The 138,734-nt window shown below is 54.8% G+C and overlaps 3 protein-coding genes and 1 long non-coding RNA gene across 10 annotated transcripts; 3 read left to right on the top strand and 1 right to left on the bottom strand.

Annotated features, from left to right (window-relative positions):
• The first annotated feature begins 25,033 nt into the window (after positions 1-25,033).
• Positions 25,034-55,085, top strand: Eln (elastin). Of its 5 annotated transcripts, XM_071605459.1 has the most exons (38): positions 25,034-25,341; positions 30,668-30,718; positions 31,520-31,549; positions 31,825-31,857; positions 33,842-33,871; positions 35,283-35,318; positions 35,734-35,826; positions 36,043-36,156; positions 36,236-36,304; positions 36,974-37,021; positions 37,852-37,923; positions 38,258-38,287; positions 38,701-38,772; positions 39,271-39,312; positions 39,667-39,726; positions 39,919-39,969; positions 41,715-41,804; positions 41,887-41,949; positions 42,498-42,578; positions 42,627-42,704; positions 43,787-43,840; positions 44,292-44,504; positions 44,703-44,744; positions 44,838-44,951; positions 45,642-45,698; positions 46,547-46,711; positions 46,788-46,844; positions 47,430-47,561; positions 48,217-48,255; positions 49,617-49,688; positions 49,773-49,832; positions 49,974-50,060; positions 50,882-50,920; positions 51,128-51,181; positions 51,478-51,522; positions 51,973-52,002; positions 52,497-52,547; positions 53,889-55,085. In XM_071605459.1, exons 1-38 carry the CDS (start codon positions 25,254-25,256, stop codon positions 53,930-53,932), a joined length of 2,586 nt encoding a protein of 861 aa, XP_071461560.1. In that variant the 5' UTR covers positions 25,034-25,253; the 3' UTR covers positions 53,933-55,085. The 5 variants fall into 5 exon arrangements, with proteins under 5 accessions (XP_071461560.1, XP_071461558.1, XP_071461561.1 ...); XM_071605457.1 differs by having other exon boundaries at positions 42,498-42,704; XM_071605460.1 differs by lacking the exon at positions 51,128-51,181 and having other exon boundaries at positions 42,498-42,704.
• Positions 55,086-70,080: 14,995 nt separating this feature from the next.
• Positions 70,081-71,470, bottom strand: LOC139702876 (uncharacterized). Its single transcript, XR_011705446.1, has 3 exons — positions 71,304-71,470; positions 70,610-70,668; positions 70,081-70,279 (listed from the first exon to the last, which is right to left on the bottom strand). It is a non-coding gene; the product is annotated as an uncharacterized lncRNA (long non-coding RNA).
• A 308-nt stretch (positions 71,471-71,778) lies between these two features.
• On the top strand, positions 71,779-96,719 carry Limk1 (LIM domain kinase 1). Of its 2 annotated transcripts, XM_071605346.1 has the most exons (16): positions 71,779-71,879; positions 73,511-73,607; positions 81,690-81,828; positions 82,113-82,222; positions 83,288-83,494; positions 87,191-87,296; positions 87,395-87,561; positions 88,390-88,573; positions 89,186-89,272; positions 89,519-89,650; positions 91,712-91,771; positions 91,969-92,034; positions 93,014-93,170; positions 95,128-95,183; positions 95,425-95,582; positions 95,674-96,719. In XM_071605346.1, the coding sequence occupies exons 1-16, from the start codon at positions 71,825-71,827 to the stop codon at positions 95,834-95,836; spliced, it is 1,944 nt and encodes a 647-aa protein (XP_071461447.1). In that variant the 5' UTR covers positions 71,779-71,824; the 3' UTR covers positions 95,837-96,719. The 2 variants fall into 2 exon arrangements, with proteins under 2 accessions (XP_071461447.1, XP_027804482.1); XM_027948681.2 differs by lacking the exons at positions 71,779-71,879; positions 73,511-73,607 and adding an exon at positions 78,685-79,028.
• Positions 96,720-114,249: 17,530 nt separating this feature from the next.
• Positions 114,250-137,708, top strand: Eif4h (eukaryotic translation initiation factor 4H). 2 transcript variants are annotated; one of them, XM_027948443.2, is made up of 7 exons: positions 114,250-114,360; positions 129,570-129,757; positions 131,327-131,391; positions 131,478-131,574; positions 131,871-131,930; positions 135,475-135,612; positions 135,857-137,708. In XM_027948443.2, the coding sequence occupies exons 1-7, from the start codon at positions 114,302-114,304 to the stop codon at positions 135,994-135,996; spliced, it is 747 nt and encodes a 248-aa protein (XP_027804244.1). In that variant the 5' UTR covers positions 114,250-114,301; the 3' UTR covers positions 135,997-137,708. The 2 variants fall into 2 exon arrangements, with proteins under 2 accessions (XP_027804244.1, XP_027804245.1); XM_027948444.2 differs by lacking the exon at positions 131,871-131,930 and having other exon boundaries at positions 114,252-114,360.
• Positions 137,709-138,734: the final 1,026 nt, after the last annotated feature.

Genomic DNA, 138,734 nt, shown 5'->3' with positions numbered 1-138,734 from the left:
GGGTTCAAGACAGAAGCTGTGATGGGCTGGGGTCAGGGGTCACCGTAGACTTAGAGCCAGGTCTCGCCTGGAGTTAGGGTCAAGACTCAGTATGAGCCAGGTGCCATGGCACACACCTGTCATCCCAGCGCCTCAGGAGGCTGAGGCAGGAGGATCGCAAGTTCAAAGCCAGCCTCAGCAAAAGCGAGGCCTAAGCAACTCAGTGAGACCCTGTCTCTGGATAAAACACAAAACAGGGCTGGGGATGGGGCTCAGTGGTCGAGTGCCCCTGAGTTCAACCCCCGGCACCAAAAACAACAAAAAAGACTCAGTATGAGTCTCAGGAGAGTTCTGTCCAGAGTCAGAAGCAGTTGTCTAAGACCAGACCACAGTTCCTATCCCCTGATCTACCCCAAGCCACAGAGGTCAAAGGTGAGCTCCCCTAGGCTGTTCCACCTCCAGGGATCTCATCCAGTTAGGTCTCCCTTCCAGAACCCTCCACCCCAAGGGGAAATGCCAGCCCAGGCCCCACTCTTCCATCAGGCCAGAAGGGCCCCCAGCCCAGGCCCACCCTCCCCAGGCGCTGGGCCACGAGCCGAGCCCAGACCCACCCCACCCAGACCAGGGTGAGAATTCCGGCCACACGTCCCTGTGATGTGGTCACGTTGGAAAAATGTTAATCAAATCTTCTCCTCCGAGTTTCCTCTCTTTCCCAGGCTGGATTCCTAGAAGACAGGAATTTATGGTGTGAGAGCTCGGCCCCCGCAGCCCGCAGCCAAGGTCAACAGCAGGAGGCGGCAGGGTTGCCAAGCGGGGAGGGGAGCCGAGACTTGAGGAGCTGGGTGCGCAGAAAACCCAAGTCCGTGCAATGACAGATCCCTTCTGACCCTCGAGTCCCCAGGCCAGGGGCTCAAACCAGGTCCCCCCTGCCCGTCCCCCCAGACTGGACTAGTGGGCCCCTTGTCTGGGAAGAGTGTTCCTCTTGGAGACGCTGCCAGGAGGTCACTCGGGCCCAGCCCCCACCAAGCCAGGACACCCGAGGTGCCCCCACCCACTGGCCAGCCGAGGGCAGATGGAAACCCTGGGGGGGACTGCTTCGCCCGTCCCCACTCCTCCTTCTCAGGTCTGAGGTCTGATCGCCCACACATGCTGGCCACCCAGTGCCCTGGGGGCCAGGCGTCCCCCTGACAGGCCCAGACCCCTGGTCTCTGGCAGCAGTTCTCGCCTCCTGCTCTGGGGATGCTGCCCTGGGCGGGGGGCGGAGGTCAAGGGGGTTACCCAGGGTCCTGTCTGTTATCCAGGTGCAGAGGGACTGCAGGCCACCAGGGTCCAGCTCCAGATGCTGGGGCAACAGCACCTGCCCAGACTCAAGCCCCCGCAGGGGTACTGACCCCGGTCAGTCATGGGCTCACCTACATCTGCTGGGCATCTGGGAACCAGCAACAGGCAGAGGAGGCTCCATCTCCAAGTGGGGGTGGGGGAAGATTGGCACAGAAAGGGAGGGTGACCGTCACATAAGGTTGAGGGCTGCAGGTCCCTGAGGAGAGAGTGGCCACCCTGAGGGTGGGGGAAGGACAGTGTTCAGAGAAAGCTGCCCGGGCAAGGTACACCCTGACGGTGGCCAGGGTTCACCAGGCGGACACAGGGGGAGGGGGCTTGGGGTAACATTCCAGCTAAGCCCACGGCATGTGCAAAGGCCCAGAATGTTTATACCTTGGTAAGACTTTTCATATAAATAAGTTCTCAGATTAAAAAATAAAAAGAAAGGTCTCTGGCAAACCACACGTCTGCATTTCTTACTTAGAGAATGAGGCCCAGACCTATCCTGGAGCCCAGGGTCCGGCTGACAGCCTGACCTGATACATCTCAGGTCCCACCCTCCCCCCGTCCAGCCACCCCGACATTGCCACACTGTGTACCTCAAGGGGTGCTCTGTCTGGGCTTCTGTCCAGCCCTCCTCACCCACCCCATGCTGCTGCCCCCACCCACGCCCTGCTCATCCCTGTGCCTCCCGAAGCCAGGCCCAGTGAGGCACTGCATCATGCCAAAGGGCAGGGCAGTGTGGGACAGCCCAGGGTCCTTCCAGGGTCTCCGTTCCCTGGGTACTTGGAGTAGAGGGACTCTCCAGCTTCTACTGAATTTTTTAAGTCCCCCCCACCATCTGCAGGGGATATATTCTAAGACCTGCAGTGGACACCTGAAACCCTGGCTTTCACTAAAGCTGAGATATACTACATTTTTCCCCAATAAACGTCTCTATGATAAACTTTCCCCTTTTCACTTAAAGGAAGCACTTTCCAACTTCTCTCTGATGCATCCAAATGGCCAGCATCACCATTCCTGAACATGGGAGCTCTTTTTAAATTTAAACAATGTTACCTGAACACCAGCACCGTGATACTGTCTATCCTATAGTGACTAGTGTGAGAGTAGCATATACCATATGGATACCTTGCACAAAGGGATGATTCACGTCCCGGCCAGGACCAAGTGGGACAGCACGAGAGACTTAATCACACTACTCAGAACAGCACACAATTTAAAACATGAGTTGTTTCTTTCTGAAATTTTCCATTTAACATTTTCAGACTGTGGTTAACCACGACTAACTAAAACCACAGAAAGTGAAACTGGATAAAGGGGGATGACTGCATTTACCTAGTCCCTTTTATTCCCATTTCCCTCCCGCATAAGAGCGGCCTGTCTGAGGCACCCAATGTGTGTCCTTATAAAGTGTGGATCACTAGTGACAATTGATGGGCATGAGTTTTCCCTTTGGGGCAATGAGCATTTCTCAGAACCAGATAGAGGTGACGGGTGAACCACTCATGAACGTGCTAAATGCTGGTGCATTGCACACTTAAAAATGGTCCAGGGCTAGATTGATGTTAGGTGAATTTTACCTCAGCTTTTACAAACAGGCCTCACTGTTTGGGGGCATGGATTTTTATTTACATGATCATGTGGGCACCTAGGAGCTTGTGGTTGCTGTCCAGCATTTCCAGAGAGTATCACACCTTCTATGGCTGGACGAGATCAAAACTGGCCTGGCACAGCAGCACACGCCTGTAATCCCAGCAGCTGGCCTCCAACTTGTGATCCTCCTGCCTCAGCCTCCCAAGCCACTGGGATTATAGGCGTGCACCACTGTGCCCAGCTAAAGATGATTTGAACACAGCCCAGATCCATGGGGCAAGGATAGACTGTTTCACGTGTGAGTTGAGCAAATGGACTCACCCCGTGGAGAAAATGACAACTGATTTCTACCCACGACCTCACAAAAAGGCAGACCTGAATGTGCCAGCCAGACTGGAAGTTGCTTGAATAAATTGTCGGTCAATATCTTAGGAAGGCAGGGGTGGAGAAGGACTTCTGAAACAAAACCCAGGGCACAAACCACGGCCGGCCTCCAGCCTTATCCAGAGGAAGCGACACTTCCTCCCGGACACAGCCGGGCCCTGCCCACTTGGTGAGTCATGGCCTCTCAGGCTGGCAGGCTGGCCCACCCTTCCCGTCGTACCCAGGGGGAGCAGCGTGCTGTGCCCACCTTATCTCACCCTCGTCCACAGCCCTGCAGACATGAGGTCAGGGCCGGGATGTGAGGAGGGCGGGAGGCCGGAGACAGAGGAGGTTCAGGGGGAGGTCAGGGGTCGCTGACAGAGTGTCCCACACTCCCAAGGGGCAGTGGGAGGCAAAGCAGACCCTGGAGGGACCTCAGGCAGCTTCTGGGGCTGGAGACAGCCAAAGTTTGGTGTCACCAGGGTGAGGGGAAAGGGGATGGGAGACCCCAGGAGGGCAGGGCCCCGGGCTGTGCTCCCGACCCCGTCGGCGACCCCATCCCTCCCAGGGTCCTTTTCCATCTCCCCATGGCTCCTCGGAGCAGCCACCACAGCCAGGACACACAGAGGGAGAAGCTGAGTCAACTAAGGACGCTGGGTGTCGCTTTGGAACCCTGTGGGTATCTGTGTCCTTCCCATTTGGTCAGCCACGAAGGGTCACCAAACACCAGCACCAACCCTGCCCTTGAGACACTGAGAACATTGGGACGTTGTGTCTGCCTGGTGGCCTGGCGGCTTCTCTGTGCCCGACACCCTGAGGCCTGCATGTGGCCTGGACGAGCAAGGGTCCAACCCTCTGTGCCCTTGCTGTTGCTGGGTCAGTGCTGACCACGTTGTCCCATCTTTTTCCAGAAGGTCCCCCAGCCCGTGCCCGGGTGCCTGGCCAGGGCTGAGCACATGAGGTGGGCACCTGGCTGGCTGACCAAGGTCTATTCAGGAGCTTCTACCCAAGCCCTCGGGCGGGGGCCTGTCTGCTGTCTGTCACCTTGCAGGGACAGGGAAGAGGACACAGTGGTCCCCTTGGCCAGGCTCTCAGCAGTTAGAGCTTCTTCCCCTTCCCTCGAGTGCCAGGTCTGTGGGTCACTCTGTCCAGGGCGCAGTGGGACCGTGGGGTACTGTTCCAGGGATAACACTCCTCCCTCCACCCGCCTCCTGCAGAGAGCCCGATGGCATGAGAAAGGACACCCCTGGTCCTGCAGAGGCCCCAGGTGGGCGCTGGGCGTGCAGGCGGGTGGACATGGTGATGGTGGCAACGATTGATTTTCAGATGGAGCTTTGTTCCACTCCCACAGGGAAGTGCTCACCACACATGTGAACCCGACATTGGCCTCTGAGGCCGCCCCTGCCCCAACAGCCCAGTTCCATGCCCGACATGGGGCCGGGGGGGGGGGGTAACAGGGCAGGAGGTGGGGAGACGTGCGGCTGGGAGACCGCGTGGGGCAGGAGCTGGGGACAGACAAAGCCTCCAGACAGGGAGGGAGGCCTAGGTCTGAGACCTGGGCGAGGGGAGCTGAGCAGGGTGGACAGAGGTACAGCCTCGGAGTCACAGGGACCCGCTGCCCTCCAGAACAGGGCACACGCAGGGACCAACCAACTGCCGGCTCTTCCCCAGGCTCTGGGTGTGCACCAGGGCTGGGGACACAGACAGGGCCACACACCACTGCCCACACGTCTTTCGTCTCCGACTTCTGAGGCCCAGATTCAGTGACACCTCCTCTGTGAGCCCTCCATCTCGGCACCCCCCTCTCGGGCCCCTCCAGCCCTTTCCCAGCAGCCCCCGTGATTGCTCCGTTCAGGGTCCCTCACACTGGAGGTCACGCCTGCAAGATCATTCCAGGATGCAAAGGTGACGGAGCTGCCCTCTGCAAAAGCATACAAATGCATCCGGCAGGAAGCGGGCCATGTCCCCCCATTGGGGGCTTCCTGAGCCCACCCCCCAGCCTCACCTGCTCTTTGGTGGCTCAGCACTTTTGAATTGCACCTGCTTAGACGGCAGAGCCCCTGCCCACTAGGCTCGTGGCCTTCTAGAGGACCCCAGGAGGCCAGCGCTGACTGCCCTGGCGGGACCGGCACCTCCCCTGGCCTGCCACAGCCCCAGGGGTCAGCTCCTGTGGCCAGGGCTGGCGGGGCCCTGGAGGACCCATCCATGACGAGTCACCAGGGACTCCAGCCAGTGTCCCACATAAAGCATGTCCCCAGGGATGGGCCATTCTCCCCTGGGAGTTGGCCTGGCAGGTTCCAAGTGATCATGACCTTGTAGGTTAGAAACCAGCCTTGGGCAGCCCTGAGCTGGGACTGCTCTGACTCCCCAGATAAGCCCCAGGATCCCACGGTCCCCTCACAGGGCTCCCCAGCTGCCCCAGCCCGTTCTCCACACAGCAGCCAGACGACACCTGCTCACATGCATCTGTTGATGCTCACTGCCTCGAACCCTCCATGGCTTCCCAGTGCCTCGGGGCCATAGTCTGCAGACCTCTCCAGCCTCCTGTTCAACACCCACCACCCCACCTGAGCACTTCACTCTAGCAGAATAAACCGTGATCTGGTCCCCAAATTGTGTCCCCTGGGTCTTTGCTGGCCCCACAGCCTCCACCTGCAGGACTCATTAGCCGTGCTCCAGAAATGGTCCCTGTTCTCGCCAGAGGTCATGGGTCAAGGCGCCAGACCTGTCCCAAGGTGCCACTCACCTCCAATCCTGGACAATGCCACACCTTGGGACCTTCCTGGACTTGTCTATCATCTGTGGGATCCGGGCCAAAGCTCTGCAGTCCCTGTTTGTTGAGTGACTGAGTGAACATACCCATTTCATAGACAAGGCACATGTGGCCCAGAAGAGCAGTGACCATGGCTTAGGTCCATGGCGGAGCCCAAGTTCAGGCCTCCTAGGAGAGTTTCCAAGGGTTTCTGAGCTGGGGTCTGGGCCTCCTGAAAGAGGGCACTGGTGTGGGCCCACCCACCTGGGCAGGCCACTGCAGGGAGCAGCCGGCTAGATCACTTTCTGGGAGCTTGTGAGGGTGGTCCCCAGAGCAGGCTTTGGGCCACTTGCTGAGGACAGCTCTGCAGAGCTGGGAGCTCCCAGGGAACCCCGGCCAGCCCCCATCCCCTTCCATCTCCCAGCCCTGGAGACGGGGTGGGCAGGCCACCCAAGGAGGGGTGTGGGAGCAGGGAGATGTCAGGAGTGGCCGTCTGATTTATGAAGCAAGCAGTGATGGCCACCTGGCAAGGTGGGCACGCGCCACAGACCCTCGCAGATAAGAGCCCAGAAGTATGTGAGCGATGTAAACAGCAGGCAGCGGGCACTCCAGCCCCCCCTCCCCGTGCCAACCGGAGACACCAGGACCGGGGAAGGTGCAGGCAGCCCGGTGGCCAGTCCCAGCTCCTGCCCCTGCATCTCTCCTCCACCCATTGCCACCTCCACCTGCAGCTGACCGCCCCCCCCCCACTGCATTCTACATCCTCATGTGACCCCTGTCCAGCTCTACCCCTGCCTCAAGGCTAACCCACCCCAGGAAGCCACCCACTGTCACCTGGGGAAACGCTCCTGTGATCCACATCAGACAGGTCCCTCTCTTTGCCAGCTCTCAGCTGACCTGAGGACACCACCCAAGGCCTAAAGCCCGGGCTCAGGCCCTTTCCAGCAGACCCTGCCAGTCCCTGCTCCTGGATCATCACCGCCCTGATCAAGCTCAGCTCCCAACCTCCTCAGGCCCCTGAATGCCTACCACCTCTCACCACCTCTGGCCCTCGCACACAGGATGCCTGGTCTGTCAGCAAACTCCTATTCAGCCTTCAAAGCCCATCTCGTGGGTGGCCTCTGCTGGGCTGTCCTCTGCTCTCACAGCACCCCGGCCCAGCCCTCTCAGACTTGCCAAATTGCTCCTCTCTTGAAGGGGAAGAGGCCTTGCATGTGCCCTCCCTGGATCCCTGACCTCCACCTTGAGCTGTTGAGGACTCAGAGGCTCCAGGTTCAAGGCCAGAGGATCTCCTGCTTGGGAAGAGGCCTTGAGCTGAGAGGAAAAGGACCAGACTTCAGCACGGTCCCCACCGCCACCCAAGCATGCTCCCACCAGCCCAGCCCTGGCCCAGACACAGTCTCCTGGCCACTGCCCTGGATCTGACCACAGTGGTCATGTGAAAAGGAGAACCGGGCCTGACATAGAGGAATCGGAGAGCTGAAGACGTACGTAGCTCAGTGGTGGAACCCTGCCTGGCACGTGCAGGTCCTGGGTTCTGTCCCCAGCACTGCAGGGAATAAAAAAGGAATTAGAGGAAACTGAGGCGGTGGGGGAGCAGACTTACTACCCAGGCCACACAGTGGACAGAGGGAGGACTCAAGCTCGTGGCTCCCTGGTGACCCTGTGTCCAGAGGAAGTTGCAAACACGCCCACTCGAAGTCAGAGCAGGGGACCTTCCAGCTGGCGCTCAGGCAGGACACAGTGGCAGGGATGCCCAGCTCAGGAGAGTGGGTGGTGCACTAGGCAGGGATGCTCTGCCGCCTGCTCGGGGCAAAGGCCGCTGTGGGCAGAGGCAGGGCACTTGAGCCCATGGGGCAGAGGCACACCAGCCGAGGGTCACTGGCAGGAAATGGAACCAGGGCGTCTGCTGTGAGCAAGGGCGGGATGACAGGTGCCAGACTTACAAGAGCAGCCATGCACCAACCCGGACTCCGTGGCCATGGTGCCCCGGGGACCGACGGGGCTGCAGGCTCCTCCAGGCAGGGCTGCCTGTGCTCGGCAGAGCCTGCACCCGCGTGTCCTCGACGCAACGCGACCCGGCCCCTGTGAAGCCACCCCCTGCACCTGCTGGAAAGCCAGGAGGCAGCGCCTGGGGCTGGGACCTAGGAGGTGGCCTGAAGGCCGAGCCCCAGGCCCCAGTGCCAGACACAGAGGCCACTAGCCCCACACCCTCTGAGTCTCAGTCTTGTCCACGCAGCAGGCTCCCTCTAGAACTTTCCATCCCTGGAGGATCTGAAGGCAGAAATGTGGGGTCTTGACCCCAGCAGTCCACACCAACAAGGTACAAAAGGGCCTCAGGGACACCGGCCTTCGTTCCTTCCTAGAGGTCCTTCCGTCCCTGGTTGGCCCCCGCCCTGGTGCTGCATGGAGCTGTCCACAGGCCTCTCCAGTGAGGAGCCCAGGCCCAGCCCTCAGGGGGCTCTGATATATCTCTGGGGTGGGTGGGCTTCACTGGGGACCCCAGGGTGGCCAGGGAGCGAGAGTGCCAATGACCCAGGCCTTCTGCAGCTGCCAGACTCCTCACCAGCCCCTCCGCACAGACCTCCACCCAGGCAGGGGGTCTGGGTGTCCCTGGCTTGAGGTCGGGCGACACCTGTGCCCAGGTTGAACACAGCAGTGAAGGAGACGGAAGAGCTGAGCAGGTGGGACCGAGGCAGAGGTGGCCAGAGGATCCCGAGCCTCAGACCAGTTCCTGCTTTGCAGGGGTTAACTGCGCGCTCGGGCCCCCTTCTGCTTTCGATGTGGACACAGTGGACAGAGTCTAAAGATTTGTTTCCTTAAACATGTCTGGGCTGGGGCCAGGCAGGAGCTGAGGACAGATCCCTTTGGGGAGAGGACTGGGGTGGGGTGGACAGCGCAGCCCCTGCCTCCAATACCAGCAGCGCTGTCTGCTGTCCACCTGGAAGGCCACGACAGCACAGCAGGCCTGGGTCCACCTGCCCAGGTTCACGGTGGGACCTGTTTCACAGACAGGGAAGCTGAGGCAGAGGGAGCAGGCCTAGAACCAGGGGCCAGGGCAGAGCCCACCTCTGGGCGTCTGCCCGCAGGTTGTGAGAGGGCAGCTTTGAGGGGACAGCTTTGAGGAGGGGGCATCTCTGGAGGTCTCTGCCTGGACACAGGTGTGTGTCCATGTGCAGGAGCCTGTCCCTCTCTGACCTCCCTTCTAACTCAGGGACTTTGGGATTCCCCGTGCAGCAGCTCACCCCCGGGGCCTGGGGCAGCAGCCTCCAGGGCCTCAGCCGGGGCCCTACAACCTGAGGGGAGGTAGGGCCTCCACAGTGGTGACATCCAGGAAAGAGCCGGGGTGGCCCCTTGGAGCTTTTGACCTGCGGGCCTGCCCCCTGTCCTGCTGGTTTGCCTTGGCCGCCTCTCAGCAGCCTGAGGAGGCCCAAGGGCCTGGAACGGGTCACATCCGGCCCAGCCGTCTAAACAGGCCTGAGCCCCGGAGCTTGCTGGGCCCAGGGGGAGCCCAAAATAACATCTGAGTCAGTGTCCCTGCAGACATCCCCACCCTCTGGGGCCCAAGGGAGGGGCTTGAGGCAGCCCAGACAGGGGACCAGGCCAGGTCAGACAGCCACCTGCTCTGCTGGGGCCCAGCCAGCAGCTGGTAGAGCCCAGAGGGCAGCGAGATCATCAAGATGGTGAAAGAGAGGCCCAGGAGGAGGAGGCGGCCCTGCCCAGGGGCTGGGGTCAATGTCATCCAGACAGACAAGTAGCGGACCAAGAGTCGGGGCCCCGAGAGAACCCTCTGCCCACCCTGGGTCAGGGAAAGCCCTCCAGACACAAGCAAGTCCTGGCCGGTGGGCTGGATTGGGACAGGGCCGGACCCTCAAAATGAGCAGAAGCCGCTTCACAGGGTGGGTGACCGAGCCTTAAGAGCTCAGGGACTCGTCCCAGGGCCCAGCTGGGGACCTTCGGCTCTGGGCAGTCAGACACAGGCGGTCCAGATGGCTCCCACCCTGGCCTCTCTCTGGAATCACCCCTCAAGACCCCACCAGGCCCATCAGCCCCACGCTGCTCAGCGGAGCCCAAAAAGCACCCAGCAAAGGGCCCACCGCCTCCAGGGCGGCCTGTTCCGGGAGATCCCAGGTCCAGAGCAAGCTGGGAGACAGGGTCTAGGCCAATGTCACTCATGGTCAAGTCGGGGTGGGCTGGGGTCAAAGGTGCTCCAGGCCGTGAGGCGGGGCCTGTTTGGGGCAGAAGCCAAGAGCACGCGGCCTCAACTGGTTACTAAAGCTCAGGCTGCATCACGTCCCCACGTCCCTGAAGGGTGACTTGCACAGCAAGTTCGTACTGCCCCTTGTCCCCAAGCTGGGGCAGGAGGCAGATACTTCGTCCCGCTGGCCTGCTGGCCTAATCCCCCAGCTTTCCTGAGAGCGGCTCTGCTGTTCTTGGCCAAGGGCCTCCTCTGAGCCTGGCACGGCTCAGACTTGGCATTCACCAGAGTGAGGGCCTGGCCAGGGTCCAGCCAGGGCAGTGGGCATGATTAAAGCACAGAACCTGGGCCTGGGCAGGCAGCAGGGGCCTGCCAGACTCGGGTCCACGACCCTGCCGCAGGGCTGAGCCCACTCCCAGGGCCCCTCTGGTCCAGCGGAGGCTGCCGGGCCTCCTCCAGCGTACCTGGCAGAGGTTTTGTTCCTCTGAAACCAATCAGGGCTTCCCCAGGAGGAAGGAACCCGGAGACAGCAAAGCCGGGGTCCTCGGGCCCACACAGGCCTCAGCGAGTCTCTGCCATGTCCCCGGCTCCGCGCCAGCTTCTGGACAGGGGTGTGGAAGCAGATTTTCTCCAAAGCCCCTCTCCCGGCTCTAGATTCTTGGAATGGCCCTGAGCCAGCGGCCCAAGGGGCTGCAGGGAGAGCCGTAGGCAGCGCGTGCTGAGGGGACACCCTGGGCCAGGACCTGCACTGTGCAGTAGGTGCGCCACTCTCCAGTGCACAGAGCCTTTCCAGCAAACGGGGAAACCGAGGTGCGGGGCAAGTCGCCTGCCCGAGGTCAGACAGCCGAAAGTGGAGGGGTGGGGATTGAACCCAGGACCTTGGCTTTGAACCACCGGAGGGCACAGAAGGAAACAAAGAGAGACAGAGTCCGGGCTGGGGTAGAGGCCCCCAGGCCAGCATGGAGGACCGGAGGCAGGGCGGCAGGGCAGACCCAGGTGGTTTGCCACTGATGGTCTCCAAACTGTCCCTAAAGACCATCTTAGAGACCCCAGTGTCCCCCAGGTCCGCAGAGTCGGCAGTCTGTGTTTTCAACTCCTTTTACTTATGGGCCTTCTGGGGATTCCTTTCTCGAATGGTGCCTCAAGGGAAGCATCTCGATAGAACCCTAGTGACCCACCAAGTTCCATTTCTAAATCTGCTGTAGTCTCACCCCAGGGATCAGGGCTGTGGCCTGAGGGGAAATGAGAACAAGCTCACCAGGTGGCAAATGACCATCCCATTAGACCACCGATCCCTTAATTCTATATGTGGAATATCAGAGTCAAGGAAATCACGCGCTTATCCCTCATCCCAGGTGCTGGGGGTGAAACCAAGGGCCTCCACATACTAGGCAAGCCCTCTACCACTGAGCTACGGTCCCACATCCAATAAGGGACACATCAGAGTAGGACTTAGGCCCCACTGCATCTTCAATGTCCAGCACAAGGCCAGAGACATAGTAGGTGCTCAATGAATATTTGCTAAATAAATGAACGGGTGCCTCTCTGTTCAACGGATGAATACCAAGCTTCCAAACCAACACTGTTTAACAGCTAAGTGTCATTGCCTGAGTCATTGATACCCTAACTTTGATCAGTTCCAGCAGAGGGACTCAGATTGGTCATTACAGGCATAGCCACACTCTTGCTTCCAGGCAGACATTTCCAATCGGCTGTGTGATTCTCACCCGCTGGGCCCGGACAGTCTCAGAATCCTCCTTAACTCGGCTCAGGCAGTCACTGTCCCTCAGACACAGGGGGTGAAGGATCCTCTGCCATCCTGAACGGGGCTCTTCCTACCCTTAAATCCATAATCGAGTGGAGAGCAGCGGCTGGAAGGCCAGGGGGTGGCATGGGTACAGGAGTTGGCAAGAAGCAGGTCAGGAGGCCCTGGAGATTTCTAACTGCACTCTGGGGACCCTCTGTATGCATGACCGGGTAAGCTTGCCCGCCCCTGTGAGAAAGGAAATGCCCGTGGAGAGGGAGAGGTGGCCCCCACCTTGGGGCCTGAACCCTGGCAGGCTTTGGAACCAGATCTGGGCCTGAAAACCACAAGCTTTTATTAATCCCAGGGCCTGGAGCAAGGGCTGGGCCGCAGCAACAGGCTATGCAGCTGGCGACCCAGGAGGGAAGAGCTGTTTCCAAATGCTGGGGCCACCAGGCTCGGGGAGGGCGTGGGCGGGCACGCTAATCCCGACTCTGCTAAGACGCAAAAGGCTCTGGATCAGCATAGATCATCGGCCTAAATATGAAAAGCCAAACTGCAAAGCTTCTAAAATAAAACAGGAGAATGTCTGCATGACCTTTGGGTAGGCAAAGATTTCTTAAACAGGACAGAAAAAGCACCTAACCTCTAGAGAAACGTTCCATACGTGTGAATTCATTAAAAACCAATGAGCAGCCGGGTGCAGTGGTGCACGCCTGTAATCCCAGCGACCGGGGGAGACTGAGGCAGGGGGAGCACAAATTCAAAGCCAGCTTCAGCAAATGACTGAGGCACTTAGCAACTTAGCAAAATCTTGTCTCGAAATAAAAAAAGAAAAAGAAGGGATGTAGCTCACTGGTAAAGCACCCCTGGGTTCAATCTCCAGTACCAAAACTAACAATGGGCTGGGGGTATAGCGAGCTCAGGGGTAGAGCACTTGCCCAGCACACATGAGGCCGATGGGTCCATCGCATCGCCCCTAAGCAAGAAATTAAAAAAAAAAAAATCAGGGGCTTTTGTTTAACACAAGACAACATTCAAAGAAAGGCAAACTATAGAGCAAAAGAGAATCTTTCTAAGGTACAGAGCTAGCCACAAAATGGCACCACCATATATAAAGAATGCCTATAAATCAATAATATCAAACAATCCTGTTTTCAAAAAGGGGCCTAAGATTTGAAAAAGCACTTCAAAACCGAGGATGTCAAAGGGCCCTAAAAACATTTGAGAAGATGCTTCATGGTCATCACACCCTAGTAAAATTACAATTAAATCCATAATGGGACACCTGCACACACCCCAGAATGCTAAAATATACTGACGATGATTCCAATTGCTGCTAGAATGTGGAACAAGTGGAATTCTCTTGCATTCATGGTGGGGATGTCAAATGGTACAATCACTAAAAAAAAAAAAAAAAAATCTGGCAATTCTTCAAAGAGTTAAATAGATATATTACCATAAAACCCAGCAATTACATGCCTAGATGTATACCCATTTCTATGAGCACAGTATGTCTACAGAATGGCAGAAATATAGCCAGCAGCAGCATCTGCATCTGTAATAACAAAAAAATCAAAATAACTCCATGTCCATCAATGGTAGAACGAGTAAAAGCCTGGGCATCCCGTATCTCAAAAGCCTGAGGCTAGAAACCTTCAGATTTTTTTTTCAGATGTTGACATATTTGCTTCTATATAATGAGGTATCTTGGGGATGAAATCCACATCCAAACAGGAAATTTACTTCTTTCTGTTATACCTAGCCTCAAGGTGATTTTATACAATATTATTAATAATTCTGTGCATGGGGTGGTGCAGGCTTGGAATCCTAGTGACTTGGGAGGCTGAGTCAGGAGGATTGCAAGTGTGTGGCCAGCCTCGGCAATTTAGCAAGGCCCTATCTCAAAATTAAAAAATAAAAAGGACTTGGGATAGAGTTCAGAGATAAAGCACCCCTGGGTTCAATACCTAGTAGCAAAATAATAATAATAATAATAACGTTGGGCATGAAACTAGGTTTCATGGTGTGGAATTTTCCATCTGTGGAAGCATTTCTGTACTCAAACGTTTCAGATTTTAGAGCGCTTGGGATTTCAGATTAGAGATGCCCGACTTAGAGATGAAGGAATTCTACACAGATAAATTCCTACTACACGTAACTATCCAGTGGGCCTCACAGGCACAACATGTGCAAAAGATTCAGGCACAAAGGAACCCAGTGTGGGGTTCCGCTTCTGTGAAGTTCCTATCTGCCTACTGGTGTTGCTGTAATAAACGACCACAAACCTGGTAGCGTAAGACAACAAAAACTCACTCGCTCACAGCTCTGGAGCCAGAAGTTGAAGTTGAGGTGTGGACAGGCTGGGCTCCTTCTGAGGATGCCAGAGAAGGGCCCTCCTTGCCTCTTGACAGCGGCCCGTGGCTGCTGCGTGGGCATCAGAGATGTTCCTTGGTTTGTGAATGGCCCACAGCAGTCCACCTCGGCCTTCAGGTGACCTGCTCCCCTGTGGGTCTCCACTGAACTCAGTGTCCAGATCTCCCTCTTGCTCCCCTCAAGGAGATCCAGTCATTGACTCAGAGACCTGCCCTGATGCAGTATGACGTCACTGTAACCCGACTACGCGGGCAAAGACCATGTTTCCAAAGGAGATCACATTCTAGATGTCGCTCATCAAGACGTGAAGGTCTCTTTCGGAGGGACACAATTCAACTGGGGACAAAGTTCAAGAACAGGCAAAAGTAATCAATGAGAGACAGATGACGAGGACCTCTCGCAAACACTGACCAGGAAGGGATCCGGCGGGGGAGACAGAGACAGAGAGACAGAGAGAGACAGATGGGGGGTCCTGGTGACTAGAGCACGGTCCCCCTTTGCAGCTCCAGGTTCCCTTTCCTTGTTGGCCCACCAGGGCCCGGGCTCCCTGTGGCTGATAGGTGCAATATGAAAACAGCTTATAAAAGAGGCACTTGACCCCTCAGCGACATCCCTACGCCCCCAGCCCTTTTTAATTTCTGAGACAGGGTCTCACGAAGTTGCCAAGGCTGGCCTTCAACCTGCAATCCTCCTGCCTCAGCCTCCCATGTTGCTGGGATTACAGGCTCGCACCACCGTGCCTGGGTAAAATACAGATTATCATTATTTTTTTTTATTGTAGTGAGGCTAACAGTTCAGAGAACAGTTGCCATTGAAAAGCTGGTTTGTTAAACTCATAGATTCCAAAAGAAGTGGCCAGGCCACAGTGCAGGGGACCCTCAGGGCCAGTCCCAGGGTGGGTCACAAGGCAGAAGGAGAAGGGGAAACGGAGACAAGAGATTTGTTGTGGGAAAAAACTGGCGAGTCGCGGGAGCAGGGTGAGGACAGGCGAGCCGGAGTCACTTCAGCAAGCGCTGGGGCTTCATCGCGCCCCTGGGTGTCTGGAACCTGGCCCTGGGGTGAGCGGGGCTGGTGCACAGTGACCTGCAGTGTTGGGGCCCAGGGAAGGAAGGGTCCCGGTGTGGGCTCTGGGTGAGCTGTTGCGCAGGAAGGGCGAGCTGTTCGCTGTCCCTAGGATGAACAAGCCCTGGGAGGGGCCGTCCTTCCCGGATCGGCAAGTCCCCATGAGGCCAAAGCATCAAAACTACAGGACAAAAAGTTGTGCTCATGGAAGGGAAGGACGGCCCTCCCACGCGTGTCTGGCGATTAAATCCGTTACTGTCACGGAAACTCCTTGTGGTGCCTGACAGATGGCAGGAGCAAGAGCAGAGGCCAGATCTGAAGCCACATCTCACCACCTCTGGGGAGCCCTTGGGGACAGACCCTACCTGGCTCTGTGGTGGCGACTGACCCCCAGGGACAGTCAGGTGGTAGTTTTCTACACCTGTGAACTCTCAGCACGTGATCTGGGGACGCAGATTCTGGGCCGATGGCGGCCAAAGAAATGGACGAGAACAATCGTGACCCCCTGGACACCCGGATCACCTTGTAATACCGTGTGAGACCAGAAAGGGCCCTTCAGTCTTTCTCCCCCATGGGACATTCTGAAGAGTGTTCCAGAATGTGCACGCACCTCCTCAAACCCACCTCTCCAGCCCCAGGGCTCCTGCTCTCTGGATGGGGTGAGGGAAGGGGCCGGAGCGTCCAGAGGGTTTCCATCCAGAATGTTCCGTGCACTTGGACTGGGAGGAAGGAGAAGGCCCCCTCCCAGGTCCTGAAAATCCCTGATTATCGGTGGAGCATGACTGGGCCTGGAGATAGGGTATTTTAGGAAGGCTTTAGGTTGAGATGAGGTCATTAAGGGTGGACCCAAGTCAATCATGACAGGTGTTCTCACAGGAAGAGATTAGGAGCTAGGTGTGGTGCACGCCTGGGATCCTAGTGACTCGTCCTGGGCTAAGGTAGGAGGATGGAAAGTTCAAGGCCAGCTTCAGCAACTTGGTGAGATCCTGTCTCAAAAATAATAAAAAAAAAATAACAAAGGGTTGGGGATGTAGCTAAAGCAGCCCTGGGCTCAATCCCCAAAAGAAGAAAAAGCAGGGGAGGGAGGAGGAAGAGAGAGAGAGGAGGGGAGGGAGGAGGAGGGAAGAGGAGGGAGGAGGCAGGAAGAGGAGGGAGGAGGAGGCAGGAGGAGGGAGGAGGCAGGAGGAGGGGGGAGGAGGAGGCAGGAGGAGGAGGGAGGAGGAGGGAAGAGGAGGGAGGAGGCAGGAGGAGGAGGGAGGAGGCAGGAGGAGGAGGGAGGAGGCAGGAGGAGGGGGGAGGAGGGGGGAGGAGGAGGGAGGAGGAGGGAGGAGGAGGGAGGAGGAGAGAGGAGGACAGACACACAGAAGACTGAGAGAGAAGGTCACCATTCAGAAGCCAAGGATGGAAGTCTCAGAAGGAAACCACCCTGCCAACACCTTGATCTTGGATGTGCGGCCTCTGGAATTGAAAGAAAATGCACTTCTGCTGCTCAAGCCCCCTGGACTGTGGTACTCTGTTATGGCAGCCGGGACACTCAGCACGGGCGTCTTACTTCTTTCTGGGATTAGAAGACGTGACTGGAGACACAGGGAACCCTCACCTGGGGACTCCAGAGGTCACAGTGTCGGGCAGGGGACCTCACGTTGGACGTGCAGCAGCATCACCTGGCGGGCTGGTTACAGCAGACTGTCAGTCCCACCCCCGAGTCTCCCAGACAGAAGGATGGACCTGGAAATCTATGTTTCTAGCAAGTTCAGTCCCTGGCAAAGCTGGTGCTGCTGGTCCGGAGTCCACACTTTGAAAACCAAAGATTCTGATGCTTGTTAAACTCTGAGAACCACTGTCCTGACAGCTAGGGTCCCCTGGGTAAGGGTCCCACACACACCTGAGCCCGGTGCTTCCCAAACTACCATGCACCAGTGATTCCTGGAATCTGTAAATGCTAAAGCCTCATCTGCTCTAAAAACTCCCAGATTCAAATGCACAGCCAGGGCTCAGAACCTCCTCTGACCCAGTGCCCCCTTGTCCATAGGGAGCTCCTGGCCCAGAGAGGGAAGCCAGTCGCCGAGGGTCTCCCAGGGATGGGGTAGGTCAGGAAGAGAATGCTGAGGGTCCCCAGTGAGTCTGGAGGGCTTTCGGGGGCCGGGAGTTGAAATGGCCTCCAGCCTAAGAACAATGGTGACCCAGGCTAAGGGGCCAAGACCCATCACCCAGCTCCCATGGGTGGCCGAGCCAAAAGCGGTCGGGGGTAGTGTAGCTATCCTGTGCATTTACTCAGCACCTCCCCAGGTGCCCTCCCCCAGCAGGTCCCGACCCTCCCCCAGCAGGTCCCCAGCCCTCAGTGCAGACGGAGAGCAAGAGCTGTGTGTTTCCGACTTTCGGACAGCGTCGAGTGAGAAAACTGTTCCTCGAAATCTGCTCTCCACGTGCCCAAGTGTGAGCTCACATGAAAGGAGCCGGAAACCCTGCTGAATCGGATCATCCGCCTCACACCCGCCTGTGCGGCTGCTCCCTGAATCACAATGGGTTCCCTCCCTGTAAACCCATCATGAGTTGAAAATATCAGATCAAAAATGTGTTTATCTCCAGGTGCAGTGGTGCATGCCTGATATCCCAGTGACTCGGGAGGCTGAGGCAGGAGGATCTTGAGATCAAACCCAGCCTCAGCCACTTGGCGAGGCCCCAAGCAACTCAGCAAGTCCCTGTCTTTAAATTTAAACTTTTAAAAAGGGCTGGGGATGTGGCTCAGTAATTAAACACCCCTCCATTCAATCCCTAATATCAAAAATAATGATAACAATAAGTGCATTTATCACACGGAACCGACTGAGCCTCTAGCTTAGCAGCGCAGCACCCGGTCGGTTGTTCCCTGACCCAGCCAACTGAGTCAAGCATCGTCGTAAATCAGCGCTGTCTGGATTCCTATTTTCTTCTATTCTAGTCCATCTGACCTTAAAATGCTACAGGAACATTCAGTGACCCACTAAATTGATTTCACGCCCCACCAATGGGTCACAACCTACAATTTGAAAAATGCTGGTAGAAATGAAAGGCCCTTTATCAGGAGCTGTGAACGTGGACCGGGCAGGGTAGGAAGGGCCAGTGTCCTGGGAGAGTTGTTCCTGGCCGCCTTGCTCTCAGAAGCTCCCCAGCAGGCGGCCGTGTGGGTGGGCTGAAGGTCAAAGGCCGGCCACCAGGTCAGGGCTGCCTCCAGCCCTTCTGTTCCTGCATACACAACATGCCACACCACCGGGAAAGCATGACCCTTTGGGAGCAGGGACCAGGATTCAACTCTGGCGTCAACTCTTCTTCGGGGAAGCCTTCCGGATTGCCTCCACACCTCCAGGGTCCCTGCAAGAGCGCAGCTGCTGGGTCCTTTCTATCTGCCCCCCTCCAGGTACCAGGCCCAGCAGAGCCGCTGCTCAGGAATGCAGAGGACAGACTCAAGAGGAGTGGATAACCTTGGCCCAGCGGGAGCCCCTGGCCCAGCCGTACCTGCCTCCCACCCTGCATCCTGGCAGCTGCCCTGGCCGCCCGTGGGACCCGCCTGGCGCCACCAGGATCATGCCAGCTGAGGTTCCGGGCATGGGTGGAGGGTTCTGCTCAGGACAGGGAGCGGCCGAACGTGGTGTGGGGATGGAGACAGGCGAAAACCTGGGAGGAAGAGAGCTCCCCGCCCCGCAGCATTAGGCTCTTGGAAGGGCTCCTGGGCACGGCAGAGGGCTGGGGGAGACTGCGGGGAGATAAGGCCCCGGGAAAGGCGGAGAGCACGGCTGGCGAGGTGAGAGCCTGCCCACCACCCGGCGCCAGCTGGGCCCTGGGTGAGGCGGGCAACAGCCCAGCCCCAGGCCCTACTAAATGTCTGGCCCAGGGAAGAGGACCTTGCTGTCCAGCCACTGGGCAGACTCTGGCCAGGGCCATGCTCCCTCCTGGTGTGGTGCCCCAGGGGCCTCAGTGGCATGCACAGAGCCCTTCAGTGGCCTCTGCCCATCCTGTGCTCAGCTATGCATTGAAGGACAGTGTGTTAAGCCTTGAATACCTGCACGTGTCCACCCGAGTCCCTCCCCTCTCTCCCCTCTGAGCATCATCTGAGTGGGAAGCTGAAAGCAGCGGGAAAGAGTCTCCCCTTGAACTGGGATGGCACATCCCTGAGGAGCAGGGGGACCAGAGAGAGCACTTCCTGGGGGTGGCCCAGCCTCAGCTGACGCGGCACAGTCCCCAGGAGCACGGGAGCTTGCAGGATCCAAGCAGATCTGGGAGGCCATGTCCTCCAGTCTCCAGACCGAGACGCCTGGGTCTGGGCCGAGGGTGCCAGGCGCAGGGAGACAGAGCCCGTAACTGGGATGGAATTCACTGCCTCCGCCTGCCCACGTGACAAGGGCTTAGAGCTGAAACTCAGGAGATCCCACGAGCTCTTTCTGGCCAGCCCGAGCTTGGAGACAGGACTCCTAATAACTCCTCAGTTTATAAACTGGGATAATAATATCCCTGATGGAAAAGGAAGATGTGCTTTGTAAACTCTCAAGTGTCAAACAAATGAGAGGCGTGTTCTGGACTCCTCCATCCGGGTCCCCTGGGGAGGGGGTGCGCAGGCTGCCCGGCTCTCCGTGTTCCCCGCTAGGCGACGTGGGAACTGCCCCGGGCAGGACAGCCTGTCCAGGACACCCACCCCCTGCCCACACCCATCAAAGACCCAGACTGACAAAGAACTCAGACGCACAGACACCCAGGTCTGGGGAAAGCGTGGCATCACCCAGAGGGCTCTGGGGCTTGGGAACCAGAGCACAGGGCACGGGTAGGGGACGGTATGTGCAGGGAAGGGGCTTCCTCCTTTGCCTACCCCTCCATCGGCTGCTTCAGTTGCCTGAGACGGTATCATAGACCCCATCCCATGATTGAGCACTTGCTGAATACCAGACTCTAAAAACATGATCTTAAAGGTCCACGAAGATCTCCAACCCCATGGGAGGGCACTGGAGCTTCTGGGGCTGAGTTAATAACAATGGCATCACCATTATCAGGTAATCCACCCAGGTTCACACTAACATTAGTCCCCATGACTACACTGATGACACTGGCTGCCCTCCCACCACCTGGGGGCTACAAGATGTGGAGTCCCAGCCCCCCTTTGCACAACTCCCGTCCCCGATCCCAAGCACAGCCGTCCTTCCCCTGGGCCGACCCAGGAGTGGCCCTGCCCACAGGGCCCTCTGTCTGTTCCTGGTTACTGACCCTTGACTTCCAGTAAGGCCTGTCCCCCAGGACAGCCCCTTCCTTTCCTGGCCCACAGTCCATCCCGGGGGTCCCTGGCCATCTCTGGGCAGGGACGTCTTCCTCTTTTCCCAGCCAAGATGTTGGCTCTGTGCTGAAGCCGCCTGGGAGCCCACGGTAGGTGGCCACCCTCTCTGCCTCAGCCCCCAGCAAGAGGGCAGGGCCTCTCCTGTGGGGCTACCTGTCATGGGGGCACCTCAGCCTTTCCCTACTGGCCCCCAAGGACACCCTCCTTCTCTGCCCCGCTCCCTTGACCTCAAGCCCCATCCTGCCTCTGACCCTCAAATAACAGGTCCACTCTTCCCGCATTGCCTGCCATAATGAAGTCAGCCTCGTCCTCACCCATATCCTCAGTCTAATCCCACACTGTCCCTGGCAGAGGCCATGGCTCCAGGAAGTTCCTGGACAATTGAAATGTGAGTAGTCCAAATAGACGCCGTGAAAATGTAAAATACGCTCCAGTTTTAAGACTTGCTACAAAAAAGAATGCAAAATATCTCGCCGATAATGTTTATATGGATTAGCGGTTGAAGTAATATTTCAGCTATTCTAGGTTAAATATAACATACTGCCAGGTGTGGTGGTGCACGCCTGTAATCCCCGCTGCTTGGGAGGCTGAGGCAGGAGGATCACAAGTTCAAGGCCAACCTCAGCAACTCGCAAGACCCTGTCTCAAAATAAAAAATAAAGAGGGCTGGGGACGTGGTTCATCCCCAGGTACAGCACACCTGGGTTCAATCCCCAGGACCACATGTGCATGCACACACTCACAAACACACACACACACAGTTTTACTTAGGTTTTCTTTTACGTAGCTACTAGAAAGTTTAGAATCAGAGGAGGGGAGATTCCAACCTCACTGTCTGCAGCTGAGTCTAATGGACAAGGCAGGGAGGGCCGGGAAGGTGTATCCTGACTTCCTTCACCCTGTCTCGCTACTGAGTCTGTCCCGGAGGGGCTGCCCCAACCAGCCTTCATGTCCTTCCCAAACCTCAGTTTGGGCTCATATGAGAAACACTTTTTAGTGAACGTTGACCCTCTTTCCTCTGGGGCTGGCTGGAGGGACCTTGGCTCATGTGGAGGTATAAATGGCATCTTCAGTGGCCCTGGGAGGAAGCACCACTGGGGTCCCAGGTCTGGCTGAGCCCTGCTCTGCCTAGGTCAGCCCCACAGTCCATTGTCCTCTCTGTAGCTCAGGATCCCACTCAGCAGCACGTCCTGTGTTTCACGGATGATGGGACCATGTGTACACAAGGAAGAAAACAGAAGCCACACCCCAGGGATTCTGTCTACACAGCATCCGTCCCCATCTCCTAGAAGGTTCATCAGCACTTACAATCCAACATTCTTGGATGAGAGGGGAGACAGACACATGTTACCCACCAACTGCCTTCCATGATGGCCAGGCCAGGGGGGGATAAGAGCAAGCCCAGGGGGACCTTGTTAAAGACCCTCAGAGAGGTCCAGAGGACAGGGATGCTGGGCATGGGAGCAGACCCAGAGGTCGTGGAAGCCCAAACCAGGGAACCTCCAGCCCCCAGGATCAGCCTGGGGGCTGGAGAGCAGCTTCGGAGGCCAGTCGGAGGAAGGAAGGAGACAGGGGCAGGTCAAACTTGTGGGGCTGGAAGTCCCCACTCAGAGATCTGGAGTTTCTCCGAATGGCCACTGAGGGTTTCTTTTTCTTTATTTGTTTAATTTTCGGTGGACACAACATTTATTTTTATGTGGTGCTGAGGATCGAACCCAGCACCCTGCGCATGCCAGGTGAGCACACTACCGCTTGAGCCACATCCCCAGCCCACCACTGAGGGTTTCTAAGCAGAGCAATGACATTCTCAAAGCTGTGCAGAGATCCGGAGCTGTGTTCTTAGATGGTGCACCTGGAGGAGCAGGATTGGAGAGGTGGTGTTCAAGAGACTCACCTGTGAGTGGAGCCCTGGCCCACATGGGCCAGGCAGCCAGCAGGTGGTGAGGTTTGTTAAGGGTAAGGGCCAGGGCACCCTGCTGCTCTCTGCAGATGGCTCTCGGGTGTGCCCTTATGTCATCTGTGCAGGTATTCAGGGAGGTGGCTGTCCTCTGGGCCTGGATGAACGAGCGGGCAAATGAGTGCCATCATCAACCCCTGCACCCCGGGTCCTTGCATTGGGTGTAGCACACATTGGGCTAACATGCACCAGGTGATCATTTGATGGATTTGGCCCTGAACCCAGGCCCCTTTTGAGAGGAGCGACCGCAGCAAACACAGGCTGCTAGGGACAGGGGGAGATTCGAGCTGGGCGCAGGACACAGGACCCGGGCCCAGCAGCCTCACATCTACCCCAGCAAGTGCCCCTGCACACCTCTCCTGGATCCCCACAGCAAATCTTCTCCCGCTGGCTCCAGCCTCTTTCCCAGTCCTGGAATTAATAAAGCCTCCGAGCCGACTGCGGTTTGTAAGTCTGAAAGCTGGTTCCTGCCCACGTCACTGCCCCAAGAGGAATGGGGCCCAGTTCCCCACCAGAACCCCTTTCCTTCCCCCTTCCTGGGAAGAAGGCAGACACACAGATGCACCCCTGACCTCCTTCCCCTCCCAGCAGACGGCTTCCAGGCACAGCAGCTCAGCCCCTACCCTCGGACCCCTGCCCCTACCAACAAGGGCTGACTTGGGGGGCTTTAGGCGCCCCCCAACCAACACACTTCCAAATAAACACACACCATGTAAGAACTATATGTTTAAAGATGATTCTCCTAGTGTGTCCACACCTCCCAAAATTTAGGAGCTGCTTTGACCAGAGACCAGGGGGAGGCAGAGATTGCCTGGGGTCCCAGGGTGGCCTGGCAGAGAGCCATCCTGATAGCTACGCTAAAACCAGGAACAGCTCTTGAAGACCTGGTGGTGACAATGGCAGTCCCAGTGGTCCCAGAGGGTATAGAGTGCATTTGTAAGCTGCAGGCACAGGTGGAAGTAGATGACCATGTTCAATTTACCTTTGCAATCATCTTCCTGGGAAGGGACATTTGTCACCCTCTGAGAGGTGAGGAGACTCGAGCCCTGTGGAGAAGTTAGCCCACTAGAAAGTGCCACAGCTGGAACTCAGTCCCAGGTCCACCTGAGTTCCAAACCTGCGTTTGATCTCTTTCCTCCTGGCCACTCCCTGCCAGCCCTGCAGACTGCCACCGTGTTTCTGGCTGGACGAGGGGCATTAACTCATCCCTCTGTGCAGGGAAAGCCCCAGAGACATGGTCCAGACTGTCCCCTGACCGGCTGTGTCTTAAGGCACAGCTTCCTCTCCTATCCTGTGGTTCCGACATCTATTTCCCACTAGTGAGGGCTGGGGGGGGGCATGACCCTCCCCTGATCCACCATACACACACCCCAAAACCCCCAGAGCCCCATCCTGCTCAGGCCGAGAGCATCGGGGTTCTGCTGCCGGCTGCCCCAGCTGCTCAGCGCAGGCGCCCCCTGCTGGCCATCAGAGGAATGGCGATCCTGGACATTCTCCCAAGAGCAGAGAGCCAGTCCTGAGTCTGGGGCTCTGGGGTCTTATCTGGACACTAGTACTGCTCAGCCTTGGGACAGGTGGTGAGCAAGTGACAATGAGGAGACTGGACTGTCTGTCAATATGCGTGGGGCTCCCACCTCCCTGTTCCCCATAGTGACCTTTGCCAGACATTGTGACCTGTATGGAACTGTGGCCTCGACCCGTGCAGAATAGAACCTCGTATGTCAGGGTCCCCTGCATGCCCCAAAGGTCTCAGGGGATAATGTAAACGTGGCCTTCACTCCCAGGCCATTCTCCTGACTGCATTCTCCTGGCCTCTGCAAATGTCTACCACAAACCTGTCCAACACCCTGTTGCAGCTTCAGGCAGGAGACTGAGTCCTTGGCCCATGCAGAAAGGAGCCTTATAGCATTCCAGGGTCTCCATGCTGTCCCCTGTGTGCTCCAGACAGCACCAACCTTACTGGTCCTTCTACAGAGGGGCCCTCGACCTCTGCAGACATTGCGCTCTTGTCCTGCCCAACCTCCCCATCCCAACTTTGGGCAGGGCGGGTCTCTAGCCAGGCTTAGGGGTGCTGGGGTGTCTGGAGGGCCAGGGTGGGGGCTGAGGCTCAAGACAGCTGGCCTGTGTCCCCACACTGGGCCCGGGGCCCAGCCATAGGGGCGGGGGCCTGGCCACTCAGGACTTGGCGAGGGCCGGCCGTTTTGGCCGGGCTGCGGGGCCCTCCCTCCTGCTTCCTCTCCTGAGGGCCGTCCTGGCAGAGGCCCCCTCGCACTTTCTGGCGGGAACGGGGCCAGCAGCGAGAGCAGCCACAGAGGGAAAGCGGGAAAGGGATGGGGAAAGTGTGTGTGTGTGTGTGTGTGTGTGTGTGCGCGCGCGCGCGCGGGCGTGAGCGCGAGTGTGTGTGCAGGAGAAGGCCCTGGGTCCAGGCGGCCCCGCCGGAGGCTGCAGCGGGGCTTTCGTAATTGCCCCCTCCCGGCCCCCGCCGGCCTCCCCCGCCCGCCGCCGCCCGCCTCCGCCCGCCTCCTTCCCGCGCAGCCGACCAGGCAGCAATTACGCTTTGGGGATAAAACGAGGCGCGGAGAGCAGGCCGGGGCATTCCTCCCCGAGATGGCGATGGCGGGTCTGACGGCGGCGGCCCCGAGGCCCGGAGTCCTGCTGCTCTTACTGGCCCTCCTCCACCCCGCGCAGCCCGGAGGTAAGGGCCCTGCCCGTTCCCACGCTGCTGCCCGCGCCCCAGGCGGCGGACGGACAGGGGGCCTGAGGGTGGACTGGCCGGCAGAGCCTCCACCCCCCGACCTCCCAACCTCAGCCCACGGGCCTGGAAGCGCCGGCCCCCGTGCGCAAGGGGGTCCTGTCAAAGGACCCGCAGCTCAGGACGGTCCCACCTCGTGCCAGGCTCTGCTGCCCCGAGAGGGCTGCGGGGCCCCTGCGCCACCTGGTGCGCTCTGCCGGGTGGTGCGCACCTGCGGACCAGCCGGTGTGCTGCGTGCAGCCCGCGGGGCAGGGGACCTGGATTGGAGATCACAGTGAGCTTGTGACCTCGGCAGGTTCCTCCTCCGATGGGAAGTCCCCCTGAGGAAGGTCCAGGTCAGGTTGGTTACGGGACTGCAGATTGGAGAGCTGCTGCTGTGGTCTGTCCCCAGGGAAGGGACTCGCAGAGTGTGTTTCACATGTGCTCATGTATGAACAAGTGTGTCGCGTGCTACATTGCACAGGTGTCCCTGTGTGCCCGTGCTCAAGCTTGTCGCTGAAGCAGGGGGACTTTCTGGGGTGGTTTGAACATCCACTCACAGGCTCACCGCTGGACAGGTGTTTGTGTACAGGGCAGGGGGCTCCAGGAGCTGCCACCCCACAGACAACTACACATGGAAGATCTGGCATGCAGATGTGTCCCTGGGTGTGGATTGTCACTGTGCATGTGACCGTGAGTGTCTGCATGCACAACTCTGTGTGTGTGAGAGACGGGGAGTCCGAGCAAGGAAAGGCAAGCTGGGGAAGGTGACCACCTCCCGGCAGAGGGACAAGCCAGTGTCACAGGCTGGAGTGGATCCCAGTCTGTTGCTGGCCTATCTGGTGTGTGTCCAGACCCAGATGCTGCTGTATTTGTGGGACTGTCCACAGGGGCCAGCTGGGAGCCCAGAGGTGCCTTGGGCTACAGGAAGAGAGAGGTGCAAGATCACTGGCCATCTGCTGCGGTGGCCTAGGTGGGGTCTGTTTCCATGGGAACCTCCTTGCCATGAGAGCCAGACTCTGACTGGGCAACAGGTGGGGCCCAGGGTGCCTCAGGGCTGTTTCCATGAGATTGACCTGCAGGGCTAGATGCTGGGACAGGAGCTTCCTGTGCAGGGTCCAGTCCTGGATGAGGCCAAGGGATGTGGGCACCAGTGGTAGTGGGGAGCAGAGAGCCAGCCCCTGAGAGCAGTGTCTCTGGGCTGTCTGGGTCCCCTCCCCCAGGTGTGGCCCCCAAACACCCCCTCACCTCCTTCCCAGCCAGTACCACCACCTGTGAGTGGCAGTGAACCCTCCAGCTGGGAGAGACGGGAATCATTATCTCCACTTCACACCTGGGAAACTGAGGCTCGGTCAGTCTCAGGCAGCCCCCGGGGGTCAGCACCAGCCAGCTCTCTGCCCTGGGTCAACAGAAGAGGGAGTTGGGATAAGGTACCAGGCAACCTTGGGGAGGGGGACAGAGACCTGGAGTGAGTCCTTTAAGGGCAAAGTAACCCAGTTCCTCTAGCCCTGGTGACATCATTAATCCCTCAGAGGGTATCATTTTTTACAAAGATAAATCTCCATTCTATCCCAAACTTCTGGACTGGCTGTGTTCAAATAAGGGGCTTTGTGAATGGATAAGCTCTTATGGGGTTTGGGTGCAGAGTCAGGAGACGTCAGGAACAGATACTGCAGTCACTCACTCCCAGCACCCACCTGCATACCCTGGGGGAGCCCAGCCTCTCTGCAAGAGGAGGGTGTCAAGTGTGCAAGTTCCCTAGTGGGGTCACGACAGCATTTCCTGGGAAGAATAACCCCCCTAGAAATACCCTCAGGCTTCTTCCCCATCCCCCGGATTTCTGAGCCAATGGTGGTTTGGATCGGGGCTTTCAACCCTGGCTGGGTCCGAGAGCTCCCCAGGGGAAACTTGAACAATTCCTATGCCAGGTCCCACCCAAGGATTCCTCCTCCATTTGGTCTGGAGAGGAACCTGGATGGGGGGGACATTCTTTTAAGCTCCCCAGGTATCTCTGATGAGCTGCCAGAGCCAAGAAGCTCTGGCTTAGGGATGGATCCAGCTCTGTGTGTCTGCTGGGGCCTCGGCAGGAACACAAATATGCCCCCACGTGGGAGGGGACAGAGTCACCCACCAGGACAGATTGTTTTTGAAAAACCGTTGGCAACCTTTTCCTGCAAACAACAAAGCCTCATGAGGTTTTATCTGCTCCCCAGCCGCCCCCCCCCCCCCCGGACTTGGCTTGGCAGAGCCCCCTGCCAAGGCCCAGGGCCGCGGCTCCCTCCCAAACAGGCTTTTCCCAGATCTTTGAACCTGGAGCCCAGGCTCCGGGCAGAAGGCCCTGCATGTGACTGGGGTCAGCTACAGGTCCCAGGCCAGCCCTTCGTCTCTCTGGCTCTCGGTTTCCCTGGCTGCAAAATGGGAAAAGACATCCCGTCTGACGTCCCCGCCTCCTAGAGTCAGTGGGAGCTACAGCCATGTCACCCCTGCCAAAAATGCCTTCAATCAGAGGACTGTGGGAATGTCCAGATGTAAAACAATATATTCTCGTATTCAGGCTGATGGATCCTTGCGGTTCCTTTCTAGGTTTAATTTCTCAGGTTGAATTCTCCCCCCAGGGGAGCAGAGGTATAAATGGCTGTGCGCTGATAGAGGACACAGATAGGACTCCCCAGGATCCCCAAGAAACCCAGGAGGGCTTCCCAGTGTGGAAGGGATGTTTAAGCCAGACCTTGAACAAAAGGTCCAACTTTCTTTCGAGGGGCTGTGAGTCGGGGAGCGATGGGCCTCCTCCATCCGGGGGGCTCTGGCCGTGGAGCAGGAGAGAAGGGGTCCATTCAGCCTCAGCAGGAGGAAGATCCCTTCAGGTAGAACCGAGGGGAGGGAGGGAGCTTCCGTCAGGGGAGGTTTGCAGAAGTTCCAGCCCAGGCCAGAGACTGTTCTGATCCCTGAGAGCCGGGGATCAGGATTCTTAGCTGCAAGACAAGTTCCGCCCTGGGCTGCTTCAGTAGGACCAGCCAAACCCACATAAAACAAGACGAGTGTGTTCCAGGCCGCCAGGCCAGCTGAGCGGCCGGCGAGAGGAGCGGCAGGCCCAGGAAGGCAGAGGCAGAACAGCTCGGCCTCGGAGCCAGGGCGGGCCTGGAGGGAGGCGAGGGCATTCTTGGCAGGAAGCGCGCTTCTGTCGAGGAGGTGGGAATGCGGGTGACCCGCTGGGCTCTGCCAGGAGCCTGCCACTTCTCCAGGGCCCTTTCTCCACTCGGGTCCCATTTTCCTCTCACCTGCCCCACATTGGAAGAGAGACAGGGCAGAAGCGGCTGCCCCAGGGTGGTCAGGGTTTGGGTGTGGAGTTTGGCCAGCCCTGTCCCAGATCTGAAATGTGGGCGTGGAGAGTGGGGAAAAGGGAAGCAGCGTCCTCCTCCGGAAAGGGCCTGGCCACAAGTCCAGCACCAGGAGAGAAGTGGGGTTCAGCCAGGCCTGGCAGCTGCACAAGTCTGAGATGGGGAGACCCCAGGGCAGATACGATGGGGTGAAACAGGTCAGACCCAGATCCATAAGTGTCCTCTCTGCCTCCCCTGCACCTGCTTCACCCATCGTTCACTGAGCACCTACTATCCACCCAACCCAAGCAGCAGAGTGGGAAGAAATGGAGATTAGAGGTCACCGATAGTTTCTTTGTTGTTGTTGTTGTTGTTTTGTTTTGTTTTGATTTTTGAACAATGACTCTGGGCCAGGTACCGACAAGACACAGCCTCTTACTTGAACCCTTGCAACCGTGCAAGGCAGTGAGGATCAGCCCCACTTTGAAAAAAGGAAACTGAGGCTCAGAGAGGTTAAGTGACTTGCCTGAGGTCACACAGATAGTAAGAAGCAGCAAAGTTAAGATTAGAAGCCGGGGGCTAGGGGGGATCTGTCCTGAGCCCCCTCCAACCCTTTCCCACCCACCTCACTGTCCCCTACTGTCTTCTCTGGAGCCTGAAGGCAGAGAAGAGGGGAGAGAGGACCAGGAGAAAGGAGGGGAGAAAGTGCAGGAAGAGAGGCTGAGGCAGAGAGAGATGCATTGGGAGCTGGAGGCCAGAGCCAGAGACGGCACCAAAGCCCCAAGGCAAGCCCTGTGTGGACTTGGCGGCCGGCCGATGACAGGGCCGCCTGCTTGTTCCCAGAAGGCCCAGCCCCCTGGGGCCACTCCTCCAATCCCCCAGGCTCTGGCCAGATTGCTCACACACTCCAGGACTGGACCGCGGTCCCCAGGGGGCCGCAGACCCCGGTGCTGGCTTTGGCATGGGGTGGCCAAGACAGCCAGCATCCCCAGCCCTGCTGAGCTCTAGCTGAGGCTGACCAGGCCCAGGGGCCAGCTGGGACATGTCACCCGGCCCTGGAGCCAGACATCTGGCCACGGTGCCTCTCAGATGCACTGCAAATCTGCGTGGCACTGCCTCTGAGCCAGCCTGTGCCCCCCGAGACGCCCCAGCCCCCAGGGACAGGGCGGGGCTGGAGCCTTGGCAAGGTGACTGGTCAAGGTTGGGAGCGTTCTGTGGTGGAGCCAGGGCCTGGTTTGAGACCCGGCTGGTTGCCATGACAACGGCTCAGGCCTAGGTCCAGGGCCAGCATGCCAGTATCCTCCAGTGACAGCTTCACTGGTCCATGGGGACCGTACTCGTGACCTTGGCCGGGGAATTAGCTGTGCCTTAAGAAACTATTCACTTTGCTCATTCATGATGTCTCCCTCCCGGACCCGGCGCCTCCCTAAACAGCCCTGTGTCAGATGGCCAGGACTCCACCCCAATACTGTGGCCCAGTGGTTCGGGACGCTGACCTCACGCCATCCTATCAGGGTGGGAATGGCCGCGATCTTGCTGGCAGCCGCTGCAGCCGGCTCTGCCCTCCCACAGCTCTGGCTCTGACCCGGGCTGCTCAGTGCAGGAGGGAACTGTCTGCCCAGCGCCCAGCCCCAGCCCCATGCAGAGCCCTCTGCCCCTAAGGAGATCAGGTAGCACCACATCACAGCATTCTCAGAGGCTGGGTCTGGGTTGAGCCCAGGCCCCATCTTGTTTCAGCTGTGTGACCCCAGACACATCCCTTAACCTCTCTGAGCCCAACTTCACATCTGTTAAATCCCTGAGAGTGATCCCTGCCCTTCCAGCCTCCTGGGGCTACTTTGAGAAGCGAGAATTTGAAAATGTAAACAGAACCTGCTTTGTCAACAAAACCATTACCATTCTCTCCTGTTTATCCATGTCACCAAGCTTTTGTGAGTTCTGACTGATGAAAGACTCTACCTCCTTCCTTCCAGGGGTCCCAGGGGCTGTTCCTGGTGGAGTTCCTGGAGGAGTCTATTATCCAGGTAGGACACTCAGCAGCCACGCACCCAGGCGGGCAGAGGGGATGGAGATGCTCGGAAGAGATGGCATGTTTTGTCACTGCAAGAACATTAGCATGCCTACCCCTGGGGACCCACCAGTCAGCCCCTTAGGAGTGCAGCTAACACGGCCCTGATTTACAGCTGCAAAGAGCATAAATATTCTGAAGGAGAAAACACGGCTCTTGGGGAGGAGGGCACAGGCACACATTCCTACCTTAGGTTTCACCGTTTTCTAACCATGAACCCCGCTATTGGCCACCCATTCGAGGCAAATAATTGTAAAGAACAGAAAAACCGCAGCTCACAGGAGCAGTCTTTGCAGAAATCTGCATAGCAAGCCACCTATCTGATTGGCAGGTGTGATTAACTCAACAACTCAGGCCCCAGGGCGAAGTGTAGTGTGGGTCCCGGGCTGGGTGCTGATGAGGACTGTGAGTCCCCGAGAAAGAATGGGCAGGATGTTGGGACAATGGTACGAGGGAAGGGGGACTTTTTTTCCTCTATTAATCTAGGGGGAAACATAATGTTTTTAAGTCAATAAAAAAAATTGAAAGGAGCCTTTTCAATACTGGAAAGGTAGGTGGGTGTTCAGAATCAGAGGAAGCCTGGCAGGACCCCAGGGCACACAGTGGCCCCAGGATATTGACCCAGGGAGGAGAAACAGAGGGTCACAGAGGTTGACCTGCCCAAGGTCGGGCAGCCGGGCAGAGGTCGGCAGGAGGAGGGATGGAGAGCGGCTTCTCTGGAGGATGCTGATGGTTTTTTCTCTCTCTCTCCTCACAGGGGCTGGTCTTGGAGGCCTGGGAGGAGGAGGTGAGACCACAAACCAGCAGGTGGGGGGGTCCTGTGGCCATACTCACCCTCAGGGCCCAGCTCCCCAGAAGGTCCAGGTATCAAAGTCCCAGATTGAGTGTCCCGTGGGAAGACACCTGTCTGAGAACTGAGCCCCCAGACCTCTCCAGCCCTTCTCCTGGCTCTTCCCTGGGCCCCTACCGACCTCAGACCTCCACCCTCACTCTCCCCGGGGTAGGGGTAACTAGTAAGACGTGGGCCGGGGCCCCCTTCACCCCCATCTCCTCTCTCTGCAGCTCTGGGGCCCGGAGGCAAACCACCCAAACCAGGTAAGAGAAGAGTAAGAGGCTCAGAGTCCTAAGGAAAGGCCGAGAGGCCGGGAGGGCTGACTCAGGGCACTGGGGGGCAGGAAGGGGAGGGGAGGGCAGCAGCAAGGGTCCTCCTTGGGTAACAGGTGCCCAGCTCTATCCTGTAACTGCCCACGCATCCAGCTCCCCAGAGACAGACCTCTGCTCAGGGCCTCAGAAACAGCCCCAGCGCTGGAGGCCGAATTAGAGATTGAGGTCCCAGTGGCCACCAAGCCTGTAAAACAGTGCTGCAGGAGCAGGCGCAGACGAGGGCCCCAGACTCCACCCGCTCGGCCTTCAGACCCTTGATCCCAAACTAACCCCTGTCTAATCCCAGGTCGAGACCCCCGATAGGCCTGAGCTTGATGCCGGTCTGAGCCCTTATCCTGACCCCTGACCAAGCCCCAGGCTGAACCCTGACCCTCACCCCAGACGCTAAAGTGGAGCTCCCTTCTGGCCCCAGGCCTCGTCCAGCTGTGTCCAAACTGTGGAGCTTTCCAGTAGGAAGGCGGGGTAGGTCTGTCCAGGCCTCACCCCCGGGGGGCTCAGATCTGCCCCCGAGGGCCATCCTCAGCTCTGGGAAATTCACCCCAAGGGGGCGTCTCTTGGGACTCTGGGGGATGAGGAGCAGGTGGAGGCCACAGGGTCTCCACCCAGATTTATGGCCCCTGGTGTGAGATGCTGCACATGTGGCCTTGGCGTCCCCACCCGGCGCCATACGGCCCTGGCTCTGAAGCCCCAGGCTCCAGGACACAGCTTGGCTGCCCAACAGCTCTTACGAAACCCTGGCGGCCCCTGATCCAAGCACAGATGAATCCACAGACTCCCCTTCGCTAAAAGCCCATCTGCGTTGTGAAACCCCGGGGCGGGGGCCAGCAGGAGAAGCAGAGGGGTGTGTGGGCAAGAGGGACCCTGGGGTCTGAGGGGTCTGCCAGGCCAGGAGACCGGGCCCGCTGCTTCCCCCTGCTTGAACCCCATCCTGTCTTCCTGGAGGGTGAGGGCTCTTAGCAGGGTCTTGGGAGGCGGAGAGAATGCAGGGATGGCCAGACGAGCCGTGGTGTGGAGAGAGGACCGTGCACAGCATAGAAGGCCCAGGTGTGGAGGTCACACCTCCAAAGATAGAGGGTGCATTCACTGATTGACCCCATAGACAGTGGAGGAACCAGGCGAGGTTGTCATTAAGTAATGGAGGGAAGACTGAGGTACCTGCGTGCAGTCTCCAGATGGATCTTAGCTAAAGTGAAGCTTCTACTGATGAAAGACTTAGGTTAGACTTCCAAAAGAACTTCCAACTCAGGCCAAATGAATAGACCAAAAGGAAAGTCAGGATATCTCCTTTGGAAGCCAAGAGCACTGTCTGGAGGAGGAGGGCTGGATTCCATGACCTCCCTAAGGTCACCTTTCAGCCTCAGGATTTAGGGCTACAAAGGCTTTGGCAGAGCCAATGTGGCTACCCGAACGAAGCTCCCTACATCCGGGCTAGGGGGACATCCGGGCCTGCCCAGGCAGGACGGAATGGGTCACAGGCAGCGCATGTCAGGCTTGGGAACAATTAATCCCTTGGTGATAGAGGGTGGGTGGCCTGGCAGCTGCTCCTACACGTGGGCCCCGCAGGCTGTCCCCGCCCTGGTTCAGGCTCAGCGGGGGACCAGGCAGCTGGGAGCCTGCACTGCCCACACCCGAGCTCTAGCTGGAGGACAGCTGCCCACCCAGAAGGGGGGGCAAGGACAGGACGGGCTGGGGGCACCCCTGGGCGCGCTGGTTCCCAGGAGGCAGGGAGCGATAGGGCCACCTGCAGATGGGGAAGCTGAGGCTCAGAGAGGGGAGGTGACTCGCTCCTGCACACAGAGCCGCAGGGGCAGGAGGATCTGAATCAGAACTTTCTGACTCCCGAAATAAAAGTGGTTGGGCTGGGGGCTGGGGGGGCTCTGGGCCGTGTTCAGCCCCTCCCCTTTCTCCTCTCCAGGTGCAGGACTCCTGGGGGCATTTGGAGCAGGTGAGTCCAGGGAAGGGCACACACAGGGGTGGAGCTGGCCCCAGGGGGAGAGCATTCTGGGGGACCGAGGGAGAAAGACAGATGATGCACAGGGGCTGTCTGTCCCCAGGCCTGACCCCACCCCTGCCCCAGCCTCTCCTTAATTCCACTCTGGTCCCATCTCTTCCTTCCAGCCCCTGTGGACAGGAAAGATCCAAGCATGTCCCCTGCCCCCTGGGAGATCAGGAAACAGACCTGGCTTGGGGACAGCCACTGCCAGAGCCAGGAAGGTTTGGGGACAGCCACTGGCTTGGGGACAGCCACTGCCCGAGGCCAGGAGGTTCACCAGGCAACCCAGGCCCTGTCTGTCCACCTCCAGGGGCAGTTACAGACCCATCTTACAGAGGGACTGCCTGAGCTTCCCAAGGCCCAGGCCACGCAATTAAGAAGTGAGTGGGGCCAGGCACAGTGGTGCCCACCTGTAATCCCAGCGGCTCAGGAGGCTGAAGCAGGAGGATCGAAAGTTTGAGTCCAGCCTCAGCAACTTAGTGAGGCCATAAGCAACCTAGTGAGACCCTGTCTCAAAATAAAAAATAAAAAGGGCTGGGTTTGTAGCTTGGTGGTTAAGCACCCCAGGTTCAATCTTCAGTACCAGGAAGAAAGAGAGAGAGAGGAAGGAGTGGGCAGGGCTGGTTAGAAGAGAGACCACAACCAGCGCGAGCCCACTAGTCTCCCCCAGGGCTCAGCAGGCCCCGTGCTGGAGGTCCCTGGAGAGTGTTCCCCCGGAGCCTGGACCCTGGCAGCCAGGACTGGTGCTCGCAGGAGAGATTCTCATAATTGGAAACAAACTTGTGTAGCTGTAAAGTCCAGCCCGATTGCCCATTGTCCCAGACAAGGCCGAGGAATGTCCCCTGGGAGGGGCAATGGGGCCCAGATGTGGGGAGGAGAGTGCCAGGGACCCATCTGGCTCTAGCCACGAGGCTCCTGGACTGCGGGGCAGGCTGGACAGAAGGACAGATGATGGGGACAGACCCAGGTGAAGTCAGAGGCACCTGCGAGGGAGCAGGCAGGCCCAGGTGGGGCCCCTGGCTTGGCTGAGGCCTAGCCTGCAGCCCGTGCCCAGCTCTGGCCCTGCAGGAAGCCCTGCTGCCTCTGGTTGGCTGTTAGGGGCACAGCCCCTCCCAGGTCGCCGGGGGCTTCGGCACAGTCCTGTCTACACAGCATAGCGCATGGTCACTCAAGGGTGGCTACCCTTTTAGCAGAATCACGCAACGTACCAAAGGCCTAAGGAGCAGCTTAGAGACCAGAGTTGTGACCTGCTCGTCACAGCGCTGCCAGGGTCCTGCCCCCACTCTGGGAGACCCTTCTCCCCATGGGCCAGGGCTGGTGCCCACACACCACCTTCCTCTCATCTGCTGTCTTTCTCCTGCAGGTCCTGGAGGGCTTGCGGGCGCTGGCCCCGGGGCAGGTGAGTGTGGACATGCCCAACGGGACTGGTAACTAGGTCCAGTGGGGCCTGAAGCTAAGACCACTTGCTTTGAGCAGCCATGTGGGGCAGGAGGGGGGTCCCAGCTGGGTGAGGGGACTATCACAAGGTAGTGATGAGGACCAGATGGAGGCTGCCCGGGGCATCAGCTCCCCAGGGCATTTGGGAAGGCATGGGGGGGTACTCGGCCCAAAAGATCCTGCTCAGTGGAGCCGGGGGCCCCCTGGCCTCCAACACAGGGTCCAGTCCTCCTGAGGGGCCATGGCTTCCTGCTGAGGTCTTGCAGGGAGCAGAGGGGCCGCAGATGAGTTTCCTGAGTGGGCAGGGCCGGCGGGCTGGGGCTGGGCAGTTTCCAGGGCGCCGTGCCCAGGACCTCACCCTGTCCTCTCCTCCGCAGGGCTGGGAGCCTTCCCTGCGGGTGCCTTCCCGGGGGGCGTGGTGCCAGGTGGAGCTGCTGGAGCTGCTGCAGCCTATAAGGCTGCCAAGGCTGGTGAGTGGGACCCTTCAGGACGGGTCATCAGCCCCTGGCTTCCCTGGGCTCCACTTTACCTTCTCTTGCCCAGGGCCTGCAAGGCGGATGGGCAGGATCCTCATCTCCAACTTGCGGAGGCTCGGGAGGCAGCCAGGGGGGTTAGTGGCAGGGCCAGAGCTCCAGGGCCTCTGCCTTCCGCCGTCCCTCGAGTGACCCCTCCACCTGGCCCTGCAGGTGCTGGGCTCGGAGGCGTCGGCGGAGTTGGTGGGGTTGGTGGCGTTGGAGGAGTCGGTGGCATTGGAGGAGTCGGTGGCGTTGGTGGAGTCGGTGGCTTAGGAGTGTCCACAGGTAAGGTGGCTGACCTGAGTCCCCTGGGCGAAGCCAGCGGGCCGTGGAACCAACCCTCACGTGCCTCCTGCCTTGCCAGGTGCCGTGGTCCCTCAGGTTGGAGCTGGAGTCGGTGTCGGAGCTGGAGCGAAGCCAGGGAAAGTGCCCGGTGAGTGTGGAGTCCCCGGGGCTGGAGGGCAGAGGTCAGGGAGGGGCAGAGCCCCTTCCCCATTGTGCTCGGGGAGAAGGGGCAGGGCCTGGCTGCAGCAGGGCGGGGGAGATGGCCAGGTCAACAGCGTGGGACCTGCTTCTGTGGAACGGGGCAGAGGGCCCCCTGGCCCTTCCAGGAACTTGAAGCAGAAAAATGCTTCAGAGACAAGCTCAAGCTTGTGGCAGGCTCTTGGGTGACCGTGTGGACACTGAGGCTCAGCATCGAGAGTCAGAGTGGGAGGGGCTGTGGCTGGCCCTGGCAGAGCCAGGGTGACATCCTCTGACTCTTCGTCTGGTCCTCATTCCACCCCGCCAAGCCCTGTAGGAAGTGACTTGAGGTTCAACAAAAGGCTGCCTGTCCACTCAGCAGGGAGTGGACATCTGGAAGCTGTTAGCCAGAGGTGGGCTGGCTCCAGGAGACAGACAGAAATCCATGCTCGGGAGGGTCAGCAGATGACTTCCGAGAGTCGTAGGAGGAGGGACACCGACACCCAATGTCTGTCCCTGGCTCCTGCAGTGGGCACAGGGCTGCTCGTTGGGATCCCTGGAGCTGCCTGGGTGGGGGGCTGGCGGAGTCCCTGGACACTGAGCTGATGCTCATGGTACCTCCTTCTCCTCCTGCCTCCAGGTGTGGGGCTCCCAGGTGTATACCCAGGTGGCGTGCTCCCCGGCACAGGTGAGGACCAGAAAGCAAAGGGAAACTTCTAGAAAGAAAGCAGCCCCCATCAGCCTCCCCAAAACCCCACCCCCACAGGCAGAGGCCGTCAGAGGCCTTGGGTCCTGGTCAGTGGCTGTTTTCTTAAGTGTCAGAGCTCCGGCTAGTGAACTAAGCATCAGCCTCCCTGGCCCCACCCAAGCCCTGACCCCAGGCCCCAACCCCCCTCACAGCCCAGGCAGGCCCCCAGGGGTAGACGGAGACCCCAGTGTAGCCAGCTGTTTCCTCAAAGTCGTGAGTCACCAGGGGGCCTGCCCAGCAGGTCTGCCCTGCAGGAGACCCCGAAAAGCCGCCCCCACCCCCTTTCCCTGCCAGGGCCTGCCACCCCACCCAACATGTGACCTCCTGAAATCCCCCAAAAGCCCAGATCCAGGCGAATCTGTGGGATTTGCTGACAGAGTGGCCCCCACCCCCTCGGGGTCAGGTCAGTCAGCCCAGCCCCAGGGCAGGAGGGAGAGGAAGGAGACCCTGGCACTCAGTCCCAGGCCACCGCCCGGAGGCTGCTCTGCGCACACACAGCCACTTTGCCCTGACTCTGGCACTCCGTGCTTCTCCCCCGAGGGTGGGCAAGGTGGATTTGTGATGAAGTCCACTCAGGCCTAAGGCCACGTGACTGCAAAATAGGGTGAAAGCTCGGACCTTCTGACTTTGGGCCGGGAAGGGGAGGAGAGTGCCCAGCAATAGGTCCCTGTGAGCCATGCCCATCACAGACAGATCCACCCAGAGACCCGAGGCAGGAGAAGGGCCAAGGAGGGCCTTCTGCCGTAGCCATAGCCCTCTTTGCCCCACAGGAGCTCGGTTCCCTGGAGTAGGGGTGCTCCCTGGGGTGCCCACCGGAGCAGGAGTCAAGGCCAAGGCCCCAGGTATGCAGCCGGCTGGGCTGGGCCCCTGGGGGAGGCTCTGCATCCATTTGCAGGCTCCTGGGGGCTGGACTGTGGGCCATGGGGGGATCCGGGGCCTACTCAGGGTCCTCTGGAGGGCATTCTTGTGCCCAGCCCTGGTCCTACAGGCCAGGAAGGGCAGCCCGCTGCTCAGAAATCCCAGACTGTGTGCAAGGACGGGACGAGCTGCGAGGTCTGGGTACAAGTGGCCCCTGCCAGAATCTGCCTGCCCCTCTGTGCTGCCTGGCCAAAGTTGCCCCCCGGGGCCCTGTGCCCATGGTGCCAGGGCTGCCGTGACAGGACTTTGTCATTGCAGGTGGAGGCGGAGCTTTTGCAGGAATCCCAGGTGAGACAGGGCTGACCATCTCAGGCCAGGGGGAGGACAGGCAGGTGGCCAGCTGGGCAGGGGCTCTGGCCCTGGGAGGAGTTGGATACCCAGCATCCATCCAGACCTGGGAGTCCCCTCATGGCTCCCACTCGGGCCCTGAGCTGACTTTAGCACGAAGGGACACCGATCCCAGGCCTGTTCCCACCCCCAACCCATCTGCACAGAGCCCACCCTTCCAAACCCAGCCCCCTTCAAGGAGGGCAAGACTATCAGCTTCAGCAGGGGTCCAAGACCCCCAGGGGGTCCTGCAGTTCCCCAGAAAGTGGCCTGTTGAACTGCTGCTGTCTGAGCAGGAAGCGGCGTCCAGGGAAGGCGTAAAAGGGGCTGCTGGCCCAGGGGGCTGGGCCCTGATTTGCTCTCGGTTTCCACAGGGGTCGGGCCCTTTGGGGGCCAGCAGCCTGGGGTCCCACTGGGATACCCCATCAAGGCACCCAAGCTCCCAGGTGAGTCAGGGGGGCTTCAGGAAGCAGGACTTGCTGAGACTCAGCCTAGGGGGACACAAATGTCCTGGGGTGGGAGGGTGGGGACTGGTATTGAAGTCACTTCTGGTCACCAGTCAAAGAAAACCTGGGGAAACCCAGCCACAGATGTTAGGCACACGTCCCTGTGCACGAGTGCGCACGCACACAGAGACCCAAAGCTCTGAGGGAGAGCCGTTGTGTCGACGGTATTGGACACCATGGGAAAGAACCCCTCACCATCAAGTCACCCGCAGGGCCACCCCTACCTTGGCTATCAGCCAGTGGCATTCTTCCCGTAGAGAGGGACCCAAGGACGATGCTCAGAACTCAGGGCCAGGTGGGCCCTGGACTTTCAGGGGGAGGAATGTCCCGTCAGACCCAGGGGGAGGGGGTCCTCCCTCCTCCACACAGGGCTCTTGGGGGAGGGCGGTCTGTCCACCCAGGGGGGCAGCCCTGGAGCCCACTCTGCTCTCTCCTCAGGTGGCTACGGACTGCCCTACGCCAATGGGAAAGCACCCTTCAGTGAGTCCGCCCTTGAGGGCTTCCAGCCTTAGGGGCCCAGAGAGGGTGCTTCCACCCCAGCCCTGGGCAGCAGGGTGGACTGTTGGAACGGGGGTCTCCAAAGGACACAGCATGAAATGTGGCCTTGGCCTGGTCCTCGCTCCGGGCCTCTCCCTCTCTTGAGGCCTCCAAGAGCCTGTCCTCTTCTGTGCAGTGGGAATCCCAGGGCCACGTGCCCATTTGTATTCGTTCTCACTCCTGATGGGGGTGACACAGGGACATTCAGGGCAGCAGGACCCTGCAGGGAAGGGGAGGGACGGCAGAGGTGGCCAAGTCTGCTTGGGTAAAGGTGACGCCAGCCCTCTCCTCTGGCAGGCTACGGACCCGGAGGAGTGGCTGGTGCCGCAGGCAAGGCCGGCTACCCAACGGGGACAGGTGAGGCGGCCTGGTCACTCCCAGGCCAAGGGGCCCTGGTCACTGTGACTGGCCAGTGTCCCTCCAGCCCTGCAGGCTCTGCCTGCCGCAAAGCCCCTCCTCACCCGTGTGTCAGAGGGCGGGTCATCCTGGGGCTGGAAGCAAGTGGGCACCATTCTCAGAATCTCCCCTCCGACCCCTGTCCTCCCCCAGGAGTGGGCCCCCAGGCGGCCGCAGCGGCAGCAGCTAAGGCAGCGAAGTATGGTAAGCACCTCTGGGGTCCTCAGCCACCCCCAACCCACCCGCAGCACCCCCTTACAGTTGAGAACCGCCTCACAGCTGATACAGTGGCCCCCAGGCCCGCATTGATCTATCCCTCCCTCGACTCATCCCTCTCCTGTCCATCCACCCCTCCTTCCATCCATCCCTCCCACACCTCCCCTCCCCACCCATCCCTCCACATCCCTCCCTCATTCCTTCCTCTCTCCATCTCTATGTCCCTTCCTCCATCTATCCCTCTGTCCCTTCCCCCATCTATCCATCCTCCCATCCATCCATCCATCTATCCATCCATTCCTCCCTCCCCACCCAGCCCTCCACCTCCCTCCCTCCCTCCCTCATCCCTCCCTCTCTCCATTTCTACTTCCCTTCCCCCATCTATCTCTCTGTCCCTCCATCCATCTATCCCTCCATCCATCAATCCATCCATCCATCAATCCATCCATCCATCCCTCCCACTCCTGTCCCTCCCCACCCAGCCCTCCACCTTCCCCCCTCCCTCCCTACATCCACCTCTATGTCCCTTCCTCCATCTGTCCCTCTGTCCCTTCACCCATCTATCCATCCTCCCATCCATCCATCCATCTATCCATCCATTCCTCCCTCCCCACCCAGCCCTCCACCTCCCTCCCTCCCTCCCTCATCCCTCCCTACATCCACCCCTACGTCCCTTCCCCCATCTGTCCCTCTGTCCCTCCACCCATCCATCTCAGAGGTGGGGGCAGCGGGTGGCAGCTTAGTGGAGGAGGTTGGCCTTGTCATAGGAGCTGAATGGAGAAGAGGGACACATTGTTCCTACCTGGGGCAAATCGGGGAGGCTTCCCAGAGAAAGTGATGTTTGACTCCAGCCTTACACTTTATGAGGAGCCTGCCTCGAGGTTGAAAGAGGCAGGAGGAGCATGAGCAGGGTGGGGGGGGTGCCTCGGTGGTCAGAAAGACCGTTTGAGGTGGGACCTACACAAGCATTTTTAAAACTTAATGGTTTTGCATCCATTTAATGCATACCATAAAACCTTAACGCGTTCCTCAAGCCCAGATCTCTTGGATGGCGTTGCCGCAGTATGGCGCAGGCATCCCATTCCCGTGCCATGCGCAGGGTGGGCAACTGTCCCCTGCCAAAGAAACCCTCAGTTCAGGGTTAGACCACAAGGGCTGAAGTCCCCTCCTCTGTCCCCAGCTCCAGGGAGCCCTTTCTGTTTCTAGGGTGGGTCAGAAGATGTCTCCCACCAGCCTGGGGGACAAGAATGTGGGGAGGGGGACCTGCCCTTGGGGGCCCCACAGGCCCCCCTCAGGCCCCAGAGGCCAGCAGGGGCTGGTGGGGACGACTGGAATGCGGGAGCGGAGAGCAGGCAGGAAGGGGCTGCCAGGGCCGGGCGGCCAGGCACTTGGATGACGAACTTGGCCGGGTCTTCGGAACACAGGGAAAGGAAGCCTCGAACATTCCTTTGGGGGCCCCTCTGGCCCAGGGAGCCAGCGGCTTGTGGTTTCTCAGTATGTGGCAGTGATTAGGGCTGGATCTGTCCGGAAACGTCCAACTCCCTTAATGAGTGTGTGGAAAGGGACCCACTGGGCTTTAGGAGCCGAGGCAGGGCCCCCGCAGCACAGCCCGAGGTGCCAGGGCCGAGTCCCCGGTGGAATGGTGCTGGTTCCAATGCCAGCCTCCTGGAGACCTTCCTGTGCGGCCCCAGGGGGACCCTGGAGAGCCACACACGCTGTCCCTGTCCCACCAGGTGCTGGAGGAGCTGGCGTCATCCCTGGTGTTGGAGGTGGTGGCATTCCTGGCGGGGCTGGTGCGATTCCTGGGATTGGAGGCATTGCAGGTACTGTCAGGTCCAGCAGGGCTACAGGTGGCCTTCAGCGGCCACAGGCAAAGGACCTCACCCTCTGTGGCTGTCCTTCCAGGGGCCGGGACTCCTGCGGCTGCTGCTGCTGCTGCAAAGGCAGCCGCCAAGGCTGCGAAGTACGGTGAGTGCCCCGGATGGCAGGTCCAGGGCACAGGGCCTGCCCCAGTCTCCTTGTGGGCTCTGGAGACCCAGTCCTGGGTAGCTGGAGGGATTTGCCTGTGTCCACCTGGGGAGCCTCCTTCTCCCCTCCCACTCCTTGAACTTTCCCATTCTGGTCATTGCACCTGGGATGCCATCTCCTTGTTCTCTGTGAATTGAATACATAAGGGGCCCTAGAGAGCACTGGCTCCTCCCCACCCATCCCCACACTGCCCCCATGCCCCAGGGCTGTTCAATGGCCGAGGTGCCCATGGGTGGTAGTTCTGATCTTGCTCTAGAAATCAATCATGCTCTTCCCAGCCGCAGACCCAATCCTGCTAGTCCTTCAGGCTCTCAGAGTTCCTCCCGACCTCTGAAGAGCTGAATCCATGCAGAGCAGATGCCAACCCACCTGAGCAGCAATCCTGCACTCAGACCCTTACCCTTTAGTTCCCCTAGACCCCTGCTCTTGGGGGTCTTCAGAGGCCCCCACAAGGCTTAGGCCAGAAGAACAATCCTTTTTCTTCGCAGGAGCTGCTGGGGGCTTAGTGCCTGGTGGGCCAGGAGTTAGGGTCCCAGGTGTTGGGATCCCAGGTGTCGGCGGAGTCCCAGGTGTTGGGATCCCAGGTGTCGGCGGAGTCCCAGGTGTTGGAGTCCCAGGTGTTGGAGTCCCAGGCATTGGGGTCCCAGGTGTTGGGGTCCCAGGCGTTGGGGGTCCAGGCATCGGGGGTGTACCAGGTAAGCTGGACTTGCTCCTTGTGTGTGCATGTGCGTATGTGTGAGAGAGAAATAAACTATTGCTGAGATTCTGGGGTCCTCCCCAAGACCTCACTCATCTGTCCACACCCTCGGCTCTGCCTCACCCCTTCATCCTCCCTCCCTCGACTATAACAACCTCCCACCTAGCTGCCACCAGCACCAGCTCTTCTATTTTCCTTCTGGCTGTTGCTGTGCTGCCAGAGGCAAGAATCACACCTTTTTCACCTCTGTTTCCAACACTTAGCTGAGTAGGTGCTCAGTAAATTGTGGATAGATGGGTGGGTGGATGGGTGGGAAAATGGGTGGTCACATATTGGCCATGCAGATGAGCAGGCAAATTGATGGATGAAGGAGTGAGTGGGTAGAAGGATGAGCAGATGCAAGAATGGGTGGATGGATGGATAGATAGATAGATAGATAGATAAAAAAAAGTTGGATGGAAAGATAAATACATAGATTAAAAAGACAATGGATAGGCAGCTGGGGGACTAAAGTAGTTAGAAGGATGGATAGATAGATGGATGATTGGACGGATGGATGGATGGATGGATAGATGGATGGATGGATGGATGGATAATTGGATGGATGGATGGATGGATGGTTGGATGGATGGATAGATGGTTGGATGGATGGATGGATGGATGGATGGATGGATGATTGGATGAATGGATGGATGGATGGACGGACGATTGGAGGGGTGGGTGGATAGTTGGATGAGCAGATGGATAGATATGTGGGTGAAAGTGTGGACCAGCCAATGCAAAGTGGACAGCTGGGCAGATGTTTAGCTGAATGGGTAGGTAGGCAGGTGTGTGGGTAAGTTGATGGATGGGTGGGTGCATAGAGGAACAGGTAGGTGATAGGTAGTTGGACTGAGGTCCAAGGATAGACAGACAAATGGACAGACATAGAAGTAGGACAGCAGGTGAATGGATGGCTGAGCAACTCTATCTTAACTTGATAGAGAGAAAGAAGATGGACAGTGGGTGGAGAGAGGACTGTGCGCTGAGCATCTCTCCTCTCTTTTCTCCTGAACATTTGTGTCCCTTTGATCTTTTCAGGGGCCGTGTCACCTGCTGCTGCTGCCAAAGCAGCCGCCAAAGCAGCCAAATATGGTTAGTGTCCTGCCCAGCCTGTCTTGGCCTCTACTTGCGTGAACCAAAGGGCTCTGGTCTGCTTACTCAGACTTGCAGAGCAGGTCCCTGGCAGAGCTGGGACATGGAGGGGGCGGGCCCCAGGAGAGCGAGTGTCTTCCCAGTGGTCCCCCACCATGAAGCCATAGGCTGAGAGAGTCCCAGAATGACTTTCCCCAGAGAGAGACCCCCTCAGAGGAGCCCAAGCCTGGGGATGAGCCTGCTCTCAGTCTCCCCCACAAAGGGAGCCCTCTCCAAGTACTCAGAGAAGAGGGAGGTCAAGGGGGGACTGGGCTTCGTGGAGGAGGCAGATGAGGGGCCCAGGCATCCCTGTTTCCTGCCCTTGAGGACCGGACGTGGGGGAAGCGGACATCTTTTCCTCCTGTCCTCCTTCCCTGAGGTGCCTCCTCGCCTGGTTATCTTCCCTCTGCAGGGGCCAGAGCTGGAGTGGGCGTTGGAGGCATCCCCACGTACGGGGTTGGTGCTGGGGGCTTTCCTGGCTATGGTGTTGGAGCAGGCCTTGGAGGTGTCCCTGGAGCTGGCCTTGGAGGTGTCCCCGGAGCTGGCCTTGGAGGTGTCCCCGGAGCTGGCCTTGGAGGTGTCCCTGGTGCTGGCCTTGGAGGTGTCCCCGGAGCTGGCCTTTCCCGTGAGCCTAAGTTCTCTCTAGTAGAGGGGGGTGGGGCTCCCCAGCTGGCTCTGCAGGGTGGGCAGGGAGTGTGGGCTGGACTTCAGTGTGCTCAGAGACAGTGGGGACAGGGCAGGACTCTCGTGCCTTTCGGGGCCGGGAGCTGGAATTCTGCCCGCTGAGATGGGGTCTGAGAGTCTGTCCCCTCTTCCCTTGTAGCTGCAGCCCAAGCAGCCGCTGCGGCTAAAGCTGCCAAGTACGGTAAGTGGCCCTGCCCTGCCCACCCCCAGTCCCTGTCCTCCCCCACCTCCTGCTCCCCAAGAACTGAGCACTGGACACTCTTCTGTCCTCCAGGTGCTGGAGGAGCTGGAGCCCTGGGAGGGCTGGTGCCAGGTGCTGTGCCAGGTGCAGTGCCAGGTGCAGTGCCAGGTTTAGTGCCAGGTGTGCCAGGAGCCGCAGGGGTGCCAGGTGAGCAGTGTCCCCCACTGAGAGACGGGTTTGGTTTGTCTCGCAGAAGGGTCCCTGGAGGTGGATGGAAGCATCCGCATCATTTTACAGATGGGATGGCTGAGCCCAGAGGCGGGGAGGGACCATGATCTCCCCAAAGTAGCCCAGAGGGAAGAGCCTTCCATGGGGCCCAGCCTGCTGATCCCTGGCAAGGCCCCTCCCTGCCTAGGGATGCTGGGGGATGTCACCTGGCTTGGTGGCATCAGATTCTGGGTTCCACCCCTAGCACGGCAAAATTTAAAAATAAACTAAATTAAATTAAAAAGCAATTCATTTCCTGCAGTAGTTTGGATCCTGGAGCTTTCAGGATTTTAAAGAATTACCTGCATTCAAAGTAGAAAGCTCCACAAATCCTTTGGGGTAGGTCTAGGAGAGGATCATGGTGCCCTTTCCAATCACTACTTTGGCCCAGGGCTGGATTCTCACAGGCTGCTTGTCAGGGCTCCACCGAAGCCCAAGAAGGGCAGGGAGGTGCCCGGGGGCCAGGGGTGGTCCTCAGAACCTCAGAACTCAGGCTGGACCTGCATGTGCGTCCCCGTCTCCAGCATAAGGTTGTGGCACAGGAGAAACTTCTGTGGGGGATTTTGGGAGGGCTGAGAGGGGGCAGCGGGGCTGGGGATGGCTCCCCATTCCCTGTCTTCACCCACCCAGGAGTCGGGACCCCTGCAGCTGCAGCCGCCAAAGCTGCCGCCAAAGCTGCCCAGTTTGGTAAGTGGCCCCCCAGGGCCCGACCCCTGTTCCAAAGCATTGCTCTCGGGTCCCCTGCTCAGAGGTTGGTCATATTCTGACGGTGGGGACTCTCCTCGCCTTGGCTCCTCTGATCAGCTCTGGGGGCTGGTGACATTTCAGATTGGGGAAGCAACTCAAGTTGGCCCTGGAGAGCACTCCCCCGCCCACCGTCCTCCACCCCAGCTGAACCCGGCCCGGATTCTGGGCTCCATGCTGGGTTCCCTCCACGTCTCTCTGAGTGACTAGGGTCCTTCCTGCTACCTTCTGAGGGCCACCCTGGCAGCCCCAGGCACACACACTTTACTGAAAGTGGCCAGTGGTGGCAGCCCGGCCAGTGATCCTTCTTCTTCCGATCAGAATCCCAGGGCCCATGAGGCCCGAGAAGGTTCTAACTCCAGGTTCACCAGCCTCCTGGCTCCCAGGAGGCCGGCTCTACTCAGCCCCTCTGCCAAACGTGCAGACAGAGGCCCCAGCCTTAGGAACCTGCTCACGGCCACAGCTCAATGGCGGCTGAGCAGAGGTTTAAACTAGGTCTGCCTATCTTTAGTAAAGTGCTCCCTTTCCCTGTCACTTTCAAGTCTCCAGGGGTCCTTGTCCCCCAAAAGGCCTTGATCTCCTGAACTTGCACAGACTTTGTATTGGGGAGGAGGAAGCTGAGACTCATCATGGGGAAGTGTCCGGCCCAGGGTCTCGTGGCCAGTCTGCCCTGGCTGGGGCAAGAACCCACGGCCCCTGCCTCTGGACCCAGGGCTCTTTCCAGCACCTTCCTTCTTCTTTGCTCAGGCCTTGGTTAGCCAGGCCCTGGGCAGCTATGGGTGCTCTTGCAGGATTGGGCCCTGGAGTCGGCGGAGTTCCTGGTGGAGTTGGGGTTCCTGGTGGAGTTGGGGTTCCTGGTGGCATTGGAGTTCCTGGTGGTGTCGGGGTTCCTGGTGGCGTCGGGGTTCCTGGTGGCGTTGGGGTTCCTGGTGGCATTATTCCCGGTGGTATCGCAGGTGAGTGTCGTGTCTGAGAAGCCTGGGGGTCCCCTGCAGCCCCCATGGGCACCATCCTGAACCCCCCTCCTTCCAGGAGCAGGACCCGCTGCTGCCAAATCCGCTGCTAAAGCTGCCGCCAAAGCTCAGTACCGTGAGTGCCCACCTCTCCCCCGTGCCCAGAGGGCCCAGGGCCCCCGCACACACCAGACCCACTCTGTGCATCCGGCAGCATCATCGGCCCCAAGAGAGCAGGCGGAGGGCCTGAAAGCACAGATTCAGGGAGAGGGAGTCCTGGGTTCCAATCCTGGGTCCGAAAGAAACTGAGTGACCTTGGGGTTCTAGCCGGGGAGTCAGCAGCCCAGCGCCCGCCTCGTGCAGAAGGCTGTCAGGAGAATTTAGTGAGTTCACCCGAGATGGGAGGGCAGCAGGCAAGGCAGGAAAGGAAGTGGGGTCTACACCGCAGCCCCAGGTTCCAGCCTGTGGATGGGCTGGACTTGGTGGTCAGTGGCCATCTCAGGAAGACTCTTCCAGGGCCACAGAGCGATGGATAAAGGTAGGGAGTCTGGAGATGGGGACAGAGCCATGGAGGAGGTCGCTGCTCCACCAGGGGCCCTTCCCTTGGGGTTGGACTCAGCTCTCAGGGCGGGACATCTCCAAAGGGTCAAGCTGCCTGCTGCCCAGGTGGGCTCCCTGGAGGAGGAGGCAGGGCTCAGTCCCACTGCCCATGTCCCCACAGAGGCAGCTGCTGGGCTGGGTGCCGGGGTTCCCGGATTAGGAGCTGGTGCCGGGGTTCCTGGATTTGGAGCTGGTGCCGGGGTTCCTGGATTTGGAGCTGGTGCCGGGGTTCCTGGATTTGGAGCTGGTGCAGGTGAGGAGGTTTCTAGAGGTTAGACAGAAACTGCCCTCCCTGAGCTCAAAGGCAGGAGACCCCTCCTCCTCCCAGCACAGCTCCCCCTGGCACCCAGAGGTGCACAGTGAACCCTCCATTAGATTTTCCTGGGCAGTCAGAGACAACTGGGGTCCCAGGGGGAGGCAAAGCCAGACAGAGGTCTCCAGGCTGCCAGGTTTCAGAGGGAGCCATGACAGGGCTCCAGACCTCAAAAAAGCCCACCTGTCCCCCCAAGGAAGGAGGTAGGAGTCCTAGGGTTGGTGGGCAGGTGTAGGCCAGCCCCAGGGCCTTCAGGAATGCTCCACGGCAAGGGGGCCACTAGGAACACCAGTTCTTCACCATGTGATGACTGAGCCCCACTCGGTGCCCAGCCACAGTGGGCCTGGAGGGGATAGGAGGGGACAGGTGGAGGGAGGAAGCACAGGTCAGCCCTCAAGCCCCCACATCAGACTGGCAGTGGCCTGGTTAGACAGTAAGCCCGATATCTGGCGACCAGAACTCCTGGCAGGAGGGTCAGGACTTGGGAGCTCTGAGGAAGCACCGTGGCCAAGGAAGGCAGGGTGGGCTCCCTGGAGGAGGAGGCAGGGCCTCAGGCAGGGGCTCAGCTGCTGACCCCCCTTTCCCTTGTCCCCAGTGCCTGGATCTCTGGCCGCTGCCAAAGCTGCCAAATATGGTGAGTGTGACCCCCTGTCCCTGCCACGCCACAGCGGTACCCTTGCCACCCCGCCGGCCTGACGGCACAAGGCCAGGTGGGCAGGACAGAAAGAGGCAGTGCCTAGGTCACGTTGCTGGCAGCTGCAGTTCTGGCCCCTGCCCACTAAATGCTTGTGGTGCCTCTAACCCCTGTGACAACCAAAACCCCCCAGGGGACAGGAACCAAGGCCCCTCTGGCCCTGACAGTTTCTTGAGCCCTTGTGCAGGGTGGTGCAGGCCTACACTGGTGTGAGGAGGCCGGCAGCCTCCGCCTCCTTCCCCACCCTTTGGCCAGAGCAGAGGGGTCTGTTTCCTGCTCCGGGCACCCCCGGCCCCCCTCCCTGCCTTCCTGTCAGCCTCGAGGACGTGGCAGAGCTGCTGGCCTTGCCACTTGGCACTCTGGACGTCCCGCCTGGCCAGACCCATGTCTGTGGCCCCCGCATTCCTGGCCTCCTGGGAGCCAGGAAGGGGCCTCCACCAGAGACCTGCCAACTGGCCCCCGTCAGTCCCCTTGGGGCCAGTTTCCATTTCGGAAAATCCCAGCTTCCTCAGCCCCACCCACCGCGGCCCCCTGGAACCCAGGGCCGATTCTCCTGTTCCCCACGGGCCGCTCTGCCGGCCTGAGTCAACCCACGTCGCCAGGGAAACGGAGCAGTGTGGTGGGTGGTGTAGCGGGGCGGCTGTGGACTCCGGTGGCTCTTGAGCTGTGTCCTGCCTGTGGAACGAGCACACCGATTAACCCCTGCTTGCCTCTACTTTCTCATCTGCAAAATGGGGGCATAGCCGGCTCTGCCTTTCCTGTCATGACGCAATGAGCTAGATAAAACTCACGGAGCCCCGTGAACTCCTGTGCATGAGCTGTGCAGAAGCCACCCACACAAACCATAGGATTTGGCACTTACAGAGTACATAGCGGGTGTGCCCTACTCTCACACACCCAGAGGGCAAGCAGGGCATCCTGCAGGGCATAGGGACTCTGGGGCTCAGAGAGGCCACAGCCATGTCAAGTGGACAAGCCAAGATTTGAACCCAGGGCTGTCAAGAGCTGAGACCAAGTAGTCCAGAGTCGGCCATGTTCACAGCCACACTGTCACTCCAGCACGGTCCAGGGAGAGGAGGCCTGTCCACTCTGTGTTGGAGACGGAGAGACCAAGGCCTGAGGGGGATCCCCCTCACTGACGGCAGAGCCAGGAGTCGGGCCCGGGGCTCAGGGACAGTCCTTCCCCACTCTCCTCCCACTGGTCACATGGGCTGGGCCACCTATCTGTTTCCCTTGTGTCCCTGGGTCAGGGAGACCCATCCTCCAGAAACGGGGGCTGATCCTCCACCCTCTCTCCGCAGGAGCAGGGGGCGCTGGGGCCCTGGGAGGCGTCGGGGGTCTCGGTGGAGTAGGAGTCCCAGGTGGCGTGGCAGGTGAGTCGCACCTCGGGAAGGGCTGGCAGGGAGGGAGACAGGGACCTGGGACAGTTCCTCCCTGAGCTCCCGCTGTGTCCCCAGGGGCCGGACCTGCCGCCTCTGCTGCTGCTGCCAAGGCTGCTGCCAAAGCCGCCCAGTACGGTGAGCACGGGACGTGGGGAGCCCCCGCCGGGGTCCATGACGGGCCCAGGCTCCGTCCACCAGGGGACAGCACCGTCCCTCTGCAGGCAGACTCTGCTAGGACTCCCTGACCTGCAGGTTCAACGTCTGCTCTCTCCACAGGCCTCGGGGTCGGTGGGCTCGGAGCCGGAGGACTGGGGGTCGGTGGGCTCGGGGCCGGAGGAGCCGTCCCCGGCGTCGGCTTTGGAGGTGAGAACTGTTCTAGAATCAGCAAGCATGAGGCGCATGTGTGTCAGACAGACAGACAGACAGACAGGGAAAGCCTTTCTTCCCCCCGCCGGATACTGCTCAGCCTTCCTGAGCAGCAAGGTGAAACAGGAGAAAGCAGGACCCAGCGGAGCGAGGGACAGGGACAGGACACCTGGGTGCCCCTGGGTGACTGGAACACAATCTGAAGCCAGGTCGGATTTCACTCTCAACCAGCTTGACAAGGTTTCTCAGCAGGTCACCCAGTCCCTCTAGAGCACTTCATATATGACATCGTGAGCCACTCCACTGCTCAGGCTGTCCCCTCTCCCAGGACGCCTCCCCCTCCCCCACCCTGCAGTGCATCTGCCCATGGGGTTGGGTGGACCTCGCCCTCCCCACCGGGTCCCTGAGGCTGCAGACCAGGGCTGGGCAAGGGGCAGCCAGGCCACCCAGCAGCAGAGGTCGCCCACCGTCCTCTTTCCTCTCTTCCGACCCACTGACCACCACGAGTGGGAGTTCCTTGGAGGGGCGGTCAGGCCCATTTTGCAGACACGGAGATCAAAGTCTGGAGAGAAATTACTTTTCCAAGTCTGTGCCCCCATGGCCAACCTGATGACATTTTCCTCTCTCTCGGGTGGTCATTGGGTCCCCCTACCTAAACTGGCCTGCAAGACTCTCCCTGTGTGCTCCACAGGATGGGACACACAGCAGGAGCTCAGCAAAGGCTGTTGGAAGGCTGGATGGCGGGGGGTAGGGTGGCCAGATGTGGGAGGACAAGTCAGGGCCTGAACTCCTCGTCCCCCCGTGCCCCGTCTCTCCAGGTGTGTCCCCAGCTGAAGCTGCTAAAGCAGCCAAATATGGTGAGTTGTCCCTGCTGGCCTCCTCCAGCAGGCCCGCTAGTGGCCCTCACCCCTGCCGTCACCCCCACCCTGGCTTAGGCCTCCCTCCTGCTCAGGGTTCCCCTGAAGGTCTGTGCAAGACAAATCCTGGCCCCAGAACGGAGACAGAGGGATGTCAGGGCGCCCACACGCGGGCCTGGTCCTGACCCCCATCTGCCCTCTCCTCAGGTGCTGCTGGCCTTGGAGGTGTCCTAGGAGCCACCAGGCCATTCCCAGGTGGAGGTAGGGCTGGCTCTGCTCTAGCAGAGGGGGCTCGCGGAGCCCACATCCACAGAGGACCCGAGGCTGGGGGTGGACAGGGCGCTCCAGGACAGGACACACCCTGGGCCAAGGGCAGGCCTCGGGGTCGAGGCAATGCCAGAAAGTTCAGAGGCGTCACATCAGGGCACTTGGTGGGGACACATTTAGTTGAGGAAGCTGCAGGGGAGCGCGCGGTGACAGGGAGACTCGGCCCCAGACAGGCTTGGGGGACCAGGGCTTGCCTCCCCCCGGCCGCCAACCCCTAGTCTCCCCTGCAGGAGTGGCAGCGAGACCTGGCTTCGGATTGTCTCCCATTTTCCCAGGTACACCCAGGCGCCGCGCCCCGGCCCTGTCCTGAGCTCTGCCGGGTCCCTCCTCCCCTGCTTCAGCTCCTGCTCAGAAGGGCTGAGCCGGTGTCCAGGGTTGAACCCCACGACCCCAGGTCACACCAGGCCAGACCCCAAGCCGACACAAAGTCGCCCCATCCCCGTTCTGTCTCCTTCCTCTCCAAGGACAGGGAAAACATTGGCTTTTCTAAGCCACATTTCATGCCTCTGGGGTCCTTGGGGGACAGATGGCTTCTCCATCATGTTCCACATGAGGCAAACTCAGTTCAGGGAGTGCCAGGGACCGCTCCAAAGTCACACAGGGAGCTGAGGCCGAAGCCCAGAGTCAGCCCCTCCCGCCACACACCCTGTGCCAGCCTCACCAGCTGGGAGGGTGTGGTGGGCTCCCGGGAGCAGGCACCCTCAGCCCCTCTCCTTGCCTTGTAGGTGGAGGCGCCGGGGGCCTGGGAGTCGGCGGTGAGTTTGCAATAACAGATGTCCCCTGTCTGGGGGACTCAGGGCCCCAGCTCCTTTCCTGGAGTAGAGGGAGTGGCTAGTGTGGCCATAGCCCTGGGCAGGTCCTCTGGTATGGGGGGAGCCTCAGGAGGAGATAGTAGCCAAGCCCTTGGGTAGCCATCGGAGCAAGACAGGGACCTGGATCACTCTGGGGCAAGGGACTCACTGGAGAGACCGACAAGCTCCAGAGGAAGGGACAGTAGAGCTGTCCCATGGGTCAGGTCGAGGCCAGGCAGCACACGGGGGTCTGACTGGGATGGGCTGAGGCACCTGCTAAGTGGCCAGACCTCCAGGGCCAGGCCACTGAAAGGCCTCTGGCTTGGGCTGTGGAGGACAGGTTCAGGGCATGGGCAGGCTGGCACAGGAGGCCTTTGCCACCTGCAGAGACAGGACAGGCTGGGCACACAGCAGGGGCGCTGGGAGAGCCCTTCCCCAATCGCACCCTTCCTCCACAGGAAAGCCCCCCAAGGCCTATGGAGGGGCCCTGGGAGCCCTGGGATACCAAGGTGAGTAGAGACGCAGCTCTGGGAAGGGACAGGGGACAGGAGGATGAAGACAGAGGCCAGGGTCGGGGGCCACTAGCCTGGGCCTGGGGGAGAAGCAGGTTCCTGAGCTGCTGCCCACCCCCACCTGTAGGGAGGGACCCAGGGAGAAGGGCAGGGAAGGAGAGTGGCTAGAACAGGGGCACCCAAGCCAGAGCAGTCAGAGGTGGGCAGGAGGGTCATCGGCCACCAGCTGGAACTTGCTGGAAAATGCAGATGAGCCCGTGGGAACTGTGTGGTGTAGGTTCTGGTCACCTGCCCTCGGCCACTGATGCTTCAAGTTGTCCAAAGCAGGCATAGCTCTGGCCTCGGTCCCGCAGGAGAGTGGAGGCCCTTCTGCGCCCACCTGCCTGCAGTACACAGAGGAGGTGGCAGAGTCCAGGGGTGGTAGGGTCAGGGACAAGCCCAGATTGGCCTTTCCTAGGTTGCCAACTGTCCATCAGGCTGATGCCGGTGGCCTTATCGAGGGGCTTTTCAATCACCTAGGATGAGCATCAGAGAGATGCCACATGGGCCCTGTCCTCCGTCCCCTATTTGTCTGCTGGTTGCCACCAGGTGGCGGTAACGAGCCACATGTCACTCCAAAGGTGGGAGGGACTCCAAGACTCCAAGACCAGATCCAGTGGCCTCTTACCCCAGAGGAAGACCAGAAACCATTTACCAATCAGACCCTCCCCCAGAATCCCGCGTTCCTCTTCCAGCTCAGGCACAGACTCTCCCTTTCTCTGGACCTCAGTTTACTTTGGTGATAAACCCTCCCCTTCAAGGGCCCACCCCACCCCCTTAGGCGGCCATCCCTTCCAGACACCTGGACTCCTCCTTCACCCCATCTGATGGGGCTGCTCTGCAGGATGCCCAGAAGCAGGGGACCCTGTCCAGCCTGGTACTTTCCCAACCTAGCCCCCCACCACCAGCCTCGATTTCATCAATGACACCTGGGGCCCGGCTCCCACCCCACCTGCCCAGTGGGAGTTTGACCTGGCTTCTCCGAGCCTCTGCTTGAGCAAGCAGGGGGCTTATGAAACAACCGGACGCTGGGCACGGTGGCGCGCACCTGTAATCCCAGCAACTCAGGAGGTCGAGTCAGGAGGATCAAGAGTTCAAAGCCAGCCTCAGCAATTTAGTGAGGTCTTAAGCAACTTAAAGAGACCCTGTCTCTAAATAAAATACAAAAAAGGGAGGGGCTGGGATGTGGCTCAGTGGTTAAGCATCCTTGGGTTCAATCTCCCATAAAAACAAACAAACAAAAAAAAAGCCCAGGGTGAGGGACACCGGCTGACCTTTGTGTGCATCTCCCCTGCCCAGGTGGGGCCTGCCTGGGGAAATCCTGTGGCCGGAAGAGAAAGTGAGCTTCCCAGGACCCCTGACTCGCGACCTCATCAACGTTGGTGCTACTGCTTGGTGGAGAATGTAAACCCTCTGTGATCCCACCCCAAGCCCCACTCAATGCCCACCCGGGAGGGGACGGTAGGCCGGCGGCCTTGGAAATCCACAGAACAAGGAATCAAGAGCAGTGGCCACGTGCCCCGACTGGGAGGCCACCGGCTCCAGAGGCCAGGGCCGGTGGGCTCAGCCCCGGCCCCACCCCTCCTCCTGGGAGCTCCCCCCACACAGTCTCCATCTCCAGGGGAAATTGGTGCTACTTGTTGGTGCTTTTGTCTTCCTGGGGGGAGGGAGGAGGGTAGGGCAGCCCCTGGGGGACCCCCACCTGGGCTCCTCTGAAGATGGTGCAGATGCTTCCTGGGCAGTCCCACCTCCCCCTGCCCACCAGGAGCCACCCCCGGCTGCGGTCCAGCTGGTACCCAAGCACCTGAAGCCTCAAAGCTGGATTCGGTCACAAGATCCCTCCTCTCCTTGGGTCCGCTCAGCCCTTTCCCCCCCATCAATGGCTGTTCCCCACAACTGGGGCACCTTTGGAGTCAGAAGAACCCCCACTCACACTGGGAATAGCCCCCTTGCTCTTGTGGAATCCATGTGTCCGTCCATCCACCCAACCGTCCATTCTGTTCATTCTTGTCCCCAGTTGACCGCCTGGTGCCACTAGCTGGCTGGGCATGCCCACACCCACCTGGGTAACCTCCCATGGCAGCCTCCGCCCCTGCCACACACCCCCGACGCTGGCCCAGGGTGTGAGGGCTGTGTGGGCTGGGGCGACAGGACTCTCGTCCCCGGCCTGGGTCCCCCCACATGCAGTACTGTATCCCCCGTCCCGCCCTCGAGCCACTACTACAGAGCATGTCCCGTCCCGCCCTCCCCATCTCTTCGTGTCTCGCTGTGATAGATCAATAAATATTTTATTTTTTGTCCTGGATATGTGGGGAATATGTTTGATTGTGGATGTTCTCTTTGGGTTTTATTTTTGTGGTTCATTGAAAAACATTTTTTTCCTCTGATCTGGGGAGCTGTATCTCCAGTCGAAGATTCATTTTAATCACTTTGATATAACTCTGGATGAAACACACATATTTTTTAAATAATTAAAAAGAATTAACTGCTTCGGAAAAGACTAATAAATCAAATCCTTTTAAAGGAAAGTGTGTTGGGCTCCTTTGTGTTTCTCCATCTGCCTTCAGCTCGGGGCCCAGTGGGAACAGCGCCCCCCGGTGGGGAACCTGGAACTGCCCCTGGTGTGTGGGGAGGCTTCTGGGCCCTCCATCCCTCTTCAAGGTCGGCTTGTCCTTTGGCAATGGAAGCCTCTCTGCAGGGAGGCAGGGCCTGGACAGCCTCTTCCACAGAGGTGGGTTCACCCACTGGCCATATCTTCCCCTGCACTTGTCCCAGAGGCCCGAATCCCCAAGGGCAGGTCTTGGTGGGTGGCCTCTGGAGCCTGCAGATGGAGGGTGGAGGAAACAAAGCTGACCCCTCTGTCTAGACCTAAGCCTTGAACTTCGCGAACAGCCACGAAGAGGGAGGGATGGTCAACCTGAGCACATTCAGAAAGGAGCTGAGGATCCCCTGCCGTCCGTCTCCCCAGGGAAGACCCCCCCTTCCTGAGGGCCCACGGAGGCACCACTTCTCTTCATTTTGCAGTGTGAAAACTGATGCCCTGAAGCTGGGCGGTCCCAGCAGCTCAGGGGCTGAGGCAGGAGGCTCCCAGGGCCCAGGCCAGCTCTGCAACTCAGCAAGACTCTGTCTCAAAATTTTTTTAAAAAGGGCTGAGAATGTAGCTTAGTGGTAAAGCACCCCTGGGTTCAATCCCCAGTACAAAGGAGAGAGAAAGGAGGGAGAAAGAAAGAAAGAAGAAAAGAAGAAAGAGAAAGAAATGACACCCTGCAGGTGGCAGGGGGACACGGAGCACCATCCTTAGGTGACCCACTCCCACACTCCATCCTGCTCCCCTGGGAACTCCGAATCCCCAGGGCCCAAGAATGTGCTCCCCTGGAGGCCACATCCGCCCTGCTCTGGGGGTCAGATTCTAGAATTCTCTCCCCAAACCACTGAGCCCATTTCCGGGACCCTCATGGCCTCCTGCAGCCTGGGCTGTGGGCAGACCCTTGTCAACGAGGAGGGTGGCCCAGGAGCTCTGTCCGGGATGGGGATGGCACTCTCCCTGCAGCGGGAAAGCTATGCCTCTTGCAAGCAAGGACCCTCACGGGGTGGAAAGAGTGGCCTTGCTCAGGTCAGTAAAGGGCAAAAGAATACAGTGGGAGGCTGAGACAGGAGGATCACAAGTTCAAGGCCAGCCTCAGCAATGGCGAGGTGCTAAGCAATTCAGTGAGGCCGTATCTCTAAATAAAATACAAAATAGGGCTGGGGATGGGGCTCAGTGGTTGTCTGCCCCTGAGTTCAATCCCCAGTACCCCCCAAAAGAAAAAAGAATAGAGTGAGGAGGAGTTGGGGGGCCAGACAGCCAGAGAGCCTGGAGGGAGAGGGAGAGCTGAGGACATCTGGAGGACGGGTCAGGAGGCTGGGAGGGTTGTGGTATTTATTGTGGTCCAGGGTAACTGTCCAGTGACGGGGACCCAGCCTTCCCAAGAGTCTGGCAAAGTTGACCGGACACCGCTCATTCATTTCCCCATTCAAGGAGAAAGACCTTCTCGGGATGCCTCCGCAGCCCGCTGGCCTGAGAAAGTTGGCAAGACTCGGTCCCCAGCCCTGGCCCCTGGCTTGGGCTCTCATTACTCATGGCTTTAGATGTCACCTGTACACTGGCAACCCCCAAACTGACGTCCCCTGCACGGGCTTCTTCCCCCAGCCCAGGACTTGCACGCCCGAGACCAATTCCAACCTCGCCATCTGGAAGTCTTAGAGATGGAGATGTGACCTAGCAGGGCTCTTCCTGTCCACCAAAGCTGTCCCCTCCTCGCCTTCTCTACCTCAGGGAATGACTGCAGCTCAGGCGGACCCAGGAGCCACCTCTCTCAGGTTTTCCTGCCTCGCTCTCTGCAGCAGTTCCACCAATGAATTCTGAAGCATGACTCTCAGAATAGACCCAGGGTGGTCCACCTCTCCCCACCTGCAGGGCAAGGCCCTGGCCCACCAGCCTCTCGGCCTGGGTTCCCGAAACAGCCTCTGGGTCCTTCCCAATTCTCCTTCAGCCTTCTCTCTCCCGCAGCCCAAATGACCCTTTAAAACGGAAGTTGGTGAAGGCCATGACCCTGCGCAAGCTACTTCAGTGGCTCCCACCTCCCCCAGAGCACAAGCCAGAGGCTGTTCAATGGCCAGGGAACCCCTCCCTTGGTTGCAATAGCTCCCTCTCCTGCTCCAGAACTTAAATGGCACCTTATCAGAAGGTCCCTCCCTGGCCCTGTCTCTCTCTCTCTCTCTCTCTCTCTCTCTTCCTCCCCCCCACCCCGCCAGGGATTGAACCCAGGGGCACTTAACCACTGAGCCCCAGTCCCAGCCCTTTTTATTTTCTATGTAGAGACAGGGTCTTGCGAAGTTGCTTAGGAACTCAGTAAGTTGCTGAGGCTGGCTTTGAACTTTCGATCCTCCTGCCTCAGCCTCCTGAGCTGCTGGGATTACAGGCATGCGCCACCATACCTGACAGGATGGATGAGTACTGTTTTAAGAACAAAATAGATGAAATTCCTGCCTTTATTAATTAGAAGTTCTGACAGGAAGATATGAGGGGCTGCTCCAGGCTGGTAATGACCCCAAGGACATCCAGGTCCCATCCTCAGAACTCATGAACGCCTCTGTTTCCTAGAGCTGCCCGTAACCGGACAGCGAGGGACTTAACTAACAGGACTGCAACTTCTCGCCATTCTGGAGGCCGGGGCTCTGGGATCCACTGCTGGGAAAGACCTGTTCTATGAACGCTCCTCTTGTGGACTTCACACGGCCATCTTCTCTCTGCACCGTCGCCTGCCTTCCTTCTGTGCCTGACTGTGTTCTAATCTTTTCCACGAAGGACTGTGAGTACAAAGGATTCAAGGATTTCGAGGATTGCGAATTTCCAGGATTTAGATTCGAGGATTCGAGGATTTCGAGGATTATATAATCACACTCTGAGCCACCGGGGCACGGATTTCAACGTACGGGTTCTGGGGAGACAATTGAGCTAGTAACTGTTGCCATATATGGGGAAAGGGTCTTCGCAAATGAACTTGAGTTAAAGATCCTGGTGTGTCCCAAATGCCATGATGAGTGTCCCTATAAGAAGCTGGAAGGACTGCAGGCCAACAAATGGGAAAATCTAAATATAATAAGTAAATTCCTGCAAACGCACAACCCACCAAGACTGAATCATGAGGAAATAGGCCATCTGAACAGATCAATAATGAGTAAGAAGTTGAATCTGTAACAAGAATTCCAACAAAGAAAAGCCTAAGACCAGATGGCTTCCCTGGAGAATTTTGCCAGACATTTAGAGAATTAACACCAGCCCTCCCAAAAGCCTTCCAAACAATTAAAGAGGAGGGAACACTTCCAATCTCATCCTATGAGGCCAGCAGGACTCTAATATCAAAACCAGACAAAAGACACAAGAAAAGAACTACAGACCAACATCCCGGATGAATACTGATGCAAAAACCCTCAACAAAACTCTGGCAAACTAGATACAATAGTATATTAAAAGATCATAGGCACCTAGACACAGTGGCACACACCAGCAACTCAGTAGGCTAAGGCAGGAGGATGGCAAGTTGGAGGCCAGCCTCAGCAACTTAACAAGGCCCTAAGCAACTTAGCAAGATCCTGTCTCAAAACAAAAAAAAAAAAAAAAGGGGGTTGGGGGCCGGGCACAGTGGTGCATGCCTGTAATCCCAGCAGCTTGGGAGGCTGAGACAGGAGAATCGTGAGTTCAGAGCCAGCCTCAGCAAAAGTGAGGTATTAAGCAACTTGGTGAGACCCTGTCTCTAAATAAAATAAAAAACAGGGCTGGGGGTGTGGCTCAGTGGTAAAGTACCCCTGGGTTGAATCCCTGGTACAAAAAAAAAGTAAAGGGTTTTCCTGTTCACAAGACAACATACTCCTACATGTAGAAAACCCTAAAGATTACACACACACAAAAGTTGTTTCTATGTACCTACAAGTGACAATATGCAAAAGAAATTGAGAAAATAATTCCATTTATAACACATTTGCATCAAAAAGGAATAAACCTAATCAAGGAGGTGGAAGACTTGTCCACTGGACCCTACAAAACATTGCAGAAGAAATTAAAGATGACACAAAGAAATAAAAAGACATCCCATGCTCATTGAGTGGAAGACTTAATATGAAGACGTCCATAGACCCAAAGTGATCCACGTCCTCCACCCAATCCCTAGCAAAAGCTCAAGAACAGTTTGTGCAAAAACAGAAAATTTTATCCTCACATTCACATGGACTCTCAAGGTGCCCCAGAGGACCCACACATTCAGAAAAAGAACAAAGTTGGAAGACTCACACTTCCCGATATCAAAAAGAAATTACAGAGTTACAATGATCAAAACAGTTTGGGGGCATAAAGTCAGACACATCATCTCATGGGCTAGAACAGAAAGCCCCAAAGTAAGCCCTTGAATATATAGTTACTCGATCTTCAACCATTTAACAAATGGGGCAGAATCTTCAAGAAAATTATGTGGGGAAACCAGACGCCCACCTGCAAAAGAATGATGTTGGAGCCTTATCCCGAGCAACATAGATGAACTCAAGGCTAAAGACCTAAATGTAAGACCTCAAACTATGAAAATTCTAAACAAAACAGTAGAAAAGCTTCACATCATCAGATTTGGTCATGATTTCTTCGATGTGACACTAAAAGCCCAGGCAACGAGAGAAAAAATAAACAAAGGGGAATAATCAAACTCTTGTGTATCAAGAACACAATCATCAAAGTGATAACCTAAAGAATGGGAGAAAATATTTGCAAATTATACACCTGAGAAGGGAGAAATACGCAGCATTCATAAAGAACTCCAACAGGCAAGAGCAGTGACACTCGCCTGTGATCTCAGCTCCTCAGGAGGCTGAGGCAGGAGGATTGCAAGTCTGAGGCCAGACTGGGTAACTTTGTAACACCTTGTCTCCAAGTATTTTTTTTAAAGGGGTTGAGGGCATAATTAAATGGAGTATTTCCCTAGCATGTGTGAGGGTCACCTCAGACCAGCATGCTCAGAGGCTGTGCCGGTAACAGGGAGCAGGGATGTGACTTAGGGGCTCGTGGCCCTAAACGCCCAGCTGGACCAGGGGACAGTGTGGCATCCTGGATAGATGTTGTACATGGAGGCAAAGGACATGCTGAGGGACTAGATAGAGGGGGTGGGGACAAGATGGGAGGCCTCAAAAACAGGTGCCTGCTTTCAAAGTTGGCCTGCACGACTGGGTGACCTTGGCACCCCTTCCTGAGACGAGAAGCACCTGAGGAGGAGCTGATCTGGGGGCAGATTAAGAGCTCTGGCTTGGGCATGCTAAGGTGCCCACTTAGCATCCAAGCTGAGATGCCAGGTGGACACGTGGGACCCTGGGACTGCAGTTCAAGAGGAGGTCTGGAGCCAGGAGAGGTGCACACCTGTAAGCCCAGCTACTAGGGAGGCTGAGGCAAGAGGATCCATCACTTGTTGGAGGCCAGCCTGGACAACTCAGTGAGACCCTGTCTCAAAATAAAAAATAAAAAAGGACTGGGGAGGTGGCTCAGTGGTAGAGCACCTCTGGGTTCAATCCCCAGTACCAATTAAAAAGAAAAAAGGCCAAGACAGTCACTGAGTCTCCCATCTGGATGAGGTCACCCTGCCAAAGTAAGGAGGGGGCAGACTGGGACGGACAGCAGGGATCCCACGATGCCATCTGCCTTGGCTAAGACAGCTCAGGCTTTGTCCCCTGCTCTCAGCAACAGTCTTGGGCTCATTTTGTGGCTATGGCCGTGTCCCCAAGGAGGCTCTTGCTTGTCACCAGCTTTTGTTCAGTCAGGCACCAATTTGGCAAGCTTAGACCCATCCTAATTGCTGACCTGGAATAGGCAAACTTTTTCCATGGGACTCTCAACGCCTCATCTAGAAAACGCTGACCATGAAGCCATAAGTAAAATATCTTTGAGCAAACACCAAGTACATATTTGCCACTTGGATAGATTAGAATAGCCATTCGTGGATCCTTTGCCCCCGGTTCCCATAAGTTGGCTGCATCTCTGTCATGAGCCCTCTCCTCCAGGTATCCTCTCCCAGCCCCTTCACCCTGGCCTGGTACCTGCTGCCTCCCACTACAGCTTGCCAGCCCTCATTGTCTCCCTCAACCCTGCCAGGTCCATTGTAAACATCCCCTTTATTAAACAGGGAGCCTGCAGTCCCAGCCACTACGGGAGAGACTGAGGCAGGAGGATCACTTGAGCCCAGGAGTTCAGGGCCAGCCTGGGGAACATAGTGAGACCTTGTCTCTAAACTCAACCAATCAATGCCAGGCACAGTGGCACACACCTGTAATCCCAGTGACTTGGGAAGCTAAGGCACGAGGATCGCAAGCTCAAAGACAGCCCCGGCAGTTTAGCAGGACCCTAACCAACTTAGCGAGACCTGGTCTCAAAATGAAAAATCAAAAGGGCTAGGGAGGGGCTGGGGTTGTGGTTCAGTGGTAGACCACTTGCCTAGCAAGTGAGAGGAACTGGGTTCGATCCTCAGCACCACATAAAAATAAATAAATAAAATGAAGGTATTGTGTCCATCCACAACGAAAAAAAAAATTTAAAAAGAAACAAAGGGCTAAGGATATGGCTCAGTGGTTAAGCTCCCCCTGGGTTCAATCCCCAGTACCAAAAATTTTTTAAATATATAAATAAAATAAACAAGGTCCCACTAAGTGTGCTCTCTGTTTCCTGCTAGAGCCTGAGATAAACAACACAGGAAAGCAATGAGCAAGCCAAAGGTTGCAGGGCAGCCTCTGAGGTCCTTCATGTCTCCTTGTGACACTTCACTGTGAGTGTCCAGGGACCATCTGACCAAAAGATACGATGAAGGCATCAGCATCCACCTAAATGTTAATTACTAGAAAAACCTATTTTTATTGAAAACAAGAATCTAATCTTCTTCCCTGTCCGTACGATTGTTTACACCCAGAGGGGAGCATCTCCTACTTTCCTGGCCACTGGCCCAAGAGCTGCCTAGATGTGTCTGCATAAACATGACAGAAGCTAGCTCCACCTCTATCTTCACTTGGCCCAGTTTACAGCTTCCTGCGAAGCAGGCTTAAGCAAGTGGGTATGTCTAGGGGAGACAAGGTTGCCCCCATGAAGTCAGCATTCTAGAACTGTCCGACTCTGGGCAGCGTACAACACCCTTCCAGTGCTGGACTAGACAGTGGAATTTCTTTGGTCACTTGACTCAACCAAAACCTTATTCAATTGGTCCTCCTCCCGGACCCTGAGCAGAGCCTCTCCAGGTCCCCCCTGAAAGAACCCTGAACACCCCGACTGCTCGAAGTATGAAAGTGGGGGAGCACTGCGTGGTCCACAGATGGGTTTACTCAGTGCAGGCTACAGGAGAGGCGGAGGCGTCTGCAGCAGCAGTGGTGTGTTCTAGGGACTTCCATAGCCCCTAAGGGAACTGTGCATGGTCACAATTGTCAGTCCCCTATTGGGCTCCTGGGCTGGTGACAGTCCTTTGGCGGGCTCTTCCCCCTAATCAGGAAGAAGAACCCCAAAACCTAGAGCCCTAGATGCAACCGCCATTGTTGGGCGGTGGCCCGGCCCTGACCTGACTCCATGCCCAACATTCCTCCCTTTTTGGTTTATTAAAAGGAAATGGGCACCAAGTCCTCTGGCTACTTCCTGCTGAGTCAGGGGCATCCTCGGGTAGGAGGAGGGGTGTTGGGGACAGAGGGCTGGACAGGAAAGTTCATGATAATTGGCAAAACCAGCAGATGCCTGCCTAAGCTGGCAATTTCGGGGGACCTGGGGTCTATAAAGTACCTTGTCACCGTAGTTCTTTGAGGGCCTGCTCCCAGCCTGACGCGATGAGGGGGTCAGGGAGCAGCCATGCATCTTCATGCATCACCTGCCTGGTTGGGGGTCCCAGTGTCATTCCTCTCCTCCATAGATGACACAGGCCACAATTACAAAGAGAAGGGTGTAGATAATCACTTTGCAAGATCATGAGGATAGACTGAGAACCATGAGAGACATGGTCATCTATCAACCCCGTTACAAGCAGTAAGATCCAGAGGCCGTGGCTGCTGATGAATCCCGGGTGGCACAGCAGAGGTCACAGACTGGAGGTGCCGTAGGTTGAAGTGAAGAGCCCTTGGGGCGGCGAGAAGTTGGTGGGGTACATGAGAATTTACAGTGTAGAGAGGTCCCTGGGAGGGGTCAGCCTCTCTTGGGAGTGGTTGGTAATGCCTAAGAAGGAGCTGGTTGAAAGTCTGGCTAGAGATTGTTGAGATCTGAGAGCTAAGACGCCTAAGGATGCAAGGAATGACAGGTAAGATGGCAAAAATGGCAGCGAGGGGCCCCAGCAAGGGTAACGGCCAAGGAAGCTGACTCTCCATGGGCTCCGTGCATTCCGGACAAAGGACTGTCCTCGCTTTTCCCTGAGGTCTTTGATGACTTTAGCTTGTGCGTGCTGTGGTCTGTCACCCCAGCCTGGCTGACATAATCACAGCCCTCCCCGCCCTGGAACACACCTGTGCCTCCCTTTCCAGCTGTTATGAGGTCTAAGGCCCGTCTATTTTGGAGGACGACCTCTGCCAGGGAGGAGAGTTGGGCCTGGAGGGAGTGGGTGGCGCTGAGGGAGGCCTCTGCTGTTTGTGTGAGTTTGTCCCCTAGGTCTGCCAGTTCCTGAGAGAAGGATTGAGCAATGACCAACGCCCCCGATGGCTACTCCTGAAGCGCTGTTGAAGCCACAAGGCCGGGACAGCTGCTCTCCTGTGGTGATGACTCACAGGAGATGTAAGGATGTCCTCAGCCTCCGCCCAGGTGCATAGGGTGAGGCTGGGGATAAGGATGAGGGGTAACAGGCCCCGGAGTGGTTGGGGAGACGCAGGAGAACAGGTAGTACCTGCAGAGGAAAAGCGCAGGAGGAGGCAGGGGGACGGTGGCGTTGAGGGTGTTGTGGGTCCCCTGGGGGCAGGATGAGGAAGTGGTCGCCCAACAGGCGGTGATGTTAATGAACAGGGGAAGAGGGGTGTAGGGTGGGAGATATGGTGCTGTTGGTGGCTGGGCAGGACCCAGCAGAGGGGGTGGCATTAATAGCAATAGGGGCCAGTAGGGGTCGCCAGAGAGGCACACAGAAAGCAGGAAGAGAAGTTGGAAGTAGAATAGTTGAGCAGGAGCTGGAGGGAGAGTGTTCATACCTATCCCGTGAGAAGGTAGGGAGTGGTTTAAGGATTTGTGCTATGACTTGGTGTGGATTTGGTGGCATTGAGATGTTGTAGGCCCCTCTTGTGAGGAGGAGTCAGTAATAATCTTTTTTATGATGAATTTTCCCTCTGCCACTGAACCCATTAGGGTTGTAGAAGCCTTCGGCTGCTATCCTGAATTTCCAAGAGGAGGGATCGGGAAACTGAAATGTAATATGGAAAGGACCATGTTACTGGTTGACTGTAGGCGCCCGGCCCGATTCCCCAGCGGGATTTCCCCATGGTGGGATGGGACCAATGATACCCACAGTTCCAGGAAGGGCAGCCCACCTGTTAGAGTCTGTAAACAAGTCAGGATGGCGCCTGGCATTTTGCCAGAGAAATGTTAGAATCTGTAAACAAGTCTGGATGGCGCCTGGCAAAATGCCAGAGGGAGTGGTTTGTGAAGTAACACCAGCGAGCCATTAAGTGTGGAGATTCCTTATTGGTTGACTGATGTATCTAGTTTATGCTAATTAGATAAGCTGTGTGGAATGTATAAATACTGCTCCTGTCCTGCAATAAACGGCTTCCACTCCTGCTGTATCAACATACACAAGTTGTTCGTCACCCCCCGGTTATTTTGCTGCAGCCGGACTGCGGCACCCACCCAGCCCAAGCGATCCGTCATTGCGCTGGTCCTCCTCAAAGCATAAGAACTTAGGATAGCTGGCCAAACCATGGCCACATTGATGGGCACAAGTGGAGACTGCATCGAAGGAGAGGGTGATGGAGGGGCAACTAGCTAATGGGCAGAAGGACTGATTGAGTAGACGGGTTTCCTGACTGTGGTTAAGCTACCAAACTTGAAAAGTGTACATGCCCTGGGGGCTGGGGATGTGGCTCAAGTGATAGTGTGCTTGCCTGGCATGCGCGGGGCGCTGGGTTCGATCCTCAGCACCACATAAAAATAAAATAAAGATGTTGTGTCTACTGAAAACTAAAAAAAAAAAATTAAAAAAGTGTACGTGCCTGGCAGGGTACTGCAAGAGTTGGGGGCAAGCCCCAGAAGAGGGAGGAGGAAAACATGTAAGAGGGTTGTGAGCTAAGGCTAGCATGATGTCTGGGAGACGCAGAGCTTAAGAGGCCTATCAGGGTGGAGGTGAGAGGTATAAGTGGGTTTAGGAGGTAGCGCAAGCGAGGTGTTTTGAGTGTTGTTCTTCCTTGGCGGGGCCGGGAGTCAGTTTCGGTCGGGAGATGTGAGTCCAAGGGGACAGCGTAGCTGATCCTTCCAAGAGTCTGACCGCTGTGGGGGTAGATAAGACAACTTATAAGGGTCCTTTCCATTTTGGGGAAAGGTCTGTTCTTGGAAAGGGGGGCATAATAGACCCACGTGCCTGAGGTTAAAGGGAAGATCGGGGAAGGATCGGATGCATCAGGCAACAGGAGGTCTTGGTGTTTCCAACGCTTGGAGCTGATGAAGGAGAGAAGGGGAAACAAAAGGTTTTCAGCCAAGTGCCAGGGGTGAGGCCAGGGGGCAGAACTGGGCGTCCATAGAGGACCTTGAAGGGTGAGAGTTGTGGGGGTTTCTTTGAAAGGACTCTAATGCGGAATAAGGCCATGGGAAGGGGCTTGACCCAATCACAGTGAACTTCGAGGGAAAACTTGGCTAGAATCTCTTAAGAGTCCAATTGGAGCATTCAACCTTACTGGACGATTGTGGATGGTGAGGGAGGTGGAAGATCCAGGGTACACCTAGGGCTGCTGTGATTTGTTGTGTGATCCAAGACATAAATTTGGGTCCGTTGTCCGATTGAAAGGATGTAGGTACCCCGAATCTTGGTATAATCTCAGTTAATAGGAGGCGGGCCGGAGTGGAGGCTAGTTTGTGGGGAATGCCTCGACCCAGCCTGAGAAGGTGTCAACAAAGACCAGAAGGTACTTATAACACCTCACCGGAGGCATGTGCGTAAAATCAACCTGCCAGTCAGCTCTGGGGATGTGGCCTCGAGCTTGATGAGTAGGAAAGGTTCCTAGTTTTAGGGGGGTTTGTGGGTTGACTTGCTGGCAGACTTGGCAAGCAGTGGTGATGTCTATGACCTGTTTGTTGAAGACAGGGTAAAAAAAGAGAGAAAAGTCTGTGGGGCTTGGGAGTTGGGGTGGAAGATTGAGCGTAGGTAGTGGATTGTTTCTAATGGAGAAGCAGGAACAGTGTGCAGCTGGGATACCAGGAGGCAGGTGGCCGAGGTATCCGAAGAGAGCGCAGCTTGCCTGGCCGCTGCATCTGCTTGATTGTTTCCCATGGTCATGAAGCTGACATCAGACTGGGGTGACCGACAGTGGACGATGCCGATCTTGATAGGGAGCAAAGATGCCTCTAGTAACTGAGAGATCAATTATGAATTGACTATTGAAGACCCTTTGGTGGTGAGGAGTCCCCTTTCCTTCCATGTGGTTGCATGTGATAGGAGGATATGGAAAACGTACTTGGAATCAGTGTATAGGGTCAGGATGCATCTGCAGCCAGCTGAAAGGCGTGGGTGACCGTGATTGATTCCACCTGCTGGTTGGTGGTATTTGGGGGAAGGGGTTTGGCCTCTATGGTTCGGTCCAAGGATACTATTGCATATCCGGCCAGTTGGCATCCATCCACAAGGAAGGAACCGCCATCTGAGAACCAGGTGTGGGTAGAGTTCTCGAGGGGGCCCTCAGAGAGATGAGTAGGGCATGAAGGATCTGTTCCAAGACCTGTCCGCAGTCGTGTAAGGGAGGGGTAGCTGAAATGGGGAGTAAGGAGGCAGGGTTTAAAGGCGCGCACGCCTGGAAGGAGGTAGAGGTGTCCTGTATGAAAGTCACCAAGAGGGGAAGGATGTGGCAAGGCAGGAGAGTCTGGAGTCCCTTGTATGTTAAGGAGTTCTTTGAGATGATGGGGACTGACAATCCTTATAGGTGCTCCAGAGGTTAACTTTGTAGCTTCCAGGAGCAAGATACAGGCCGCTGCCAGGGCGTGGAGACATGGTGCCCACCCCCACACAGAAGGGTCTAACTGTCTAGACAGACAAGCCATAGGGGCAAACCAGGGGCCTACGTTTGACCCATCACCCCCAGGGCTAGACCCCGGTTCTCATGGCAGTGCAGAAGGAATGGTCTTTGAAGCTCAGGCAGTTGCAGTTCTGAGGCTTGCAACAGGGCTTGCTGGAGTTTTTGGAAAGGCTGGACGAGGTCTCCTGTAGGGACCAGGGAGGGGAAAGACTTAACAAGGTCATATAGGGGTTTTGCTAGGAGAGAAAAGTTGGGAATCCATGTTCTAAAGGATCCTGCTAGCCCCAGGAATGAAAGGGCTTCCTCTGTGGTGCTGGGAGTCTGTAGTTGCTTGATATAAGCCTTGTGGTTGGTGGCGGTAGCCTTGGAGCGGGGGACAGGAGCACACCCAAGTAGGTAACCTGGGCCTTTGAAAGTTGGACTTTAGCAGGAGAGACCTGGTAGCCCCTTTCAGCTAGGAAATTGAGAAGTGAGGTGTCATTCTGTGATTATTCCAGGGAGGGACTGCAGAGGAGTAGGTCATCTACATATTGCAGTAATCGGGATTGTGAGAGGGACAGGTCATCTAGATCAGTGGCCAAAATATACAGGGGCTGTCCCAGAAGCTCTGGGTTAAGTCTGTCCAGGTCAGTTTGCGAGCCCGGTGTGTCTCAGGATCTGTCCAGATGAAAGCAAAGAGGTCCTGGGATGTGGGGCCAAGGGAATAGAGAAGTGAGTTGAGATCTATCACTGAGAAGTGAGTTGAGGAAGGTAGTGTAGAGGACAGGATGGTATATGGGTTTGGAACCAAGGAGTGTATGGGTTTGACAGCTTCATTGATCAGCCAGAGATCTTGAACTAAACGAAAGGTGCCATTAAGTTTTTTAACTGCCAGGATGGGAGTGTTGAAAGGCGAGTGGGCGGGTCTGAGGAAGCCCTTGGTTAAGAGATCTTGAATGATGGGCTGTAGGCCTATCAGGCTGGCAGAGGGAAGCGGGTATTGGGGTTGACATGGATAGGCATCTGGATGTTTTAAAGTAATAACAACGGGGGAGCAGTGTGCAAGTGATGGGGTTGTGGTGTCCATACCTTGGGGTTGACTTTGTCTGGGGGAAAGGGAAGGAGAGGAGTTCCTCCTCTGTTGGAGGAGACATGAGTAGTGAGAGAATGTAGGAGACTGACTTGTCGAAATTGAAGGTGATGGATGTCTCAAATTTGGAGAGGATGTCTCGCCCTAGCAGGGGAACTGGGCATTGGGCCATAACCAAGAATTGGTGGGAGAATATGACCCTGAGGAATGAGCAGGAGATTAGGGCAGAGATCCTAGGCATGAGGGTTTGGCCCTCTACCAACAACAGAGGTGGGGCCACCCAAACTCCCTCAGAACAGAGAATGAGGCTCCAGTGTCTAAGAGGAATGAAATGGGGCATCCATCTATGGTAAGTTTGACCCTGGGCTCCTGTGTGGTGATGGCCATCGGGGAAGGAAACCTAGAGCCCGTCAGTCCTCCACCGCCAGTCCCAGAAGGTCATGCCCAGGGCTGTGGGCATGTCCACGGCCCATTGACCAAGACACTGGAATTTTGGGCAGGGTTTAGTAGGAACCCTTGGGTTAGGGCAAGCCCTGGCCCAGTGGCCATCCCTTCCACATTGGAAGCATGGCCCTGGTGGGCTGCATGGAGGTCCTTTAGAGGATGAAGTGGGGGGGCAGACGCCCGAATGGCCTGAGTCAGCATCTGGGATTTGGGGGATTTGGCCTTTTCCTCCCTATTATGGCAGACCTTGAAGGCCAGGGGTGAGAGGCCCCCTTTCCAACCTCTTTAGTTTGGACTTTATGTCAGGATAGCTTTGGGGGAAGAAATGGGTCGTTAGGAGCTGTCTCCCATCAGGGGTTTTGGGGGTTAAACTAACCTACCTAAGAAAGTGGAGGGGTTCTCATTTTTGTCTTGAATGATCTCTTGGAGTTTTTCAAAGTTAACTACCTTCTGAGTTGCCCGTCTGAGTCCGGCAACTAGGCAGGTGGAAAATTGGTCCCTCAGGGCTAATCCTGCGGCAGTATTGTAGTCCCAATTAGGGTCCTGGTCAGGGACTGCCTGAGCGCCTAGCGGGTGAGCCGGGGTGGTTTGGTGAACCTCATCAGCTTAATTACGGGCTTCCTCCCAGACCCGTCTGTGTTCCTCTGGGAGAAGAGTATTGGCCAGGATGGTGGAAATGTGAAAAGTGAGGTTAAAGCCTGAAGAAGGTATTCAAATTCCTCAATGTATGAGGAGGGGTTGGAAGTGTATGAACCCAGGCACTTCTCAATTTGGGAGAGGTCTTCTATAGAGAAGGGAACATGAGCCCTCCCTCACAATGCCTTCAGCACCCGCCACTTCTGGGGGGGGGGTGGCGACAGTACACGAAGAAAGGTGAATTTTAGAACGGGTTGTAGGGGGACTAAAAGGGGGCTGGGAAGCTATGGGGGTGATGCCAGGGGAGCTGAGGGCTGTGGGGTAGGAGGATTGGGCATGGTTGGGAAGCAAGGCAGAGGCAGGGGTTGGGGGGCCTGCCGGTAAGGAGGTAGCTCGTCTGCAGGGTCAAAGTTGGAAGGATAGGAGGAGAGATCCTTGCATGGCTTAATGGTGAGAAGAAGGTGGTGTGGTTTGCAGGGGGTACACAGGTTAGGGTTTTGACAGAGAAGAGTGAAAGCTTCCACATAGGGGATCTCTGTCCATTTCCTTATGTGCTCACAGTGATTGAAGAGGTCCCATAAAATATCGGGATCCAGCGACCCTGATGGGGCCATTTATTTTGGTTATCTAGTTGGTACTTTGGGTAATCTTGTTTGCAATATTTGATAAGGCACTTAGGTTTAATGTTGGGGGATAGGCTAAGAGTGGACCTATTATTCAATAGACACCTAACTGGGGGAGTCGACTGGCAGGGAGCTGGAATTCCCCATGACAGGCAGATGATTCAGACAAGGCGTCCCTTAACAATTGCCTGGAGAGAGAAATCAGTTTTTGATATAGTCGTCACCAGATCAGAATACCGATTGGACTCCAAGGAGCCGAGGGACTGCAGGTCACCCAATATCGGGGTTTATGGGAAAGTCAGACCTGGGCCCAGGGGTAAGGGGAGATCCTAACCCGTACTAGTAGAATCCGGAGGATTGCTCCAGGGTCGCTGTGACCATAAAGGCCTAGGCAGAGTGAATTCTCCTCCCACAGGTGGTCAGAGGAGCCGACAGATGATCAACGGTCAGTTTCCCCTGAGGGTACACCTGCGAAACTGTACACCTGCTGGTGAGCAACCGAGAAGGGGAAAACTTACCAATAGATGACCGATGTTGGCTATGGGTCCGGTGACCAAGGAAATGGACTGGGGATGACCTGGGGTGAGTGGAGGGTGAGTCTGGATTGGGGTCCTCACCTAGTGAAGGTGAGGGGATCCCAATCCTAGTCACGTCATCAATGAAAGACCCTTGAAGACCCCCACCGCTCTAAGTATGAAAGTGAGGGAGCACACTGGGTAGTTCAGAGATGGGCTTACTCAGTGCAGGCTACAGGAGAGGCCGAGGAGTCTGCAGCAGCAGCGGTATGTTCTAAGGACTACCATAGCCCCTAAGGGAAATGTGCGAGGTCACAATTGTCAGTCCCCTATTGGGCTCCTGGGCCGGGGACGGTCCTTTGGTGGGCTCTTTCTTCTAATCAGGAAGAAGAACCTCAAAGCTTAGAGCCCTAGGGGCGACCGCCATTGTTGGGCGGTGGCCCGGCCCTGACCTGACCTGACTCTGTGCCCAACACCCCCAGCCCTGGGAAAGGATGACAGTGAGCCTGGCAGAGAGGCGATCTTTTCCCAGATCCTGCGCGTTCGCACCCTGGAACGCCTGGGACAGTCGTGAGTCTTCGCCTTCCCCCGCCCGGCCTGCCCCCACTGCAGGGCTCGGGGGAAAGGGAGAGGACCCAGCTGGCGCCCCTCCCCAAGGTGACCTCGGCGTCCTCAAGGTCCACTAGGCCTCCATCACCTTCGGCCTGGCCTTCAGATGGCTTGGGTCAGAAGGGCTCCCAGCGGCGAAACGGAGGCGTCTACATGTCCCTGGTCACCGCACTGGAGCGCGCTGCACAGCTAGCCGCGCCCAGCAGCGAGCTGTCGCCCTCCTGGGGAAAGATGAATGAAAGGAAGAACGGCGGAGGCGGCCGGGCGGGCGGGGCGCGGAGGCTGCGGCCGCAGGGGGCGGGGCCGGCGCGGGGCGGGGCCAGCTTGGGGGCGGGGCCGCGCAGGGCATATCCCGCCGCCGCGCGCGCCCCGCCCTGCCGCAGCCCGCAGGCCCCGCCCCGCCCCGCCCCTTCTCGCGCTCCCCCGGCCGCCGCTGCGCGGAGCCGGTGCACCAGCCGGTGTCCGAGAGGCGGCGGCGGCGGCGCCGCGAGCCCCGAGCTCCAGGCCCGGCCCGCGCTCCCCGCCTCCGCCTCCCCGGGCCGGCGGCGGGCGAGCTCGCGGGCCCGGCCGCCCCGTCCCGGCCCGCCGGCCCCGCCCCCCGCCGAGTGCATGAGGTTGACGCTACTTTGTTGCACCTGGAGGGAAGAACGTATGGGAGAGGAAGGTGCGCGGGGCGCGGGCGCGGGCGGGCGCGGGCCTGGCCGCCGGCGGAGCCGCGGACGCGGGAGGGGGCGGCGGGGCCTGCCGCGGGGGCCGGGTCTGCCGCGAGGCCGCGCCCCTGCCTCCCGGGGATGAGCTCGCCCTTCCCCAGCCCGCAGGCCCCTCCCTGCCGCCTCCCACCCGTTTCCCCGCTCGCCCGGGTGGGCTGCCCTCCCGCCGGCGCCGGCGGAGCGCCCCTCCTCCCTTTCATCCCGGCGGTGCCCCTACCCGGCCGCCCGCCATCCCGGCACTGCCCACCCGGTGCCGGCCTCCGTCCGCGTGCTACGTTCACCCTGAGCCACCGCTTATCCGGAGTCGAACCCGGCCTAGGGAATAAAGAGCGGCTGAAGGAACCGAAGCCCCGGGTCCCAGTCGCCACCCCGCGCGGCCGGGTTCCGTGACCTTGAGCCAGGCGCCAATACCCTGGGCCTCAGTTTCCCAGTGTGTCCAGTTGGGGACCAGGCGGTCAGTCCCCGGTACTTGTGATTGGGAGCTAGACGGTCAGAGAGGGAATTTGCTTCATGAGAACCGGTGGCTGTATACTGCCACTGCGGGACCCCTCCCCCTCCCCCTGCAGCAAACCAGGTGCCTACCATTATCTTGGCTGGGGGAGTGACTGCCTTCTAGCTTCTCTTTAGCCCCTTCCCCTTTGCTGAACCCAAGGGTTAGGGCTGCACAACAATTAGGGTTCAAAGACCCCCAAGAATCCCAGTCCCACGGAGTTGGGGGTCTCCTTCTCTGGGTTTCCTTTGCTGACTCCTCACATAGATCCATGCGGTTCCAAGCTGGGCCCTAATGGGCCAGCTCCATTCTCCCCTGGGGTTTCCACCAGTCTTTATCCAGGCCAGTGAGCACCTACCTGCCTGGAGCACAGGGACACCTCACCATTGCCCCTTCCTTAGGTCCCTGGGTACTCAGAAGGAGTAGGTCCTTGCTTTGGAGCCTGATTGTAAGATAGGGCAAGTCTTGCCCTCTCCAGAGCTCAGTCTCCCCATCTGTACAATGGGGAGAGGCAAACCTGGGTGTCTGATAGGGTCTGCTAGCTCCAGGGCCCTGGGATGACTAAGCATACCAAGTGGCTGGCTCTGCAGCCCCAGCCCCTTGTCAAGACAGGGCATGGCTAAGCTTCAGTTAGAGCCAGCACCTCTGGGCTTCCTGCTTGTCCCCTTCCAGCGTAGGATGCACCAATCCAGTCCTGTCCAGTTGCTGCCCTTTGAAGGGCCTCTAAGCAATTTTTCCTGGGCTGTCAAGGGAGGAAAGGGACAAGATTGTCACCCTCCACCTTATTTCCAAACCCCACTGCTTTCTCCTGGTTTACCTTGCCAGAACCTGAGTTAAAGAATGTTGTTGCTGGACAGTGGACATCCGATCCTCCTCCTCAGTTTACAGATAGGGGTGCTAAGACCCAGAGAGGCTTAGTAACTCAGCAAGACTCAGACCACCGTCCTTTCTCTTCTCGCTTGGCACAAGGACTGCTTAGCCTGGGTGCTGTGCCCTGGGATTTGTGCACGTTCACATGAGGTCAGCAGGGCAGGCTGGGCCTGTGCCAAGCTGCACCTCTGGAGAGTGGTTCCTGACTCCCTTTCCTCCCTGCAGGAAGTGAGTTGCCCGTGTGTGCGAGCTGCGGCCAGAGGATCTATGACGGCCAGTACCTCCAGGCCCTGAACGCTGACTGGCACGCAGACTGCTTCAGGTAGGATGGGGTTCTTGCCCTGGACAAGGCCTGCAGACACCTGGTACTCTTCCTGTGCTGTCCCTAGGTGCCACATAGTGAGTCCTTGGCCTCAGTGTCCTTCTGTAAAATGAAGCGTTTTGACTAGAAGATCCCTAAAGAACTTCCTGTTTTGTCATTTCAGACCCCTAAGGAGAGGGTGGGAAGACCTGCCAGCGCAGTTGTGTCCCCCCCATCTACAGGGTATAGGTTCCAGGACCCCCACAGATACAAATTCTTTTTATAAAATGGCAGAGTATTTGCAATATAACCTATGCATATGTGTGCATTGGTGTGTGTTGTTGATGGGGTCTTGCTGTGCTCCCCATGCTCGCCTCTAGTTCATGGCCCCACCAAGTAGCTGGAACTCCAGCCAGGCATGCGCCACCACGCCTGACTTCAACAGTATACTTTAAATCATCTTTAGATGACTTTTAATACCTAATAGAGCATAAATGCTGTGTAATTAATTGTTATACCATGTTGTTTAAGGATTAAAGACAAGAAGGAAATCTCTACATGTGCAGTACAGATGCAATTTTTTTTTTCCTGAAGATTTTCAATCCAACGCTGTTTGAATCCACAGTGTGGAACCCGTGGGGTACAGAGAGATGATCATATCACCAGGCCTGCTGGTCCCTGGGTGGGGGAGGAGGGGAGGGCAGTGTGTCCTGCCACTGCTTCAGGGGAGGGAGAGGACAGGACAGGCCTTAAGGAGAGCTGAGCCACTGTCACTGTGCCCCAGCTGGTTGTCAAGATGCATAGCCCAGTGAGACCAGCCCTGGCCTCCAGACAGATGGGCGGTGGGGGCAGGGCTGTGTCAGAGGACAAAGCAGCACATGGCAGCCCAAAGGTGCCCTAGTGACCCAGTAGGATCATCCTGAGCAGCCAGGTGCAGAGGACTGCTGAGATTTAGCTATGGAGCCACAGCAGAAGTCTCCAAGGATGTGCGAATCCTGGGTGGAAAAGCATCATGCAGAGGGACTCCAGGCGGGGATCTGGCACCAACTGCAAATCAGAGATCAGGAGAAGCACTGTCAAGGGAGGGAGGTGCAGCCACGTCAGAGCATCACGTCCAAGGGCTTATTTTAGGTTTCTTTTAATTTTGAAGAATAGGACATGGTGACGCATACCTGTACGCCTGTAATCCCAGTGACTCAGGAGACTGAGGCAGGAGGATCAAAAGTTAAAGGTCAGACTCAACAACTTAGCAAGGCCCTAAGCAAAAATGGTGATACCCTGTCTCAAAATAAAAAGTCAGAAGAGCTGGGGATGTGTTTCAGTGGTTAAACGCCCCTGGGTTCAATTTCTGGTACCCCACCCACCCCCAAAAAAGAATAAGCCTAGGCTAGTATAGGCGTAGGTGGCCTTTAATCCCAGCTACTCAGGAGGCTGAGGCAGGAGGATCCCAAGTTCAAGGCCAGCCTGGGCAATTTAGTGAGACCATATCTCAAAATAAAATAAAAAGGGCTGTGGCTGCAGGTCAGTGGTAGAACACTTTCCTAGCACTCATGAAGCCCCAGGCTCAATCCCCAGTACCACCAAAAAAAGAAGTAGTCATCTTAACATTTTCTTGCATTGAGCAAGGACCACGCACTGTTCTTAGTACTACACATTGTTAGACATTGTGTTGTTTCCATTCTGCCAGAAGAAAATTGGGACACAGAGAAGTTAATTCTCTTGCCTAAAGTCACACAGCCAGTGAAGAGAACATCCAGTGTCCACTTTGGTGGTAAGGCCAAGAGAGAGGCAGGCAGTATCCCCTGGGTTCCCTATCAGGTCTCAGAAGGAGGCCCTACACGGGGAGTGGGGCAGTGCCGAGAGCAGGAACAGCCTTTTTGGTAGCAACACTCTGAGTCCAGGGATGGCTTGAGGAGACTGAGTTGAGTGATTTGGGAAGGGTACTGAGTACGGTGACGGGGACCTTTGAAGGGGACCAGCAGACCACTGGGGAGGGGCATGGGCAGACATGCTGCTGAAGAATGCCAACCCACTGGACAGATGGTGGCAACTTGGCAGGGAAGGAACTGTAACTGAAGTTCAGAGCTCTGTGCTCATACACCTGACCTAGGATAAGGACAGATAGTAGAGAAGAGTTCAGATACAATATTTGCAAGTACAGATCGAGTGTCCTTAATCAAAAAAGCTCCAAAATCGGAAATGTGAGCACTGACATGGTGTGGAAAGTGGAAAGTTCCACCACGGCTGACCTCGCAGGTCAGAGCACATGCCCGCTATACGTTGTGCAGTGACCTTCAGGCTCTGCACGAGGGGATGTGAAACACAAGTGAAGACTGTGTTTAGACTTGGGTCCTATTCCCAAGAGGCCTCATTAGGTATATGCAAGTATTCCAAAATCCAAACAAATTCAAAACCTGAAACAATTTTGGTCCCCCTCATTTCAGATCGGGGAGACTCCACCTGGACTTGTGGTATTAGCCACCCTTTATCAAGCACGCTTTAATGTTCCTCCCTCACTGTTGACCCCATGAAGTACCAGATCTGCCCCGTTTCCGTGGAGGGTTAGCGGGAGCTAGCACCTTGCTCCCGTTAGCTGCCAGAGCTGGAGCGCACCTGTGCCAGCTCCCTCCGCGTCCCTAGAGCTGGAGCAGGGGTGGCCGGTGGGGTGGGGGAGGGCTGATGAGTGGCAGGTCTGTGGTTTTCTAACCTGTGTCCTGGGAGTGGGTGGTCCCAGGATGCTCATGATAGTTCCTGACCATGCTGAGTTGGAGATAGGAAGGCCAGAAGGAATGGGCCCCTCGAAGCCGGTGCCGAGACGTGGATGGCTTTGCAGGGGCCAAGAGGTATCAAAGGAAGACCTTGGGGGCCCCTGAGCCTGGGATGGGGAGGGAAGGTGGAGCCCTGGAGATGTGAGGGAGGCCAGGTGCAGCCCCAGAGCTGCAGGAGGGAAACAGAGGTGCCTGGCTTTGGAGCAATCTCCCTGCATCACCAGGAGAGAGGCGAGGCTCGGCCAGGGACCATGGGGAGAGGCATATTCAGGTTGTCCCTGATGTGGAGGGACACAGGGTCCCACAGTGGGGGGAGGGCCCACAGAAAGAGCCACAGTGTAGAAGCGTTCCTGGCCCAGTGGTGGGTTTCTCCCAACCGCCAAAGTGAAGGGGTGAGGCCAAGTGTGTCCTCACCCATGATGGAAAGTAGCTCAGGGGTCACTGCTTGTCCGGGCACATGACTGACAGGCAGCCAGAACAGCTCTGAGCAGGATCCCTAAGGCTCTGGACCCTGCTAGGTTTCCCTCTGGAAGTGTCACAGTGCTGTGATCCCGTAAGTGACATTGAGACCTTTGTTCCAGGGCCACTGTCCCCTAAGCTGCTCAGGCAATAAGCTGTGACAGCCCTGCAGCCCCCAGCCAGCTCCTCTGTGACTGTGATTGCCATACCCCACCTTCCAGGACCCCTCTGCAGTGCCTTCCAGGTGGTACCCCTGGGTCCAAGCCAGTCACTCACCAATGATGACAGAGCCCCTGCTCTACACCGGCCCCCCAGCAGCCTGTGAAGCGGGTGCTGTCTGTTGAAGAGGCTTGACAGATGAGGAGCAGGCCCGGAGCTCAGCTGTGTGCCCAGGGGCTCCCTGGGAGCAGGCCAGAGTCCAGACTCAACCCGGGCGGCCTGGCTGCAGAGCCTGCCCTGTCCCTCCCAGACCACAGGTCCCTGCCTTAGTAGGTGAGCCAGGCCCTAGACAGATGCTGTCAGGTGCTGCGGAGACAGCGCTCTGGGTGGTTTAGGTGGAGCATCAAAGGAAGCAAGGGAGCAGCCGTGGGGATCCCGGGACCACAGAGGACTGCATGCAGAAGTCTGTGGTGGGTGCCATGTGCTTGGCACATCAGGCATTAGCCGAGATACTGGTGTGCTGGAGTGGAGTCAGCCATGCCCAGGGGATGTTTTGGGGGAAGCCTGTCAAAGGGGCCATTGGCCCTGCATCTTATTTGAACTTCATGGCCTGTGCCCTTGAGTGCGCTGAAGTCCCAGGTCCCCTCAGGTGGGACAGCAGGGCTACATGAGAAGAGTGTCACACCCTCTGAGCAGTGGGAGGCTTGCTGCAGACCTGGCACTAGGACTGGGCTGTGTGGCACCTGTGCTTGCCCCTTTGTCTCTTCTGATAGGCCCACCCCAGGAGATGTATGGCCAGGCCTAGTAGTCCAGGCTTCCCTTTGGCCCAGCTATTGCCTCTGTGCACAGCCAGCAGCCAGCGGAAGCCTCCAGTGCAGGAGCCCTCGGGCTGCTGTAGCTCAAGATCTCCCTGGAGGCTAGGTGGCTGGCGAGGAGGGATGAGTGCATCTGGCCATGGGTTGGCTGGGGTGCAGCCGCTCCTTCAGGGAACCTTCTGTGCAGGGACAAACTGTCCATGGGAAGTTGACTTCTGCTCCCTTGGGGGCAGCACCGGAAGAGGCAGCTGCTTTTGAGCTTGTCCCTGTCATCAGAGAGGCGCAAGCCCTCAGTACCTTTGTCTAGGCAGAGGCCAAGGAGGATACAGGCTACCTTTCTCCAGATGTGCAGGACTAAGGGCAGAATGGTCAGGTCAGAGCCTAGATCCCTCCCCGTTTTCCCCACTGCCTGAGGTCAGCCTAGATCCCTCCCTCTTCACCCCACTGCCTAGACTCAGAGCCTAGATCCCTCCCTCTTCACCCTACTGCTTGGGGTCAGAGCCTAGATCCCTCCCCCTTCACCCCCACTTCCTGGGGTCAGAGCCTAGATCCCTCCCTCTTCACTCCACTGCTTGGGGTCAGAGCCTAGATCCCTCCCTCTTTGCCCCACTGCTTGGGGTCAGAACCTAGATCCCTCGCTTTTCACCCCACTGCCTAGACTCAGAGCCTAGATCTCTCCCTCTTCACCCTACTGCCTAGACTCAGAGCTTAGATCCCTCCCTCTTCACCCCACTGCTTGGGGTCAGAGCCTCGATCCCTCCCCCTTCACCCCCACTTCCTGGGGTCAGAGCCTAGATCCCTCCCCCTTCACCCCCATTGCTTGGGGTCAGAGCCTAGATCCCTCCCTCTTCACCCCACTGCCTGGGGTCAGAGCCTAGATTCCTCCCTCTTCACCCCACTGCCTGGGGTCAGAGCCTAGATCCCTCCCCCTTCACTCCTACTTCCTGGGGTCAGAACCTAGAACCCTCCTTCTTCACCTATACCAAAGCTTAAGCAGAAGGCACTTCAGCTGCTTCCTGTTGCAGTCTCAGATCAAGACCTTCGCACCACACTGTGGTATCCTCCCCATGTGGTGTGGCCACGCTGGCCCCTCCCTCTGCAGCCTCCAATCCTGAGCCCCTGGAGCAGGATAGGGAAGCTCTGGGCTGGCTGCCCTGCACTCCTGCAGGCGTCCAGAGCCCCTGCCAAAGGATGCTGTTGGCCTCGGTCCTGAGAAGACGCCGCTTCCTCAGAGGGGCTAAGTAAGTGGAAAGACCCTTCCCACCTAGTGCTGTCCCAGGCCCCTGCCAGAGGTAACCGTGGGCAGACCCACCTGGGCCAGCGTGGGGCAGAACTGAAACTCCCTGGTCATGGCTGGCCGCCATGTGGGGAACAGACAGCTCCCAGAGCTTTTGGCTCTTTGGGTACAGTCTCCCCAGGAGGCTGGCCTCCAGCCATCCTTCTGCCCTGGTGTCCATCTCCTGGAGGGAAACCCTCAATACCTGTCCCTTCAGTTTTCTGCTGTCTCCCAGTCCAGCCTCTTCACTGCAGGGCACCTCCCATGTCCCTGTCACTCCTCTCCTGCCCTAGCCTGGCACTGCCCCCGCTGTCAGGGAAGGGACTCCACAGTGGGGCCAAGGCACAAGTCTCTGCAGGAGTTCTCTCACTGGCCCTGCCCCAGCTCCATAAGCCATCAGTACCTGCCCTGCTTCACTTGACACTTGAGGTCTCCTGTGGGGACAGGTAGCCTGTGCCCCCTCCGCCTGCCTTTTCTGGCTCCTGGCTGGATGTGGGCCTGAGGGGCAAGGGGCTGGACAGGGGCTGGGCTCTCCAGAGGTCTTCGGAGCGCAGAGTGCTGCTGCTGAGCCAGCACATGAGCCGTGGTCTGGCCCAGGAAGTGGGCAGAGGGGGCTCTGGATGCTGGGGAGTAGGGACCCCAGAAGGGCTGGTGTCCTCTTGGACAGCTTTGCGGCTGCCCAGCCTGGAACCCCAGGGAGCCAGCAGGTGCAGGCGGAGGGGTGGGCCCAAGTGGGCTGCTGGTGCCTGGTGCGGCTGCTTGGGGACCACCCGGGAGGGGAGCCCTGGTGCACTCGCAGAGCCCTTGGGAAGGTGATGAGCGAGCGACCAGCGATCAGCGGAGGAGCTTCCAGGCAGGCGGGCGGAGGAGAGCAGCCGCTCTCTGGAGGCGGGCAGCTCAGAGTCCCCACCCACAGAGAGGCCCTGCTTCCTACAGCCAGCCCCGGGGAGCCGGGGGAGGCTCCTGTGACGGTCCTGTGACCAAAGTCTGGAGTGGTCGGTGGAAGGGCAGGAAGCGAGTCACGGATGACCGGCGGGGGCTTTCCCTTGGGGACAGGAACTGCCACCCCTGCACAGACCACTGGTTAGTTTGGACCGTGGGAGGCGCGGCTCCGCCCCCATCTCCAGACTCCGCCCGCCCACCGCGGGAGCCCGCCCCTGCCTCTGGTGCCCTGGTTGTGGTCCGGGAAGGCGGGCAGTGGCCTTCCGTCATGGCTTCTGTCCTGCACCCTTCTGCCGTCGCCCCCAGAGCTAACGCGTCAGGCCCCCCTTCTGGGAGCATCCCCACCCACGTGCTTCTGAACCCTGACATTTTGTGCTTCCCCCACCCCTCCCCGCAGACTGCCAGACAGTGGGGAACTAGCTGGGTCCTCTTAAAGGGACAGTGTTTCACTGGCTATCTCAGGGCTCACCTCCTGGGGTCATGGCCACGTGGGGAAAGGACTGTCCCACCCAGGCACAAGCCCTCCACTCTCCTGGGTTATTACCCTGCAGAGCCTGGGTCCTCCAGTCCGTATGTGACCCAGCAGCAGAGCTGGCCGGATCCCCTGGCCTGTTCCCTGTGGGGTGGGCACTCTGGCCACACATACCCATGCACAGCAGGAGTCTGGACGCACTCTCCAGGAGCCAGTGGGACTGTGCTCTGCAGGTCCCTGGGGGAGCTTGCTGCTGGTTCAGCGGGGCTGCTGGTCCCCACCCAACCCAGGTGCTTGGGCAGGAAGAAGCCAAGTGTGTAGATCTAGCTCCTGCACGGTGGCCAGCACCCAGAGACAGGAGCACCCCTTCTCTCCATCTACCCCTCACCCACCCACCCTCAGGGTTTCCATGCTAGTCCTGGTGACCAGGCAGGGGACTCTGGCCCTGACCACCCAGTGTACCTGGGCATCCCACTCCAGTGTGACCACTTTTCTGAGGAAAGGCAGGGAGACTGGCGCCGAGGTACTGAGCTGGCCCGAGCACCCTTCTGACCAGCAGCACCTGTGGGGCACTGGGCTCTGGGAAGCCAGGAGATCCTTTGGAGTGGCAGGTCCCGGCTGGTCTACGTGAGCCAGGTCCCTGCCTGGATCTTGGTGAGATGGGAGCAGATTTGTGGGACCCCAGGCAGCATGGCCCCCTGCACTCTGCCTCTTCTCTAAGTTGAGGTGACACCCCTGCCTCATGGTGCCCGGACGGGTAAGGGGAGTTGAACCAAAGGAGCCGAGATGCTAGTGCTCTGCAAGCCTCCGGCTCTGAGGGCCGAGTGGGGCAGGGAGGAGCCCGCTGGTCCATCCCCGCGTCCTCCACCTGGCTGGTGACCAAGAACAAGTCACCTGCTTTGTGGACCCTCCTCTTTGCATGACAAGGCCCAGATGAGAAGCGTCCCTTACCCCTCCAGGCAGCTGCCAGGCCTGGCCCTGTGTGCAGGACTGACTGCGTAGCTGTGCAGGCTGTGCACTGCGTGAGGTGTGGAGGAGGAGCTCAAGGGGGACCGCGTCCATCTCTGCCAAGCCCTGTGCCAAGCACGGGCTGCTTCTGTCCAGAGGACACATATTTTGCTATTCTTCCTGAGGCTCCTGCCACTGGCTAGGCCCAGGTGTGTGGGAAGCGGGGCGCGGGCGCTGGTGACTCAGCCCACCCTCTCCCCACAGGTGTTGTGAATGTGGCGCCTCCCTCTCGCACCAGTACTACGAGAAGGATGGACAGCTCTTCTGCAAGAAGGACTACTGGGCCCGCTACGGCGAGTCCTGCCACGGGTGCTCAGAGCACATCACCAAAGGGCTGGTCATGGTGAGCACCCTGCGCATGCCCCCTGCCCGTGTGTGCCGCACGCTGCGCCTGCTCCAGCTCTCCCATCATCTCCTTTTTTTCCTCTTGCTGCTTCTCTGAGCCCCTCGTGCTTGCTGAGCCTGACTGTCATGTCCCTCAGCCCCTATCTGTGTGGCCCACATTGTGCTCGAGTCCCCGCGAAGTGCTCAGGGCTGCCCTTCTGAGAAGAGGCCACGTGGAGAGAGCAGAGGGGGCAGGAGGCTGGGTCCAGCGGCTCAGCTGGGTTGTCCCCACCCCTTCGCCAGGTGGCTGGGGAGCTGAAGTACCACCCTGAGTGCTTCATCTGCCTCACGTGTGGGACCTTCATCGGCGACGGGGACACCTACACGTTGGTGGAGCACTCCAAGCTGTACTGGTGAGTGTCCCGGCCCCTCTCTGCACCGGGGCCCCGCATCACGGGCTGCCAGGATGCTGGCTTTCCACACCTGGGCCTATCTTTCCATGTGGCCAGGTTTGAGGGGGCATATCCCCCCAGAAATGCCTGAGACAGCAGCCACAGGAGAGAGGTCCCTCCCTCGCGTGGCCTGCAGTCACCAGGAGTGGCCCAGACCTCAAAAGCTAAGGACAGTCCCCATCGAGACTGCCCTCCCCTCAGGCACCATCTGAACATCCAGGGGTCCCTGGGCACTTGCACCTCTGTCCATCTGGCTCCAAATGCAGGGCCCCGCAACCCGGTCAAGCTGGATGGTTTGATGAAAGACATGGCACCCTGGAAGGCGTGAGGCGCAGGGCTCCAGCTTTGTCACAAGGGCTGTCGTAACTGGGACCTTAGCACGCAAGGCACCTCCCCGAAGCCTGGTGCTCACTGCCAAGGCTTCACAGGGCATCAGCATCCAGGGGTCTTACTGGGCTTCATTCCTCCCTCGTGATTGGTTGGCCACATGATTAAGCTCAGTCTCCAGCCCCTCCTTGAAAGCAGGCTGGCTAGAAGCCCCAGCCCTTCTGTCCCCCATTGGTAGGCCCTTCCAGTGACCAGCCCCAGCTCTGAGTCATCTCATTAGCATAAACTCCAGCATAAAGTCTGAGGGGCCATAGATAACAATTCACTCCTGTTCAGGGAGTGAGAGTCTCTCCCAAGAAGCAGGGACAAAGACCAGACAAATTCCTTCTCAGCAACAGCAATAAAGCTGCATTAGAGAATAGCAGGCCTCCCCCCAGACCTCCTGCTGCACAGGATGCACCCCAGCCTTTGTCCTGGACATCTGGCAGCATTGCTGGGACTAGACAGCCCAGATGACTAAGCCACAGAGAGTGCCAGGGCGCTGGGCATGCTCAGTTCTGGTTCCTGGTCCCACCAGTCAGCTGGAAGGGGAAGAGCACAGAGCCCAGGGCGGAGACCACGGTGGGTGGTGATGCTAATGAGGACATTGACATTCTTTTCTTTCTCTTCTTTGGGTCCCACCGCGGGCATATTTTGCAGTGGGCACTGCTACTACCAGACTGTGGTGACCCCCGTCATCGAGCAGATTCTGCCCGACTCCCCTGGTTCCCACCTGCCCCACACAGTCACCCTGGTATCCATCCCAGCCTCTGCTCATGGCAAACGTGGTCTCTCCGTCTCCATCGACCCACCCCACGGCCCTCCAGGCTGTGGTGCAGAGCACTCCCACACTGTCCGCGTCCAGGGGTGAGTGGCTAGCTACTCTGGCTGCAGGGGGTACAGCTTGGCCATTGATGTGGTAGGGAGACTTTGGACTGGAGATTGCATGAGTGTTGGTGGCCTGGCTCTGCCTGCCTGGCACAGCAGGCACCTGGTGTGGTTACGCCCTGGAAACCATTGCAGATGGAACATAACAGAAAACATCTTCACCAGGCGCGGTGGCTCATGCCTAGGACCACAAGTTCAAAGCCAGCCTTAGTAAGGCCGTAAGCAACTTAGTGAGACACTGTATCTAAATAAAATATAAAAAGAGCTGGGGATGTGGCTCAGTGGTTAAGCACCCCTGGGTTTAATCCCTGGAACCAAAAAAAAATCCTAGATTTAATCCCCAGCATCCCTACACCCCCCAAAAAAGGTCAAGGCAAAATTGTAAAAGTTTAGCTTCAAGTGACCCTCATTGGTAGTATACCCAGGAACTGACAATCAGGTCTCCTTCCAGAGGACCCACCTCCAGGCTTCAGTGAAGTCCCCTAGATGGGAAATCTAAGGGCGACAGGCAGAGCTCAGGAGCGGAGCCCTTGCCTGGCATGCACAGCGAGAAGCCACCAAGCACATGAGGAAGCAAGGCTCCCTGTGCAGAAGGCAGCAGGGACACCAGGAAGCTGGCAGCTAGAGCCCCAGAGCCCCAGATACTGGGTTAGCAGGGATGGTGCAGAACAAACAGGCTCCATATGTTCTCAGAATCCTGTACGTGGAGCACATATACTTGGAAGAGAACCAAATGGAATCCCTAGAAATGAGATGTGTGATTATCAAATGAAAGTCTCCTGGCCAGGGTTTAATAGCACAGTAGGGCTTAGAGTTGCTGAGGAAAGAATAGATAAAACGGTGAGCACTGTGAGAGAGAGGTACAGATACTCAGGACAGGGTGAGGGCGTCCCGTGACCATCAGCTTGAAGTCCAGAAGGGGTGGAGAGTGGGAGATAGGCAATATTTGAAGATATAGTGGCTAAAAACTTCCCAGAACTGATTAAAAAAGTCAACCCACAGAATTGAGCCCAATAAATCCCAAACAGCAGAAGAAATCCACCCCTGAGCCTCTTGAGTGAAACTGTACTTCAGAGGCAGAAGAAAAGACCTGAGTGGACCCGAAAAGAACAATTACTTTCAAAGAAAGGACAGTGAGATCAACAGCTTATTTCTCAACAGAGTCCATGGAAGCCCCAAATCAGTGAAATGATGTTAATTTTTGTGCACTAAGCACAAGTAACCATCAACTTAGGGTTTTTCTGTCTACTTTATGAAAGTATCTGGCAAGGTCCGGGTACAGTGGCACATGCCTATGATCACATCAACTTGGGAGCTGAGACCAGCCTCTGCAGTTTAGCAAGACCCTAAGCAACTTAGTGAGACCCTGTCTCAAAATAAAAATAAAAAGCTGGAGGTGTGGCTCAGTGGCAAAGCATCCCTGGGTTCAGACCCCAGTAACAAAAAAAAAAAAAAAAAAAACAGGATAAAATAAAAGGTGTGTGATAGCCAGTTTTCAGTCACTATAATGAAATACTTGAGATGATTATAAAGAGAAAAAGGTTATTTTGGCTCATGTGGTTGGAGGTCTAGATCCAAGATCAGTTGGACACATTGTTTTGGGCCTCTGATGAGCATGCCCCACGGCCGTGGTGGGAACCATGTCTCAGAACCACCTGTTCACCTCATGGCTAGGAAGCCAAAGAGGAAGAGCTTGGGGTCCCACAGTCCCTTCAAGGGCATATTCCGAGTAGACCCCATCTCCTGAAGTTTCTACTGTCTCCCAAGAGTGTCAAGCTAGGGACCAGGCACTTAACACCGGCCTGTGGGGGACATTCAACATACAAATTACAACAGCAGTAAAAGCAAACAGCCATGATGGGATATTCGAAGTTGTCCTTAAAGAAAATGTAGGAAAGATCTCTGAGATGCAAGAACAGGGTAGAAATCCAGCCCAGGTGCTGATATACCTTGTGACTTTGAGTAGGTGTCACCACCGTCTGGACTTTGGGGTTGGTCTGATTATTTTGTGTAGCTATAACACAATGCGGGAGATAGGATACTTTATAAAGAAAGGGTATCAGTTAGCTCTCCATTCTCGTGACTAGAAAATCCAAACAGCATGGCACCACCTCTGGTGAGGGCCTCCCTGACCACATTACAACATGGCGGACAGCAGAAAGGGAAATGGCCACAGGCAGAAGGGGCCATTGCTCTGCTTTGGCTAGAGCTCACCGCATCCTGGAGACTGCCATCAGCCCCTGCTGAGAATGTCCTGCCAGTGACCAGATTATCTTCAACTAGGCCCCACCCCTTAAAGAGCCACCACCTCAGTGCCATCACATGGGGGACCACGCTTCCAGCACCACATCCAAACTGGGCAGGGTCCACCTAAATGGTGAGGGAGCTGGACACCGTGGTGCCCTCAGAGCCTTCACTGGCACCTTGAGCAGGATTTTGAACATCCCCACCCCCAGGCATGGGAGCTAAGAGCAGCATCCACCTGGTTCAGTGCAGGAGTCTCCCGTACCCACCAGGCACTGCAGCTGGGCATGGGGAGCAGCGAGAGAGGTGCTGGGAAGGTGGTGCTGGGGAAGGTGATCCTGGGCAGGTGGCGTCTCCTCCCTACACAGCTGGCCCAGACCGGAGGCCGCCTTCCCTGCCTGCCCCCTGGGCGGTGAAACCCCAGTTTCCCAGCCTTCTCTGCAGAGAGCTCCCTCCTGAAGCTTCCTGGTTGCCCGAGGGCCAGGTGCTGGCCACACTGTGGGATTTTTGGTTTCCTTTGTTGTTTTGTATTTTACAGTACTGGGGGTTGAAGTTGATTGTTGAGCTACAATCTCCAGCCCTAAGGAACATTTTTTTTAAGGAACATTTTTAAGATTATATTCATTCGAAGCGACGCTGGTTCGGTGGCGCACACCTATAATCCCAGTGACTCTGGAGGCTGAGGCAGGAGGATCACAAGTTCCAGGCCAGCCTCAGCAACTTAGCGAGACCTTACCTCAAAAATAAAAAGGTTTGGAAATGTAGCTCAGTAGTAGGGCACCCCTGGATTCAGTTCCCTGTACCTTACATACATAAGTACACATCCATAAAGGGCTAGGAGAGAAACAGAACATTTTTAAAAAACCTATGAGATGAAACGAAAACCAAAACCAGTTAAAACCAGAGTTTAAAAAAAGGGAGGAAATGCCGCAAGTTGGCCGTCCCCTGAGTTAGCTGGTGGTCCTCTGCATGCCTCATGCCCATCACTCTGCACCCGAAGCTCAGGGTGGGCTCTTTGCCCCTCTGCCAATTCAGGAGGAAGGGAGCTTCCTCTTGCTGGACGAGTCCTGGGCTTTAGGTAGGAAGCCAGTGGATCCAGACCCTAGGACCTGGCTCGGGACCCTTGTCAGCCCCAGGCATGCCAGGCATCTGGAGGAAAGCTCTGTCCGAGGTGGAGGAGTCATTCACCTGAAACGGGGGGGCAGACACCTGCGGTGGGCCACCCTTCCCCACTGCCACACCCGTGGCAGACACCCATCATCCATTATGGAACTCGTCCCACTCGCCAGTGGCATCCTGGAGAATTGCCGCCTTCCTGTCCACGAGGTAGAACCTTTTGCCCCCTACCTCTGATCTGGTCTCCCTGGCCATGGTTTCCTGCTGGGGTTCCAGGGTCAGGTGGGAACTGATGGGGCCATTGCTGTGTCGCAGAGTGGACCCAGGCTGCATGAGCCCAGATGTGAAGAATTCCATCCACGTGGGAGACAGGATCCTGGAGATCAATGGCACTCCCATCCGGAACGTGCCTCTGGACGAGGTAGGTCCTGAGACCAGGGTGGGGTTGGGGCAGAGCCTTGGGCCCGAGCCCCTCCACTGCCACCACAGCAGCCTCAGCTGTCCACGTCCCCTCCCCAGATCGACCTGCTGATACAGGAAACCAGTCGCCTGCTGCAGCTGACCCTTGAGCACGACCCCCACGACCCGCTAGGCCATGGGCCAGGGCCCGAGCCCAGCCCCCTGGGCTCCCCGATGCACGTGCCCAGCGGCGAGGTGGGCAGCTCTGCCCGGCAGAAACCTGTCCTGTAAGTCAGCCTGGTTGGCTTGGGCGGGTACTGGCGCTGGTACCGAGCCTTGGGACACTGGGACCTGGTCCCTGCCTCCACTGGCTCCGTCTGACGGAGAAGTCAGCTCACCCTGGGGGTGTGGGAACGAGGAGAAGGGAGCAGGCACCACTTCCCGGCTCGTGGGGTGACTGGGTGGTGGGCTCCGGCGGTGTGAGGCGTGGCGGCGTCTTTGGACCTTGTCCCTCCGTGTAGGGCTCCCACTGAAGGATGTGGCAGCAGTGTGATGTGCTTCATGAAGACCACTTTGGCCCACCACGTGGGAGGGACTGGGGTGGGGACACTCGAGACCAGGGACAGCTGGTGGGCCCTTGAGTGGTCCAGGCAGCAGGTGCCAAGGGTCAGTATCTTAACCTGGGCAGGTGGGAGGAGGCAGCCTGGCCTCCCTCCCCCCCGCCCTCACTGCTCAGGATGCTAACTGAGACCTTCAGGAAGGCCGCCTGCGGGCAGCCTTGCCCTTCGGGGTCACGCTGCTGAAGGCACACGCTCCCCTGTCACCTGCACCCTCCAGAGCCTGGGCCACCTGTGGGGCTGCTTGTTCCAGGGTCACGGGCACCCTAGACAGGTGTCAAGGCCAAGGATAGACATTCATCTAAGGCACCTGTGAGACAGTGGACCTCAGACAGGAGAGCGGGAGTGGGGGCTGGGTATGCCCTGTGAAGGCCGAGCTGTGCCACCCGCCCGTAGCACAGAGCACCACATGACCCGGCCAGGATGGGGCCTAGCGGGCAGGGGCAGGGCCCCAGCCAGGGCCCTTCCTGTGACACTGGGCACCGTGTGCCTCCACAGGAGAAGCTGCAGCATCGACACATCCCCAGGTGCCGGCTCGCTGGCCTCGCCGGCCTCCCAGCGCAAGGACCTGGGTCGCTCCGAATCCCTCCGGGTGGTCTGCCGGCCACATCGCATCTTCCGGCCATCAGACCTCATCCATGGGGAGGTGCTGGGCAAGGGCTGCTTTGGCCAGGCCATCAAGGTACGGGGGGGAGGGGACAGCCCTCTCGTTTCCCACCAGTGCCTCCGGGAGGCCACCATGTCTGGCCTCTAGGCTCTCGGGCCAGGGCTCTCTCCTTGGCCTCGGCCTCTTTGGGCTGGGGAGGGGCAGGGACCTTCTAAGGTAGGCCCAGGCGGGGGTAGGAGGGCAGGCCAGCCCAGACTGATCTAAGTCCCCTCCCGAGTCTCCATGCTGAGCTTGGTGCCACCCCATCATGACCTCAGGGACCCCTTTACAGTCTCCCTGAGCAAGGACTGAGCCTGGTTCTGGTGTCACCTGGCTATGACCTGACTGGAAGGATCAGGACTATACAAAAGATGTAGGCTGGGCTTCTCAGGACCTACCCTGACCCCGTCCCCTGGCCAGGCAGGAGTTCCAGACCAAGCTACCACTGACCTCCTCACCCAGGCTCAGCGCCCTCCTTTCCTGCCAGCCAGGAGCCTTGGGCCCTTCTAGGACACCCTTTGGTGTCTGGGAGCATCCCCTGGGCTGTGCAAAGATTGTGACGCCATCTGTACATCTGCCTGGCACTCCTGGGTGGCTGTGGCGCCTCCTTCAAGGCGGGCACTGCAGTCCTGTCTGGTGTCCCCACAGGTGACGCACCGGGAGACGGGTGAGGTGATGGTGATGAAGGAGCTGATTCGGTTCGACGAGGAGACCCAGAGGACGTTTCTCAAGGAGGTCTCTGGAGGGCTGTCTCGTGCCTCAGGGCCAGACTTCGGGTCCCCGCCCCTTCACCATCCAGATGGGGCAGTGGAGGGTTCCCTGTGGACAGGGCTCAGTCCACACGTTGAGAAGGGAGACTCGTCCTCCCTGGGCGGGCGGCCTCCTGGGGGAGCAGCCCCAGCAGACAGTGGGCAGCCAGGGCCAGGGCCTTGGGGTATTGGGGGCAGGAGGGGAGGGCCCAGCCTGTTTGTACCCTGCCAGGTGAAGGTCATGAGATGCCTAGAGCACCCCAACGTGCTCAAGTTCATCGGGGTGCTGTACAAGGACAAGAGGCTGAACTTCATCACCGAGTATATCAAGGGCGGCACCCTGCGGGGCATCATCAAGAGCATGGTGAGTAACGGTATGGTGGCCTGGAACTGCCACAGCTCTGGAGGCTGAGGCAGGAGGATCTTGAGTTCAAGGCCAGCCTCAGCAACTTAGCAAGGCCCTGTCTCAAAGTCAAAATGAGATAGGGATGTAGCTCAGTGGTGGGGCTCTCCTGGGTTTGGTTCAGTCTTCAGTACCGAAAAAAACTGTGTGTGTGTGGTATGTTTGTGTTTGTGTGTTTGGGGATGTGGTGCTGGGCAGAGCCCCACCTGCCACCCCTCCTGTGGCCAAGGCAGCTCCCTCTGGGCCTCAGCCTCATCTGTTCAGGGGGTGATGGCTGTGGGGCCTCAAGACCCTTTAAGCCCTGATTCCAAACCAAGCAAGGGAGCAACCAGTTCCAACTAAAGCTGGAGCCCTGGGAGGGTGGCACCTTCCCCAGGGGTCACCCAGGCTGTCCTGGAACAGCTGGCCGCAAGCCTCAGGCAGCCACCCGGGGAGTAGCAGTCTCCATTACCAGTCCTGGGGCCTTTGCTCTGCTTCTCATCACTTAACCATTTCGCACAATTCAGAACTTTCTTTAAGGATTCGGATAAAGTTTCCAATTCATCTTCAGAAATGAGGTGTTGGGCCGGGTGCAGTGGCAAAGCCTGTGATCCCTGCAACTTGGGAGGCTAGGGAGGAGGTTGAAGGGTTCAGAGCCAGCTTCAGCAACCTAGAGAGGCCCTAAGCAACTCCATGAGACCCTGTCTCTAAATAAAATATAAAGAGGGCCAGGAGGTGGCTCAGTGGTTAAGTGCCCCTGGGTTCAATCCCTGGGACCAAAAAATGAAATGAAGCGCTAGAGGGAAGCCATCTGGCACTCTTGGTTTCTTGTTGGCCAGCACCCCGGTGACCCATCCTGCTTTCTAGGCCCTTTCAGCAGTACCCCGAGACCTCGAGATCTTGTCCCTTCTCCAGCTTCTGCCGTCTCATTACCTCAGTTTACCTGGCGTTTCCCAAAGTGTGGCCCCAGGAGCCTGCTATGTGGGAGTCCCCCGGGATGTCCTGTAGTCAGGTGGGCTTTAGAGATACCAGGGAGGCTTCCCAGCCTCGCCGCTCACGCTGATGCGCCCAGGTACTCCAACACTTCCTCTGGAGCCCTCCTAGGGGATGGCCGGGGCTGAGTGGTCTGTGTGTGTGATCCAAGACCTGGATTAGCCATCTTTCCATGACTGTAACAAAATCCCTGAGATCATCAATTTATAAAGGAGAAAAGGGTTATCTGGGCTTTGCAGATTTGGAGCTACCACTTCATGACTGGCTGTCCCCACTGCTTTGGGTGGTGGCAAGGCGGCACATCTTGGTGGGAGCTCTTGGTAGAGCAAAGCCACTTGCCTCGTGGCCAGAAATCAAAAGAGAAAGAGGCAGAGGCCGAGGGTCCACAGACCCCCGCAAGGGCATGGCTCAGTGACCTAAGGACCTATCACGAGGCCCAGCCTCTCTGAAGTTCCACCACCGCCCAGTGCCAGGCCTTTAACCTGTGGGTCTATGGGGGACAGTCCAGATCTGGGCCCTGCCCACAGCAGGGCCAAGCCCTGGTCTCCCAGAGTGGCTCGGTGCTGATCGAGGGTGACCATCACAGGCCCTTCTAGCTCCATCTATGAAACAGGTTCAGATTCTTTAAAACTTGGAAGGATTGGGTTTGCTGTGTAGAACAACTCCTCGTGTGGCATTTAGGGGTGATCAGTGTTAGGAGTCATCTAAGATGGTGCGACCTGGGGGGTCATCTAGGATGGTGGAACTGGGGGGGGGACCCATGCGGCTTCTGCGCAGCCACTGTGCCATCTTAAGGACTTGCCAGAACCAGCAGCCAAGGGCCAAGGTCAGCCCACTGCTGATGCTGGGGGGAGGGGGATCAAGGTCTTCCTCCTCAGGGGAGCAGCCCCCCGAGGGTTTGAAGTCACTTCTGTAAAGGAAATGTCCCCTTTCGAAGGAGACAGTTGTGGGTGCAGGAGAGATGGGACCGTCAGTCCCCAGGACACTGGCCCCCGTGACTCTCACATGGGGTCCCGTGGCCACATCCCAGCTGTTCTCCCCGACCCCCAGGACAGCCAGTACCCATGGACTCAGAGGGTGAGCTTTGCCAAGGACATCGCGTCTGGGATGGTAAGTGGCTGGTGACCTCCATGCTGGAAAGTGACCCTGAGGAATCTGGAAACAGGCCCCACGGGGGAGGCTTTGGAAGGGGGCAAAGCAGACCAAACAGAGTGGGAAGACCCCTGGATGGCCCGATTGGGGTGGGGTGGGAACCCGGGGCGGGGGCCGGGTCCCTGCACGCCCCTCCTGACACCTGTGTCCCCCAGGCCTACCTCCACTCCATGAACATCATCCACCGAGACCTCAACTCTCACAACTGCCTGGTCCGGGAGGTGAGCAGCTGCAGCTGTGGCTGGGCTTGTAGGGACACACCCTGCGCTCCAGCCTCAGGGCTTTCCCTCAGCAGAGGTCCTTGGGTCACACGTGCTACCCTTTGAAGTGGGAGGTGGGGAAGTAGCCCAAGGGCAGGAGGTGGGCAGCCTGGCTCAGTAGTCAGCATGATGGCTTCTTGGGAGAGTCTAGTAACAGAGGAGGAGATCTTGGCCTCCTGAGCTGTTAGTGACCAGGACAGGTGATCACCAAGTGCAGCCCACAGCAGGGTGGCCACAGGCTGCAGCAGGCCGCATGTGTGTGCCGCAGTCCGGCTGCAGCAAAATAACCGGGGGGGGGGTGACGAGCAACTTGTGTACATTGATACAGCAGGAGTGGGACAGGAGGAATATATATACATTCCACACAGCTTATCTTAATTAACATAAACTAGATACAGCAGTCAACCAATAAGGAATCTCCACACTTAATGGCTCGCTGCATTACTTTACAAACCACTCCCTCTGCAAAATGCCAGGCGCCATCTTCACTTGTTTACAGACTCTAACGTGTGGGGGCTGGGAGGTCAGCAGGGTGGCCACAGGCTGCAGCAGGCCACATGTGTGGGGGCCGGGAGGTCAGCAGGGTGGCCACAGGCTGCAGCAGGCCACACGGGTGGGGGCTGGGAGGTCAGCAGCAGCCCTGAGGAGGCGGCTGGGGGTGCTTGTAGGTGGGGGTAGAGGCAGGGTGCCCAGGGTCCACAGGCAGGTGGTCAGGGGACCCAGGCGCTCCGCAGAAGGCAGAGAGGGAATGAGGGTGTCCAGGAGGAGGCATATTCGCTTCCCAGGCTGACACACAGCTCCCCAGAGAGACGGCTTAAGGCAGCAGAGTTCAGGAAGCCGCACCCAAACCCAGGCTCCCTCTGCAGGCTTCAGAGAGGCGCAGGCTGGGCCAGCAGGGCCAGAAGGTGTCCAGCACTGGTGACCCTGCTTGTCTCCCCAGAACAACAATGTGGTGGTGGCCGACTTCGGCCTGGCGCGGCTCATGGTGGACGAGAAGACCCAGCCTGAGGACCTGCGGAGCCTCAAGAAGCCCGACCGCAAGAAGCGCTACACCGTGGTGGGCAACCCCTACTGGATGGCGCCCGAGATGATCAACGGTGAGTGGCCCGCCCGTCATGCCACCTCCTGGGTCCTGGATGCGTTTCCTGTTGCTGCCACTCTTGGTAGCTCAGGTAACACGTCACCCAGCAGTCCGCAGGTCAGCAAGTCCAGCCAGGGCCTCTCTGGACCAGCAGGCCAGTCCTCCTGCGGGTTCTGCCAGAGGCCCTGTTGCCTACCGTTTCTGTTCTCAGCTCATGGCCCTGCCTCCACCTCGGGCCAGCAGCCTCTTGTGTTCACCTCCCTGTCCCTGACTCCAACCCTCCCCCTCCCTCTGAAGAGGACCCTGGTGACTACTCTGAGCCACCGGCTAATCCAGGATCATCACTCCATCTCGACCCTAATCCCAGGGCTGGGGACAGTCTCACTGGTAGAGCGCTTGCCTAGGTCACACAGGCCCTGCTCCATCCCTGGCACTGCAAAAAAAAAAAAAACAGGGGGGACCCTGATGCCACCCGCAGAGCCCCAGGGATTGAGACGGGGCCATCTTCTGCAGCTGTGCGTCAGCCCAGGGTGCTGGCCCCCTCACTCCCCAGCTCTGCTGTTCCTGCCGCATGGTCCTGTGTATGCCCAGACGACAAGGTCCCTCCTGGGTATGTCCAGGTCATAAGGCCCCTCCCCAAACAGGTGACACACAGGTTCAGGACAGGCAGACCTGGGGTCAGCCAGCGCCAGCACTGACCAGATGGATGCAATTAGTGTCGCCCCCAGGTGACAGCTAATCTAAACTGCCCTTGTCTTCAGGGGCAGAGTGAGGATTCGACATGGTTTGTAAACCACTGCCAACTGGTTGGCGTTCACTGAGTAGCCGCCCTGAAGGTTTTGACAAGTGGCCGATGATATTCCCATTTGATAAACAAGGAAACTGAGACTCAGCAAGTCTATGTCCATTTCATGAGGTCACCATAATAAAAGTATTACAGACTTGTTGACTTAACACAGTTGGTCAGGCATGGTGGCGCCCACTTGTGGTCCCAGCAAGTCAAGGGGCAGAGACAGGAGGGTTTCACACTTGAGGCCAGTCTGTGTGATTTAGTGAGACCCTGTTTCAGAATTGAATAAAAAGGGCTGGGGGGTGGTCAGTGGTTTCCACGGTACCAGGGAAAATACTAACCACACAGTGGAAGCAAGTCCAGACCTGGCACCACAGGCCCCTCTAGGGGGCATCCTGGCCTCACCTCCTGCCTCGCTGTTCTGCTTCCGATGGTCACCACCTCCTCTGCGAGTGTTCTGTGTCCTGTCTCTCTTAAAGGCACTTGTGATGGCACTTAGGACCCCATAAATGATCCAGGCTTACCTGCCCTTCCCCCACCCCACTGACTTTCACCACATCCGCAGAGGAGAACGCAGGGCCTGTGTGCTGACCACATGGCCCATTGGGTTGGGCGGTGGCTCAGAGGTAGAGTGCTTGCTTGGCACATGTGAGGGCCTGGGTTCGAGCCTCAGCACTGCATATAAATAAATAAATAATCCAATGACAACTAAAAAAAATATTTTTTAAAATATTCATTTTTTAGTTTTAGGTGGACACAATATCTTTATTTTATTTTTATGGGTGCTGAGGATCGAACCCAGTGCCTCACGCATGCCAAACAAGCATGCTACCTCTGAGCCACATCCCCAGCCCTAAAAAAAAAATGTATTAAAAAAAAAAAAACACTTTGTCCACCACTGAGTGACAGCCCAGCCCAAGACCCTTTTCCCAACCAAGTAGCCTCTGGGGCCTCAGGAGTCTGCTTTGCCCAGAGTCCTACAGCAGGTCAGGTGACCCAGCAGAGCCTGGAACGTGGTGTCCCGGGCCCTCATCCTCACCTCTCAATGCTCAGGAGGGTCACTCGGACGTGGGGGGGCTGGGACATAGGATCTAAGCCCCGGGCCACGGAGGCTGTCAGCATTGGCCTGTGGCCCACGTGGCTGCTGCCCCTGGCCCTGCTCACACTCAGTGTCTCTGTTCAGGCCGCAGCTATGATGAGAAGGTGGACGTGTTTTCCTTTGGAATCGTCCTGTGTGAGGTAGGTCCAACGGTGGGCAGTGGTGGCCCTGAGACCCGGTGGCTCCTCCCCATCCCACCCTCCTGGGCTGCAGGCTGGCAGCCTCCTGAGCACAGGGCTGCCCAGAGCTGGGGGACGGCCTGACCCATGGGCTCAGTGTTCAGTCCGGGCCTTGGCCTGAGTGACCTGCCTGCAGACCCCTGGATGACATCCATCCAGGCTAAGAGGCCCCAAATTAACTGAGGGGCCTTGTGCTGGACAGATCATCGGGCGGGTGAACGCAGACCCCGACTACCTGCCCCGCACCATGGACTTTGGCCTCAACGTGCGTGGCTTCCTGGACCGCTACTGCCCCCCAAACTGCCCCCCAAGCTTCTTCCCTATTACTGTGCGCTGCTGCGATTTGGACCCTGAGAAGAGGTGAGTTGGGGACCTTGGCCTGGGGCATCCTTGCAGGTGAGGCTGATCCCCAGGAGAGCCAGACCCGCTACCCACCCACCTGTCACCCCAGGCCCTGCTTCGTAAAGCTGGAACATTGGCTGGAGACCCTCCGCATGCACCTGGCCGGCCACCTGCCCTTGGGCCCACAGCTGGAACAGCTGGACAGGGGCTTCTGGGAGACCTACCGGCGCGGTGAGAGCGGACTGCCCGCCCACCCTGAGGTCCCCGACTGAGCCCGGCCCCCCAGCTGCCCTGCCCCACCTCCAGAGAATCCGCCGTCACCAGGTTCCTCTGCAGGAGGTGGCCAAGGCATGGAGCCCTCGGCCAGGGCCACGGGTACCCAGACCCCTCCCCAGAGCCAGGCCCTGACTTGCCTTCTCCCCCGCGGACTGCGTCCCTGCCTCCGCCTCCAGCCCCAGTGCTGCCCAGCTGCCCACACGCGGTCACACCACCCTGCCTTACCTCTTGTCTTGGTGGGGCCGCCCACACACACTCCTGCATGAGCTGGGGGGCCCAGGAGGGCTGTGCCCACCCCACGCACCGCCCAAGACATCCACACCCTGCATCTGCCCGCAGCTCCTGAGCCAGGCTGGGCTGGGGGCAGCTTCTGAAGATGCCCCGTAATGGCCAGGCAAGGAGGAGGGAATGGGTCAAGGGGGAGACCACGTTCCCAGGAGCCAGACGGGAGTCTGGGGCCCGTTATTCCCCGGGGGTGTCTAGGTAGCGGCAGGCGTTGATAATTATCCAGACCCCCAAACAGAGCGAGGCCTGACCCAGGGCCCGCCCATGGCCAGGCAGCAGCAGGCCTCGCTCTTGGTTTGGGTCTCTTTCCTTTCTTTATCGAAGCCACTTTAGTGAGAAGCAGGTACCAGGCCTCAGGGTGAAGAGGAGTCCCTTGAGGGAGAGGGCGCCACGGTGCCTGGGTCAGGGCTGATGGGGGGGAGCTGGCCCTGGGCAGGAGTGGCGATCGAGAGGCAGGTGTCCACCAGCAGCCCCGCCCCCAGGATCATCTCAGCGCCCCCTCCCGTGCTCCCTGCCAGTAGCTGGAGGAGTCCCTGCCCCTCCTCGTGCCCCTCTGTCCTCTGGGTTCTTTCTGTGTAATCTATTTTTTAAGAAGAGTTTGTATTATTTTTTCATACAGCTGCAGCAGCAGCTGCCGGGGGCTTGGGGTTTATTTTTTTGGCGGGCGGGGTGGGAGGGCCATTTTGTCACTTTGCCTCAGTTGAGCATCTAGGAAGTGTTAAAACTGTGAAGCGCTCTCAGTGCACTTTGAACCTGGAAAATGGTCGCTCGGCCCATGGGTGACTGAGGGAGGCGGATGCTCGCCTCCCTGGGAACCAGGATGTGGAAGCAACGAAACCCAGACTCGAACAATAAAATCTGTGCTCCCCACCGGGGCCTCCTTGCCGTGTGCTGGGGCCAGGGGCAGAGCCGCTCTGAGAGGAGTGAGGGGGCCCCTGGGAGAGGAAAGCTGGGGGGCGGGCAGGGCGGAGGTGCCCCCCCCCCAGCAGGGGAAGTGGCCCAGCCAGGGTGGGAGGACTGCAGGGTGGGGGTGGGGATGGGGGTGGGCTCAGGAATCTCTAGAGGATTGTCTGCAGGTGTCAAGGACGGGGAGGCAAAACAGGGACCCGGGATCAGGGTACAGCCCAGTACCATGAGTGAGGCCCTGGTCCATCCCCAGCCTGCAAAAAAAAAAAAAGGATCAAGGGAAGAAGCGGGTGCTGGGTAAGCCCAGGTGATGGGAAGTGGTGACCTGCGTGGATCAGGGGGTTAAGGAAAGACTGGTCTCTTGAGAGACCTTGTATGGCATAACCCATGGACCCTGGTCTTGGTGGATTAAGATAACAGTGACCACTGTGCTCACAGTATATGTCTGTCCAGAACTTAGGAGTGTGGCTCCCTGGTAGAGCCCTTGTCTGGCCCAGGTGAGGCCCTGGGTTCCATCCCCAGCATCATACACACACACACACCCCACCTGTTTTTTTTTTTTTTTTATTGGGTTTTTTAAAAATATTTTATTTATTTTTTAGTTTTCGGCGGACACAACATCTTTGTTTGTATGTGGTGCTGAGGATTGAACCCAGGCCGCACGCATGCCAGGCGAGCACACTACCACTTGAGCCACATACCCAGCCCCTAAATTGGTTTGTTTTTAACTTTCAGTTGGGAGAGTTCTTGATTCTAGACACAGTCTGTCATCAGATAGATGATTTACAAATATGTAAATACGTTCTCGAATTCTGTGGGCTGTCCTCACATTTTTTTTCCCCTTTGGTACCAGGGATTGAACCTAGGGGTGCTTTACCAATGAGCCACATCCCTGGCCCTTTTTATTTTTATTTTCGAGATGGGCTCTCGATGTGTTGCTTAGAGCCTCGCTAAATTGCCCAGACTGGCCTCAAACTTTCGATCCTCCTGCCTCTGCCTCCCAAGCAGCTGGGATCACAGGTGTGCGTGCGCTCTTCACTTCTGATGGTGTATTGGGATGCCCAGAGGTTTTTAGTTTTAAGTTTTCTTTCTGCTCGGGCCTTTCACGTTCTAAGCTTCTGGAAGTGGGAAGCGAATTTCTGCAAGTGGGTTATTAGGTGCCGTGGAGGCCTCACTCCCAGCTCTGCCTCTCAGTCCCCAGCCCCGTGGAGTGTGGCTGAGAGAGAGAAGGCGCCGTCTGTTGGCCAGACTGCAGCCTGCGGGACACTCCACCTTTCACTACCTTTCGTGGAATGTCCTACCTCAGGAAAAGTAGCTGTAATTGGAGTCACTACTTAATCAACGTCACGATCCTGTCTTCTCCAAGAGGCATGACCTTGCAAAACAGCAGCTAAATGCAGAAAGGACAAGACATTTGCCACTCCTGCATGTTTCAAATCTCTGTTGGTCCTTGTCTCTCACCTTCTCCCAAAGATAAGAACTGCTTTTTTTTTTTTTTTTAATAGTCCTGGGTATTGAATTCGGATGTTTAACCAACCCATTATTATTATTTTTTTTTTTTTTGAGACTGGCCTTGAATTTAGAGTCCTTCCAAACTGCTGGGATTATAGGTATGTACCACCGAACCCAGCAGAATTGCTTTTTATTTGCCATCCTGAGAAGAAACTCAAAGGCCTTACACTTGGTCCTTCCTACCCCATGGGTCTGGAACACCAGTAGCTCAAGAGAACTATTCCAGCCTTACATGAAGAGCTGTAAAATTGCAGGGTGTGATGGCACATGCCTGTAATCTCAGCAATTTGGAAGGCTAAGGCAGGAGGATCACAAGTTAGAGGCCAGCCTCAGCAAATTAGCGAGGCTTTAAGCAATTTAGCTTTTAAGCAACTCAGTGAGACCCCATTTCTAAGTAAAATATAAAAAGGTCTGGGGATGTGGCTTGGGGGTTGAGTGCCCCAGGGTTTAGTTCCTGGTACCAAAAAAAAAAAAAAAAAAAAAGAAAGGAAAAAGGGAGGAGGAGGAAGAAAGAAGCAGCAGCCAGTCCCCACCTTCTGCCCCGGGGCAGCCAGCAGGGCCCAGTCTGCTGCCAGCTGTCTTCTCCATCTCACCCCACAGGGAGCCTCTCCAAGCCACAGGTGATCTCTGTGGTGACCCCTGGTAGGGAAAGGAACATGCTTTCAGTGCCGCTGTGATCCTGTTCAATGTCAAAGGACACTTTATTCCCTTACATCAAAGAAAATGTGACCATACCTGCAGACACACACGGCGGGCAGAGGGGTGCCTAGGACGTCCACCTCTCCAGGGCACGGGTTCTTGGAAGATGGAGCTCCAGAAGAAGGGAGGGTGAAGGGGTCCCCTGATCTGCAGGGAGTGGAGAGGGCAGAAGCTCCTCTGGGCGTCTCCATGGTCATGTTCATCCCAAGACGGGACACAGGGAGAGGGAGAGTCCTGGGGAGGTGGCAAACAGCACCGCGTGCCCCACCAACAGCGCCCTGTTCTGGACACATGTTCAGGGCAGATGTGCGTGGGGAGTGGGAGGGAGACCCGTGATGCAGGCCCAGTGGACCAGGGGGAAGCTTGCTCCGGCCCCCTGGTCCTTCAGCAAAGTACACCTGCCTTGCTCAGCGCCAAGGAGGGTGACCAAACTCTCCACCGAGCTGTCTCTCTCAGTCCAGTTTTATTCTAATGGTAAAGTAACCAGTGCATAGGGACGTATGCAGGTACATGGAGGGGTGTGTTCGTTAATTTTTACCAACACAAGTGAAAAAAAAAAAAAAAAGTCCTCAGTTCGAAGACAAGATTTGTGGAGGGGAAGGAGGACCAGGGATTGATCCCGGGCGCTTTACCACTGAGCCCCAGCCCCAGCCCTTTTTTTATTTTTTTGAGACAGGGTCTTGCTAAATTTCTGAGACTGACCTTGGATTTGCAATCCTCCTGCCTTAGTTTCCCAAGCTGCTGGGATTACAAGAGTGTCCCACTGTTCTGGCTAAAATTGGTTTTTTGTTGTTGTTTTGTTTTTGGACTAGGGATTGAATTCAGGGGCACTTGACCATTGAGCTCCATCCCCAGCCCTATTTTGTATTTTATTTAGAGGCAGGGTCTTACTGAGTTGCTTAGAGCCTCACCATTGCCAGGGCTGGCTTTGAACTTGAGATTCTCCTGTCTCAGCCTCCCAAACTGCTGGGATTACAGGCATGCGCCATCATGCCAGCTATAATTTTTTTTTATTAACAATCATACATACATTAAAGAACTCAAGAGAAATGCTGGGTGTGGTGACCACACCTGTAATCCTAGTGTGGAGACTAAGGCAGGAGGATCTCCAAGTCCAAAGCCAGCCCCTGCAACTTAGCGATGTCCTGTCTCAAATTTTTTAACAAAGGGCTGGGGATGTGGCTCAATGATAGAGCACCCCTGGGATCGATCCCCAGTACCCCCTACCCCCCAAAAAACTAATTCTGGCAATCTCTCTTAATTACTGTGCACAAATCATTTGATGTAAGTTCTGAATGGGTTAATATAGTCTACCGTTCTATTATTTATTTTTTACTTTTCCCATCTTTTGTTTCTCTGCTTGTACTTTCCCTGTTTCTGGTTATTTAAATATTTGTAGTATTATGTTTTATCTTTTGCCATTTATTTGTTTTGTTGTTGTTTTGGTACTGGGGATTGCACACACAAACGCTTTACCACTGAGCCACATCCCCAGCCCTATTTAGTTAGTTAATTAGTACTGGGGATTGAACTCAGGGGCACTCAACCACTGAGCCAAGACGTCCCCAGCCCCATTTTGTATTTATTAGAGAGACGGTCTCACTGAGTTGCTTAACACCTCACTTTTGCTGAGGCTGGCTTTGAACTTGTCATCCTCCAGCCTCAGCCTCCTGAGCTGCTGGGATTACAGGTGTGCAACTTGGTGCCCGGCTCCCAGCCCTATTTATTTTTCATTTCAAGACAGGACCTTGCTATATTGCTTAGGAACCTGAAGAATTGCCCTGGCTGGTCTTGAATTTTCCATCCTTCTGTCTCAACCTCCTGAGCTGCTGGGATTTCAGGCTTGCAGCAACACACCTTGCTACTTTTTTTTTTCTTTTTAGTTGTTGATGGACCTTTATTTTATTTTTATGGTGCTGAGATTTGAACCTAGTGTTTCATACATGCCAGGCAAGTTCTCTACTGCTGAGCCACAACCCCAGCCCAGCCCTGCTACTTTTTAACAAATTTAAAAGAATTGAAATTATGAAATGTCCTCAGATATTAAGGAATTAAACAAGAAACCAGGGACTGGGGATGTGGCTCAAGTGGTAGCACGCTCGCCTGGCATGCGTGCGGCCCGGGTTCGATCCTCAGCACCACATACAAACAAAGATGATGTGCCCGCCGAGAACTAAAAAATAAATATTAAAAAAAAAACACCAAGAAACCAATAACAGAAAGATATCTGGAAAATCTCCAAATTAATACACTTCTAAATAATCCATGGATCCACAGAAAATTTTTAAATATTTTCAACTAAATGAAAATTAAAATTCAACATCAAAATGTGTGGGATACAGCTAAAGCAATACTTAGAAATTAATTGCTATTTTAAAAGAAATAAAAATAAACATATTACATAAATACACATTTTGGTAAAAATCTATTTATTTGTTTGTTTGTTTATTGGTGCATGGGATTGAACCCAGGGACACAGCCACTGAGCCACATCCTCAGCCCTTTTTTGTATTTTTTTATTTAGACACATGGTCCCACTGAGTTGCTTAGGGCCTCACTAAGTTGCTGAAGCTGGTTTTGAACTTAGGATCCTCCTGCTTCAGCCTCCCGACCCACTGGGAATGTAGGCAGGCGCCACCATGCTCATTGAGAAAAAATCTGAAATCAAAAATTTCAGTTTTTATCTTAAGAAGATGCAAAAATACCCGGGCATAGTGGCACCCGCCTATAATCCCAACTCTCTGGAGGCTAAGGCAGCAGAATAGCAAGTTCAAAGCCAACCTCAGCACCTTTTTCTTTTCTTTTTTTGTGGTGCTGGGGATTGAACCCAGGGCCTCATGCATGCAAGGCAGGCACTCTACCAACTGAGCTATAGTCCCAGCCCAGCCTCAACAACTTGTTGAGACCCTCTCTCCAAATAAAAAATTTTAAAAAAGAGCTTGGGATGTGACTTAATGGTGAAGCGCCCCTGGATTCAATCCCTGGTATCCAAAAACTAAGTAAATAACCAGGTGCAGTGGTGCACGCCTATTAATTAGTGGTGCACCAGGTGCAGTGGCGCCTTCCTGCAGCTCAAGAAGCAGAGGCAAGAGGATCACAAGTTCAAGGCCAGCCCAGGCAATTTAGCAAGACCCTGTCTCAAAAAATAAAAAGGGCTGGGTTTGTGGCTCAGTGGTTAAGTGCCCCAGTATCCCACACACACACACAAATTTACATCTATGTTTTCTCTCAAGAGTTGTATAGTTTCAAGACACATCTAGATCTGTGAGCCACTTTAATTGGTTTTGTTTCCTTTTTTTTTTCTGACACAGTGTCTCATTCTGCACAGACTAGTCTCAAACTCAAGTTCAAGCTGTCCTCCCACTCAGCTTCCCCATACCTGAACTACAGACAGGCTCCCCCACACCTGGCGGAGCTCATTTTTTTAATTTGGTGTGAGGTATGGGTCCAACTTCATTCTTTTGTATGTGGACCTTGAAGTTGTCCCAGCAACATTTGTTGACAAGATTATTCTTAGTCAGGTGTGGTGGTGCAGGTTTGTAATCCTGGCCACTCTGGAAGCTGAGGTACAAGAATGACAATTGGAGTCGTGAGTCTGGGCAACTTTGCAAGACTCTGTTTCAAAATAAAAGAGATGCCAGAGATGTAGCTCAGTGGTGGAATGCTTGCTAGCGAGAACTAGGCTCTGAGTTAGGTTCCTAGCAAAAAACACACACACCTAAGTATTTTATTCTTTTTTAAATGGAACTATTTTCTCAATTTTATTTTTGGATTGTTCAATGCTAGTGAATGCTAGAAATACAATTGATTTTTGCATATTGATTCAATACTGCAAACTACTGAGCTGTTTGTTTTATTATTTGTGATACTAGGGATTGATCCCAGGGCCTTAAACATGTTAAGCAAATGCTCTACCATTGACTTGTACCCCCTTTCTATTTTTATTTATTTGTTGGTACTGGGGATTGAACCCAGGGGTGCTTTATCACTAAGCCACATCCCCAGCCCCTTTTATTATTTTTATTTGGAGACAAGGTCTAGCTGGGTGTAGTGGTGCACACCTGTAATCCTAGCAGCTCGGGAGGCTGAGGCAAGAGGATCACAAGTTTGAGGCTGGACTCAGCAATTTAGCAAGGCCTTAAGCAACTTAGCAAGACCCTGTCTTAAGATAAAAAATAAAAAGGGCTGGGGGTATGACTCAGTGGTTGAGGTTCCCTGGGTTCAAGCCTTGGTACCAATAAAATAAAATAAAGGCAAGAGATAATTGGTCTTTTGCAAAATACTCTGAGTACTTTCAGTCTCAGAAATACCATTTAATGGCTAACAAGACCTTGCCCTGAAATGTGAAACAAAATTCATCTATTCTTCATATTGTTTTTGCTTTAAACAAAATCCATTTATTATGTAGTATTGTTTTCAGTGGATTTAAATAATCAGAAATGAGGATTTCCCCAAAATAAAAATCACTGCGGTATATTTAGCCGTTAGTAAAAGTCAATTTTTTCCCCAGCTGTGGCACCATATTATTGAAAGTATTAAGTACCTGAGATTTATGCTGCAGCTGACTTATATCAAATAATATACAGATCTCCCTCCCTCCCACCTCCCCCACCCTTTCCCAGGGCTGGGGACCAACCCAGAGTCATGTGCATGCCAGGCAAGCATCTACCACTGAGCCACACCCCATCACATGGGTCTTCTTTGGAAAGAATGCTTTGTGGTCACAATGACTTCAAAATGCAATTATATTCATCTAATCTAACATCTCATAGCAATTACAGAAGTGTGCTGTTGACATGGGCAATCTCATGAGGCACACAGATGTCAAACGCTAAAGCACGTGAGTCACTCCTCTGTTTGAGTCTAAAGTGCTGCAAATTTTAGGTTATATTTTCCAGTTAATATAATAAGCCTATAATACAGCATTCTAACTCATGACTTCTGGAACTATTAATCAAAAGAAGGCAATACCTTTTCCAAATCGTGAGCTTCTGTAAACCAGTGCGGTACTTGGTAATACAATGAAACTATGTTTTTGTTGGAGTCAAATATGATTTCAATAATCGTTTCCATGGCGAAAAAAAAAAATACCATGTTAAGTACTAAATCAAATGACGAAGGCTTTTCACAATAAGTGACAGCAGAGCCAGTTGTTTTATACAAGTTTATACAGCTTTTTAAATTATATAATCTTCTTCACTCAGAGAGCATGCCTTCCTGCAAGCCGCTGAATTAACACCACAGAACCATCACTGCACATTAAATGTGTTCTGTCTCCTTCTGGGGCTGGTCCAAAAAGGCTCAGGAAAAGCTTTAAAACTTGTGGCACACGCCTGTAATCCCAGGGGCCCTGGAGACTGAGGCAGGAGGATTGCAAGTTCAAGGCCAGCCTCAGCAATTTAGCAAGGCCCAAAGCAACTTAGTCTCACAGTATTGTGGTGAGCATAGCTCAGTGGTAGAGCTGCCTTGATTTCAGCCCCTAGTCCAGTACTAAAGGGGGAAAATATGCTCCAAACCATGGAGATAGCTCACCTCGCACCAGAATGTCCTAGCAAGATCCAGACAGCAATGAAGCCTGAATTGGCGCAGACAAAAGATCCGCGGTGTGGTATGCACCCTGGTGCGCTATGTCCAGCCTGGGACCCATCAGACGAAAGACTGTGTCATTCCACCAACAAAGTGTTCACAGTCAGCTGAGGCTGTGGGCAGAAAAGATGGGAGAATCCTCAAGACAAAAAAAAATTCGATGCAGCTGCCAGGATGGCCCTACAGTCCCCAGTGTGGGCTCAGCCAGCCTGCAGCAGGAGGTCACCCTGTCAGGAGAAATCATTGCTCTTTACTGTGGGAACCCAGAGCTCCCACAGGAGGACACCTCTCTCCTGCCTGGCTTGCCAAAATTGTCACCAGAATCAAACGTGCTGGCCACTAGCCACTCGAGTGTCAAGGTTCAGGAAATGATGTTGGGAGGAAGGAATGGGGTTTATTAAAAGCTGGCCCAGAAGAAGTCAGAGGGGCAGCTCCTCAGAGATCTGCCTTCCAGGCTCAGGGCCACTAAAGGTTCTTATGGGGAGGGGAGAGGAGGAAGTGAGGCTGGGCAGGGTCTGCCTCAGTGAGGCCTGGGTCTTCTCCAGGCCCCAGGGGATACCCACCTCCTGTGGCTAGTCACCAAAGAAGGCTGCTGCAGAGGCCACCTGGGTTCTGGGAGCCTAGAGGAAGGGTTAGCAGTTGACACGCAGGTGAGGCTCTCTTCAGATTAGGGAGGGATGGAGTGGGACGGCAGGGGTGGAATTCTGCAGTGGGGCACTTGCCTAGCATGCACCAGGTTCAAGTCCAAGCCCAGCCCCACAAACAAAAAAAAAAAAAAGGAGGGGCGAGAAACTGAGGCAGGGAATCACAAGCTCAAGACCCCCCACCCCAGGCAACTTAGGGAGACTCTGTCTCAAAGACTAGAGGAGTTGGGAGTGTGTGTCTCATGGCCGAGTGTTTGCCTAGCAGGCGCAAGGACCTGGGCTCCATCCCCAGCACCGCCATAATAAAAGAAATTCAAAAAATCAAAAGGACTGTGGATCTAGCTGGATGGTTAAGTACACCTGGCTTCAATCCCGGGTACTAAAAAAAATTAAAAAATGGTGTGGTGCTATTAGCTTAATGGTTCAGCACCCCTTGATTAAATCCCTAGTATAGGGCCTCCAAAATATGTGTGTATAAAACAAAACCAAGTGTAAATGGAAATAGACTTGAATATGTGCGTAATATGTGGGAAAGACATCAAGGGAAGGTGGCCTTTTTAAGGTTGGGCACCTGTCACCAAAAGGAGGCAGCTGAAGGAGGGCTGGGCTGTGGCTCAGGGTAGCGGGCTTGCCTGGAATGTGTGAGGCACTGGGTTTGATCCTCAGCACCACGTATAAGTAAATAAAAATAAATAAATAAATAAAGGTCCATTGACAACTAAAAACATATTTAAAAAAAAAAAAAAAAAAAGCTGAACAAGGCTTTGTTGAGATTCACTCCAGGGCGAGACCCTCTGGTCCAACAGAGCAGGTCAGGGAGTCACACCCAGGCTCAGCTGGATTGGAGTTTTAATTGGGTTTAGGGCAGGAAGGGAGGGCTTGGGACTGGAAAGGGAGGCTTTTAGAGTCCCTCGTCCTCCTGGGGTTGGCCGGGGGATCTTGCTGAGACCCTTGTCCTTCCAGGTTTGGTAGCAGACCCCGTTGATTGACAGGCGGTCAGGAGGCACCATCACTGCTGGTCTGTGGGCACCTGATTGGTTAGGCTTTCGCAGGCGGGTGGCCTGGTGCTTTGTTCCCTTAGCACCTCAAACCCACCTAACAGCATTTGAGATTAGTTTTTGTTGTTGTTTTGTTTGTTTTGTTATTTTGATGCGTGTTTGTGTTTGTGTGTGTGTGTGTGTAAAACAAGAATTGAACCCAGGGACGCTCAACCACTAGGCCATATCCCTAGCCCGTTTTTGTTGTTGTTGTTGTTGTTGTTTCTTTTTAGTTGTAGGTAGGCACAATACCTTTATTTTATTTATTTATTTTTATGTGGTGTTGAGGATCGAACCCAGGGCCTCACACATGCTAGGGAAGTGCTCTGTCACTGAACTACAAGCCCAGCCCCAGTCTTATTATTTTTATTTATTTACAGTTTTGCAGTGCTGGGAATCCACTCTACCACTGAGCTACATCCCCAGCCTCCTTTTTTTTTTTTTTACACTGGAATGGGACCTCGTTAAATTGCCAAAACTGGCTTCCAACTTTGGATCCTCCTGCCTCAGCCTTCAGAGACGCTGGGGATTATAGGCACAAGTCACTGTGTGGTGCCAGGCTGAGATTAGTCTTGAAAGAGAAGGGCAAAGTTGCCCCTAAGCAAAGTGAGCAGGAGGCCACTGCAGGGGACTTGCTAGGAGAGAGGGGCTGCATGGAGGAGAGGTGGTGGTATCTGAGAACCCCGAGGCTGTGAGGTTATGCAAGGGAGTTGACATCCCATGGTTTAGAGGATGGGATCTCCCCGGGGCATTTGCAGATCAGGAAGTGGCTGAGAGCAGAATGAGATGGGAAGGGTAGAAACAAACAAAAAAAGGTCCTCAGGAATCCCTTCACTCAGTGTTTATGGGCCTAAAATAGAGTTCTAAATTCCCCTAAGGCGGGTCCCCCAGGCTGGCTGACCCAAGTACCAAAGGAATCTAGAGCACCCAGTATCCTTCCACCCAGACCTCACCAAGCACCTAGGAGAGCAGGGCAAGGGAGGGGCTGGAATGTAGGTAGTCTCCGCCCTGAGATTAGTGGGTGACTAGCCTGGGTGAGCCTCCCAGGGGGTGAGCTCCTTCTTCATCTTTAGGGCAAAATGGAAGCCACTGGCCACACATGGCTACTGAAGTTGAAGTGGAAATTAAGTTAAAATCAGTTCCACATCACGTCACATTAGCTACACATCAAGGGCTCAATACCTTATGAAATAGCTCCTGAGAAGTTTCTGATTTGGGGTACAAAATAACCTGAATGTTTTCCCATCACAAATGTCTTAAAATGGAGCCAGGCTTGGTGGTGCTCCTCTGTAATCCCAGGGCCTAGGGAGGCTAAGGCAAGAGGATCCCAAGTTCAAGGTCAGTCTCAGCAATTTAGAGAGACCCTGGTCTCAAAATTTTAAAAATTAAAAGGGCTGGGGATGTAGCTCAGTGGCAGAGCACTTGTTTAGGATGTGAACCCAGGACTCCATTCCCAGCACTGCAAAAAAAAAAAAAAAGAAAGAAAGAAAAAGAAAACTGCAAAAGTAAAAAGGACTAAGGGATCTTAAGAATTGCAATTCAAAATAAAGAAAATGTGATATGGGCTGGGGCTATAGCTCAGAGACAGAGGGCTTGCCTAGCATGCATGAGCCACTTGGTCTGATCCTCAGCACCACATAAAGATAAACAAAATAAAGGAATTCTGTCCATCTATAATTACAAAAAATAAATTTTTAAAAAATGTGGTATATATACACATTGGAATACCACTAAGCCATAAAGAAGAATGAAATTATGACCGTTGCTGGTAAATGGATGGAACTGGGGGTGGGGAATGGGGGGGGGCAGAGGATAGAAGTTCACTGGATTAGACAAAGGGGCCCGAGGGAAGGCAGGCTGGGTGGGAATGGGAAAGAGAGTAGAATGAATCCACATCACTTTCCTGTGTTCCTATATGAATATATAACCAGTGTTACTCCACATCATGTACAACCACAAGAATGGAGAGCTATACTCCATGTATGTGTGATATGTCAAAATACACTCTACTGTCATGTATAACTAAAAAGAACAAAAAAAAATCATTCCAAAAAAAAATTAAAATATAAGAATTGCCAGGCATGGTGGCACATGACTGTAATCCCAGGGGCTGGGGAGGCTGAGGCAGGAGGATCACAAGTTCAAAGCCAGCCTCAGCAAGTGAGGTGCTAAGCAACTCAGTGAGACCCTGTCTCTAAGTAAAATACAAAACAGGGCTGGGGATGGGGCTCAGTGGTCGGTGCCCCTGCATTCAATCCCCAGTACAAACCCCCCCACACAAAAAAAATTCAATTGATAGTGTGGAGCCAGAATGCAAAAAGGAAGAGTGGTGGCTCCTGTGGGGTGGCGAATGTTAAGAAGGAACAGGGCTAGATGCCTGAGGATAAGGAATGGATAAACAGAAGGCAACGTCCAGGAAACAAGAGTCCTACAACCTCTCCTTTGGGGGGAGCACCAGGGATTGAACCCAAGGTGCTTTCACTGAGCCACGTCCCCAGCCCCCCCTCCTTTTTTTTTTTATTTGGGACAGGGTCTTGGTAAGTTACTTATAGGGAGTCTAAGTTGCTTAGGCTGGCCTTGAACTTGTGATCCTCCTGCCTCAGCCTCCCAAGTTGCTGGGATCACAGGCCTGCATCCCCAAACCCAGCAGGGTCCTATAATCTCTGGACATGCATCTTGAGCCTCTGGGTACACTGTCTGGTCATTCTAGATGCCTTGGGTCAAGGATGGTAGTAGCCAAAGCTCCCATTCTTAGGTAGTGGCTAAGGGGCACAGGTCCTGTCACCTCCTTTGGAGAAGCTCCGTTGACGGTGTTTTCATCCTTATTTTCCCACTGCTGTACAGGACACAGATGGGGACAGAGTGGAAGCATCCTTCTTCAAATACTTCTGTCTCTGGGGCTGGGAATGTGACTCAGTGGTAGAGTGTGTACTTGGCATGTGCCCGGCCCCAGGTCCATTTTCAGGCACACACACAACAGACAAATCCCCCCACCCTTTTTCTTTATATCGGGGATTGAACTCAGGCCTCTCGGCCACTGAGCCACATCCCAGCCCTATTTTGTATATTACTTACAGACAGGGTCTCACTGAGTTGCTTAGCACCTCATCACTGCTGAGGCTGGCTTTGAACTCATGATCCTCCTGCCTCAGCCTCCAAGCCACTAGGATCACAGGCGTGCGCTACCATGTCTGGCTTAGAAATCCCATTTCTTATTTGAAGTACTCGAGATCTTCAGAACAACTGGAGTTATTCTGTAACATGCACACATTTTTATTTTACTTTTTCTGCACAGTTTACGAGCTAATGAACTGCATATTGTTTTGTCCTCCAAGAAAGTATATTCAAAACTTTTTCTCTTCTTTATGTTCACCGAGTAGAGATGCAGTTTCCGTGGGTCAATTTCCATTTTTCTCATATCCATACTCATTTGTTTCAAAAGCCCTTGGCCTAGAATAACACTCATGCTTTAACAGAAGCTCTGCAGTAGCTCAATATGGATGTTTTGCACAGGGGTGGATCTGAATAGATTTGTGGAGTAACACTGAGTATTTTCACATAAATTGAGTCCAAATTGTTGACCTTAATCTGAACATAAACATAAAACATATTCCAGGTTATTTTTAGGTAATAAATTAGCAATATTATATCAACAAAATACCAACATTTCAGAACTTTTAAAACAGCATAAGTCCCCAAAACCAGTATTGCAATGACTATTACTTATGGAGTATTATTTATAGACAAAGAACCGGGAGATTAAGCAACTTGCTTGAGGTCACCCAGATGGTAGTCATGTATCACTTAATGATGGGGACACATTCTGAGAAACACCTGTGAGCTGATTTTGTCACTGAACAAACAACATAAAGTGCATCTGCACAAACCTAGCCAGTGCTGTCAGTCACTCCACCCCAGGGAAGGGTTAAAGAGTGCATTAAATAAACCAGTGACACAATGGCTCATTGTCATCTGGGAGCTGCTGTATAGTCTACATAACTGTGTGTGCTCTACTTTTGTAACCGCCCAGGTCTGCTTACACCAGCATCACCACAAACATGTGAGCGATGAGTTTTGTCACAACGTGGCAACTGCAACAGGGTCACCAGCTGACAGGAGTCTTTCAGCTCTAATCTGATGGAATTGTCATGACATATGCATGTGGCCCAGTTGACAGGAACATCATTATGTAGCACATGTCTACAGTAGGTGGCTTGGAGAGCATGAGAAACACCAACCCACAGGCTTGGTCACACCAAAGGTTGTTCAGACACAGAGCTCTAAGCTGGTCCTTCCAGACCGAGGCTCAAGGGCACAGGGAAGGGTAGAATATATCCAGGGAGGGGTTAGGGAACAAATCAGAATCCACCCCCCTGAGGATAACCTCAGGAGGGGTTGGACATTCAACTTGGCCACGGGCGCAGGTGCAATTATTGCTGAAAGCCCAGTCCTTGTCCCCAATGCCAATCCAATAATGAGGACATAGTTTTGAGAAAAAGGAAAAAGGTTTATTGCTTTGCTAGCAAAGAAAAAACACAGGGGACACTCCTGTCCCAAAGGCTGTGATTCTGCCCATCCACAGGAACAGGGGGCTTTTATAGAGGTCATTCAGAGAAAATGAGATTTGGGAGGAGAGATCAGGGAGGAGAAGGTCAGGAAAAAAGAAGATCAGGGAGGAGGTCAGGAAGAAGATAAGGGAAAAAAGATCAGGAAAGAGAAGTTTAGGGAAAAGATTGGGAAAAAGAAAAAAACATGTCAGTTTCAAAGCCACAAGGACACAAAGTATCAAGTGAGCCCCTGTCACACAATGTTTTGGAACTTTCTGGAGTTGCTGTCAATCCTCTGGATCCTGGGTAGGAGATGGGTTGTATGCCGGAGACCAAAGAGGGGAGTTCCACAGACAGGATGATCCAGGATTGTGCCTTGGGTGCTGGCTGGGTGGGAAGGGGGATAAGCCAAGAGGGGAGAGTGACCCATGGAAGGTCCTAACTGAGAAAACCTCAGCCTTCCTAGAAGCCTTCCCTTCTTTTCCATCATTAAGGACAAATGACCCCATTCCCCCCTCGGGAGGACAGCATGACTCCATCAACCTGGTTCCTGTCCTCCAAGGATGTCACCCACGGGGCTGGGACTGTGGCTCAGTGGTAGAGCGCTCGTACAGCACCTGAGAGGCCCTGGGTTCGATCCTCAGCACCACATACAAAGAAAGATGTTATGTCCGCCGAAAACTAAAAAATAAATATTAAAATTCTCTCTCTCTCTCTCTTAAAAAAAAATAACATAAAGGTATTGTGTCCACCTACAACTAAAAAATAATTTTTTTTTTTTTTTTAAAGAATTGTAAGGCCAGGGCTGGGGTTGTAGCTCAGTGGTACAGCACTTACCTAGCTCCTGTGAGGCACTGGGTTCCATCCTCAGCACCACTTAAAAATAAATAACAACTAACAATATTAAAAAAAAAAAAGAATTGTAAGGCCATTCATGAATGAACATTAGCTGGGCCTGGTGGCTCACACAAGTAATCCCACTACTTGAGAAGCTGAGGCAAGTTCGAGCGCAGCCTCAGCAACTTAGTGAGACCCTGTCACAAAATTAAAAAATAAAAAGGGTTTAGATGTAGCTTGGTGGTTCAATCTCCAGGACCAAAAACAAATAAATAAACATTAGGGGCTGGGGATGTGGCTCAAGTAGTAGTGCGCTCGCCTGGCATGCGTGCGGCCCGGGTCGGATCCTCAGCACCACATACAAACAAAGATGTTGTGTCCGCTGAAAACGAAAAAATAAATATTAAAAAATTCAAAATAAACAAACAAATAAATAAATAAACATTAAAGTTTGGGGGTGTGTCTTAGTGGCACAGCACCTACCCAGCATGTGTGAGACCCTAGGTTGGATCCCCAGCACCGCAAAACAAAAAACTGCAAGGAGAGGAAAAAAAAAAAACACTGGCTCTTGTCTGAGCACTGTGCTAAGAGGTGTATACTGCATGATCTTGGGCCAGTCACTTTCCTTTCATGGGTGGCTGCACAGCTGTGGAACATATTTGGAAATAACAGACATAAAACACTCATAATGGTGCCAGACACATAGTTTGTACTTAATATATATTACTATGTGCTGAGAATCTTATAAATATATTTATCCATTTAACCTTTACAACTTTGAAGAGGTAGAAGACATGGTCCCTTTATATAGATGAGGAAATTGAGATAAGAGGTTAAGTTGTTTCAAGTCATCTAGACAGGAAGAGGTGGAGCTCAGGTCAAGGGGTTCCAGGTTTAATCTGGGTATACTACATAGCAAAGTGTTTATTACTTGGAAAGTCAGAGAGACAGACAGACAAACAAAAAAAATGAGTTAACAGCAGTCTGTCCATTCCTGTGGTGGCATAAAGGAGTTTTTAAAAAGATACTTAAATATAAAAGTACTGGATAAGGATATTGGTAAGATTCCTAGGTGATTCCTAGGATACCATATAAGAATTCTATGGATATAGGGTCTGGGCTTGTGGGCTGGTGATATAGCTCAGTTGGTAGAGTGCTTGCCTCACATGCATAAGGCCCTGGGTTCAATCCCAGCACCCCCCAGAAAAAAGTAGAGTCTGGGGTTGTGGCTCAGCAGTGGAGCGCATGCTAAGCACATGTGAGGCACTGGGTTTGGTCCTCAACACCACATAAAATAAATAAATAGAAGAAAAATTCTGTGGATACACACACACACACACACCCCGGGAATTGAACCCAGGGGCGCTTTATCACCCATCTTCATCTCCAGTCTTTACTTTTTGTTTGGGGACAGGTTCTTGCTTGGTCGCACAGGCTGGCCTCTGGCCTCTGACTTGCAGAAGGGTCTGCGTCTGCCTCCAGAGTTGCTGGGATTGCTCGCGCGTGCCACAGGCACCGTGCGCTTGCAAGGAAGGCTCTGTTAGGCTGTGCTCAGGACACATCAGGGTCGGCCAAAGCTGGCACAGTCCGGGGCAGCAGTACCGCATGTTACCACCATCTCACTCACAGGCAGAAAGGCCGTCGGTTCTCACTACGTACCCCCTCTCTCGCTACAGCTGGAGGATGCACATCTGCATTCCATTGTGCTCCAGCGCGGTGACTTCTGCAAAAGCGAGATGCACCGACTCCCTCGCTAGTTAACCACAACCTGCGCTCTCAGCCAAACCCCCGCCCCACACAGGGACAGCGAGTAGAGCCCGGAGGGCAGAACCTGTGACTGGCGCAGCCCGTGGCCTCGCACCACCTTCCAGGCCCTCGGCCCCTGGGCACCCACAGCGTGTGACCAGCTCCGAGGGTCTCCGCCTAGAGGAGGTGGCCTCTACTTGGGAGTTACCCGGCGACCACTTGGCCGGAAGAGGTGTGCCCGAGTGTGGGGCGCGGAGGAGCAGGGCTCGGGGTCCCCGCCGGCCCGGGGTACCGAGGCCGAGCCACAGTAGAAAGCGCCGCTCGTCGGAGGGGGCCCGGCCGGGCGGGGTTGTGTCGGCGTGGCGGGGGCAGGAGGCGGCCGCGCGTGCAGCGGCGGGGCCAGCACACAATGGGCGGCGGCGGCCGTCCGGACGCGCGGCCCCCGCGTCGCCGCACCACGTGGGCCGTAGAGCGCGCCGGGTCAGCAGCGGCCCGTCGGCCCAGGCCGGGCGCGGCGCGGCGTACGTGCGCGCGCGTGCGCGTGCGTGCGTGCGATTTGCGATCAGGCGGTGCAGCGGACAGCCCCGGCGGCGGGGCGGGGGGAGTTATATTGCGGGGTCCTTCCTCGCTCACCCTGGTTCCTCTCGGAGCGGAGACGGCAAATGGCGGACTTCGATACCTACGACGATCGGGCCTACAGCAGCTTCGGCGGCGGCAGAGGGTGAGGCGGGCGTGCGCGGGTGTTGCCGGGCGCGGGGGCCGGGCCGCGTCGGGGGTCCCGGGGCGGTGGTCTCGCTGCGCTCGCCTGGGCCGGCGGGAGGCCGCGGCCGACCGGGCCCGCGGAGGCCTGGAGCAGCGCCCGGAGGGCCGGGGCCTGGAAATGGCGCGCTCGGGGCCGGGGCGCGGCGGTTGGCGCCGGGGTCTTGCTCGAGGGGCAGCGCCCTCCTGCTGCCCCGGCGCTGGTGCGGGCGGTGCTCAGGCCGCACTGCCGGCCGCGGCGACGCTGAGCCCGGGCCCGAGCACCGCTGGCAGCCCCATCCCCCGCTGGAGGGCGGGCGCGGGGCTCGGCTGCAGCGCGGGTGCGGGCCGCGGCCTGCCCGGTTCGGCCGACCTCCCGGGCTCGTTCCGCCCGCCGCCGGGGCCCCGGCCCTTGCAGAGGAGGCCGCCAGGCCCGGGGAGGTCGGAGGCCGCGAGAGGGGCGATGCCCCCGGGGGCAGCACGGGGGTCGCTTCGTGGCGGGCGGCCCAAGGAGGGAGACCAACGAAAACAAGTGCATCACAGCGGTGTCTGTGTCGGCGGTTCTCCGACCGGAGCGCCGTATTGACAGCTGCCACGTGCTTGCTGGTGGAAATTTTTATTTCTCTCTAGTTTTCTCGTTCTGACCTGGAGACGGAGTCGCGTGTAGCCTCGTTACGATTCTGGTCCAATGCAGAAGGCTACATTTAATTGAGGCGCCGTCGTTGAAAGGAAAATGTTTGGTGAATCGAAAGCTCATGGTGTTTAATTCAAGGAAATCACCCTGTTTTGTTTTTTTTTTTTAATTTCAAATTGCCGCATACAGAATTTAGAAGATAGGCTGTAAACACCTTGCTGTTGGTCAAGGACACACTTGGTCTTTGTGTCCTTTTACAGAAAGGATTACTTTCCCAGAATAGCACCACAATAGTACCTACTGAGGTGTCCAGTCTCCCAGGTTGCTGTCCAGAAAGTATCTTTGTTTGGTGAAGAATGATCACTTTTAATACCTTGGTTTGGGAATGGTTCAAACAAAGGCTTCTTTGGGTGCCGGAGTGAACCCAGTGTGGTGACAAGCATGGAAGCTGGGATAGGTGTGGAGCCACCTGCATTTCAAAGAATATTTTATTTGCTAATAAAAAGGAAATAAATGTTGGATGACGTAAAATTAGCGCCTTTGGGGTAGTTTTCTAGACATTAAATTTGGACTTTGGTCGTCTTGAAATTTTAATAGCGAGGTCTTTTTTCTAGTTTCAAAAGACATCCAGAAGTTCCAAGAAAAAAGAATAGTTCAATTTAAGGCAGGTCCAAGGAGGTTTTAGTTGAATTGGGACCACATTAGCTGGTCATATTATACTGAGCCTAGAGATTTATTTATTTAAAATATGCCTTTGTTGGATATGCTAGTTCTTTGGTGACAGTGAGGTGTTCAAGATGAATGCATGTCAAACTTTGATAGTTGAAGGAGACTTGAACAACCCAAAGTAGAAAGTGATCAAAATGAATTTTATTAAGATGCGTTTCATTTCCAATACCAGCAGCCATGTGAAAATGGCAGCTATTTGCCCACCTGTGCTCCTAAAGCTGAAATGAGCCACTCTAGAAAGTGCCATGCATCTTGTAAGCTTCCTACTGGAAAGTCCTTTACTACATCTGTATCTGCTGTGTCTGACCTTGGAATTGTTCACTTGGCTTCATAGTGATGTAAAAGTCCATAGGAAGTTTTGCTTAGTTTCTTTTGGGGGTGGGGTGGTACTGGGGTTGAACCCCAGAGGTGCTCAACCATTGAGCCATATCCTAGCCATTTTTTATTTTGAAACAGGGTTTTGTTAAGTTGGCTTGAGGCCTCAATGAGTTGCCCAGGCTGGCCTGGAACTTTGGATCTTCCTCCCACAGCCTCATGATTGCTGGGATTACAGGCATACACCACCATGCCTGGCCTTGGCTGAGTTTCTTAAAAGTAGTTTTTAAAACCTGTTGTTGGGTTTGTGTGCCCAATTTATACATGAGCGGACTTCTAGTTATTCTCTGAAATTTAGCAGCATAGTTGACTACATATTCTTCAATGGTCATCTGAGTTGCCTTAGATTGAGTAATAATACATCTCTGCTCTAAATCACTTAGATCACAGGTAAAAGGAATAGCAGGCTTGTAATGAATAGTTATGATCTGAAATCCTGGTTTTGAGTTAGGTGGTCCATATAAGCTTGGTGTTTGTTTGTTTGTTTGTTTGTTGTAGATGGACACAATGCCTTTATTTTGTTTTATTTTTATTGATTGCTGGGGATTGACCAGTACCTCATCCATGCCAGGCAAGTGCTCTACCACTGAGCCACAACCCCCCCACACACACATAAGCTTGTTTTGCAGTTGTGTTTGATAGCCAGTGCAGTTGTAGGGAGGTGATATTTACCCCAAGCCTCAACAGACATGTCCTCAGCAGCCAAAGAGAGAACCAGAGACAGCATTGTTGTTCAACAAGCAAATCAAAAAAAAAAAAAAACAAAATGCCAAGTTATCAAGAGTGAATTGTATCAGATCTTGAATGGACATTGTTTTGCACTTTGCTAAATTATCTTTGTGAGGTTCCAGTTTTCACTTGCCATTGATAAAGTACAGAGAAATCCTGATTTTTACATTCCAAATGTCAACAAAGTCTTATGAGCACTTAACTGAACACCATCAATCCTGAAGCAAAGGTTGGAACCCAGAGGTAGCAAGAAATGAGAATGTACCTGCTAAAATGTGGTAAAGGTACAAATTCAAGTTTTCTTGAAGTTGAATGTGGTGGCACATACCCATAGTCCCAGATACTCATACTGAGGTGGGAGGATTGCTGGAACCTAGGAGTTCAAAACCAATGTGCTGAACATAGTAAAAAAGTATTTCTTTGAGGTTTCAGTTAGGGAGCTAGAATTCTAGCCTTTTGGTACTGGGGATTGAACTCAGGGGCACCACTGAGCCTTACCCCAGCCCGATTTTGTTTTTTATTTAGAGACAGAGTCTCACTGAGTTGCTTAGCGCCTCCTTTTTGCTGAGGCTGGTTTTGAACTCCCAATCCTCCTGTCTCAGCCTCCTGAGACACTGGGATTTCAGGCATGCCCCACCATGCCCGCTGAATTCTAGCCTTTTAAGTTGAGGGACTATCAGGACAACTTACCTAGAGGTCCTGGTGAAGAAGGGTATTTTTAGAAGTCATGTCGGTGGAGAAAATTTCAAAAAAACCAAGTACAGCTAACTTAATGGAAGTATTGGACATTATGGGTCATTAAGCCCTTTCAAAAATCAAGCAAGGGTGCCTAGCACATGTGAGGCAGTGGGTTCAATCTTCAGCACCACGTAAAAATAAATAAATAAGGATATTGTTCCCATCTGCAACTAAAAAAAATACTTTAAAAAAATCAAGCAAGCACTCACTCTGAGGCCACAGCATGCAAAGGCAGGGAGTGCTGCCCCCAAACCCTAGGTGAGCTGGGTGCTGGAGCCTGATCTTGGCCATCTGACACCCCTCCCCCACAATGGCACTGAACCCAGGGCCTTGTACATGCTCCTTGTTCTGTAAGCACTTTACCACTGAGCTACACCCCCAGCCCTCTAACCATTAAGTACTTTTTTTGTGGGGGGTTGCCGGGGAGAGATTGCGCATGCTAGGCAAGCACTCTACCACTGAGCTTCATCCCCAGTTCTAAGTTTTTTTATTGTGGTAAAATATACATAGCATCAAATTAACATTTCAACCATTTTAGGTGTACAGTTCAGTAGTATTAAATTGATTCACAATGCAGTGCGCCTGCCCCGCCCTCCATCTTCCTGACTTCACCTGGTAAAGCTAAAACCCTGTACCCATAAACAGTAATTCCTCACTTCCCCTTCCCCAAGGCTCTCACAGCCACTATTCTACTTTCTGTCTCTAAGTATATTTTAAGACTTAAAATGGGAAGGAAAGCAGCATGTAAAAACTATTGTTATTTCTACTGATGCTGCCTGTTTGAGGGGTGGGGCCCAAACACAGGATCTTTAAGCAGGCATTCTGCCACTGAGCTTTACCTCCAGCTGGGTTTTTTTTTTTTTTTTTAATAATTTGTTTACTCTTTGACCTACTAGACACTATTGTATACCATGCATATAGAAACTTGGCTTGTCCCCTATTCTGTCCCCTGCCTGAAGCATAGGAGATGTTTATCAAGTGTTTGTTGAATGAATGATTGGCTTTTTTTTTTTAATCAAAAATGGGGCTGGGGCTCAGTGGCAGAGCACTTGCCTTGCATAGGTGAGGCACTGGGTTCGATTCACAGTACCACATACACACACAAATAAATAAAGGCCCATCAACAACTAATTTAAAAAAAATCAAAACTTTCTCTTCCCCTATTCTTATAATAATTTTTTTAATTTGATATATTTTTAAAAATTGTTCTTTTTAGATATACATGACAGTAGAGTGTATCGTGACATTAAACCTATATGGAGCATACCTTATTCTAATTAGGATTTCATTCTTGTGGTCTGTTGGGTTTTGTTGGCAGTAGGGACTGAACCTGGGATGCTCTACTCCTCCCCCCACCACCACCTTTTTTTTTTTTTTTTTTTTAAGGCATGGTCTCACTGAGTGGCTGAGGCTGGACTTGAACTTGAGATCCTCCTGGTTCAGCCTCCTGAGTGGCTGCATCACAGGCATGCACCGCTGTGGCACCTGGCACAGCTGTTTTGTTTGTCCAGTGTATTGTGTGTCTGTGTTGTCATCCCCTCCTCCTGGATGTCCCTTCCATGAACACTTGAATTCCACCCATTTTGTTCACTACCAAGTCCCTGAGCTGTGTGCAGGCCTGTGACGGAGCCAAGCACAAAGCCATGTTAGAGGAAGGAGAGTGCATTAAACTGACTGAGAGTGGTACAGGAGGCCTCGGGTGACATGGGACTGGAAGGAAGGGAACTAAAAAGACTAAGAAGGAAGGGTGGAAAGGCTCATTCTTAATTCCTGTTTACTGTCATGGCAAGTTGTTGGGTTTGCTGTCATCCTTCGCCCATTGCTCCATGGTGCCTCCAATGGGACATGTCCCATTGCTCCATTGCAAACCCTTATCCTCTCTGAAAAGTGCCACCAGAAATAGGGGTTTCACCAGGAGCACTCTGTAAGTCTACTCTGGCAAAGCCCTGGTGTAGCATGTGCAGGCCGCGTGCGCAGGAGCTCGCTCCTGCCCTGCTCCCAGCCTTGTTTTCCCCCATGAGGTGGAGACTTGGTGCGGGGCTGTGGGAAGCGCAGTGAGAGGTGTCCGAAGCGCGGCCTGGGGTCTGGTGCATCAGAGGTGCTACACAGTTGGTAGCCTTGGTTTTCTCACTTTGTTTTGTGGTACTGGTGACTAAACCTGGAGCCTTGCTGATTTCTCGGTTTTTTAATGGTGTTTCTCTGCTCTTTGGGTAAGTAGGAGTGAGAAAAGTTATCTTGACTGAAAGGAGCTTTTATTTTCTTGGCAATATTTCTAAAGCCAGGTAAGAGAAGCTGTTTTTGAAGGCATAAAACATTTTCTTTATGACCAGAGTAACTCAGTATTATAAATGAGTACTTAGTGGTTATAAATAATTGTCATATAAATGCTTCTGTGGTTTCTAGAAACTTCGTATGTTATGAAATTATTCACCTTACTGTTCTGGGAAGATTTCACAATTTCAAGGAGTGTTCCCAGGAGCTTGGAACATACAAAGCAGAGTGTTTGAATGAGTGTCAGATGGCCAAGATCAGGCTCCAGCACCCAGCTCACTTAGGGTCTGGGGGCAGCGCTCCCTGAGCTTTTGCACTCTGTGGCCTGGAGTGAGTGCTTGCTTGATTTTTTTAAAAAATAATATATATATTTTTTTAATTGCAGATGGACACATTACCTCTGTTTATTCCATTAAGTTGCCTGTACTTGATTTTTAGAAATTTTCTCCATGTCATGATTTTTTTAAATATCCAAAAATATCCGTCTTCATCAGGACCTCTAGGTGAGTTGTCCTGATATAGTCCCTTGACAACATGGTGCCTCTGGTTGAGGAGGACCAGCATAGATGGAGACTAAAAGTCTCCCTTTGCAAACTGTTCTGTGATTCATGTGGAGCTGGTCACATCTAGGGGCCTTTTAATGATCCCACTTAGTCTAGAGGAGGCAACTGGCTTCTCACATCTGCTTTTGTCTCCATCTTTATGTTACCTGGGTTGATACAAGAAGGATGAATAGCTTACCTCAAACAGATGGAGTTGGGAAAGGTGGGAGTATTGTAATACCTTTTGATATTCCTATTTGATACTACACCAAAACTCAAGTGCTGGTTTTTGTGAAGGTTGTTGCAGTGTGAAATCTGAAACCTCAATAAACTTTTCATACTGTTACACGAAAATCTATCCTTCTGTCTTGTGCTTTGAATAGAGAGGCAATGTGTGTGTGCTTTTGTAACATCCATTTAGGATTTGGAAACTGTAGTTTGGCTGAGTTCTGCAGATCTTCCAAATGTTGACACATTTCATTATACAGTATCAAAAAACACGCTTATTAATTAGCATTACTCTTGGGTTCCTCAGGAAAGGCTTTGAACAGGGAAGGCTATGGAGCCAATTACAGGAAGTATAAAATTATATTTTTTGCTTGAAAGCTTGAATTTTGTCTTCAGCAACAAATAGTGTTATTTTTCCTGAAAGTTACAGACTATTTTCAAGAAGTCTGCCCAAATTCTAATGGCCATGCATGCCCAGTGTGGGAAGCGTCTTATGACATTAGAAAACCAGAGCCTGTAGCATGGCATGGGTCTGGAAAGGTCATCCAGCAAGGAAAGGCTCAGCAGCTCAGTAGAAAACAACCTTTTAACTGAGAAGTCTTCTTAAACTGGCTCCATGGCACAAAGCTGTAATCCCAGCGGCTTGGGAGACTGAGGCAGGAGGATGGTAAGTTAAAAGCCAGCCTCAGCGACTTAGCAAGATGCTAAGCAACTCAGTGAGAACCTGTCTCTAATACAGAAAAGGGCTGGGGATGTGACTCAGTGGTTAAGCACCCCGGGGTTCAATCCCCCCATCAAAAAAAAAAAAAAAAAACTGAAGTCTTAGCAGCTTTTAACATCTAGCAAATTTAAGAGTCTGGCTTAAGTATAAGAAAACCAGGGCTGTGATTGTGGCTCGGTGGCAGAGCGCTTGCCTTGCATGTATGAGGCACTGGGATCCATTCTCAGCACCACATAAAAATAAACAAAAATATTAATGTGTTCATGTATAACAAAATATTTTAAAAAGTATTTAAAAAGAAAACCATTGCTATGGAGGCAGATTTTAGAGCAAAAGAATTACATCTCAATGCTTTTTTAGAGATTGCAAATAGAATTGCTAGTTGGCTTGAGGGTGATGCTCAGCAGTGGAATGCATGGTTAGCCTGTGCAAGTCCCTGGGTTCAGTTGCCAGCACTGCCAAAATAGAGCGAGCGAGAGAGAATTATTACTTGCATTAAATAGAGGGACATTAGTGAGATCTGGATTAGGCTGAAAGTTTTTAGTTGATTATTTTCCTAACATGTAAAATAACTGAACATTTTCATATATAAGCAAAGGTAGAAACTACTAGCATATGGAAAACCCCCTCCCCCCCATGGCTGTTACCTAGTGTGTTTTTTCTCCAGTACTGAGGATTGAACCTAGAGTCACTCTACCATGATACATTTCCAGCCCTTATTTTTTGCATTGAGACAGGCTAAGTTGCTGAGACTGGCCTTGAATTTGTGGTCCTCCTGCTTCAGCCTCCTGAACTGCTGGGATTACAAGTATGCACCACTGTACCTAGCTACACTTGCCTTTTGGGGGGTACTTGGGATTGAACCTAGGGGCTCTTAGCCATTAGCCACGTCCCCAGCCCTTTTTTTTTTTTTTTTTTTTTTTTTTACTTTTTATTTTGAGACAGGGTCTTGCTAAGTTGCTTAGGACCTCCGCCTCTCAAATCAGAAGTCTCCTGTGTTCATTGTCCATCCAAATCAAGGCCTTCAAACTGCTTTGTGTCCTGTACATAAGGTGATTGAGTGGGTCATTTGGTTTTGTTTGTTAATGAAATAGATTAGAAAATATAGTGCTTTATAATAAAAGTTAGGATTATTAGACATTACTTTTTTTGGTTTTGTTTAGTTAACATGCATACATTTATATACAGATGCATTTGTGAAGTCATGATGTTGGTGTCAAAATTTTTTGAGAAACATGGATTTAAATTACCAATTGGCAATGTAGTGTAAGTGCGCGTAACCTTCTTCTGGGTTTTATTTTTTTCTTCCAAATGAGAATACCCATGAGGGACTGAAGTAATTTTCAATCCTGAAGTAGCTTGTAGTTCTCTGACCTTTTATTCCTTCCTTTCCTGGAAAGTACTCATCACGGTAAGGCACTGGAGGCAGCAGTGAGCCCTACAGTTCCTGTCTGTGGGGAGCGGCAATGATCTGCTGGTTAGAATTGCTTGGTTTCCCCCACAGCTTTGTGCATCTTATAGATGTGGTTGGGTTATTGAGATCACATTCACTGAGTTCTGAAGAGCAAAGTTCTGGAGTATAAGGACCATGGAGAGATTCACTGTGGGCACTACCTGGCCCTCTGTGCTTTCCAAAATCCTTCAGAGGCTCCGTGCCCGGCCTGTAATTAATCCCAGTTATCAAGATAACGGGATTTAATTTTGAAGGCTGATGGAAGGCCTTGGAGAATGCTTATTCTTAGCCAGGGGCCATCTACTAGGGGAGAAATTACTGTCTTGATTTTTTTGTTTGTTTATACCTTTATTTTATTTGTTTTTATGTGGTGCCAGGGAACAAACCCAGTGTCCAGTGCCCCACGCATGCCAGGCAAGCGCTGTACCACTGAGCCACAATCCCGGCTCCTTGTTTTGATTTTTTGTTTGTTTGTTTTGAGACAAGGTCTTGCTAAGCTGCCCAGACCAGCCTGAACTTGGCAATCCTCCTGTGTCAGCCTCCCAAGTCTCTGGTATTATAGACATTTGCCACTGTGCCTGGCTGAAAAAATTTATCTTTTTTTTTTTTTTTTTTTAACCCAGGGGTGCTTTACCACTGAGCCACATCCCCAGCCCTTTTTGGTTTTTTTATTTAGAGCCAGGGCAGGGTCTCACTAAGTTGCTTCAGGCCTGGCTAACTTGCTGAGGCTGACTTTGAACCTGTAATCCTCCTGTCTCAGCCTCCCAGGTGCTGGGATTACAGGCATGCATTGTGCTACCACACCCAGCCAAAAATCTGCCTTTAAATGGCATTAGGCAGTTTTTAAAGACCATTCTGGATGGAATTGGAAAAGGGGAAAAAATTAGGTAAAAATTAAGGATATCTGAATGAATTAAATTTTAGTTAATAATAATTATCAGTATTATTTTGATGATGTGACCAGTGTGCCATACTAAGGTAAATGGTAATAGTATGTAGAATAAGTTGTTTGCTGTATAATGAGGGTTTAACTGGTAGGAGTTTGGCCTTGTTTTTTTTTAATTGTCCAAAACCCAGTAGTCACATGTTTTGACTGTCGTCTGCTTTTCTTCTTCCTGCCTCCTTCCCTCTCTCTCTTACCTTTTTAAAGCCTATACTGAGGTTTGTTGCTTGCTTGAGTTTTGCTCTTACAAAGGCAGTCTTGCCCCTGGGCTCGGTGGTGCACTGTTATCCCACTGACTTGCGAGGCTGAAGTAGGAGGCCAGCCTGGGAAACTTAGACTGAAATGAAAATTAAAATCAATGCAGCTCAGAGGCCCGGCGCCCCTGGTTCAGTTCCCAGCATCACCAATAATGAGTGAGTGCAGTCTGACCGAGTGCATGTCGGCTCCAGCATCATGCCCCCTGCCAGACTTCCACTCTGAGCGCTGGCCATGGAAGACCAGAGGGTAAGCCCTAGTGAAGCTCTCACTGACCACTTGTAGGTGTAGCAGGCAAGCTGTCCTTTTCCAGATACACAGAGGTGGTGACTCTTCTCCCATCTGGTCTCTTGGCATTTTCATTTTAGTGTTTGAGAGTGACAGCAGGGTATGGTGGTCATCTCAGTGACTCAGGCTGAGGCAGGAGGATACAAGTTCGAGGCCAGCCTCAGCAATTTAGTGAGACTGTCTCAAAATAGAAAGGTCTGGGGATATAACTCAGTGATGGAGTGCCCCAGGGTCCAGTCCCCAGCACAGGGGCGGGGGGGGGGGGGACAGCAGGGCTGAAATTCTGTGCGGTTTACAGGGCACCTAGAAAGCTTTATAAAGTGCTTTCCCAGAAGTAACTTGGCGGGACCCTTCTGTTCTCACTGTGTTGCGGTGTGGAAGTTGGCGCACCTGATTTTCCACTTCGTCTGCTTGCTGGGCCCAGCGCTGTCCCCACAGCCTCCGCTCTTCTCTCACTGGTCTCCAGGAGCTGCCTCCCTCTGATCTCCTTTTCCCTTTACATCTGGTGCCCTCCACTCTGTTGTGGGTGTGCGTTCAGGTGCCTGCTGCTGTTCGGTGGCCGTGTGTTCCAACTCCATCTCCTCCACCCTGGAGCGCCTGTGCCCACTGCTGTCACCTGCACTCTGCAGTCCTTTGTGGGGGTGTGGTTTCTCCTGTGTAGATGCCTGGCCCATGCAGGCTCCCTCGGCAGGAACTGCACTTGGGTGTGGGCTGGCTTACCGTCTACTCTCCCCTTCATAACCATTTTGGTCGATTTGAGTTTGGATGGCTGAAGGTTGGATTTCCTGAGTTACTGAGGGTATAACTTGCTACTAACATTGTATCATTGATCAATAAACTGTCCCCAAGAAACAGCAGTGAGCAGGGCACCTTGTCGCATACTATAATCCCAGCAGCCAAGGTGACTGAAGTAGGAGGATGGCAAGTTTGAAGCCAACTTCAGCCAAAAAAAAGTGGGGGAAGGGCTAGGAATGTGGCTCATTGGTTAAGTGCCCCAAGGTTCAGTCCCCAGTACCAAAAACAAAGGAAAAGGAAAAAAAGAAAGAAACAGCAATGATCACAGTGCCTGTGGCAGCAGGTAGGGCCTAGGCATGGGTTCTGAACGGGGCAGTGTGGGTTTGGCTGGGACCTGTACCTTACTGGTGTTTTCTATTTGCCCTGCCCCTCCACGGGCCTTTGCTCAGACTGTGGAGCCTCAAGCATGTTCAGGCTGCCTGTGAACGCTTTAGAATTGTTATTGGCTTTTATATAGCCACAGTATTTATGATGTAATTTATGGTCAGTTAAACTTTATAAAATTAAGATTTTTTTTTTTTTAAAGAAAGAGTGAGAGAGAGAGAATTTTTTAATATTTATTTTTTAGTTCTCGGCGGACACATCTTTGTTTGTATGTGGTGCTGAGGATCGAACCCGGGCCGTACGCATGCCAGGCGAGCGCGCTACCACTTGAGCCACATCCCCAGCCCTAAAATTAAGATTTCAAGTATTCATAAAATAACAGACAAGAAAACTGAGGCATAGAAGTGATTTGGTGGAGACCCTACCCAGAGCCCACAATGTGCCAAGTGAGGCTGTTCCTCCTTTGGGCTGATGTACCCTAAGGACTCGCTGTGCACTTTTACGTGACACTACTTATTTGTCTAGGTCACATCCCCTCCCTGCCAACTTGAGTCTTGGGTCTGAGGCAGCTCTGAGTTTCCTGGCCTCCTGTCGTGCTCACCTTGCTCTGTGGGGTCTGCTGGCCTCGTCTGTCTGGAGTGCCGGCACAGGGCAGGTGCTTCATAGTCAGCAAAGGTAAACCCTGCCCAGGCGGTGCCAACCCTGAAGCCCTGGCCTCTCACAGATGAGAGCTGGGCCTGACTGATGCCCTGGGGAGCTGGCTGTATCAAGCAGGTGACAATTGGGACTACTTTGGGACTTAAAGAAAAACTGCCACTGGCAGTTTGATGAGGCTAGGGTGACTTGATTGTGGTGGTGGTGGCTTGGTCGATGTGCTCCAGAGAGTCATGTCACCAGTTAGGAACTTCGAGATGTCCCCCTGATGTTCAGACAGCTCTTCAACACTGCCTGCCTCCACTCGGCCGCGCTGCCTCCTGCTGTCTGTGTGTGGGTGCCGTCATTGTTCTGGTGGCATTCTTCACCCAGGCAGTGGTCAAGTCTGATCTGGCCTTCCCGGCCTATGTCCACCCTCTGAGGGTCTCACTGCGAACGTTTCATGTGCCCTCCAGCAGGCCTCCCTGCGCCAGGTTTCCATCTCCCCCAGACACTAGGCACTGCTGAGATGCCCCTGGAGTGGCTCCTGTGGGCCCCAGCCCCTCTGCCCCGTAGCGATTTTATCATCTCTACAGTCCTTAAACCTTTATAGCCTTTCGCCTTTTGCATATCTATATCCAGGAGCACCCCTTCACCTGCAGTTTTGCTTCCCACAATTTGTTATAGTCTAAAAATATTAAATCAGAAATTTCAGAAATACATGGTGCTTTAAATTGCGAGCTGTTCTGAGAGGCTGCCCTGGACATGAGTCATCCCCCGCCCAGCACAGCTGCTGCACACGCCGCCCACACCACAGCATCATGGTTACACCATCTTCCTGACATGTCGTCACAAGGTCAGCAGTCCACCGCTGTTTCTTGGTGCCTGTGTCACCTCGCCACATAGACAGTGTACCAGCTCACATCCCCAGGAAAAACAAGGGGCAGTGCAGGAAGACAGTGGAGAGAAAGATCACATTGACGTGGCTTTATTGTGGTATGTTGTTACAGTTGGCCTAGTGGTGGGGGATAATCTCGGGGTGCCTTACCTACAAGTTGAGCAGTATCATAGGGGTGTGCGGGAGGAAGGTGTGTGTATTGGGTTTCGTTCTAACCTTTTTCAGGCATCCACAGGCACTCCTGGAACATAACCCCCACAGTTAAGGGGTGACTCCTGCATACACACAAACATGCCTGTATGAGTACCTGTGTGGTTATAAATGTTTTTTATGTGCTAATCAGTTGTGAGCTGCTTAAGTCCAAGAGAATATTTTCTTTTTGGATATTTAATAAGTGTTGAATAAATAAACTCAAAAGTGTTTTTATTAGTACTCATCCTCCACTGGGACCATATTACAGATGTTTGTGCCTTGTCTTATAGTCATTGTCCAGTTCTGTTTTGTTCTTTGGTAGCATTGGGAATTAAACTTCGGACTTTTGCTTAGGACCTTGCTAAGTTGCTGAGGCTGACCTTGAACTTGCGCTCCTCCTGCCTCGGCCTCCTGAGTTGCTTGGCTTACACGTGTGCACCACCAGGATAGGCTGGAGATATCTTGACTTTGTCTTGTTAAAGATGTAGAATTTCCTTCCTAGTATTTCTAGCAGCATGTGGATAAAAGATAAAGTTGCTTTCCAAGTCTGGTATTGATCTTCTGTTGGGAAGGAACTCCTTCTTGTTTTAAATGTCTCTTGAAAAAAAATTTTTTTTTTAATTTTAAGATGTGCTGTGAAACATTCCCAAGTCTCACCCGTGCTAGGCAAGCGCTCTACCACTGAGTCCCAACCTCTGCCCAAAAAAACCTTTTAATTCCCCCTCTGGAGTTTCCTGAGTTTTGAATGCTTTTGAGTCTGTAGTAAGGCTGAGAAAGTGATAGAGCGGACATTGGCAGGGGTCATCAGCTGGCATCTCGCCACTCGAGCCTCATTAGTGCACGTGATGCATGCACACTTGTGAAAGTGGACTCTGGCTGTCTTGACACTTGCTTGCTGGCCCCTGAGCCTCTCTCAAGCAGGGACACTGCCCGGAGGCAGCGCCATTATCACTCCTAACAACCTAACATCGTAGCAGACCTCATGCAAGTTTCTTTGCCTGCTTTCATTCATAGCTCTGTGTATCAGGACCCAAAGCCCACACATAGTAGTAGCTGTCATGTGTCATTCAGCCCTCTGCCTTTTTTGTCCTTTGTTACTGACACATTTGAAGATCTGTGCCAAGATACGGAGCAAGTGATGTTTATCCCACCAGTGATGATACTCAATTGTGGTGATGGCTGATGTGACTGATGCTTCCATTTGAGAAGGACCCCCCATCCCCTCCTCAAATTAATAGCACTGTATGGACTAGTGGTTGGAGGTCATGTGAATGTCTTGTTCTCCCCAAGCCATTTTACTGTTTGGTGTCCCCGAGGAGCCCTCCCCGGTTGGTTGCTGTGTTGGTGGTTAGGATCGGGGTTTCTAATTGTGGTTTCTTACGCGTTTACTACCTGATGTTCTTCAATGTGAAAAGCTTCTGTTTATTCAAATAGACTTTATCTCTAGAGCACTTCTAGGTTCACAGAAAATGGAGTTCCTGTGTGCCCCTGCCCCTAGAGCACAGCTCCCCACTGCCACCACAACTTGCCATGGTGGGAGCATTTTCTGTGAGTGTGTGTCCTTATCACCAAAGTCCCACAGTTGACACGAGGGCTCACTTTGGCTTTGTACCTTCTGTGGATTTGGACAATGTATAATGACCTCATTTTTTAATTACACATAACAAGTAGGGTCGCAGGTGATCGCTGCTGTACACGTGTGCACTGCCAGGGAGCATGTGAAGCATCATGTATTTGTCATTGACCACTCAAGGTCTGTGTTAATCTTAAGAAACAAATTTTGCAAATAAAGCTGAGAAGTTGAAGGACCAACTCCTCAGGTGGTAAGACTAGTGTCAGGAATTGGGGTTTCAACCAGCACACTGAAGAATCGGCAACTTGCTGAGGGCCAACCGGGGTTCACTGGGTTGGCAGGACACCGTTATTTGAGGACCTGGAGAAGTAGGCGTGGAACACAGTATAGCCCTGGCCACTCAGCACCAGGCTGTGGGGGAAAATAGCGTGTCCTCAGTGTTGCCCCTCAGCTTCAGTAGTCCCTCCTCCAGATGCACAGTGTTTGCTCTGGACAGTTGGCTTCTGTATTTCCTAGTGCTGCCACGGGAAGAAGGGCATTGGTGCAGATGTTAGGATGTGAACATTTTGTAGATGCAGATTGCAAGGGACTGGGGGAGAGCTCCTTGTTTTATGAAGATGCACTGTTTGGATCTGCTTATCCAGAAGTGCACATTTATTTATATTCCATGTTTCTGTCCTCAAAATCAGGCACCTTTTTGATAAGTCTATTTATAATATTCTCTAAAATGTTCAATTCTGATTGCATATTATAGTGGAGTGTTGGTCTAGGCTGCTGGCATGTGGCTTAACTGAGTGGAAGGCGGCCTGGCCTGGCCTGCTCCTTGGGGACAGGCTCATGGCAGACTCATCCTGTCTGTTTCTCCTCCTAGGTCCCGCGGCAGTTCTGGTGGCCATGGTTCCCGTAGCCAGAAGGAGCTGCCCACAGAGCCCCCCTACACAGCCTATGTAGGAAATCTACCTTTTAATACAGTTCAGGGCGACATAGATGCTATCTTCAAGGATCTCAGCATAAGGAGTGTACGGCTAGTCAGAGACAAAGACACAGACAAATTTAAAGGTGAGTTTGGGAGGTCTTTATTATTTATCAATGGGGGTGGTCAGTGAAGATGTGTTAGTGAACCAGAACACCCCACTCGCCTGGTCCAGGGAGCTGAAGGGAGCATCGCTCTTGACTTCACAGTTCCTCAATTGCACTGTGGAAAACCTGTTTTCCTCTTGATCCAGTTTGTAGAAGTATGTGGCTCACTCCCAGATGGGTCTGTCTGACGGGAGAGCAGGCCCATCTCTGCCCAGGAAAGAACTGGGGAGCTGAATCTGAGGATTTTGAACACATTTTTCATGGAGACTAACTCTCAGTTTCTTGGCCCTTTTCCTATAATCCAGTTATAAAACCCTCAAGGTAATGTGTCTGGGGAGGGCTGCTGGTTTCAGATGAAGTCGATGTCTGCAGACTGGCTCCCTAAGGTGTTTGTGTAGAGATGTGTCCTGCCTCTCCAGGTTTCCTGGAGGGAAGTGTGCCCAGCCTAAGTGCATAGTGCCAGGTATGAAGACATTGGGCCCACACTGTGCATCATGGAAAGTGCAGTGTGACTTATGATCAGGAGCAGGATAGGAAGAGCAAAGGGCTCATGGGTCAGAGTGGTCTTGGGAAGCCACGAGTAGCATATGATCAAACTGTCAGTTGAGCTTGGAAAAATAAGTCCCACCCAGCTTACCCACTGAGACATGATAGTCATTCAGACTGGGGTAAAAACTGTGCGTGGACCCAGTCGCACTCTGCGTGGCGTGGGTCTTGGAGTTTGTCTCGGAATATTGTCATGGCCTCTGTGAGCCGGGTGTGGTTTCCTCCATTGCTTTCTGTATTGGATCCACTCGGGGGAGAGAAATGGGGGGAGCCTTTGAGTGTGGGCAGGATGCTCTTGACACGGGCCATAAAGGGGAGAAAACTGGGCTCGGCCTTCAAAGTTCTGCCTTCCTATGGAAGTGTCGTCCCTACCCGGGGTGAGGGTTCTCTGGGGAGGTGTGCAGGTGCAGTGTGAGCATGTGGCCCAGGGGTGCTGAGCCCAGATTTACACTCCAGACATCAGGGAGGGGCAGTATTAGAGTCACGTCAGTCACCTGTGCTTGGGCTTAAGCGGCAGGTAGCTTTGTTGCCAGGGATGCATTTTTTGGCATTGTGAAACAAACTTTATACCCAGGTAGAAAGTTAATGGGCACCTCGAACCTCTCCTGCAGAGCACTCTAGGTATTAATTTAAATCTATGAAATCTGATCCCAATTACAGTATATGAAATGAAGTCTTCCAGAAGTTGAATGGCTCTGCGGTAACCCGAGAATGGTTTGCTGTTGTAGTTAGAACATTCCGGGAATCTCTGCTCAGACACGGCTGCCATTTCAGTGCCTGTTAGGTTGGCATTTTCTAACTAACAGTATATAATGGAGAGGGAGGAATGTCCAGGTTCCATTTCTTGGAAATGAAATACCCTCTTTCAGAGTCTGCTTAGCTGCTCTCACCTTGATGCCACAAAACTGGTCATTGTGATGGAGGGAAATGGGACCGGTGGGGGGATAGCAGATACCTAGTCCAGAATTCCCTGAAGAAGGTGGGGCTTCTTTTCTCTTCCAGGATTCTGCTATGTAGAATTCGATGAAGTGGACTCTCTGAAGGAAGCCCTCACGTACGACGGCGCAGTGAGTGCCCTGGGTCCCCTGGGTCGCGCGAGCAGCGGGGACTTGTCTTCTTGCTGATACTTACACTATTTTCCCCTTATCATTAGCTGTTGGGTGATCGGTCACTTCGTGTGGACATTGCAGAAGGCAGAAAACAAGATAAAGGTGGCTTTGGATTCAGGAAAGGTGGACCAGATGACAGAGGTGATTGGTTCTTCTGAGACTGAACGTGATGCTTGCTGTGTGCCCAGCAGTTGCAGCTCCTGACCGCAGGACGCTGTCTCCTAGGCTGATAGGTCCTCGTGAGCTTTAAGACCGAGCGCCAAGTCTCAGGAGTAGCGGCTCCTGCGAGCCTGGGGTTCTCTGTTGGCAGCAGGACTCTTAAGTGGTTCCATTGCACCTCCCAGCTCAGGGGTTGTACGTCTTCCAGATAAGTTTTCCATGTTTGTGCAGCAAGGTAATGAAACAACCTCAATTTTATCTTTTTTGTGTATCCTCAGGAATGGGTGGCTCTCGAGAATCTAGAGGTGGCTGGGATTCCCGGGATGACTTCAATTCCGGTATCAGTATTTAAAGCCTCACGCTTCCCCTTCCCAGCAGCCTCTGCTACTGTGCTCCCCACAGTGGCTGGGCCTAGCTCCCTTCACAGACAGGACCTTCCTGAAAGGCACACAGGCAGCAGTGAGCCTCCCTGTCCCTGGGAGCAGAGCTGAGAGTCCAAGTGGAGGGCAGGCCAGGCCCGTGCCCCTGCCGCATGCCCACCTGTGCCTGGTCAGCATGGCCCTGGGTCTCTGCCATTGGCAGTCTTCGTCTGCTCAGGCACTGACCCGGGGAAGCTCCTCGCTGGGTTTGTGCATGGCACAAAGAGGAGTACAGTTGCTTCTAGAAATAACATAGTTAGAGGTTCTGGAAAGTGGCAGAAAGCCTCAGAACTGTGGTTCCTGGTGGCTCTTCAGATGGCGGAAGGGAGTCTGGAGGTCTGTGTTTTCCTCACAGGGCGTGTGGCTGCCGTCCCTTGTGCAGACATCTGCCCTAAACATTCCCACCCACCTAGGGAGCCAGTGGTGGCTGAGCTCAGGAGGGCGTTGCCTGTGGAAGGGTGACCTCCCTCCCTGGGACTTGACTTCATGTCGACCTCTGGTTCTGTAATTGTGGAGGACAGCACAGATATGATGAGAACATTAGTAGTGGAGGAGGGTGGACAGGAGAGCAGGCCTGTTTTCTTTCCCACAAACTTGAGTTGCGCTCTGCACACCCCGCTGTGCAGTGTGGGAACCCCAGCCCCTTCCCCAGCCTCCCCTCACCTACATGGAGCTTAATAGTCCCAAGCAGGGGAGGGACTGTGGGCAGCTGTCGTCTGAGTCTGGGAAGTTTTGAAACTCACTTCCAGCACTGCTTGAGCTAAACAGATAACGACATGTTTGTTGAGTAACTTAGTTCTTGAAAATCCTGTATAGCCAGTCAGAAATGAGCTTATTCATAAAAGTACAGTATCATCCAGTAAGTCTGTAATTTTATGTATAAGCTGGTCTCTGACTGAAGCACGCAACAGAAGTCTCCTCAGAGCCAGCCCAGCGCAGGGTCAGTGGCCCCGAGACCTGCTGAAACAGCACCGTGGGCCCAGCACTCCAGGGGGACTAGCTCTTCCCTGCGAGCTTGGCGTGGCCCTGATGCCCAGGCAGGGACGCAGTCGGAGCCACTGCTTCACCACTGGCACTGTGAGCCTCAAGTGCGGTGACATCTAAAACCCGGCGGGAGCGCTAAAAAGAGTCGTGGCTAATTTGATGCTTTATACTTTACTTGCAAAATAGATCTTTTTTACTCTAATGGAATTATGCTTTTTTAAAAAATGACATGTGCTCTTGTACTTTTCTAAAAGCCACATGAAAATTAGCAATACAAAAAAGAACAGCAAAGATAGGTGTAGGGCTGGGAGCACAGAGCACAGGCCCATGTGCCTGGCCCTGCGTCTCCTCACTGGCACACAACCGCTGGGACCAAGCATGGGCCAGTGTGCTCAGCTAGGGAGACCACTCCAGGTTTTCATGGATGGTGTTTTTCCTAGAAATCCATCAGCATACTTGATTAAAGATGCTTCCTGGGGCCAAGCCTTGCCTTCCTTCCTGTGTAATTTTCCTAAGGGACTTTGAAGTGAGGCCTGGTATTAGTAGATGCTGATTTTGTTACGCTGCTGTGCTTTGTCACACCCCTGGACAGAGTAGCTGTTGATTTGCCTCATTGAGGTAGGTATGAACCCATCACTGGAAGCAACACTTTTTTGGGAGGGCGGGTACTGGGGATTGAACTCGGGCACCCAACCACGGAGCCCCAGCCCCAGCCCTATTTTGTATTTTATGTAGAGATAGGGTCTCACTGAGTTGCTTAGCACCTCGCTTTTTGCTGAGGCTGACTTTGAAATGGCTATCCTCCTGCCTCAGCCTCCCAGCCACTGGGATTACAGGTGTGCGCCACCGTGCCCAGCAGAGCAACACATTTTCAAATTTCATATTAAAAGGGTATAACTTGCACACACACATGGAAAAGTTGGGTTAATTGAGGGAGGGTGGGGTTAAGCATGTGATATTGATTAGGCTTGGATTGGGGGTTTTGGTTTGGTTTAGTTTTTCTGCAGTGCTGGGGATCCGAACCCAGTGCCTTGTGCATGCTGGACAACTGCTCTGCCACTGTGCCACCTCCAGGCCTCTGAGGAAGCTTAATCAGATAATATGGTCCTACGAACTTCATAAAGACCTGAACGCTTGACTATAAGCATCCAAGTGTGTTTTCTCCACAGCCCTGTTCCTGTTCCTGTTGTTTCAAATCTATTTAGAATTGTCTTCATCACACATTTCGTTAAAATTCACGTTGTGCAACTCAGTCTCTGAACTGGATTTTAGATAACTCAATCTATTTCCAAAATCCATGCCACCCTTAAAGAACAGAAAGGCTGGACTGTGCAGATGGTTGGGTCTTGTTGGTTAAGATGGCTGTGTTCTATAAGCCACTGGGTCACTGAAACAGCCCGGACCAAACCAGGACTCCTTCCATGAGTGCAGGGTTGGGTCCCCTGAGCCTCGGTCCCTGCGTCCTAGGCAGTGCCCAGCCTTGTCTCTGTGTGCTCTGTTCAGAGCACTCGACCATGTAGCATTGCTGCACTCATCGCACCAGAGCTCTGTCACACCTGTGGTATCCAAACCTGAATGGCCTGTCTGAAGCCCATCGTGGCCTCCCTGCCCCTGGGACACTAGGCAGTGCTGCACTGCTTGGGCTGTTTTAAACCTTGAGATCACCACTTCCACTTTATTCTTTATTTTGAAACAGGGTCTCACCAAATTGCTGAGGCTGGTTTTAAACTTGTGGTTCTCCTGCCTCAACCTCCCCGGTCGATGGGATCACAGGCGTGCATCACCATGCCCTCCAAGTGCTGCCAGTTTGATTTGGGGATAGACATAAATTCTAGCAAATTAATCTGGATAGCGAGAATTGTTCGTATGTAGAATATGTCGGGGGCCTTAAAAATGAGTTCCTTAGAACACTGTGAGCTGCAGCCCCCACTCACTCAGGTATGAAGGGAGGATACTGACAAGCACCAGGGGAGGGGCTCCAATGCCCCTCGGAGTGAGGAGCCTCCTCGGATGGCCTTTCCTTACTACCACACAGGTGCTTTCCTTCTAGAACTGTCCACGCCATATTGTAGCAGAAATAGGGAAATGGGACGGATCATCCAGAGACTTAGTATTTTTGTCTTCGTGTAGCTTTTCCCTATGATTTTTGTGTCCTAAAGCATTTAGCTTTTAAATTTTGGGTTTGTCTTTTTAAATAACTAGAAATCAGACCAAGACCTGCTGTAGTCTCATGCTATTTTTCTACTTTTCTTTCAGACTGAGAATTTAAAGAGCTCATTTTATTCTCTGTGAGTCTGGGTCTTGTTTTATTTTAAGTCTCTTAACTTGTCATTTGTACTTGTTTTCAGTATTCTTTATTTTGGAAAATCTTCAAATACTGGACAAACCAATGAATCAGACATTAGAGTCTGTTTGCGCACACTGTACACCTGCCCTCGAGGCAGCAGTGTGACGTCACTCGTGTCCTGTCTCTCCTCAGGCTTCAGGGATGACTTCTTAGGAAGCAGGGGAGGCAGTCGCCCTGGTGACCGGCGAGCTGGCCCTCCGATGGGAAGCCGCTTCAGAGATGGCCCTCCCCTCCGCGGGTCCAACATGGACTTTAGAGAACCAACAGAAGGTACGACGAGCCGTCTGCATGCACACCGACTGTCCCGCGTAAATTTGTCCTCCAGCTTCACACAGTTGTTGCCTGGGTCACCCTTTTGTCCTAAATAGTGCGTTTGCCTCCCGTAGACTGTCTGGCGACAGAATTCAGTTCTGTACAGAGGCTGTCAATTTTGGGAGACGGGCTGGGTGGCTGAGCACGCACCCGGAGGTGGGATGGAGCCCATTCTGCATAAACCACCTCTTCTCTCCCCCAGAGGAAAGAGCACAGAGACCGCGACTCCAGCTCAAACCTCGGACAGTGGCAACGCCCCTCAATCAAGTAGCCAATCCCAACTCCGCCATCTTCGGGGGAGCCAGGCCCAGAGAGGAAGTCGTTCACAAGGAGCAAGAATGAGCTCACGGTTGGGAGGGAATGGGGGTGTGGGGGAGTTAGAGCAAGACCACAGCCTGGTGGCCCTGGACTGGCCGCCCTGCAGTCACCATTCCTGCGCCTGACATTGTCCTCCTTTCTTACAACGGAAACACAGAGCTTGTGACTGCATGTCAGCTGTTAACAAGTGGTTTTTAGTACATTCTTGGCTTCGCTCTGTCTCTAGTGCCTGTTAGGTGCTTCTTCTCCCCGTCCTTTCCTCCTCGTTCTCCTCTGTCCTCCCCCCTTGCTCCTTGTTCTCCGTACAGCACGTGGGGTCTGCGGGGTGACGCAGCGCCGTGTGGGAGCCTCGGCCAAGGGGCTGCTCCGCTGTCCCCTCACTTCCTCGTTTTACTTTGGCACTGGCCAGACTCCAGGTGTTCCCTTGGTTTTTCTCAGTGCTTCTCCTGCCCTGCATGCTGAGTTCTGTTGCTGTGGCTTCCAGAAGCAGCCGAGGTGCAGCAGCTCCACCAGCCACATCTCAGTTTGTATCGATCTGTGATCAGCAGACAAAATTGACCCTTGTTTTAAAACAAGGAAAAACACCTGTCGATCCCTGCAGGTTGCTTCCTGCTGCTATTTAGAGGGGTCCCTGACAGCGCCCCCCTGGAGGACTGTCTGGGCCAAATGGGCTCATCTCCGGAAGCCTTGGAGGGAGGAATAGCGGGCGTCAGGCAGGCACACAGTGACCAGCAGTGCTGTGCTCCCGGGTTCTGCTGCCGCTCTTCCAGGAGTGTCCAGAGTCCTCCCTCCACCCCCAGGTGCTTGAGGCTCTGGGCTCTACTGGGTGTAGTGCTGACAGCTCGGCTGCACTGCTCCCTCCAGGCGGGGGCGCCATGGGGCTGAGGGGTGGTGCTGGCCAGTGCGGCCAGGCCAACGCAGCTCCTCCTGTCCCCCTGTCGTCTGTGCTGTGCATCCCCTCGTGTCTCTGTTCCCCAGCACAAGCAACACAGAGGCTGCTTCCCACTCCCCCATGAATTCGCCGTGAAAGTGGGCCTAGAGCCCGGCCAGCACTTGACTGTTTCACTTGATGAATTGAAAGTCTTACATGCAGAGCTGTCAAGAGCCGCCGCGTCTTTGGTTGGCTACACATGTCTGGGTGTGTTCTCATCTGTGGGACAGTCTGTTGCTCCTGGGTACAGTGTTCAGCCCTCCCCTGGGGGGTGTGGCATTAGGCAGTGGCATTTATGCTTGAACACCACTGTGTGAGCAGGTGGGATACTAGTTAGCTCCTCGAGTCCTAGGGAAGAGAGGCCAGGACTGCTGGGGGCCGAGGGGCAGCCCGGCCTGCTCACGTGGTGTGCTTTGGTGGCAGTTCCTGGCTAGCTGTCATCCTGGCTCCTTGTACCCATGACCAGGTCTCAGCAATTTACAGAACTCTCTCTCCTACCTTCCGCCTGTCATCCTCTCCGCTTCTGAGATAAGAACCATTTGTGTAACACAGTACTTACCTTAAGAAAGACATGCATTGTGCGGTTGTACCAACCTGATGCTCTCAGATGACCTACTTACATCCTCAGTGTGGAAAAGATAAAGAACAAAGCAAACTCATTAATGGGCAGTCCAGTTGACTTTTAAATGTAAGAAAAGAGTGGAATTCCAAACACTTAACACATTCAGCTATATGACAGAAAGTAAATCTATGGATATGGTATTTTGTGAATGATCTTTTAAATAAAAGAAAACCTTACGTAATATTTAATGCTTGTCTTTACTTTTTTGAGTTTTTTTTTAAGCTGCTTGTGAAATTAGCAGTTTTAGATTTGGGAGGCACCATCCAGGTTTAGGAGAGCTCACTGTCATGTAAGGTACAGGGCTAGTGAATTTATTTTTAAAAGCTAGAAATGATGCCAGTCTCCCCCCCCCCTTTTTTTCCCTTTCCTTAAAATGTAATTTCCTCAACTGGCAAACCTTCCAGGCCTGGTGGTAGCTTTTTGTTAGGTAAACAGCTTTTCCCAAGATGGAAAAAAGCAAATGCTTAGGGTGTGTGTGTGTGTGTGTTTTAATAGTAGCTGCTTGTAAAAGAAATCCTAGGTCCTCCCGCGACACCGCGGGGCACCAGGACTCTGGGGGTGGAAGCTGTGGGCATGGTGCTCAGCATAGACTGCCCTGGGCTGGTATTTCTGGTCTTCTTCCAAAGAGGGGTGGATGAGCCAGGGAGCAGGCAGGCACACACGTTCCAGGTGGATTTGGGGGGGTCCCTGGAGGACCTGACCCGCCCCTGGGTCACTCCTCTGGAGTCCAATCCCTTTGTGGGTTGTGAGTGGGGGAGCGCAGCTCAGGCCTCCTCAGGCCCCGGGTCCCTCCCCAGGCCACAAGCTGGCACAGCAGTGCACACCTGGGCAACTCAGTGGGACCCTGTCTGAAACTAGGTCTAAGGGGTGTAGCTTGGCAGTAAAATGCCCCAAGGGTCAGACCCCAGGCCCACAAAGAAGAAAGCCTCCATTGCTGGCCTCTTGGAGGTGGGTACAAACTGGTAACAGCTACGCCAGGGCCAGGGGTTGGCTGGAATTCGGCTTTTGACTTGCAAATGGGACTGTCCCATACTCTCTGACCCAGGCTGCCTCCCCAGCAGCTAAAAAGCCTGCAGCCAACTTGCTGTGGATTCGTTTTGCTTGGTTTTGTGCAGTGCTGGGGTTAAGCCCAGTACCACTGCGCTGCAGCCCTGCCATGAGACCAGTCATCACTGAGTTGCCCAGGCTGGCCTCACCCTGGGGTGCTCC

The sequence above is a fragment of the Marmota flaviventris genome, chromosome 19, assembly GCF_047511675.1.
Source record: "Marmota flaviventris isolate mMarFla1 chromosome 19, mMarFla1.hap1, whole genome shotgun sequence".
NCBI lineage: Eukaryota > Metazoa > Chordata > Mammalia > Rodentia > Sciuridae > Marmota > Marmota flaviventris.
The sequence above is the reverse complement of the archived record's forward strand: the minus strand, read 5'-3'. Positions and strand labels throughout refer to the sequence as shown.

Coding starts and splice junctions, on each gene's coding strand:
- Eif4h (XM_027948443.2), top strand. CDS start 114,302: ATGGCGGACTTCGATACCTACGACGATCGGGCCTACAGCAGCTTCGGC. Junction 129,758..131,326: donor AGACACAGACAAATTTAAAG/GTGAGTTTGGGA, acceptor TTTCTCTTCCAG/GATTCTGCTATGTAGAATTC. Junction 131,392..131,477: donor CCCTCACGTACGACGGCGCA/GTGAGTGCCCTG, acceptor CCTTATCATTAG/CTGTTGGGTGATCGGTCACT.
- Limk1 (XM_071605346.1), top strand. CDS start 71,825: ATGAGGTTGACGCTACTTTGTTGCACCTGGAGGGAAGAACGTATGGGA. Junction 83,495..87,190: donor CACACTGTCCGCGTCCAGGG/GTGAGTGGCTAG, acceptor GCTGTGTCGCAG/AGTGGACCCAGGCTGCATGA. Junction 93,171..95,127: donor GGCGCCCGAGATGATCAACG/GTGAGTGGCCCG, acceptor GTCTCTGTTCAG/GCCGCAGCTATGATGAGAAG.
- Eln (XM_071605457.1), top strand. CDS start 25,254: ATGGCGATGGCGGGTCTGACGGCGGCGGCCCCGAGGCCCGGAGTCCTG. Junction 35,319..35,733: donor GGGCGCTGGCCCCGGGGCAG/GTGAGTGTGGAC, acceptor TCTCCTCCGCAG/GGCTGGGAGCCTTCCCTGCG. Junction 52,548..53,888: donor GGGAGCCCTGGGATACCAAG/GTGAGTAGAGAC, acceptor TCCCCTGCCCAG/GTGGGGCCTGCCTGGGGAAA.